The sequence below is a fragment of the Castor canadensis genome, chromosome 12 (genome assembly GCF_047511655.1).
Source record: "Castor canadensis chromosome 12, mCasCan1.hap1v2, whole genome shotgun sequence".
In the NCBI taxonomy this organism is placed as follows: Eukaryota; Metazoa; Chordata; class Mammalia; order Rodentia; family Castoridae; genus Castor; species Castor canadensis.
The window spans coordinates 61,272,041-61,416,219 of NC_133397.1; the positions used below are offsets into that span (position 1 = coordinate 61,272,041).

The 144,179-nt window shown below is 43.5% G+C and overlaps 2 protein-coding genes across 7 annotated transcripts in view; both read right to left on the reverse strand.

The window, feature by feature from the left end:
- Positions 1–12,749: 12,749 nt before the first annotated feature.
- On the reverse strand, positions 12,750–120,130 carry Add2 (adducin 2). Of its 6 annotated transcripts, none has more exons than XM_074049918.1 (16): positions 119,720–120,130; positions 61,272–61,380; positions 54,846–55,062; positions 53,031–53,169; positions 49,300–49,451; positions 48,832–48,912; positions 44,674–44,823; positions 43,165–43,308; positions 40,986–41,084; positions 35,895–36,071; positions 32,105–32,362; positions 31,163–31,282; positions 30,251–30,340; positions 28,014–28,161; positions 26,594–26,719; positions 12,750–19,125 (listed from the first exon to the last, which is right to left on the reverse strand). In XM_074049918.1, exons 3-16 carry the CDS (start codon positions 55,026–55,028, stop codon positions 18,818–18,820), a joined length of 2,175 nt encoding a protein of 724 aa, XP_073906019.1. In that variant the 5' UTR covers positions 55,029–55,062; positions 61,272–61,380; positions 119,720–120,130; the 3' UTR covers positions 12,750–18,817. The 6 variants fall into 6 exon arrangements, with proteins under 6 accessions (XP_073906019.1, XP_073906021.1, XP_073906020.1 ...); XM_074049920.1 differs by lacking the exon at positions 119,720–120,130 and adding an exon at positions 119,490–119,610; XM_074049919.1 differs by lacking the exon at positions 119,720–120,130 and adding an exon at positions 119,138–119,273.
- Positions 120,131–139,155: 19,025 nt separating this feature from the next.
- Figla (folliculogenesis specific bHLH transcription factor) overlaps positions 139,156–144,179 on the reverse strand; it is a 14,838-nt gene continuing 9,814 nt past the window's right edge. Inside the window, exon 4 of the mRNA XM_020180887.1 lies at positions 139,156–139,160. Within this exon, the coding sequence (XP_020036476.1) occupies positions 139,156–139,160 (5 nt within the window). The remainder of the gene's footprint in view (positions 139,161–144,179) is intronic.

Consider the following 144,179-nt stretch of genomic DNA (forward strand, 5'->3'; position numbering starts at 1 on the left):
TGAGGGTATAGTAAAGACATCTTTGAACACACAAGGTTTCAAAAGACCTAGCTCCCTTTGTGTCCTTTCTCAGGAAGCTACTGGAAGCAAATGGATGTAAGACCAAAAAAAAAAAAAAAAAAAAAGAGAGAGAGAGAGAGAAAGACATGGGATAAAATTAATTTCAAGACAGGAAAGAAGTAAAAGGAATCAATAGAAATATGGTGAACAAACATCCTAGAGTGTGACGACGGTTGTACACTAGGTGTACAGAGCAACTGGTCCAGTTTGGAGACGTGTCACTCAATGAGCAGGCACTATGAGGATGGCCATCACTGGGACCTCCATGGTTCAACCATCTTCTGACCTGATGAGAACATGTACTCCATTAAAACAAAGTATTAAACAAAAAAGAAGACATCAAAGAAACAGAGGATCTAACCTAAAAGAGAAAGGTAAAAATCATTCCAAGATGGTAACAAAAAGAGGTCAATTCCACCAAGGCAACTGTGTAGCAGGCCTAAACAGCAAAGAGCCCAGATAGATGAAAGAGAGCTATTTCAGAGAGAGAGGGGTGGAGAGAGGGAGAGGAAGAAGGAGGAGGAGAAAGAGGAGGAGGAAGAGAGGAGAAGAAAGAAGAAGAGAAGAAAGAGAAGGAGGAGGAGGAGGAAAGAAACATTTCTTGATGTTGGCCTCAGAGAAAAATGTTCTGCATGACTTTTGTCTGTGGAATGAATTAGCAGTAAGTACAAAACATTAAGTAAATAAAAAAGGAGGTAATTATTAACTAAGATAAAATAAAAATTAAGGACAGAAACATAATCATAGTGCACTGCAGTGCTCAGCTGTGAATAATATTTGTCTAGGTACAATAATGTAAACAGAGACTATTGATCTGGTCAGGGATGGTAATAACTACGTGGGGCAGAGGGGACAGGAAGCAGAGGAATGGGGAGGGTGCTGGAAGAGAACTTGTTTCCCGTCATGGTAGGACATCTGTGGATTAAGTAGGAGATAGCAGCATACACTTGTTGCTTAGCAACACGGAGGTAAATAGCAGTTGAAAGCATCAGTTTCTGGGGAGGATAGCAGGTGGAATGGAGAGTGGTGGGGCAGGGAACTGTATTTTGTTGTAAGTGTTTTAGTTCAATTTGATGTTTGGAGCTATGTGCATGGCTGAAAGAAAAATTAATCTAAAAGACTGATTAATTTCCCCTGGCAAGAGAAGCCTTGTGGATGCCTCTGTATTCTGTGACAGCTTTTTTGGCTATCCTGGGTCCAACAAGAAAGCTTAGGAAATAATGATAACCTTCCCTCTTCCCCCTCCACAAACACTAACTTCCTACTTTTCTGTAGAGGTACACTTCTTAACATATGCTATTACTTCAAAGAACTGTGTCCTATATTAAATATCTAAGAGAATGAAGAAAGTGATTCTCAGGGAAGAAAATGATGACTAAGCAGAAAACACGTGCAGTTGAATATTTTTCTAAACTTCAGCTGTGTTAGCTTTCCATTACTGTGACAAAATACTTGAGACAAATGACTTAATAATGAAAAAGCTTTATTGTGGCTCACACTTTCAGAGGTTTCAGACCATGGTCTCTTGGCTCTGTTGTTTTGGGCCTGTGGCACATAGCACATCATGGTGGGAGGGTGAGCTGGAGGAGGGCTCTTCACTCATGATGGCCAAGAAGCAAAGTCAGAGAGAGAGAGAGGAAGAGGACAGGCTAGGGTCCCAATATCCCCTTATTACTTAACTTCCTCCAACCAGTCCCTCACCTCTTACAGGTTCCACGGCTGTCCAGTAGCAGTGTGGGCTGGGTTCAAGCCTTTAACACATGGACTTTGGGGGACAGCCCACATCCAAACTATAGTATCAACCATTGTAATTTATCATGTAGCTAGTTTTCTTTTTGACTTCTGGGGAATTTTTTTAGATTTACAAGTTGAGCCCTATCTCAGCCTGTTGATGGCCTCCCAGCTCCTTAGAATCTGCTCAGGAATATGAGGGGGCTTGAGGAATCCAGGCTCCTCCTGGCTTTGACCTGTGACCAGTTCACTCTAGCAGGCTTGTGTTACAAGAACATACGCTCCTGGGAGCAAAGTGCTCCTTGCCACTCAAGCCTGGCACAGAATAGACCCAACTTTTGGGTTATGGACCCAACAGTACCACAGCCTGGGTGGTCTTTAACAATGAAGATGTTGGGGCTGGAGAAGTGCCTCATGCAGTACAGCAAGTGCAAGCTGAGTTCAAAGCCCAGTACTGCTAAAAAAAAAAAAAAAAAGTTGAAACTTTAACAGTTTTGGGCTGGTGGAGTAAAGAAACAGTTCTGGAGGATAGAAATCCAAAACCAAAGTGTGGCAAGTCCCCACAGGTGTTAAGGGAGGCTCCTTCTTCCCTCTTCCAGCTTCTGGAAGCCTCAGGAATTTCTTGGTTTGTGGCTGCCTTGCTCCAATCACTGCCTCTACCTCCACCTGGCTATCCTCTCTGTCTTCCACTGGCGTTTTCTCCTTGTACCGTCACATTTCTGAGGGGTAGGGAGGTTGAGAGTGAGTCTAGCCCAGGCTGGCCTAGAACTCATAATTCTCCTGTCTCACCTTCCCAAGTGATGGGATTACATGCACACCATACCTGGCCACATCTTCTTTTTATAAAACACCAATTGTGCTAGATTAGAGGCCCATCCTTCTCCATCAGGACTTCATCTTAACCAGCTGCAACTGCAATGACCCTTTTTTGCAAAAAAAACGGTTCTACTCTGAGGTAGTGGAGTTAGGACTTGAATATACCAATTCAACCTGTAAGAGTGCGGTAAACAGATTTTCTATTCCTGGACTGGTTTACTATTGGGTGTACAGGATGGCTTACCTAGTTCCATCCAGTCCCCAGCCCCATAGTGATGGATCTTCCAGCTTGCTGACAGGACTACTTCTGTATGAGTGTTTACAACTGTCTGCATGTCAGAAGAGGCTCTTAAAATCAGAGATTCCATTAAGAACTAAGAGAGTGAATGACAGAATTTCAAACTGAGTGAGAAGCTGTGGGGGAGATATTTGAAGAAGGGTCCTTCCTGGAATCTCTGCATCACACTCCTGAGTTCCCTCCCTTCTTTCATAAGCTCAGACACGATGAAGGGCATTGTGGATAGCAATGCTCAGCCCTCCAATGAGAGGACCAAGCTTGGGCAGCTTTTTCTTTCCATGCTCCAACATCCACCATGTCTCAGGGCTCCCAGCCGTGGCTATAATGTTGAACAAAGTAGGTCAATAGAACAAACACTCCATAATTCTTACCTACCTCCTGTAATGTTGGGCCTGTACTTTTCCTGATATTCAATGACCTGCTCCTTTTAAGTTACCACAGTGACCCACCCAGGCCCACAATGACACAGAAATAGGAGCCCAGGGTTATTGGTGTCTTTCTTGCCATGAAGAGCGAGGCTTATGGCCTCGCCCTTTAGGATGACACAATCTTCTGGGCGGGAACATGCTGTCTTCTTTTTTCAGTTGCGACCACAGGCCTCTACGGATAAGAACAGGCTGTCGGGTCACGCTGGCCCTGTGGTGTTTATTTTAAAAGCCAGGAGAATAAATCTGATTCACATCTTTAATGATTCAGCCTTCCCTGTAATTGTGAGGGAGAAATTTGTCCTGAGGCTTGCACTTCCCCCTCCTTGCTACCCTTCTCTCCTCAGTTGTCATGAATTGCCCCAGTCATTCCAAAAACAATAGCCCATGTCTTCATGTTGACTGGTGTTACCCCACCAGGAGTCTTCAGTATTAAAGGAGCAAAGCAATGAGAAATGCACAGGACAGTCTTTGCAAGAGAAGGCATGGAGGATGTCCATTTGGCCAGAATAGATGTGGATGGTGGACATTCTTGCCAGGAGCCTCATCTTCTAGCTGAAGGAGGGTCTTCAAAGCGGGGAGCACAGGGGCTGGCGAGGGCAAAGGCAAGCAGAAGGCCCACCCAAGCCAGACCTAGGGAAACCATCATGTTCATTCACAAAAATAACCTTCAAAGGCTGTGATAAGACAAAAACACTGGGTAATGACAGACTGGGCTTCCTTTCATCTAATCACCTGGAATCTCTTGGAGGCATAAATTACACCTTCATCCCTTGGATGAAGGAAGAACCATGTGGTTGTCACCATGGCAAGACATCTCAGCTTCCTGGGACTGAGTTAGAACTTGAACCAGGAGTTTGATGAGGTACCACCCTCAGCCCTGTCAATGCAGTGGTCCTTAGCCCAAGTCTTCCTTAACCCAAGTCTTGACTTCATTATGTTAAAAATGGGAGAACTAACAATGATAAATATCTTTGGGAAACACTTGTACCAGACACTGTGTCTTATCTGGAGGGCTGCACTCCCATTTTGCAGACCAGAAAACCAAGTCCTTGAGAGAATGCCTGACCTTCCCAGGAAGGAGAGATGCTGGCATATGAATGAAGGGAATTGTCCTGGTCAGGCTGCCATCCTGCTTTCCACAACAGGCCTCAGGCTCTGGGCCCAATTTTCCTGCAGCTGGTGCTTGGGCAAGAATTGGTCAGAATTCCGAGGACCTGATAATGTGGGAGGAACAGCACAGAATGTCCTTGATTTAAATGTTATCTTGTTCCTTTCAAAACCACAACAGCTTCCGAAACCTTCCACCTAGGAAAGCCAACCTGTTCTAGCCTCAATATGTTTTGTGACAACCATGGCCAAAGAGGCCAGATTTTATTCTGCTGTGTGTTGCCCTCTGCCCCTCCCGGGGCTTGGTGGTAGGGGAAAAAGAGGGATGGATGGGAAGTGTCTTTTCTCCCTTCGATATTTGGAAAGATTGATTTTATAATTAATGATGGTACACTTTAAATGAGTGCCTGCAAGACTGCGCAGTACCACAGCCCTGACCTTCCAGGAGTGCCTGTGAATAAGAAGCCAGGAGAGAACTCTGGTGTCAAAGAGGAGACTGTCTCCTCACCAGGGTGAAACCTGGTGACAGGACCTGCCGCAGTTCACTGGGCACAGAGATGCACCTGTTACTTTTAATCTTTTGGTCAGTTTCTACAAAAGAAATTAATTTCTAATGAATATTCTATGTAGCTAGTGAGACTCTAAGACAGAAAGCAAGATTTCCTCAAAAGTAAGTCATTGTTCTGTGATCATGTGCAGGGTCAGGACGCAATCTTGGACCTGTAAAACCAAATACTCAGGGGCTTTTAAAATCCCTCCCTTTTGTAAGTTCCTGCTGCAGTTCTTCATTTAGGGGTTCACTGGTGATAATAACAGAAGCTAGCTCAGAACCCTTATCTTATGCCCTGCTGTGTTCTAGGAGCTCGAAACACAGCAATGTGTTTTGTGGTAACAATAGCCAAATGAGACGGACACCATATTAGATCTACTTTACAGGGAGGACACTGAATAGCAAGGCAGCGAGTAACTGGTGGTACTGGGACTCGAATCCAAGGAGCCTGGCTCCAGAACTCCTTTCAGTCCCTTACCTGCCCCCTCATTGTGTAATAGGTACAGGTCAGGCCAGCAGATAGCAATACTGCTGCCAAAATGCAGGTGGGCTCTTCACCTGGGAGAAGATGTGCTAGGATTTGTGGATGTGTGCATTTTATTGGAGAAGGAGTCTTTAGCTCTTGGTACTTTCTTGATCCCAAAAGGTTAAAAACCAATAGCAGTCAAGAGCTGGGGGCAGGAGGGAAGGGGATTCTAGCCTTGGCTGTATTGCTAAGTAGCAATGTGACCTTGGGTATATGTTTTTATCTCTGTACCTCAGTTTCCTTATCTGCAGATTGGAGGAGGGGCAGTAAACTATGTGATCTCAATGACTTCTAGCTTTAATATTCCACTTCTCTAAGTTAGTTTGGTAAATGTCTGAGTCCCTATCATGTACATTTCAAGGCCCTGGGGCTAAGCTAAGGGAGGAATAAGACTCACCTGTGCCTCAAGAACCTTGAGTTATTTTAAGGGAAAATGGCCTCTAACTCTCATCTTCCTTGAGGACAATTGGGGGCTGGGAAAGCAAATAAGCACAGTGATGTTGGGACAATACCCTGATGGTGACAAAGAAGGCAGAGCCCTTTGAACAATGACAGCCATGGAGTTTGGAAATGGTAGAGAACGCTGACCTGAGCTGACCTGAGCTGCTGTGAACTGGGCATGGTGGAGCCTAAACAACCAATGGAAAGAAACTAGAAGTCATGATCTCAACTGTACTCCAAGATTGTAGGTCATAGGCCATGGGTGATATTTATAGACAAAATAACAAGTCTATAGGCTCAGAGCAAGAAGCCAGGGGAAAAAAACGCCACTGTTTATAGCAGGATTGAAAATATCACATGGAGGCTGGAGTTAGAGACTGGTAGTCTTCTACTAGAAGCAGCTACAGTGTTTGGGAAATGGCTAACAGGACGAAAGTACCTCCCTACCTGTCACCAGGAAGTAGCCACCCAAAAATGCAATCTTTGTAAAATAAGTTATAATTCTGAGCTGGATCACCTCTGGATGATCTGATAAAGTCAGTTTTCCTGCCCAACAACAGGGAGAGCCAAGATGGCAATGACCCAGCCAATAGGCTAGCACTGTTCTGTGCCTATATTTATCATTTGTCAGTAGCCAGGGACAGGAGGGACAGAATTGAAACAGCTTACCATGAAGAATTTGACTCTCTGAGAGGGTTCCAGGTCCCACTACATTTCAGTATCACTGTGAAGAAACTCCTCATGCATTAAGATCAATTTAAGGCAAGGGAGGCTTGGTTTTTTTCAGTCTTTATTCATTTGTCAAATCAACCAGCATCCTAGACCAGACCAGAAAAAGGGTTTGTCTTCTATCCTTTGTTATAGCAAAACATTTCCCACCCAAGCCTGTGGTCAGATTCTGTTTTTAGTGAACGGGAAGGTGCGTCTCACACTGCCTTCTCAGGAATCCTCAGAGAATGACCATTGCTTCTGGGCCACTCCTTAGGACTTTGGACAGCAGAACTGACCTTAGACTCCAGCAAGAGGGGTTCTGCCCTGAGCTCTGTACTTCACAGAGCCTTTCCGACTCTTCTTCTGGCCATCTTTCCATGGGGGTGGTGTCATCAAGGCCAAAGGGCGCTGGCACTATGCTCTGGCTATGTAGGACCCCAAATCCCTGCCCAAATAGTCTCTATCCACTGCCTGTGTCAGGGTCCATATCCCCCCAGGATTCACAGGGTGGCCAGAAGGCAGCTGTCTGCACGGTGGGTGTGGATAGAGCCTAAACATAAGATCTGGTGTCTAGCTGGGGGCACACAAGAGCACTGTGGTACAGTGTAGACCCAGCATTGAGAAGAGAAGGGTAATAGGCCTCAGACCAGGGGCTAGAAACTAGGGATCAACACTCCTGTGCTGCCATCTTTCCTGTGGAACTCTGGGAGTCTAAGAATTCTGAATGAATCAAGTCTTCTCAGATCACTATGAATGTCTATTTTTAAAGGTAGAAGGATAGACTATATCTAACTTTAAATGCTTAACTTAATTGGTGATGTTTCAATGTTTAGCTACATAGTAGGTGAGCCTCCAGTCATATTCTAGCCCTGCACCCCAAATGCTCAGAGCAGTTCGGTTGGCCACAGATGACCTTTGTTGATGCTGAGATGGTACTAGGCAAAGAGCCGCCTCTGGAGATGAGAGACTCCTGAGGCTCACTCTGAAGTTAGGACACTATGAACTGATAAAAGAATATTAGCTGAGGTTGTCAACTTTATTTGGTGTGGTGCCATGGTGTGTGAGTGTAGCTGTGGACATGTATGTGGATATGCATGATTCTGTGTGTGCTTGTGTGTGTGTTGGGGAGAGGGGTCTTATACATGTGCTTATGGATGCATTAGTTTGAAAACTAGTAGAAGCTTCTGGGGGAAAACAAATGATCAAAAGCCAACTTATAGAAAATAAGTTGAAAATTTTATGGTGTCCCCCAAGGAATAATCAAAAGTAAAGCAATTTTCAACAATCAAAACTCAGTCCCCCGAATTCTGATATCACCGGGGTGAACTGGGACCACTGGGAAGGCTGCCAAACAGATGGGCACCCAGGAAGTTGGGCTGAGAGTACTAGATACTAGGTAAGTGTGAAGAGCTGCTCAGACAAGTATATAAGATATTATAAGGTCTTAAGAGCTCATTCCTCATCCTTAATCCCTTTGCTGGTGACAAAAAAAAAAAAAAAAAAAAAGACCAAAGTATATGATAGCACTGCTGGGAGCTAGCTGCTACCTGCCAAAAATTGGAAGGATTTCTACTTGGGACTGTCTGGAAAGTGGAGGCAGAAAAAGGAACTGTTGCCCCCTGGTGGGCATCTTTGGTAGTGGCAGTGGAAGAGGGCCAGTCCTAGGTATGAGTGAGTGGCAGGGCAAGGTGGTTACTTGTGTCCTGGTAGTTGTTTTTTTGGAACTATCCCATGGCCATTAAAAGTAATGTGCATTCTGTTTGTCTATTAAATCAGGTGTTTTTATTGTTACATTCTTTAAATCCTCTATATTCATATATACATATATATATATACATTTTTTTTCTTCTTGTTTACTTAACTGTGAGGAATAAAGGCATGTTAAAATCTCTCACCTATCATTGTGGTTTGTCTATTTCATATCCTCTATTTCACCTTCATTTTGAAAGAGATTTCTCTCGGTATGAATTTCTAAGTTAGCAGGGTTTTTTCTTCAGTTCTTTAAATATGTTCTACCTCTGTTTTCTCACTTACTTTCTTTCAACAAGAAGTTGGCTGTTATCTTCATCTTGGTTCCACTATACATAGTCTTTTTGTCATTTCTTTGAAGATTTTCTCATTACCACTGGTTTTGAGCAGTTTGTTAATTATGCACCTTAATTGTAGTTTTCTTGCATTTGTGGGTCATTGAAATTCTTGGATCTGTGGATTTATCATTTTTTTAAAATCAAATTTGGGGAAATACTGGCCATTATTTCTTTGAATGCCTTTTCTATCTTTCCTTTTTCTACTTCAGCAACTCCAAGCACACATGTATTAGGTTGCTGGAAATTATCTAACAGCTCGCTAACATTCTGTTCATTTAAAAAATCCTTCTGTGTTTCATTTTGGACAGTTTCTATTTCTATGTCTTCAAGTTCACTGTTCTTTTCTTGTTAAATATCTAATCTGTTGCTAATCCTATTCAGTATATTTTCATCTCACACATTGTAGTTTTCATCTTTAGAAGTTTCATGTCTTTGCCGATACGTCCTATATAGTTACTTAACCTTTGAACACATAGAATAGAGCTGGTATAACTTGCCTGATGAATCTAACATCTGAGTGAGTTATAGGTCAGTTTTGATTGAGTTTCTCCTCATTATTAGTTATGTCTTCCTGCCTCTTTGTATATCTGGTAAATTTATTAAGATGTCAGACAGCATGAATTTTCCTTCTTGGGTACTAAACAATACTATATACTTACAGTTGACCTTTATTTTGTCATGCAGTAAAGTTACTTAGAAACAGTTTGATGTTTTGGGATCTTGTGTTTAAGATTTGCCAGACAGGGCCAGAGCAATATTTATTCTAGGCCTAATTATTCCTTACCACTGAGCCAAGATAGAGTAGCCTTCTCTGTACTCTAATCCTGAGCCCCACGAAACATGAGGTTTCCCAGTTTGCCTGGTTGGAACAGGCACTCCTCCCAACCCTGTGCTGGCACTAAACACTGTTAGTCTCAATCCTCTTAGATAGATAGTTATTTGCTTTGTTCACACACATGTGAAGTCTCTCCCTTCCAATATTCCATCCTGCAAACTAAGCTACCTTATGTCTCAGAACTCTCAGCTCCACATCCAACTCAGAGAGGATGCCAAGCTCTGCCTCACCTTCCCTACTTGTGACCTACAAATTCTTTTATGGCCCTTCTTTGGGACAACTGTAGGGTTTGCTTCAAGTATTTCCATTTCCCTGGTACCACTGTCCTTCATTGCTGCATGCAAAGTGTTTGGAAGATCATGGTTTCATATATTTTGTTCATTTGGGGGTTATTTTAGGCAGCATGGTACTGCATCTTAGTTGGATTTCAATCGACTTTTCTTTGTATGTGCATGGCTCTGGGGATTGAGCCCAGGGCCTCTCTCATGTTAAGCAAATGCTCTACCACTGATCTACATCCCTGGCCCCTTATTCATTTTTCATTGCTTTTTCTCTTTAATGATTTGGATGATTTATAATTTTTTAATAAATTTTTAAAAATCATCTCCAAGCTAACAACTGTTATGGACTGTTTGTGCTCCCTCTCCAAATTCACATGTTGAAATGAATTGACACTATTCTAGTAATTCAAAAAATGAAATGATCTATTAAGTTCCTTTTCTCAATAATGTAAAATTCAGTGTGTTTTACCTCCCTGCTGTTCCAAATTATAATTTATAATATATATTCTAATAATTACCTTTAAACACCACGTTAGTTTGTTAAACTAGCAATGAGAAATTGACTTAGCTAGACATCTAGTTTAACTGCTCACTACCTTGTTTTAATTGCGCCCTTCATGTCCTTGAGTTGCTTATGTTAATTTTCCAGTCCAACTGGACACACGATTGGCTAATTCTTTTCAAGTGGTGGATTTGGGATCCTCTCATGTCTAAACTTATGTTTCCCTCATTGATGGTCACCAGGGCTCAACCTGCTACTGATGGCTTATGTCTTGTTTTAAAATACTAATCACTAAAAAATATTTTCTTGATTTTTTTTTTCCTGCAGTACTGGGGTTTGAACACAGGGCCTCATGCTTGTGAGACAGGCACTCTACCACTTGAGCCACTCCACCAGCCCTTTTCTTGATTCAAAGTGCTCCTTTTCTTGACTCTCCAATCTTTCTAATGAATGCAATATTGGATTTGTGTCACTTTTCTCCTGCTTTTTGAGTAACTGAGTTTTCCTGATGTTCTAGTTCCTAGACCTAGATTGGTCTTCTGTTGAATTACAAAATCAGTATCATATTGCTTTTTCATGCTTATCCTTAACAGAATGTGCTCTCTATCCAGATTAGAGTTCCTTCCTGTCATAGAGGTGTGCCCCCCCACCCTGCCATGTGAAGGTTAAAATGAGAAGAAAAAGAAATTTCTAATTTTTATGTTTATACTACTAGATTCAAGATTGAGTTATCTGTGTGGCAGTGGTAGAATCCACAATAACTTAGCTGGAAGTTTCCTTTTTTGTATTCATGTGGGTATCCAGGATTAACAGAGCACCCTTCTGTGATTCTCTCAGTATTCTGGTGCAGAAGGGCCCCTTCCTCCCCCATTCACGTTCTTGTTTCTTAAACCTTGCAACACAGTTTGAGCAGTATGAACCCGGTACCTTACTTACTGTTCCTAGGGTAGGATTGGCCTCACCATAGTTTCCTTGTGTCCCCTGCCTGTCTTAACCTGCCATTTCCCTGCTAGCTCTGAGTGGGAGCTGATTTCCATCATGGTCTCTTCGCCTTCCTCCCCAGGTGGATGCTTCGTTCACATGTAGTGATTGCCAGAGTTGGCTGGCAGTAAATTCCATTTTCCTCCTACACTGAATACATCTTGGAGTGTTTCTTGCAAGCAGGGGACACTTTGCTTCATGTTTTCATCCTTTTAAGTCACCACAGTGGAAACAGGAGGACTGTGACACAATGAATCCACACATGGGTTCATATCATCATGTTAAGGGTACAGCAAGCTTTACATCACATTGACTATCATCCTTGACTTGATCAGTGTACACAGCTGTGGGGACAGATTAGTCCCACCTGTTCTTTACAGGTGATTTTTTTTTTTTTCTGGGTGACCAGCAGAGGGGAAACAGACATTTTGTCTGTTAGGCAGGTAGGTTTGACCAGGTAGGTGAGGGCCTAGATTTCCTGCTGGAACAGGAGCCCATGGGAGCTGTAGGGAGCCTGAATGCAAATGGAGGATGGTGGGATTCTGACCTTGATGTGGGAAACAGACATTTCCAGACATGGCCTGGGAGTAAGGAGAGAGTCTGCTTTTATAGCACGTTACTAAGGGCCTTTGGGCCATGGGAAGTAGTATGAAGAACAAGGATTTGGTTACCAAGAAGACCTCCATTTGAATTTGGACTTCATGATCTATTAACTTGTGGCCCAGGAAAATTCTTCTTATTTCAGTTTTGGAGCTGCGTTCTCATCTGTAAAGTAAGAAGTTTTAACAGAACCACACATAGGGATTATAGGAGTTAAATACTGAAATAGTATCTGACGTGTGTGTGTGTGTGTGTGTGTGTGTGTGTGTGTGTGTGTTTATGCCCAACAAATCCTGGATGTCCTCCATACTTTCGGAGTAAAGAAGAGCTGGGAGGAACTAAAATGGGCTCCTTCCTCTTCTCTTCCATTTTCCTCTCCTAGTAGGCCATTCTGCTTTGCCCATTTGGGGTGACTTACCTCTCCCTAGCCCTCTGATGCTGGCCTGACACCCAACTCCATTCCAGCCCACAGGTATGCCACAGTGGGACTGTTCACACATGTGTTTGCTTCTGCACCCTCATCCCAACCCACCTAAACCCATCTTCCTCCACAGAGATGCTTCAAATCCACTTGACCTTTCTCTTCTCAGAGAACTCTTATATTTTATGACCTCCCTTCCCATGTCAGAATTCAATTATACATGTGTTCAGGGTCAGCTTCCATGCGTGAGAAATCGTCACAAGGGTATAAGCTTCCTGTGTGGTCAATGTTTCCATAAATGGACTCCCTTTCTGACTTCTGCTTCTCTGGAAGCCAAGAGAACTAGGTAGATGACAGAGATGGATCACACACACTGGGAAGCCAAGCACGTAAGATTTACTAGGGTAATATCCTCAGGTGAAATAACAGCACATACATACATAAATCCATGGGCAGAAATACCACCCCAGCAACACGGTCAGACACCAAAGCAGCAGAAGGGCTCAGGAAGTGACTTTGGAAAGTTCTCGTGAAAATCAAAGCACAGCTTTGGTGCTCAGAGATTCAAACAGAAAACTATACAAAAACCAACCCATATATATATATATTATATATGTGTATATATATAAAATTGCAAAATAAAAGCCCAAGAGACTAACCATCCATCTGCATGTCAATGGCTCAAAAAGTGTTAGCATAGAGAAAGGCAAAACCATTTGTGGGAACAATGCACGATCCAGGGGGCCAGCATTTCAGTAGCAGGAAGAATATTTACATGGAACCCCTATTTGAAACCTCACAATACTAGGAAAAGCTAAACACAGACAATGTATGTACAAGGGAAGACAGTAAGTCATACTCTCGGATGACGATTGTCAGACACACACGTTTCACTGAAACCATCCACAGCTCTAGAGAACACTGCACTCCCTGTCTACACTGGGTTCCTGCTACCGTACACCCCAGCAGACCTTCCTAGGCTCTGGACTGCTTGTTCGTTCTCCCCACCTTGACTCTTCCCAGGAGAGGGTGAACGCTGGGACTCAGCACATGTCACAGGATCATAGGAATTTAAAGGTGGGGGCAGTCCTGGGGTATCAAATAATCACCCACAAAGCGGGACCAATACGCATGAGTTGGAGCTGAAATGAAGGAATGGGGTAAATCTTCCCATCGTATAAGGGGTTGTGATGTTTTTCAAGAGTGACTCCTCTGTCCTTGGTCCAACTGTATCTTCCTTCTGATTCACATTAAAAAAGAAGGGCTGGCCTTTGGGCTTTAAAAAGTTACATAAGATGATTTTCTGGAAGGGAGAAGAGTTTAGGGTCTTCCTTTAGGTAGTCTACCACCATCCCCTAAACTCTGGCCTTGTCTACACTAGAGTTAAGGGAAGTGTTCTCTTACAGCACCCTGATGCTGAGTTCCTGATGAAGACTCCTGGTGTTTTCTCATGCTGAGGCTGACCCTAATTGCACCTGAATCTCTCCTGCATCAGCCAGGATCTTCCTCCATCTTTGGGCCTCAATTTCCTGTAGTGATGACCCAACTTTTGAAAAAATCTTGAAGGCAAGTGGCATCAAACATCACCTTGGCAAAGTCTTCTACCACCTAAGTATGCAAGCCATACATCCTTGTTTTTACTAACACCCCCAAGTGGAGGTTCTTCTTAAGTGTTCCCAGAAAGAGAAGCCTAGCTTCCAGGGAACTATCTATCTAAAAATGTGAAAGGTGCTTTCTCCAATAAAGGACACTCTTTGTGGGTGAGTGCACTTCTCCAGAGAGAGGCAAAGGAGGTGGGTGTGCATTGGTGACAGAGTTCTATGTGTGGGCTCTCATCTGTCACAAAAAAAAGTGTGCCACATCCAAATAGATAGGTTGGCTGGCTCAGGCTTTGGAACTAATTACACTGTCATGTATGCTTTCTTACATTATCGTGCAAGTGGAAGTGTGCACAGAGAGCAAGTGCGCATATTTTATGAACTTAAATGTCACCTCAGGCCTCTGCCTTCTTGAATTAATTCACCCTGGGGTTCTCACAGTAGGAACATGTATGGTGTCCTGTTAGGTTTTGAGTTGTGGGGTACAAAGGGCATAAGGTTATCTTCTCCCTCATCTCTTCTCAGACTCTTTGAGTTTTGTGGTCTTGGAGAGTTGAGGTGGGCTGTTTCTCTGTGCTCAGAGTCAGTTGCAACACTGTGCCAACCAACCAAGAGCTTCTGGAGACCCACACATGTAAAACAAGTAGGAGTGTTTTCTCGTCTGTTCAATAGTCAATAACTAATTACTCTCGGCCAAGAACTAGAATATAAAACTCACATGAAAAACCAAAACCAAAACCAAAACATGGCATACTGGTGTATGACGGGCTATCTCTATTCATAACTTTTTAGAAAAGTCCAAACATATTTAACCTTTTAGACTTCCAGAAGTGAATCATGCCTTTGGGTGAAGGGTTCTTTCAACCAAAGAAATGGATTTTCAACATTACTTCTCATGTTGACAAGAGCAGTGGCCCCCTGTTACCACAATGGCAACATCTGAATATTCATCTTGCCATATGGCCATCCCACAACGGACAGGATTTCAAGGCTCAGTCTACATGATTTGGTGACATAGGACAGTACTTTATAATGGGGTTCTTACTGTGAGAACTTAGTGCTCCTCGTTTAAATCCCTCAGGTCCTTTAAATAGGATGTCAGCTGTCCACAGAGGAAGAACCTCATTTTAGTTACAAGAGTGTTGATGGAGAAATTTTTATGCATACAAACTGGCTGAAGTAGGGCAGTAACTTGGGTTACCTGCAGGCCAGGAGGCTCTGATGGAGCCCGACCTGGGTTTAGGCAGAGGGCTGCTCTTGGCGTGCTTTTTGTAGTTTGGGGGAAGTTCACATGGTATGGACGTTCCCTCCACATCACAACTGGCTACCAGCTACCAGTGCATGAAGTCATCAGAGTCAAACTTGTTTCTCTGTAACTTCTCTTCTCCTTCCTCTCTGCCCCTTTTCCTGCCCACTTTCCCATGAAAACAGGTTCAGAAACCTCTCCACTCCCAGGTCAGCCAGACGCCATGTAGCAGACTGGATTAGATTTTTTTTTTAAATCCTTTTCTTTGACATATCCAAGCAACGTGAACATGTTGCTTATATATTCTAAACTCACAAATAACTCATTTGCTCCAGCCTGATAGCAAACTTCAGCTAACTATCATACAGAGCTAAAGAGATTTCATTTTATCCACCCTCATAGCCTGTGGTTTTGTTATTGCTTTTGGGGTTTTTTGGAGGGGCAGGGAGCGACTGCATATCTGTTTTCAACAGCAATCAGAGCACATCCTCTATCCTGGAGTTAAGCCCACCACATCCTCTGTAGACGGGGAAAGAAGAAAAATTGGTAGAATGGCTCCACACCTCTCCCAGCAGTTCTATACCCAAACAAAATCGATCAGAAACTGTATACTAAGCATTAGCTCTTTGACTAGTTCCCTCTCCTGGTTGAACAATCTCTCTTAAGATACTTTATCTAAAGAATTTTATGGAAAGGAATTCTCAGATGGAAACTCACTACTTGGTATAGAAGATAATGGGGTGTGAGACAGGCCATCAAACCTGTTTCAGTATTGATATTTCAGAGAAGCATCCATATTTCTCAGGCTTCCCGCACAATCTCCACTCAGCCACCCAAGGGATTCTTTTCCAAGTAAGTCTATTCATAGCTCTACCTTGATGAAAAAACCCTCACTGGCTCCCAACTCTGTATGATAAAGTCCAGGTCCTCCATAGTTTCCACAAGTTTCCTTTTGCTCCAGCCCTGTCTACCTATGATGCAAACTGCCCCCTGCCTCATACTTTCTACTTGGCAATACTGCATTACTCCATGGAACACACTCCCAGGCCTTGGTGCATTTTCCTCTCTCACCATGGAATACCTTGCTGACTCTTGTTCTCCTGGAAAGCTCCTCTTTGTTTTGCAAACCTAATTCAGCCGTTGTTCCTTTCAGAAGGGTTTCTCTGGCCTCCACGGTAGTCAATCATACCTTTATACCACCTCCATACCCTTTCTCATTTGTAATTTATCTACATGCCTCCCAGACTCATGAAACTCTTGAACTGAAGAACTGAGTCCTGGCCTCATGCCTGTCCGGTGACCGAAACACAACGCACGATTTCTGAATACATGAGGGATGAACACATTGGTAAATATGAGGTGTACTCGTGGCGGAAAGTCCAAGGATGATGCTCCAGCAAAGCCCCAGCATTTCCACCTAAGTGAGGCCTCACTGCCACGAAGGGATAAAGAGAATTTGCTGCATGCAGAATCGATGACACCATCTCTGAGCAACAATACTCACACACAAAAAAGTTGCACTCCTTCCTTCTCTCATTGTTCTTTGTCACTCACCACCCTAGTGACAATGATTGCTTTCTTTTAATGTCAGCATAATGCCTGATGCAAACTGGATGCTTAACAAGTATTATGAAAGGATGAATGAATGAATAAATGTGAAATCTATTTTTTAAGAAGGCGTCAAAGGATTGGCTTTTAAGGGCATTTCCCATATGACAGGTTTTTCTGAGGCATTTTTTTCTGCTGACCATTGGGGAGTCCATAATAAGACTTGACCCAAACAGGAAGCAGAGCAGAGAGAGAGGTCTGGGGCAGCAGTTAGGAATCTGCACTAAGTTTTCAGCATTGGGTTTTCCTTGGTCAAATGTCAGTTTCCTTCTTTCTCAAGACATAGCCAACTATGGATGGCATGTCCTGCCCCAATCAGAAGGCGCTTGCCTCTCCTTTTTCAGCGGTCCAAATGGGTATCACCACAGTCCACATTCACCAGGAACAGCATGTGCATCAATAAAGATGGACACAGGTAGTTTCCTACCTTCATTTCAAGTGAAGTGGAGACCAGTCACAGAAATGGTTCATAGCCTGAAACAATCATCCGTAGGGATTAGCTATCAATAGAGCTATCAAGAGCAAGGGCTCGGGGCTCAAAATGACCTGAGTTCAAATCCAGACTCCAGATCTTTCTAAGCAAGTCAGTTATCCTTTTGGGGGTTCAGTTTCTCATCATAAAATGGGAATAATCTTATCCACCTCACGAGATTATTATGAGGATTAGTTGATAGCACATTTGAGAAGCCTGCACAGTGTCTATAGCTGGTAAGTGCTCAGAAATGGAAAACTATGATTAAGAACATTCAAAAATATTTTTTACAATAATTAGGACAAAAAGAAGAAATATTCTTTGAAGATGCTGTGCTTTAAAGAGGATGGATTGTCTAGGAGTCAACAATGCTTATTAACCAATGCCCCATGGAAGAATATGGGAAAATAGTGTTGGCATTTAAATGATACCTGTGGCTATTACCAGGACCCAGATGGACAGAGAGTGACAGGGTTGGGAACACCCAAACATTTCTCTGAGAACTGTGAAAAACTCATGCCTGATTCTCCTCTGTTAGAACCAGAGTAACTCAGAGTTGGAGCCTCAAAGGATAAAGGTGCCAAGAGTAAGATGATAGTTCTACTCTGTGAGCAAGTGCTCTTGGGTTTGAGAGAAGATCGTGGGACCCCTGACCGCTGGACAGGAGTGTGGCTGGTATAGCCACATCGAGACAGCATCTACCATGCTACTTTGATCCTCCTTGTACCCCTCAAAGCCCACAGAAGATTTAAATATCCCAAAATTTCAGCCCTAAGCATGAGACAACTTCTTCTTATGCTAAATTTGGTTTTAGTTTTGAAGCAGTTTGAGGTGTACAATACAAACAGGTCAAGTTGCTGGCCTCATATTGACTAAATGTCTCCAATCATCAGGCTTACGTGGCGTTCCCTTGTCTGTCAACTCTTACAACACTCCCATCCATTAGTCAAGAGGTTCCATGAAGAAAGCTCAGGGTTAGTGTTTGGGGAAGTACAAGCTAAGCCATCAGCCTTGGGGACACAGGTTAACTTCTTCTATTGTGGGGACAGGTCAATTTGTCTGGTTACTTTGAGCAGCTGGGCAGGGACCAAGGTGGAAAAGAGAAGCTTGTTTCTTAGTGTGGAGACAGCTCCATCAGCACAAGATGGGATTCCTGGGAAGAAACAGGCCTTATTCTGGGGAAGCCTCCACCTGTCTGATTTTTCTGAGCCTATTTCTGGCCTTCCTTCCCTGGGCTCAGATTGGAGGGCAGCACCCTAACAAAGGTGGCCCATGACTAGGCAGTGTAGTTAAGTAGAGAGAACTGGACTGGGGCCAGGAGGCCAGAACTTTAGGGCAGACTTGCCAGGAACGAGCTGTGTGACCTTTGGCAAGTCACCTGATTTCTCTGGAGTAACTGTAAAATGAGATCTCTAAGCCCCCTCTCCGAATATAATCCCGGGTCCCTTCCAGGGACAGAGCTGGGAGTAGGGAAGGGAAGATGGGGAGGGTGCACATGGGAGTCCCTGGTGCCACAAATCAGGACTCCACTTTCTCCTTCTTTTTGCTCTTTTTCAAGAAAGAGGGGGTTCGGAATTTCTTTTTCTTCTTTGAGGGAGACTTGGAAGGTGAGCCCTCTGGAGACATGGGGCCGCTGGTGACAGACTCGGTTTTGTCCTTAGAGGTATCAACATCCGTGTCAGCGTTGGTGGTCATCTGGCTCAAACCTCTGCTGAGGATTTCCTCTGCGGTCTGCTCTTCCTCCCTCCCATTGATCACCACCCCTTCTTGTTGGGTTGTTTCAGGTTCTGTGGTGGCTTTGCTTGTTTCTGTCTTCTTAGTACCTTCTAGAAAAAGATCAAAAGGCATGACTTTAATGATTTAATTCAGGTGAGAGTATCCAGCTGGGGTCAACAGAACCTCTTCTAGGCTATTTTATTTGGTAAGTCTACAGCTATAAGAGGGACATACTGACATGGTGTGGGGAGCAGGAGGGCTCTCAGAAACAAATGAGGGTTCTCATCCAAACCCTGTACCCCTTCCACATGGCCTGCCCTGGGAAGCACACCCTGGGCAGGGCAGTAACACAGTACTCTTGTCTACACATCTACAGATGCTGATGCCTGAGCATGGCAGGGGCCCAGCAGGGGCCCAGCAGGGACTCAGTTCAGAGAATTTCTAGGCATAGAACAAGGAAACACACACGAGAAGAGAAAGTGTTGGAAGGGGGAATGAATATCATATACACCTCAGAGGAAGCATCTAAAAATGTTGTAAGCAGCCCAGTTTTACTAGTAAAACTGGGGCAGAAATGAAACCCATTTCATTCTTATGCCAGTGAGGCACTTAGGAAAATACAGAGCATCATCCCAGGAGGCAGAGATGGGAAGGCAGAGGGAGGATGGAATTGAGTGGCATAGACCCCACGTTTCCATGATATAAGAGTTTTCCAAAAGGGGTCAGCCCATTCAAGTGACCACCTCTTTATTCTGTCTGAGGATTACCAGGTACCATGTTCAAGGACAGAGCTGTTTAGACCCCAGAAACAAACCTCTGTCCACTGTCACCTCACCCTTTCTCCATGAAACCTTTGAAATGCCTGGATAAAGAGGGAGGAGGGAAAGTTGTAAAAACACAGGTTTTGAAAAGTAAAGACCATCTGGTTCCTTCCTCTCCATCTCACAGCTAAAACTGAGCACAGTTGTGCAATGGTGGCAGCCTCTGCTCAGGACTTCCTGCCTAGCATTCTTCTCACCTCAAAGGGCTGAAAGATGTGTCAGTGTGTGATGTGTTAGTGAGAGTGTGTTGTGTGTACTCGGTATATGAGTATGTGTGGTGTGAATGTGTAAGTGAGCTGTGGTGTGTATTGTGTTTGTGTGTATGTGAATGTGTGAGAGTGTATGTGTAAGTAGGTGAGATGTGTGTGTATATGGTATATGTGTGTGTGTGGGGGGGGTGTATACTGTGAGTGTGGTATGTTACTATAGTGACTCCTATTTTTCCCATTGCCTGGCCCATGTCCTGTCATTATCCAGCTACCAAGTTCTCCAGCATCCTGACTTCTACTGCCTTCTATTCCTGTGGCCATCACCTCACTGTGCTCCCAAATGCCACAAATGAGTCTGGACACAACTGTCTCTCTGTCCAACCTCTTCTTCCCACTTCTATTCCTACATCTATTTGGCCTCATTTACTTTCTGGTCCTTGGACCCCTCTCTGTCATCCCAACCTGTTTCCTACTGTCTGGAAGCTCTTTTTCTCTCCTCTCTGTGACCCCAAACTTCCCCTCATGTAATGAATCAGTTCGAATGTTTCAACTTCCTTAAAGACCTTGACTATCTCCATTCATACTTCTAGGTAGAATTTACCCCTCTGCCTTTTCTGCTTCCACTATATGAACTTTTATTGTAGCAACTGTGAAACTATCACAACCTGTTTTTCCATACCTATCTACTCCCCACCCCCCATCTCTAAACTGAAATAAAATAGGGAAAGACTGTGACTAATTATCTATGTAACTGGTTCCTAGAAGGTACTCAGAAAATGTCTGTGGAACTTATGAATGGTTGAATGCATGAGCTAATAAGTGAACATGTAAACAGATTTATTCTAACCAAGCTAATGACATAACCATATCCTCTTTCTTGCCTATCATAGCTTGAGTCTTCCAAGCTGAACTGGATCCACTTATGTAAAGACACCATTCTGAGTGCTGTCCTTTGTCTCCTGTACAGACTCCCCTGGTCCTCACTCTCATTTTCCTGGGGTCTTGAACTACCCATGGTTCTGCAACTTCAATCCAGGCATTCTGCAAATCCCAGGCTCTGGAACTTCAATCCTCATTGCAGTCACCTCTCTTGGAGAACACATTTGGATGCATTTCTAAACTTGATACTTGCTGTTCTCCCTTTAAGATGATTTGGGTACCTTGTCTAGAAGGCACCACAAGATGGGTTCCCACAACTCTGTCATTTGCTACCCTACTGGTGATGAGTGTCCCCATCCAACGGTGCCCTTCCTCCAAGACCTCATTCATATATCATAACCCACACCTGTTCTGCTGCTAACCTCATCCACAGCCCCTGGCATGTATACTAGTTTAGAAAAGCAATGCTCATGTCCTTCTTGCCATGTATAAAATGAGGATCATCCCCAGTGCATCCACTATGAGTTCAAAGAGCTCCCTCATTGTGAATTGTTTGGGGAGTAGTGGCAGCTAGAGGGGCCAGGTTCCCAACTGAGGTCACCACTCCCTCAACTATAGGGATGAAGACCACTGGAGGGTTCTATAGGCTGAGCAAAGGAGCAGTGGGGCAGGACTCCAGAAAGAAATGTATATTGGGCCTCTGGAAAGTCAATGACTGGCTCTGAGAGCCCACACCCTTTCTCTGTTAACAGCCCAGGAAAGTTAAAAAGTATTCTGGGAGGGACTCCAAAAACTAGGTACAGGTGGGAGCTCACACTCCAGCATCCTCTAAAAATCACTGATTTTTCCCTCCTGAGTGGGATGCATGGGGATCTGGGAATAGCGGACCTTTTGGGAGTGAGTGGAATGAGGCAAAGGCTTGGGAAATTGGGGGCTGTTCAAGAATGATGATCAGGAAGCTGTGGAAGAGAGAGAGGAATTGGGAGAGCATGTGTTTTGGGGCAAGATTGAACTCAGTACAGCTGGGTCCACTCCCAGAGCCTGTGAACTGGGGGACAAAGGACCAAAATGCATGTAGAGGCTAGAGGAGAAGAGAGGTTTCTGCAGGGAGACACTGAACTTGCCTGGACACTCTGCCTCTCAGATTTGATTTCTCAGTATCCCACAGCCTCCAGTCACAGATTGTTTCTTGGTCTACCAATATCCCTGTGATGCTTAATTTTATGTGTCAAGGTGATTGAGTTAAAGAATACACAAATGACTGGTAAAACTTTATTTCTGGGTATATCCATAAAGGTGTTTCTGGAAGAAGTTAGTACAGACTCAGTAGATTGAGTGAAGACCTATCCTCATCAATGTGTTTGGGTGTCCTCCAATCTGCTTAGGGCTCAAACAGAACAAGAAGATGGAGGAAGGTGAACTTTCCCTCTCTTCTTGAGTTGGGGCATTCATCTTCTGTCCTCACACATTGGAGCTCCTGGTTCTCAAGCCTTTAGACTAAGGGTGAATTACACCACTGGTTTTCCTGGTTCACCAGGTTGTGGACACTCTATCACGGGACTTCTCAGCCTCTGTAATCATGTGAAGCGATTCCCTCATAAGTCTCCTTTTAGGAATATACATATGCCCTATTTGTTCTGTTTCTCTGGAGAATCCCAATACAGTCCCCTTCCAGGAATGCCCACTGCCCCCACCCCCAGCTTCCTGGCCTTCACCCCTGGATAGCCCACTCCAATCTTACCTGCCAGTCCAAGTACGAATCTCCCCAAAATCTGGCTCAAGCCGCACTGTATCTGTGCATCTCCTCCTGACATCTGGCAATAATATTTTCCTCTCTAAACCTACTGTTTTCTTTAAATAGTGTCTTATCATCCAAACAGACTATTGAGCACAGGAACTCTGTTTCTGACTCCTCCGACACTATTCTTGAGCCTTTTGCCAAGTGAGTTCAGATGCAGTTTCCTCAGGTAAGGTCTTCCTTCTCAGTGGCTAGCACTTCTGTGTCTGTACTTGGGAGTGTGGATGTGGGAAGGAGTATGGACCTGATGGACCTGACTTGCTAACATCTCAGGGTCAAAGACATGACCACTGGCCCAGCCCACAACTCAGTGAGGTCCTCTCTTTGCAGCAGGGCCTCTGCTGGAAGCGTGATTTGCTGACTTCCTTCTGGACTCAAGGTCAACCAGACTGATCATGACTTATATCCCAAATGCATGGAGCATTGATGACTGCCATGAACTGTTTCATTTTCCTTCTGAAAATGATGCTCTTCATCATCAACAGAGAAAACAAATGTTCATTAAGGGACTTGGGACAATGATCTGGGACCTATGGGGACACAGGACTGGGTGATTATGCAGCAAGTCACAAAGGCCCACAGGGTGCTCAAAGAACAGAGGAGGGGAGCAGCTGAGCAAAGAGAACTGCCTCATGGTGATCAATGAACCAGATGCTGGCCATGAAGAGAGGTTGGCGATAGCATTTTTGTCTTGGTTTAAATTCTCAAACATCAGTGTCTGAAAGAATCACCTAGAGAACTTGTGAAAATGTAGCATCCCAGTCTTGTTTCCACAAAAGATTTTTGAAACAAAATCTTTTGAAATTTATGTGTGTGTATATAATTTAACACTGCAAATATATATATGCACACATATGTATATACAATATATAGTACATGTATATATAAAATATAGTATATGTAATATATATGTATATTTGCAATGTATATATATTTGCAATATATATATGCATATATATATGTGTGTGTGTGTGTGTTTAAATTTTTTGCAGTGTTGGGGATCAAACCCAAGGCCTCACAGAATGCTAGACAAGTACTCTATCCTGAGCTATGTACTCTGCCCATGAAATTTATATTTTTAGTAGGTCCTCAATTGGCCACACAATGGGCAATACAGGTTTAGAATGACACTTCTCCTCCCACATTTACCTCCCCAAAGGGAATATAGACGCTCTGTAATTCCCACCCACTCACCATGGTTGGGAAATAAAAGTTCCCTGAGTACCCAAATATACGTTCAGCGTGTGGTATAGCTGGTATGCAAATATGGCCCCTATGAATGATGTCTCAGGGTAGTCACATGCTGTAAAGTCTCTTTCCACACTGATCTAGGCTAGCCAGTGGCTCACCACAATCACTAGAATACAGAAGTGCTGCAGAGCCAGGTTCAGGCCAACAGCTTAGAAATGTCTGCTTTTGCAGTTTTAGAAGATCTAGGCCACTGTGTATACCGTCTGACTACCCTGATGGAGACATGAGGAGAGGCTGCATGCAGAGACCCTGAGATCACATGGAGAGACAAGGAGGGAGGGAAAGAGGAAGGGGAAGGAATGGGAAGGAGGAAGAGGAAGAATCCCAGCTGAGTCCAGCCTTTTGGCTGCCCCTGCCAAGGTGCCAGACATGAGTGTGCCATCTTGGAAGTTCTGGCCTAGTCAAGCTCCCAGCTGACTGCAGCCCCTGATGACATCTCATGAAGCAGAAGAACTATCAAGCTAAGTCCACTCAACTCCAGTCAATCCACAGAACTGATTTCCATAAAACTAGTTCTTCTTGTGTACCATGATTTGATAATTATCTAGCACTGCATAACTAGAGCTTAAAACATCAAGTGATGTATTAGTTCTCACAATTCAAAGATCATAGCGAGAGACAGTTCATGCAAGCACACTGCAGAGCATTTTCATATTCCTTAGCTCACTTTGTCCTGATAACGATGTAGTAAGTTGGGAAATCAAAGATTCAGGTGATTCCCCTATTCTGCAAGTGGTGGGTAAACAGTTATCACATTCATCACACACTCCTGCCCTCTCTCCTTTCTAGGAGCTGATAACAAATTGCCACCCTCTGTCCCACTCCTGCCACAAGCCTCCTCTCCAGCCCTATATTTCCTTTATGGTGTTGGTACAGATGTCCCAGTAGATAGATGCTAAATGCCCTGGACAGGACAGGTACCAGCACAACCCTATGAGGCAGTTGGCCCCCAAGAGCATCTAAGATATGGCTCACAGCCCTAGAAGAGGCCAGGGGCTCCTTATAGATGCCTGTACATTTAGGAGCAGGGAGGGGGGCTGAGCTCTAATGTGAGAGAGCAGCCTGAGCTGTGGAGCTGGTTGCTTCTGGATGTGTGTGGAGGTTGTGTTTGTGTCTCTGTGTGCCCTGTATATCCATGTCTCTTACAGGGAAGCCTAGTCTATGCATAGTGCAGGTGGAATCGGTCATGAATTCAACATCCAGGGAAACTCCTGAAGGCAGGATTGTGAATCGCAGGAGAAAAAATTGGGAGAAATATATTTCTTTAGAAAACTCCTCCCTCCCCCATTGCAAGTGTTGGAGTGAGTTAGTAAACAGCCTCTCTATACTTACTACAGAGACAAGTATTCAGAATCGGAGGAAACTCCTTTGATGAAGGCACAAATGGGAAGAGAAAGGAAGACATTGTGGAGACAGGTTGACAACACAACACCATGATGAGACACAATGCACACAAACAGTTGGGGCATCCACTTGGGATTCTTGCCTCAAGCAGATGGGTTTCCTCTGGTAATGCAGGGCGTGCACTCAAGGCTGTAGTTGGCTTATGGAGGGCACTCAGAGGTCGGGGGGGGGATTCTCTCAGTCACATGTGTGGCCACTCCGCCCAGGAGGGAAAAGGTTTTAGCAAGCCATCGACTTGCTGCTCTCTGGATGGCAGTGCAGCCCTTTCTGGTGGGGTGTCTGGAGGACCCAGGGGAGGAGTATTCATGCCCCGTACTGATTACAGGATCTCATTAAAGACATATTTGTGATTTAGGTGGCTAGGAACTGTAACTACATCATTGTCCACCATATATATGTGTAGCTACATATATATATTCTCAATCATAATGATAATTCTCACATTTAAACCATTCTCTTTCAAAGCATGCATTCATCAACACTTCCTTTACACATATGAGGACTTTATAAAGGGGAAAAATTAATAGCCTCATTTAACAGACGAGGAAACTGAAGTGTGCAGATTATCTGATTTGCTAAAATTAGCAGTTCAGTTGGACCTCAAATTTAGTGACTCTCTAATGAAACTGTTCTCAACCTGGTCTACACTTTAGATCCCTCAGGAGAGATTTTACAACTCCAGGCTACACTTCCTTCCCACACCCCACCCCAGACCACTTAACTCAGAGATGCTGCGGGGGGGGGGGGGGGGGGGGGGGCTCTAGGCAGCAGTAGCTCAAATGCCTCCCCCCCAGGTGATTCCAATGTGCAGTTAAGGTTGAGAATGACATCACCAGTTTCATCCTGGGAAATGCAGACTCTCAGGCCCCATCCCAGGCCTACTGGATCAGGACTTTCCTTTTAAAAGATCCTCAGGTGGCCCCAGGCATGTTAAAGTCTGCGAGCCAGGCTAGCACATCTGAAAAGGCTCACCACCCAGTGTGTCTTAGCTGGAGGTGAGGAGGCTGCAGGTCAATCATTGGTTCACCTCTGCTTGACAGGACGTGAGTTGTAAGTGTATTCTCACAGCTTGTGAGTGGAACAAATTGAAAATTGTTCAGTCTCCCCAGAAATAGCAGAGGGGAATGTTTTTCCAATGGAGGGTGTGGACCTGCCCTGCCTTCCACCCAGGCACTTTTCCCAGCTTCTCCCTCCTGGTGTGCTCAGCTCCACTCACCCTCTGCAGACTTGGAAGGAGAGACTGCAGGGCTCTTTGTCTCTGTCTCTGCTGGGCTTTGTGGTGGCGAAGCAGGTGCAGACTTTACAGGTGAGCCAGGTTCTTCTGTGGCAGCATCCTTCTCTCCTAAAAATATAGAAAACCACCTTAGCACAGAGGTCAAAAAGAGGTGAAATGGGGCAAGTGGCAGGGGAGAAAGAGAGACACAGAGAAAATGTAAAAGAGTGCTTTTTTCTACTTTGTCAGTTCTCCTGGCTGAAGTTGGCCAGTACTCCTAAGCTGCTGTTTTCCTTTCCTTTCTTTCTGCTACTTCCTCAGAGAAGCAATGGCTTCCCTCATCAAAGCACATCAACCAATGAACCATGTTACCCCTGTTGTGGATGGCAAGATAGCAGAACACCCACCCAGGCAGACCAGAGCCTGGCTTTCCTCTGTCCTGTCTCCAAAGAGGGCCAGCCAGACAAGCAAATCAATGGATGAGAGTGGAGCACCAAATAACCCCGACTCTCCTTAAAAACACCATGATTTGTTTGTATGCAGCTCATTTACTAGTTAACGTAGTTAATTTGCACTTTCTGTCCAAACAATAGGGACAAAAAGCACCATGTTTTTCTCTTTTTCCAATTGGTACATTAGAACTCTAAGCAAGCTGGAAGGGTTTTGTGTTGTGCCTAGGAAGATGGCTGGCCCTGGATGGGGAGAGGTGGTAGAGGGAGACCCTGCCCGAGGGAACAACAGCTTACCCTAGTGGATACAACTGAAGTTGAATTGTAAATCTCTGACCCCAGGTGCTCTGAAAGCAAGAAGGGACAGCTCAACTTGGGTGGAGTGGGGAGGGTGATGGGGAGGCCTTCCTGACTGGAAGGGGATTTGAGGTGGAGCCTAAAGTATTGATGACTTTGGATCAGGCTAGCTGAGAAGGGAAACAGTGCCAGGAAGGGTCAAAAGCATGAACCAGGTTGTCAAGGTACCATGGGTATGAACATTTGGAAGTCAACATGGAGAGACCAGATGACTAAACACGCTGAAATAAAGGAGGAGTGAGAACAGACATAAAGGTGTCAGATAGTGGAGAATTCTGACTGCCAGACTGAAAGGTTTACACCAGAACCAGTAGGTCACTAATACTAATTATAACTACTCTGCCTATCTTATTACAGTTGACATTTATCTGGTGTTTACCAACCTAAGCCAAAATTATAGGCACTTTTCTAGCACTTTGCAAATATTAATTCCTTTACACCAAGGTGGGAGAGTCAGATGAGCACAGTGTAACTGTTAGCTACAGAGCAATGAAGGACATTATTGTATTAGTATTCTGCTGATGGGAATCTTATTTGGTGATGGGCAGGAAGGTCCTTGCTGGGTAATCTGAGCCTCCCCTCAGATTCTGAAGTCATGATACCCTAGGGTTCTTTACCGTCCAATTCTAGTTTCTTCCTCTCCACCTCTTTCTTGTACTCCTCAAGTTCCCAGTCGGTGAGTTGGCTGAAGGGGTTTGGCACCGTCTCTTCTGAATCATCTTTGGTATCTGCATCACCCTTGGACATCAGCTGGCTCTCTGTAGACTGAAAGTTAACCACAGAGTATGTGTCGCTCTCTGAATGCCGCGGTGGGGGCCCAGGCCCAAGCTTCCTTTCAGACTCAGGTGGCTGCCAGCAATCTTGTAGGGATAGCGTGGCATGCAGCTCCTTGAAAACAGCTCAGGGCCTTGGGGTAGGGCTTGTTCATTCCTCCCCACTGTTACCTCATTCCCAGACCCAGATTTTGCAACTGCCTGGATGAATGCAGGGAGTCCACCATTTGCCCCCGAAATAAAACTGAAGGATGCGCCCAAGCAGAAGGAAGACACAGCTTTATTGCAAACCCTTCTGTGGACACTTCCAAGCCATTACTATGCAAATACAATTGGTGGCCCAAAGTCAGTCAGCCAAAGCCCAGCAAGCACAGCATTAGCTCGAGCAAGCTTCATGCCAGTTATCCCCACTCCCACTGCCCCAACAGCAGAGCAAACCACAACACCCAGCATAAGTCATATGCAAACAGCAGCTTCAGCGTTCTCAGTCCAAGCCATTAGTCCTGTTTTGCAGTCATAAATGATAAATGGGCAAAGTCCCGAGTCTCAGGTCTTCAACCCTCCTGTTCTACGGGTCCTTGTAGGGATACTGGCAGAATCACTCCAATTCACCACATTTGTGGGCCCCTGGCTCTGGGGAGCTGACCAGCTGCACACTGTTTAAGCTGCAGGAATCCTCTGACACCTCTAGCCTAAGGTAGTAACTAAAGTTCAGACTCTATAGCCCCTTTTCCTAAGTTAGCATCCTCATTTTTTTTTGGTGGTGGTTGTGGGATGTGAACTCAGGGCCTTGTGCTTGCTATGCAAGGCTCTAGCACTTGAGTCATTCTACCAGCCCCTGCATCCCCCTTTTTGACTTTAGTTATTTTTCAGATAGGGTCTTGCACTTTTTGCCCAGGATGGCCTGGAATGGCAATCCTCCTACCTATGCTTCCTGTGTACAAGCATGTGCCACCATGCCCTTCCCAGCACCCTCATCTTGGCATTGGGGAATGCAATGCTTTGAAGCTGAGGGTTAGAAAGGAAAGCGAAACAAGGGGAGATGACCCCGGAGTGGCCAGATCTTCTGACGACAGGCCTGCTGTGTCCTTTCAAAAGGGAGGCAGCAGCAAGCCTATCGCAGGAATCATGGAGTCAAAGGAGGATCCAAAACCAAGATCCTAGGAGAGGGACTCTGAGGACAGCACTTGGCATAAATGACCGAGCTGGTTTTTGACAATTTTGCTCACTGTATTGACCTTTCACCCTCCCTTCCCCCAAATCATGGGCTAATTATATCCTGTGGTGTATTCAGTGTTCCTTGTCTTGGTGAATTGGGATGGTCAGGAGGCAGATGTGAGGGTGTAACGTTTGCACTTCTCTTGACAGGGGGCTCCCACTCTGTGGGCTGCAGCCCCATCTGAAACCATTGCATCATCTCAATTTGCTCCACAGAGTGGAACATTTCCTGTACTCCCGACTTTTTACTGCTAAGGAAGACATCATGCCCGTTCCTACCTTACTGTGAGCAGCAATGACTTCAAACACAGCCCAAATTCTGAACTTCACTCCTGACGTTAAGCAGTAGACAAGACACCTTTCTATCTCAAGCATGAAAACAATAACTTTATGCTTTCTAACACTAAGTGGGCTTGTGTGGGCAGCTAAGTGCCTCCTATAGGAGCATTGGTCCTGTCTGCATGCCCTGTTTGTGTAGAGCTCTGCTCAGACGACACAATATCCACATGCAGAGGTCAGAAACACTCAGGGGCAGGCAGTCCTGGTGCACCTGGGAGAACAGCCCTCGGAAGGGCACTAATACTCCAAGTGGAGTTTCACAGCGGAAGGTATGGAGCACTCCCAGGAGCAGCTGGGTTGCTGCTCCCTGTCCGGTGCCCATGGGAGAGACTACATATTGTCCTCCCCAAACTTTGCAGCCCCCCTGGGAGGCGGACCTCTGTTTTGTAGCAGGAGCCCCATTGCCTAAGATCATAAGGGAGGGTGAGCATGAAGACTCAAGGTTCCTGTTGCCCAGCCCCAGGAATGGGAGACCCAGAAGGCAAAGATGTGTCCCCGCCAGCCAGGGACAGTCTCTGCTGTACCGGGCTTCGGCTCTTCTCAGCAATGACGCTCGCCAGGAGCTGGGATTGAGGACCTGCAGACTTCACATCTTGTCGGTTTTGTTCTCGAATCTGTGTGGAAAAGGGGAGAGGGAGGGTTGAGCATCAGAGGGTGAGGGCACATGCTGGGGTCCAGTGTGGTCTTTGGCTAAGGTCTTGAAAGATCCTCCAGTGCTGGGGCAGACACAATCTGTCTACCCTCAGAGATGGTCTCCATGTTTCTTCCCGAGTGATTCATAGTTCGTGCAAAACACAAGATTTTCTTTAACTCTGAGAAGTGGTTGTAAGAAGGGAAAAGGAGGCACAGCAGATCCTTGAGGGAGGGTCTCAAACTTTAATACTTTTAAGAAGCCCCTGAGATGTAGGCCACATCTACTGAATCTGGGTTTGAGGAGGAGTGTGGGAGCAGTGACCTCAGAATTTGAAACAAGTGTTGGCAGGAGCCTAGGCCATGCACTAAGCACTGTGCTAGGAGCCACTGGCCTATCGGAGGTGGTCTGCTGCAACTTGAGTTCTTACAGTTCCATTAGAAATATAGAGGAGTGAACTGTTGGGCAAAATCCAGAAATAAATACAACGGATCTTGAAATCTCAAAAATAAGCCAAAGAAAAATGAGAAAGAATTCATGGAAGTTCATTTTTGTGGCCAGGTCTTTCAGACATACCTAATGTGTATAGCAAGCACCCCACTGTAAAAAGGGGTGAGCGAGGACTGTGTAAGTCCAGCACTCAGCACAGTGTCTGGCACATGGTTCTCACACAGTGGTTTCTTTCTCCTGGGATGCATTGGGGAGTGTTGGTGAGTCAGGCACCTCCCAGGAACTGGCTTGTTTTTGCCAGGACTTGAGATCCCCTTAGGGAAGAAGAGCGTGAGACAAGCAGCCACCACCTTACCTTGTTCCTCATGTCCAGCACTTCTTGGGGGTCAGTGTAGAGAGGCACAAATTGGTTTGGGTTTTCGATCCGTATTGGCATGCCACTGCTGGATTTCTCTACCTCATCAGCCTTCATCCACTGCACAATGCAAAGCCAGGTGGGTAAAGAAAGGACTAAGGCCTGCGGCCTCTCCAGTGATGCACCCCTTGAGGTCTGGGCCCACAAGCATAGGTAGAAGGTCAGCAAGACTATTCAGAGATGTTCTCTCTTCTTGGGCCCCTTTGATATCTGTCTTCCAGAGTAGAGATGGGTGACAGATGACCCAGCTGCCAAAGAAGGCTCTCAGGTCATCAAGAGCACTGGAGAGCAGCGGGGGGAACTCTGATGACCAGCCACTTGGGCTTCAGTATCAGATAACTTGATTTGAGTTTCAAGGGCTTCATATTGTTTCATAGAGGGCCATTCTGTTTGGCTGCCAGCTACTTGTATGTTAATGAAAAATCAAATTGAGTGTGAGAGAGGAAGAGGAAGGAAGAGCAGGAAGATAACTTAATTATCTTGCCTTCCTTCTGCGAAGGAAGTGCCCATCTTGCCTTCCTTCTGGGTTGGCAACCCAAATGTTGGATGCTCATCCCAGGAATTTCCCAGAAACCCCCTCTGGACGTAGGAGCAAGAAGCAAAAACCAACTTCTCCTGGGTCTTGTGCTTAAGGCAGTGGCACAGTCTGGCTTCCCTCTGGAGAAATCTGCCCCAAAACCTCAGCACAGAGGAGCAAGAAAGAGGTGGTCAGACGCTCAGGGAGGCTGAGCAACTGTTCTCAGGGGCCCAATAGGAAGTAATAGAGGAAACTGCATGACCTCAGGCACAGGGGAGATTTGTCCTGTTCCCCTTGCAAAGCTACTTATCCCCTCAAACACAGCACACCCCTCTCCCCCAGGCCTGTCCTGGCCTCCCCCTTACTGTGGTCTTGGGTCGGGAGCTGCCCATGCTTCTCTGGACCTCATCGGCCACATTGACCCGCAGGTAGGTGTTGGGTGTGTTAAGCCAGCGGGTCTTCTCCTTCTGCTGCTTCTGGGCATGCTGTCGGAGGGTGGGGACAGGGCCACCATCCTCTTCAAACACGAAGGCTGTGACCGTGGCTGGGATTTCCACTTCACTTTTGTGTTTGGTTTTCTCTTGGACAAAGGGGTGGCGGTATGTGTAGCCTGTTCTATAGCCCTAAAAAGGACACAAATAGAACCATTTGTTGTGGAGGAAACACACGTATACATGCATGTGTGCACAGCACTCGCTCTTCGTCCCCTTCCATTTAAAGGACTCGGTCTAAGCCCAAATATCCATCAGACAACACAGCCCTTGCTGCAGGCACTCCCAGTGTGTTTCAGCACTGCTCCCTCCTCCAAGCCCTCTATCAAGACTGAGAGAACCCCTAGAACCTTGTGGTCATACCACAAGAAGAAACTTGGGGTACTTCTTCTCCACACAGAGCTCTGAACCACATCTGTTGGTCCAGTGGGACTTAGCACTGGCAGTATTGGAATCATGAGGGGAGCTTTAAAAAATGCTGACACTTGGACCCCACTTCAGAGTCGTTCACTTAATCAGACAATGATGTGTGGCCAGGGCTTGTTAGAAGTAGCCCAACTGATTTTAACAGTCACTTTCCCTTCCTTGACACGAAGCTTCTTAACTATTTCTGTCCTAGACCCCTGAGATCTGACTCCAGTACAGCATTATCTCCTAAGCAAGACCAGGTCCATAAAGACAGAGCCAACTACAGATCAGTGAGAAGACCTGGGAATTTTGGCACCTGCCAGAGCAATACTCAGTCCTCCGTGTTTTCTTCTTATTTTATTTTTTAAACTAAAACGGCATTAGGTATTTTTCTGATTGTAAAGAAAATGCAGACACATGCAGAAAATTAAGCCATACAGAAAAACATTTTGGAAAAAGCAAATGTGAACAAAATCTCACCTCCAGAGATAACTACCAAAAAATCTTCTTGGTCATCTCTGTGTTGACATATGCGTGTGCATATATGTTTGACTATTAGTAAAAACATAACTGTAGACTTGTGCACACAGTGGCCATCTGACTCGCTGCCTTTGTAAACTGTATTTATCAGCCTGTTTTTCTACTGAGATGTTTTTCTTTTTCACGTTAAGAATATTATTAATCATTGGCTGTCAACTGATGTTGCAAATATTTCTTTTCGCATTGTTTATGATGGGGGAATGGTTTATAGAAATGCAAGTTCTGAATTTTTAATGTAATCATATCCTCAATATTTATCATCCTAATTCATACTTTCTGTTAAACCATGCTTGATAAGGTCTCTTCAACACAGTATCACAAATATAAATCTATATTGTCAATAACTGTGAGTTAACCTTATGTTTAAATTTTTGATAACTCAGGATTTTGTCTTGAAAGGAATAAGGCAGCAGTTTGCCTTAGTTTTCTTTCTCAAGTGTCCAGAAGTCTATCTTTTCCTTGCTGATTTATAAGTGTCTGCTTATTCTGTGTGAATTCTCCTATATTTTGGGTCTATTTCTGGATTCTCTCAGCTGTTTGATGGGTTTGCTTATCCATACTGCTAGTGCCACACTGTTTAATTATGAAAGCTTTATCACTCTTCACCACTAGGTAGAACTTACTTAAATACTTTCTCCTTTTAGCATTTTCCTAGCCATTCCGAATTTCATGTTGTAAGTATATTTTGTTAAGTCTTTGTAGCTTCCCTTGTTTTAGAGAGAATTATGTTAAGTTTAGATTGATTTTAGCGATGTGGCCTCTTTCCCTTATTGAAGCTTTCTAAACAAGAATAAATTATAGCTCCTTACTGATTTCAAGTTTTCTCCGATGTCTATTGGTAAAGTTTTATGGTCTCCTTTAAATGAGGTCTGATTAATGTTTATGATTTTGCTGCACTTACAAATGGGATTATTTTCTCTTACTATTTATTATTATTACTATTGTTATTATTATTCAGTGCTGGGAATCAAACCCAGGGCCTCATGCATCATGCATGTAAGACAAGTGCTCTACTACTAGAAGTCATGCTCCTAGTTCCCGTTACATTTTCAAAGTAGTTAATATTAAGATACAAAACCCACTGGTTTTGTATATATTTTTATAATTGGCTGCCTTAAAATAACTGCATTGCTTCTAATGTTTTTCAGCTGATTTTTTGGACTTTATAGGCATGTTAACCATATTATTTATAAACAGTAGTAACTTTCCTTTACTAAGTTTATACATCTTATTTTTACATCTCTCTGCCTAGGATTGAGTTGCAATATTATTCCAGAACAATATTAAATAACTGTGCTAAGAGCAGGAATCATTGTTTCATTTTAAAGTTTAATGGAAATATTTCTAGTGTTCTGCCATGATACTGGCTCTTGTTTTGAGAAAAATTATTTTAATCGTGTTAAATAAGTCTCTTTCTATTCTAGTTGATAGCTTTGTAAAAATTTTTTATCAACTATCTCTTGATATTTGTTAAAATGATAGAAAAATTTTATCCTTTGACTCTTCATAAATTATGAGATATATCTAAAGATTTAGAATATTAAGTCATACTTGAATTCTAGGAAGAAGCCCTCAGTTAGTTATGGTGTATCATTATACTAATGTTATGTGATACTCTTTGCTAGTTTTTATTTTTCACCAACATTCAAAGTAGATAGGTCTGAATGTACTGTAATTGCTATGGCATAGTATCTTTCATTCTTCTCTGAAACAGTGTAAATAGCATTAGAATTGTCTGTTTCTTAAAAGTTTGAAAGAAGACTTGGTCACTGGTGCTTTATTTAGGCTTGGCTCTCACAGCACACAGATGGGAATGGGAGTTGCATTTTCACTGTGTGTTGCTGCTTTCATTTTTATAAAGTGGCCCTCATGGTTGGTCTGGTAATAAGGTAAATATATCTTGGAAGAACAGAAAGCAGAGAAAAAGTATTAATTATCATGTCAATGACTGTGAGATAATAAAGGGGGGTCCAAGGCAGTAGTAGCAAGGATGGGGAAAATGAGTCAGACAGAAATGTTATGAAGATAGATTTCATCTTTCACTTCTTTAAGCAATCAATCATCTTGCTACAACTAGCTGCTTATTGTATAAGCTTCTATCTTATTCTTGAATCGTCCCCAGTTTATATCCTATGTCATCAACTAAATTATTAGTCCCTGGAAGAAGGAAAAATGTCTAAAAATGTTTTGGTATCCTTTAATAGACCAGCCTACTTTGGACACATACCAGTTTAACTCCTTATATGATTGATAAATTGGTTCATTTGCTCATTACAATAGGATATTATTATAAAGACACTTCCCAGGAATAAGGAAATTAGTGGTATTATGTGCTTTCTGCATTAAATTTATGAGATTAGAAAGAAAGGCAGGACTAAGTACACAAGAAGTATGAACTAAGCCCCAATATAAGAGAGGCTCAGACTATAAGAAGAGGTGTTCTGATTTCTATTGGATTACTACTTCTCATAGACCACCCTACAGAGATGAGGACACCCACAGTACTTAGTAGGGGATGGCAAAGGCCACCATTTAAGAAAACTCAACTACTATTATAATGACTATACATTCTACATCAAATTGCCTATCAATGAGACCTTTAACAACTTAACTGTGACACTGGCAGTTTTTGTGCCCCCCCTAATGCCTTGTATCGCCTGGTTCTGGGGGCCTACCTTCCATATACTAGCTTGGAAGGACAGTGGCAGGGACTTACCAAATTGTCCAGCATCCTCATGAGGGCCTCAAACTCATGCTCCCCTAGTCGGCTCTTCTGCATGGGCCCGAAGGTGCTCCCGGCCCACTGCACAGAACCCACCTCGTGGGGCCGGTGCTTCTCCTGCTCCAGGAGGATGAGGTTCTCCACTCCTCCGGCACTGGACAGGGCTGACACCTGCAGTGAGGAGCAGAGAGCCCTTAGCCCATGTGCATGGGGTCTTGCCTATGCATCTGTGCAAAATAGGACAGTAGGGGACACAAGGGAGAAAGGGTTGGGAAACTAAGAAAAGCCACCAGAAACTTGCGAGGAATGCAGACACTGGCAGGGAATGAGGTATTAGTAATTCCTTTTCTGATCTCAGTTCTTAGAGACCACAAAGAAGAAGAAAGAAATAGTAACTGTTAAACCTTGGGAATAAAACAATACAGAGGACTGAAAACTTCCTGGGATACAGACAAACTTGGAATTGTTACTATTTCTGGGGAGAGAAGTAGGGTGGGAGGATGGGATTGGAAAGGGCTCCAAAGGGACTTCAATTCTTCTCTGTAATGTTTTGTTTCTTCAAGAAGAAAAAATATTTTTTTATTCATTTATTCACATGTGCATACACTGTTTGGGTCATTATTTTCCCCTGCCCCTCCACCCTCACCCTCTCCTCCCCAACCCCCCTCACTTCCAGGCAGAACCTGTTCTGCCCTTATCTCTAATTTTGTTGAAGAGAAGACATAAGCATAATAAAAAAGACAGAGTGTTTTTGCTAGATGAGTTAAGGACAGCTATACAGAGAGATTCCTAGCAATGCTTCCATGTACAAATGTGTTACAACCCAAGTTGATTCATCTCTATCTGATCTTTACACTGGTTCCTGACCCCTTCTCATGTTGACCTCTGTCGCTTTAACGTTTCTGTATTAAATTCCTCTGGAGTGGGGACATCAAACGCTTTCATGTTTTGGGTTTTCTACCTATCCCCATACTCCCATATGTGCTCTCCCCTTGTCATGTGACCCAAGTCCAACCACATTGCTGTGTTTACCCTAGATCTAAAGTCTGCATATGAGGGAGAACATAGGATTTTTGGTCCTCTGACCCTGGCTGGCCTCACTCAGAATGATGTTCTCCAGTTCCATCCATTTACTTGGGAATGATAAGATTTCATTCTTCTTCATGGCTGAGTAAAATTCCATTGTGTATAAATACCACATTTTCTTAACCCATTCGTCAGTAGTGGAGCATCTTGGTTGTTTCCATAACTTGGCTATTGTGAATAGCGCTGCAATAAACATGCAGGCAGGTGTGTAGGTGCCTCTGGAGTAACTTGTGTCGCATTCCTTTGGGTATACCCTCAAGAGTAGGATTGCTGGATCATATGGCAGATTTAGATTTTTAAAAGCCTCCAAATTTTTTTCCAGAGTGGTTGCACTAGCTTGCATTTTCACCAGCAGTGTACGAGGGTTCTTTTTCCCCACATCCTCGCCAACACCTGTTGGTGGTGGTGTTTTTGATAATGGCTATTCTAACAGGGGTGAGGTGGAATCTTAGTGTAGTTTTGATTTGCATTTAAGAGGAAAATATTTGAAGGAAGAAGACTATTAATATTTCTTAAATCTAAGTGGTGGGCACTCAAAGTGCTTATTATGTTATTCTCTGCATTTTTCTCTATGTTTGAACTCTGTGTGTGTGTGTGTGTGTGTGTGTGTGTGTGTGTGTGACTTGAAACAAATAGGCTGGTTTTCCAGTCAATGAAATGCAAATGTGCCCAGATGGAATTATTAACAGATATACGGAAAGAATGCATCTTCCATGACAGGATTAGCCAATCAAAGAGACCCAGAAAAAGGAGGCAGATCAAATGTTGTCAGTGCACAGCCAGGCACTGTGCAAAGTTTAGATAGCTTTCACCTATGAGCCCAGAGTGTTTGTCCCACTGTCAAAACTCCATGGGAAGGGGATCATGCAGGTGGTTTCAGGCAATGGACTTGAGGATTAGGACAATAGGTATGTGTGCACAGCAGGTAATTTTCCAAGAGTCCTAAACATTCACTTATTTAAGTAATCTCATTTTCCAATTCCATGTTCCTACAATGGAACACGTATTGACCCACTCAGATATAATTGGTTAGAATTTGGCCTCCTGGATAACTCCAGGTACAGAGAGAGTGCTTTCAAGCAAACTTGCTAGTGAGCCAGGTGTTTTGCACTGTGCATTAATACACTCACATCCTAAGTAAGACTGAATATCCCTTGTAAGCTTGCTTATTATGGGAAGCTGCTCTGATTACATAAACTTGCAGTGTTTGATGTTTTTAACAGTTACTTTTTACTGAAAATGAAAGAATCCATTTAGCCTACTGACAAATGCAGGCCTAGGAACCCATGAGGATCTGGACAGCCCCTGGAGTGTATCACATTTACCATGTTAACAGACGCCCGATGCTACTTCTTAGAAGTCAGCTTTCCCTGACTTCACCGTCACCCTGGGAAGAGGAGGAAGCAAGAACAATTTCCACACCCTTTTAATCCAACACATGTGTCCACAAGTTCATGTGATTGGTCCCACTGACCCCCTACTGCCTTGAAGAGGCAGTGCAAGGTAGTGTTTAAGAGCATGGACTCAGGTGCCAGGCTGACTGAGTTTGAATCCTGATTCTACCACTTCCTTACTGTGTGACTTTGGCCTGCTATTTACCATCTCTGTGCTGCATCTGTGAAATGAAAATAGCTGTACCCATCTTGTGAGGAGTCTTTAAAGCCCTTAGAACAGCTCTGGTTTCTAATGAGTGCCACATGAATGTTGCTGATCAATGAGTTCCGAGATGCAACCTCCCCTGAGACTGGCCATTAAAGGAGGGGGAGGAGGGAGAGAATAGCATATAACCTTGCATGAGCTGCCTCCTTCTACCTCCCTCTTCCTCCACTGGTTTCCATGGCAATGGGTAGCAGATGGAGAACTGCCTGCGGTTCTTTCCTTCAGCCTGTCAGCAGAGCAGGAGCTGCAGTTCTCAGCTAGGGATGACCCAGTTTCCTGGAACCCCATATTGATGGGGAGCAAAGAGAAAACTGTGCCCAGGAGAGCTGAACAGCCACGTCTGCTTGTTTGCCAAGTTCACTGAGGGAGAAAACTGAGCCCACAGTGGAGACAGAGCTCCAGTGCTGGTCACTCTGTTCAAAAGGACTAACGTGCAATCCCAACAGCACCTGCAGATTGCTGCTACATGTGCTCTTTCATGTCTCCATAGCCCATGGGATGATGTTCCACATCTTCTAGAGCCACTCCTCCCTCTAGAAGCCTCTCTGCCCCACAGCTGACCAAAAGCCATTGAAGCTTTTCTGGGGTTTAGCTGCCCCCACTGCCTAACGTTCTTTAAAAAGTCACATTAGACCAGTCCTGAACAGAAAGTGACAGCAGCCAGAGGGGCTGTCAGGAACAGTGGCTGGCAGCGCTGCCCTTTGACCATAGATGGCTATTCTACCTTTGGTTAAATTGCCCAGTGGTCACTTCTGGGGTCTGGCACCTGGGAGAGGCCGACTTCATTGTAGGGAGGTAAAGTCCATATGGGAAACTCTCTCCATCCCACGTTTAGAGCTGGGATGTCTTTGCAAAGAGATGAGGTTTTCCTATGGGCTATTTTCTCATGGGAGCCTCTTCTCCACAGGAAAGATGGGCAGCCCTTAAGAGTCCAGGTATGAGAAAAGGGAAAGTGGTTTCCCTTTCTAACAGAGGCTCTGCCAAGTTCTGACACCAGTCAGTGGTCAGAGCTCAGGACAGAATCCTTGGTTTGGAAAGAAGGGCACCACATCAGAGAGGTCCTATGCCCATCTTCCCCACGGTCTCTGGTTCTGCCCACTGCTGTTTGGGGGAAGAGGGGAACTCTCTCCACTCCCTATAACACCCTGCGTCCCTGGCTTCACAACTGTGTTTTTTTTTTTTTTCAAAATAGTCCATTAAAAACGATTGCAAGGGTATCCCTGGGCACTTCCATTGGCAACCCTGCTAGGGCCGATCTCATTCATGACATCAAGAGGAAGGCAGGTGGCTCGCCATTGAGTGCTGCTCTGCCAGGCCAGCCAGAAGAGGGCAGATAGGACAGCAAGAGGGTCATGCAATGAGCTGACTCATCCTGAAACAAGCAATCTCCCATTCTGTCAATTGAGTCCTAAAAATATCACTCGCCACACCTCTCCCTGTCTGAAAAGCCCTGTCCTCACAAAGACCCTCTAGGGCTCACATCTACAGTTGGTGAAACAGGCTCATGGAGGGCAGGTTCCCTCCCAAGGACACACAGCCAGGGTTGGGAATATTGGGGGCCCAGTCCACCTGCTAATAAGTCTTCCTGGGGCTACAAACTGATGGTGTGCTCGGTGAACCCACTACTACCTTGTTGTCTACAAAACTACCATTTGTCTTTTTTACCTCTTGCTTCTCAACCAGCTCCCCTAGAAGGTTCGGTGGCCACCACCACTCACCATCCACCCTGTCCCTTACCAGTTAGGGGACTGCATAATGGGCTCCCTGAATATCACCTTGGGGTTGCTCTGGCTATTCAGGTTTCCTTGTCAACAGTCCAATTGGCCTGCTCCCCATGTTTCTCTGTCCAAATTTGACTATGATCCTGGTCTTTGCAAACCCCCATCTTCACTTCATTCTACCTTCTCACAAAATGAATGAATGAATGAATGAATGAATAAATAAATAAATAAATAAACCTATCTTTGTGTGTTCACTGGCACAGCTAGGTGTAGCAGGCACACTGGGTAACCCAGGACACGCGAAGGACTTTTCTCTGCCGTGTGACAGTTTCTCCCTCTCTAGCTGACAAGCCCAAGCAGCAAACTGTCTTGAGCTCTGGTCCCTAAGAGCTGAGTGGTGATTGTTAGCCAATGGTGATAAATTTGCCAAGACACAGAACTGACTCTAAGTGTGATACCGGAAGTGTAAGGAGGTGCCAAAGAAGGGAAATAGGGCAGGAGTTTTAGAAGGACAGGCTCAAAGCCACCCCTGGACTCATAGCCAGCAGGGCCAACACCATCACCTATGGACCCTGTCAAAGCCATCTTCTGGGCCCACTTCTCAAAGGACATCACTCACCTGTATTTCACATGCAGCCTGCAGGTGGAAGACCTTATAAAACGCCTCCTCTACGGTGTCACCTAAAGCAACCACACCGTGGTTTCTTAGCACCAATATCTGTGGAGGAAGAAGTAGCCAGCCTCAAACTTTTGGAACTCTACTCTTAAGAGAAACTTTTCATTTTATTCAGATCAATTTCCATTTTCAATGCCAGAGCACCTCCCAGCAACTCCTTGTTTATTTTTCCTAATCAAATACCCAAATGCTACCCTACATGTGATTTTAATCCAAGGCATCTACCCTAAGAAACTGAAAATGTGTTTTGTTTTTGTGATACTGGGGGTTGAACTCAGGGCCTTGTACATGCTAGGCAAGTGTTATACTACTTGGGCCATACCTCCAGAAATTTTTTGTTTGTGTTTTGTTTTTGAGACAAGGTCTCACTAACTTTAGCAGGGCTGGCCTTTAACTCATGATCCTCCAGCCTCTTCAGTACCTGGGATTATAGGCATGAGCCACTATACCTGGCTAAAAAGGCATTTTTAAACTGAGAAGATATGGCTTGGTTGATTCCTTTGGGCAATGCCTGGGTTTGGGGGCCCTGGAGAACTCAGAAGTCTGAAAAACTGGTGTATGTGTTGAAGTGAAATTATTTGATGTCCAATACAAGGGTCCAACCTAAAAAGCAATCCTTTGCTCTTGTAACTTAGTTGACCTGAGGGTCAAAACCCAAGAGGGCAGTTCTCTGAGAGGTGACTCTGCAGAAAGAAGCAATCACATCACCAAACTGGGCCTCTGGTTTTCACTCCATAAACTCAGCAAGGCCCTCCAAGATCCCACAGTTCTGTGACAGAGGCTACTTGGCCTTCTAACCTAATTGGTTTACAGATAAGGAACTGAAAGTCTCCCAGCTAATTAGAGGCAGACTCTGAACCAGAACCATGAGCTCTCACTATTGGTGCTATGTTTTTGGGTCAGCTGAGAGCAGGCAGATAGAGGGGTGGGAAGACCAGAATTCAGTTTACACCAAGAGCAGGATGACCAAGTGTTATTTTCCTTCCAGAAACTTTCCGTGGTTGGTTTTACCCTCAAGAGCTCTCTGAAACCAGACAATGCCCTTCTGGAAGCTGAGACACAGATCCACATATCGGGTCCGTCCTTGCAGAGCCTGGGCTGGGGCCTTGGGGCTCAAAACATCACATACTCTCTTGCTAAAAAAAGACAGCCAGAGTTTTTCTTCTCAAATACCACAGAAATAGAAAAAGATTGTGACTCTGAGACCACAGAATAATGGCAAACAAGAAGTACCTTCTCTCTCCACTTCATAGATGTGGACACCTCATCCTAGCACTGCTAATGACGCTCTGGAGGATGTCAGGAGGGAGTGGCAGGATTTCTCACCCCAGTTAGAGATGCGGAGACAGCAACTCAGATGGCAAGTGACTCAGGCAGTGAGTGCCTTGCCAGGATAGCAGCAAGTGACCACCAACACAACTTGGTTTTGAAGCTCTTCCATACAGAGCCGAGCACCTCCAATTATGCAGTTATAAGACCATGCTTTAGACTTAAGTCAAGCAATAATGAGGTTCCATTTTTTTCTACAACAAGTTGCCAATGAATGAATGTAATAATACTCAAGTGTAGGGAGACTGCAGGGAAAGAATTCTCCATATTAGACATGGCAGAGAACAATCTTTATGGGGGCAAGATGAAGTTAGAGTTCTAAACCGTTCATTCCCTAGAAATCTGTTCTAAGAAAATCACCCCAAGCACACAAAATTCATCACAGTTTTGTTTCTATCAAGAGAAAATTGGGGGGTGGAGAGAGCAAACAAATCTGATGTCCAACCACAGAGGACTGCTGAGGTGAGTGGCAGCATAGCCATTCACATAATGAATAGTGACAGAAAATATTTAATGATGTGCAAAGGTGTTTAGTATATATTGCTAAGGGAAAAAAGGAGAACTTAATTCGCCATCCCAGTTTTATAAATACATGTGAATACATTGGGTGTGCACCGAAATCTCTGAGCAGTATGATAGACTTTTCTCTCCTTCTCTTTCTTTTCTTTCCCTTTCTACTTAAAAAAAAGTGATCTGCAACAGCTAAGCATTTGTCAATAAATTCATGTCACATTGGGGACCATCAGCTTTGACAATGCACTCCAGAGCATCTTCTCAGAAGAACTGAGCAAACCTTGCAGGTGGGTCCAAGGCACTTCTGCAAGTTGATTCGATCAGCTTCCTGCTCCATTTCTCCATTGAAGTCATAATAGGCCATGTCCCCCACCAGCAGTGCATTGTGGGAGACAGGAAGGAGGCCGCACTTCATGGCTGACACCTGTACGGAAAAAATGAATGCCTAAGCCTGCAGCGCCAGCCCCTGGGGAAGGCACCTTTTCTCTCTTTAGAGCAGCCCAGGCCAGCTCTGCTCTGGGGCTGGTGGGGTGGAGGGAGCAGGCACAGAAGAAAGGCCTCTCAGGCCTCTGCCTCCTCCTCCACTTGCTTGGGTCTGCTTTCACATTGTGAGCTCTAATGGCTTTCCCTCACCATTTTCACATCTATATAACAGCTGTTAGAACTGATGGAGAAAATGCACTCGAGAGAGCTCTTGCTGCCCTGTCCCCAGTCTTGCTTTTATGACTCTGTAAAGAGGCACATGTGGTGTTTTATACCAGACTGGGGTGAAGCAGGATCCAGGTCCCCAGGGATGGGCTGGTGAAGACCTTCAACCTTGGTTTCAGTGCACTAACAGGGAAGACCCCAATCACACTGAGGCAGTGTGAGTGCCAGAGACCAGGGTTAAAATACAGGTTGTAACCTCTATCCTCACCTCTTATTTAGAAAAGCAAGGAGAATGGAGAGATGTAGAAGGGTCCTCACCCTCTTTCTCTTCCTCTGTCAACCTTCAGTTCTACAGAGATGCATGCTAGACATGAATACTTCATAGTCTTGGTCCAAATTCTGGTTGGTCTGAATGCTCATGACAGCTGTGCTTTGTTGAAAAAACAGCAGGCTGGTGACAAGCCTGCTCTTTCCCTGTAGGGGTGCCATCTGGGGTCAGTAGAAGTGGGTGAGAGTTGAGGCAAGGCCCAGAACTAGTTGTCTACTGACTCTCCAAGTGACATTGCAGTGTCTTAGGCACATGAGGAGAAATGGCCAGAGACACCTGGGGGATAACCTCCTCCTTCAGGTTATTCCTTCTCCTCTTCTCCAGTTTTGCTGGCTCCTGTCTTGGCTCTCAGTGACCTCAAGCAGTGGAAAAGTGGGGGAGTCCAGGCTCCCACCAGCTTGCTATCCTCTTTCAAGATATCTCCTTCCAGAGTCTGGGCTGTGTGTGTCAGGGAAGCCTGACAGGACTGAGTTGAATATAAACACAGGAGGCACTGTCGCCTGCATGAGTGGTCCCAGCTTGTGTGTGTAGCACAATCGGGATGCAGTGGAATGGACATTCCACACTTTAGCTTACACCAAGACTTTGGTAGGTAAAAAGAGGGACCAGATAAGGAGTCCTACATTGAGAATTCTCTCTCTTCTCCTTAGCCTCAGTTCCAGATCTTTCTGGAATGATGAGATTGCTACAATCTAGATGGCCATGTCTTCCCTTGGGGAGAATGTCAGAGAAATGGGTATCCTGGATCTGGCTGCCATATAGGGAGAGTGATGCTGGATGGAGGGGCCACAGGGCTGGGAGGGCCCCACTCACCGCTGCCGTGGCTGGTGTGTGCAGATGGATGACACACCGCACATCAGGTCTGGCTGCATAGATGGCTGAGTGTAGACAGAAGCCCGTGGTATCCACTGGGAAGCAGCTGCTGCCCTTCTCTACCACCTCTCCCAGGATGTTCACCTTGATCTGGGCCAGGACAGAAGAGAGACTTAGAGCCGTGGGGCGAGCGAAGGCCCTCACTCCCATCCCAGCACATGGGCCCAGCACTTGCCCCAACCTGTGTTCACTCACTCCAGACCTCAGGCCTTGGTGTTGGGGGGACAATGACCTGGTTATGCCCCAGTGAGTGTACAGTCTTTAGGGGTCATAGATGGTCATAAGTCAGCAGAGAAAATTGCTATAGCAGTCTCTCTCAGACTTAACTGTGCACACGGATCACCTGGAGAGGCTGTCAAAACAGATTCTGGCTCCTAGGAGTCTGCATTTCTAGCCACTTCCAAGTGATACCCATGCCGTGGTCTATAGAGTACCACAGAACTAGAAGAGAGTTATTCTCAGAATTCTTTGAAGGTGCTATGAGGAGCACGGTTTTGTTGTTATTTGTTTTGTTTCATTTGGGGGTGTTTTATTTTGTTTTGTTTTTATGAGATAGTGTCTCCCTATGTAGCCAAGGCTGGCCTTGAACTCAAGATCCTCCTGCTACTGCCTCCCAGATGCTGGGATTAAAAGTGTGTGCCACTGTGCCTGGCTATGAGGAATCTTCAATCCCAGCAGAATAGAAGGATCAAAAGCCTTCCTAGAGGAAGTCAGGTCGAAGCCAAGCCCTTTCATTTTGGGAGAAATTTTAAAATCACACACAAAGGTAAAGAGGACAGTACACTGAACACCCATTTACCAACCATCCAGACAAGGAGTGAAAAGATACTGGTTTTATCATTTGCTTTGACTCCAAGGAGCCAAGGAGTTGCTTAAAAACAAGCAAACAATAACAACAAACCCAAAAAACACATGCTCATGTGTGAGTGTGTAAGAGGGAACAAGAGAGGTGGGATGAGAGAGCAAACTGGTGACTGGCCGTAGCACTCTCTACTTAACATAGACAAGTTCACAGAACAAAGAGAAGGTTACTTCATGACTGCAAAACAAGACAAATGACCACTCCTTAATCATGTTTAAGTTCATACAAAAACAACACTGCACGAGTGCAAAAATGACCAACACTCCCCTCTCCTGGCTAAAAAGAGGAATTGTTGCTACTTTACTAACGACAGCCTGGGGCCTCCTGGGTAGAAATTGGTAAAATATCTAATCTTAGAATTGTGCTCCTACCCTCACAGCACACACTCCAAGGCTGTGCCCCCTTGGAGACCCAAATCTCCTAACACAGACCCAAAAGTCCTCCCACCTAACGTTCTTACCAAACACATACCCCGGGTTCCCTGAGCCTCATTTCCCTACAGCTGGTGGTCACCTAACTTATTGCCTACAATTGTCTCTACACGTTAACAAGCTTCTAAAATTTCTAAAAACCATCACAACTTTGGCACATAAAACTAAAGCACCCATGGCATCCTGAATCTAGCATTCGGGCTATTTCACAAGTTATCACTAATCCCCGTTCCAAAAAGCCTCACAGACAAGATAGGGACCAAAGGAAGGAGACAGACCCTGGGGAGAAAGGGAAGACATGCCACTAGCATCGTCTGCTTAAGCAGAAGCAGAAGTAAGATGTCTGGGAAATCTTATCTTAAAAAATTCTATTTTGAGTGAATTTTACAAAATGAACAGGTTTTCAAAGTGACCTGGCCCCTGGCAGAGGCAGCATCTCTGCCACCTCAAGTGCTTTGAATCTGACTGTCCAGTGATGGCCTCTGATTTCCCTTCAGCTCAACTCCCCACTTCCTCACATGTGTGGCCTATTCAGATGCACTCTCTGGGGTGGTTCTCTCTGATCTCAGATATTCCTATCTCGTTCTTGGATGTATAACCTATTGTCACTCAAGAATCTTCACAGCCTAATAGGATAGGCACCAGCCACACAGTGTCTTTATATAAATTAGAAAATAAGTACTTTCTATGAGGATAGGGGGCCCAGGGTTTGGTGTGTGGGTGTTGCCTCTGCAAATTCAAAAAAAAGCCAAGTGCCAGGAAATACTTAGTGAATGGAGCACAGGCTAGTTTCACTCTTTCATCCTTTCTTTATAAGCTAAGCTCCCTGGTGCATTACACAAGCTGTATAACACATACAGTGGCCTTAAGTCTAGGTACACTCTCTGAGCATCTCATTTCCATGACTACCAAACCTGTATATTGAGGCTAGATCTCTTCCAAACCTAGGATAACCAAAGGCCAACTGACTTTTCCTCCTGAATGTCCCACCAGCTTCTCAATCTTAGTTCCAATTCCCATCCCCATTGGTCAACAGGCCTAGTAAGCCCACAGAATCAGAATTTTCTTCCCAGCTCATGGTAATAGCACGAGCCAGTTGTCCTGATGCCAGTTGGACTTCATTCCACTTGTAATGGTTTGGATCAGGAATGTCCTCCACAGGTCATGTGCTAAAGTTTTGGTTGCCACTGATGGTATTATTGGGAGGTAGGTGGTGGAACCTTGGAAAGTTGGCCTGATTGGAGGAAGTAGGTCACTTGGGGTCATGGCTTTCCCCTCTCTCTCACTTGCTGTCTCATTCTCTGCTTCCTGGGCATCATTAGGAGAGCAGCTCTTCTGTACCACGCATTCCTGCTGCCATGATGTTCTGCCTCACCACAAGCTCCCAAACAACAGAGTCAAGTGATGATGGAGTAAGACCCCTGAAACATAAGCTAAAATAAGTGTTTCCTCCCTTATGTTGATTTTCCTCCAGCATTTCCTCACAGCAACAGAAAGCTGACAAACACACTACTGTCAGAGTGATCTTCATACAATGGAAACCTGATCATATCACTCACCTGCTAATAATACTTCAATGGCTCTGCATGTCCAGAAGAATGAATCGAAAATGCTGACCATAGGCCTTCCATGCCACTTGTCATCTGGTCCTTACCCTGTTACCAGACTCAACTCTAGATACTGAGAACTTGAACCAGAGTCATCACTTGCCTGTCCTTCCAGAGCACTGGGATCCCACATCTATTGGGCTTGGTGCATACTGCACTCTCACCAAGGACATGACACCTCTGCTAGACCTCTCTGTGCCAGCTGACCTAAGTCTGCTTATCCTGCTATCCCATGAGGACTCTAATTCTATGCCATTGTTTCAATTAGAAGCCTCTTCCCTTACCCCTTTCACCTCCTACAGCTCCTGAAGGGGTGGGGTGTACTTTCCCTGGGCTCTCCAAACTTCCTTCAGCTCTACCAGAATACTCTTCACTAAGTTTGAATTTCTACCTTGCCTGTCTCCTCCACCAAACCATGAAGGCTTTAAAGACAGAGCCTGTATTGTCCTTGTCTCTGTGGTCCCAGTTCTCACTTGGCCGTCATCTCCTTGGCTCGTTCTCCCTCTCTGGGAACAGTGTCCACTCCTGCCCATACTTGAGCTCATGACGTAGTCTGTGGCTTTGTCAGATAGGACTTGTGATTAAATATCTGGACTCCAAACCTGACCATGTTTTGAGCCTGGAAGAGGTCCCTGAGGTGGTGTCCTTCTCTCCCAGGGACATGGCATAGCAGCCATAGCCCACACAGCTGAGGAGGACTGAACCTTTCTGCTTCAAGATAGTCCTTTTACTGCATTCCTCCTCCCTATCTGAAATCTTTCCCTATCTGCACCTCTTTCTTGAAGTCTCTTCCCATCCAACTTAAAAGAAGCAGGCTGAAGAGGATCCAAAAACAATCTCTGGCCCTGAACCAGACAACTTTTACACTGCTTTGCTTCTTGTTCCAATGTGCCCCCCATCCAGGAAGGCCCCCTACACCAATCCTCTGTGGTCCAATTGCAGGCTTAGTCATTCTGTAAGTCTGCTCCAGGCCAATCTCCTCCCTGTGCCCCAGTGCTATGCTTGTTGCCTGCACCTTGCATTTATTCTGTCTCTTGATGCATCACGCTCTGGGTACTCAGCTCTTGCCATGTGTCTTTCCTGTCCCACTAGGGACAGAACAACAGTGGCTAATTTGAAGGTCACTTGCCACTGTAGGAGCAAAGGGGTGGTATCAGCTCAATAAGGAGTAGGCAGTAAGACACTGGACTGTACTCACCAGGCTGGATGCAGTGACTTCACTGCAGGAGACCCCCTTAGGGCTGATCAGAAAGTGGTCCTGCTCCTTGCTGACTCTTAACTGGAAGAAAGACACACATTCTGAAGGACAAATAGGGAAATGGGATATTTCCAAGAATACTATGTTTAAATCCTTTCTTCTTTCACCTGAATTGACTCTGCCATCTTCCCCCAGTAAACTCTGTCCCAGGGCAGAGGAAATGGAGCTACAAAAGGAATCTCACAATGTTCAAAAACTACCCTAGATACAGGATCTGGGAGTTCCTGGTCCCCATCCAAGGAAGTTCCACTAGGTAGGTTGTCTATTTTGATGACCACAATGGTTCTATATATTTTGATCAAAGGCCATTAATAATACCCTGGTCACATCAAAGATTAGGAGTTCTCCCTTTGAATTTTGTGGGGGCCACACATAGTGCCCCACCCCACTCCAACGTGTTCTCCTCACCGTGACGTAGGTGTCACTCAGCTGGGCCCAGCCGTAGAGGTCCAGGAGTCGGTAGACACTGCTGATCTTGCACCGCATGAGTCGCTCCCCCTTGGCCAAGTTCAAGGAGTCAGCAGTGTGGAGGTCATTGATCGGTGTCATCATGGAGAAGTCTGAGGGACAATGGTGGGGACAATGCAACTCTGTTAGAGTCAGGAGCTCCCATTGGTCCGCCCACTCCTTGCTGCAGGCTTCTCCCAAGCTCACTGGTACTACAGCTGAACAAGAAACATCTCTAGGTGGGGACTGAGCATTCTTTTACCCTTACCCAGTTGGAGAAAGTCCAAAGAATGGATATTCGTGTCTAATAAAGTCCTCTGCTATTTGAGTGAACAGGTGGCAGAGCTCAGTGGCAGAGTATCTGCTTAGTATGTGTGTGGCCCTGGGTTTGATCCCAGCACCATATAAAAATAAAGTCAAGGCCTAGTGGAGTAGCTCAAATGGTAAAGCACCTAACTTGTAAGCATGAAGTGCTGAGTTCAAACACCAGTTTTGCCAAGAACAAAAAACAAACAAAATAAAAATAAAGTCAAAATAGGAACTGCAAACTATCTAGAAATTAATAACCGAAGGAAATACTATGTATCAAAATTCATAGGATAAGGCCAAATCTATACTTAGAAAAAAATGCATAGCCTTAAACAGCTTTATCATTGAATTAAATAAGAAAATAATCAAATGCATTTTATTTTATTCTAGAACAAAATACAAATAACAAATCAAAGTAATAGAAAAGAATAATAACTGTAGCTAGGCACGGTGGTGCGTGTCTATAATCCCAGCATTTGGGAGGCTGAGAGTACAAGGTTTGAGGGCAGGCTGGGCTATTTAGTTAGACCCTGGCTCAAAACAAGCAAAAAATTAATAAACATAAAAATCAAAACTATAACTAGAAATCAGAAAAAGTGATAAGAACCAATAAATCCAAGAGAATTAGCATATATGAAATCTGTGAATAAACAAACATCTGAACTGGTCAATGAAAAGAAATGTACTGCAGCAGGAAAGAGAACAGGACATCACTGCACTCACAGCACTTTTAAATAATGAAAATAATATTCTAAATCACTTTCGTAATTTTGAAAAGATCCATGAGGTGGACTATTTAATATAAAATATATGATCAATATTTACTAAAGAAGCAGCAAAGTCAGCTTTTAAAACTCAAGGTGAAACTGAGGGGAAAAATGTCAAAAATCTCTAAAAATGTTCCAGATCTGAGTGTTTTTTGCAAGTGAGTAATATATCAAGGAGGGGACTTCCTATCTTATTTAAACTCCATCAGGGCAAGAAGAAAGGTGGGACCCTGGTTTCTGTTGAAATTATAGCCTTAACGCCAAGACTTCTTAAAGACTATCCAAGACATGAATGCCGAGTAATCTCCTGTGTGAACATGGATGTGAAAATCCTTAATAAAATCCTAGCAAATCAAATCCAGAAGAGTATTTTTAAAAGAATGCATCAAGACCAAGAATTATTTATTTCAGAAATTTAAAAAAGAGTTCAATATTTAGCCATCTATTACTATAGCTCATCACAATAATTGTTCAAGGAAAGAAAGATCAGTAAGTGCCCAAAATGCACTTTATAAAACTCAACATCCATTTCTGAGAAGGACCCATTAATGAACTAGAATGAAAAGACATTTCCTTAACATGATAAAGAATAATCATCTCAAATTCTGTGGTAAAAGAGTTTCCCTTAAAGTCAGAAACAAGACACAAATGATTATTCTCTAATCTATTATTAAACATTGTTCTGAAAGTTCTAGCAGATGAAATAGGAAAACTGGAAAAATAAATCAAAGGGCAAGTGTTGGAATGATGAAGACATAGTGACAATTATTGACAGATTATATGATTTTCTATATCCAAAAACCCAAGAAAATTAATGTATATTAATCTCCAAAAGAAAACTGAATAGAGGATTCATTTAAAATAAAAAGGTTACATAGTTTCTGGATAAACTTAAGAATTAGGGACCATTACTAAGCTTCTCTGGTGGATAATAAAGAAGATTTAAGTCTAAAAAAATCCCACATTTCTGAAAAGATTTAAAATCCATTTATGTAAATATTTTTAAAGTACCTCCCATGTGCTAGTTGCTATTCTCAGATATAGTGCTCTAGAACCAAACATACAAATTTCACCATGGAACTTATATTCTAGTATAAAATTATAAATTTATAAATTTTCCACCAAGCCAACCTATTCATTTAATGCAATCCCAATCAAAATTCTAAAGCAAAATTTTGAAGGTAGATGGGTGATGGAGCTTAACAAAAGTGATTCTAAAGTTATTTTAAAGAATAAATTTGTAAAAACAGGAAAAATTATCCCTTTGGATGAGAAGACATGGGGGAGGTGCTTCTAGGCAGGCAACCAAAAGCAGAACACACAAAGGAAAACAACAAAGGAATTTGATGACATTAAATTAAAGAATTCTGCAAGACAGAAAACACCATGAGAAAAATTAAAAGGCAAAACTGGAAAAATGATTGCAATATATTTGACATATAATAATAGTGTAATTTATAAAGATTTGAAAATCTATAGGAAAAAATGCACCATAGGAAAACTGGCAAAGGATGTGAATAGGTAAGTTATTGTAAAAAGAAAATCATGTCCAATATGTACATAAAATGTGTAACAAATCTGACTTCAATAGTAAGAAGATAAATGCACATTAAAACACCAAGTACAGGCTATTGTTTGTCAAGTCAGGAGGATAAAAGCAAATGGTAATAGATAGCAGGGTGTGGCAGAGGAAGGGCATACTTCTATTCTCCTCTAGGATGGAGAAAAGATATAATTTTCCATTATGCATAAAAGTCTTTAAACATGCACATACTCTGATCCTCCAATTCTACTTCTTGTAATTTATCTGAACAGAATAGTTTGGGATATCAGCTCAGATTTATTTTCGAGGATGCTTACTGTATTGTTCATAAGAGCAAAAAGCTAAACACAACTTGAAAGTCCAATAACGGAAAATTGGCTAAACAGCATGCTTCCACCAAAAATTATATGGCAGAACTATATTTTATTATGTGGAAATTAATGGGCCTGCTATTAAAATTAGATGTATTGTGATTATATTTTTGTTTGCATAATCTATATATGTTAAAGGAAAATGTGTGAAATATACACCAAAATACTGATAATAGTGATTTCTGAGTTTTAAGTACACACCAGTGATTTTTGCTGCCCTTACTTGAATATTTCCACAGTCATCCCATATAACCATGTGGAGGTAGAGAATTTTTTGATATTTGTTTTTAAAGGCTGTGGGCAGAGCTTCAGAGACCAGGAGGGTGTGTGTGTATGGGGGAGGTCATGCACAGACTTGGTTGTTCTGTGCACCTATCTATGGTGACAGTTTGGCATGTGTAGTGGGGCATGGAGACACTGGCTTCCATGGCCTCCGGTGATCCCTTGAAGTCATCTCCACCCTCCCATTCCTGGCATCAGGAATAATTCTCCTATGACTCTTTAATCCACAGCAACATCAGAAGCAGAGCCAGGCACCTCCCTGGCTTCTGCTCAACTCCCCCAGGCCTGCTAATGCAACTGCAAGCTTGCACTGTTGCCTGGCAACCAAGCTGCTTCTTGCTGCTGCTTCTTCCTCTGGTCCCCACCCCTCTCCTCCTCCTCTGCTCCTGGCAGCACTCATGGAAGATGTCACCCACATACTCATGGAAGATGTTGGGAAGACTGCATGGGAGGTACTGGCCATAAAGTCCGCGATCTGCCGCAGGGCCCAGATGTTGGAGGAGTTGTTGCCTTTCTTCATCTGCTCCTGGATGAGGCCTTCCAGCTCCTCCCTGAAAGACTGAAGCAGACCCCGAGGTGCTGCTCATCTCAGAGCCTCTCACATGGGTGTCTGAGGGCTCCTCAACCCCAGCTGCTGGACGATGAGCTCCTCCCAGTGCCCACGCCCACCCTTGGGTCAGCTAGGCCAGAGCCATGCTTGGGACTCCTGGGCCCCAGGGGTAAGTCCATCAGACCTCAGGGACCTCCCCAACTTGCTGCATAAGGTGCATCAGACATGTGAATGATCTGTGCTCCCTTTGCCCGGTGCAAGCACCAGATTCCAGGTCCTTTCTGCATCTGTATGATGGCCAAGACCCACCTCCCTCGTCCCACATGGCAGGACTCTACTTTAGAAATTAAGGACACTTTGAAAAGCAGAATTAAACAAGAAAGCATGCCACCTTCCCTCTTCATTAGCCACACCTATGGCTCTTCTGGGCCTGTTTCCTCATGCTTAATTAAAGGCTAAGAGAAAGAGCAGAAGGATTTGATGACCTATGAGGTCACTTCCCCTTTTGATGTCTGTCTCTAACTTTTCAGACCACCAGACCATAAACTTGGGATCCTGGCCACCAGGTGGCAATAGGAAACACTTGAAGGGAATGGGGAGCTGTTAGATGTTAGGGATCCTATAACAGGACAGAAAGAAGCATGACTTCTCCAGTCCCCACCTCCTGCCTGAGGCCGGGAAATCTGGCTGGGCTGTCTAATTCTGCCACCCCTCCTCATCACACTCTGGGGGACTTCCCAGAGACTCTTCACCCCAAAGCCTTTAGCACCTGCCGTTTTCCTCCAGGATCCCACACAATGCCACCTGTTCCCTCCCACTTCTCTCTTGGGGCCTGAGCATTCGCTGTGTGCACTTAGCCAGGATTGCACACAGCCCACATAGGTGGCCTGCTCCCTGAAACCCAGTGGGGCTGAAGCAGAGCTAGACCCACCCTCCTAAGCACATCCTGCCAAGTACCTGGAGATGCCATCTTCCTCCCTGGGCTTCCCAAACCCTTAGGATCATGCACTGTTTCCTACAGGGCCCAAGCCCTACACCTGCACTCCTCCCTTGTCTCCCTGTATACTGCTTTTCTTCCCACCCAAGGGCTGGCAACACCCTCCTGCTTCTGCACTGGTCCATCAGACCACCCTGTCCTTTCCCATGCCTCTAGGATGAACTCTATCCATGCCAGGCAGACACCACCCAACCTCAAGTCTGGGGAGACCTAGGTTGATCCCAAGCTGGCCTCCCTCAGCCCCTATCCCAGAGCCCCTGTGCCTTGCCCCCCTCACCCCTGCCCCTTGCATTGGAGCTTTATTTGCCCTAAGTGGGTTCTCACTTCGTGATGTTCTGTAAAGGGAGCTCCAAGACTTCGTGATGTTCTGTAAAGGGAGCTCCAAGACCGCGGGAGCGCCCCCGACTGACCTCCAGTTCACATGGCTTTGTTCATCGTTCATGGAAAGTGAGGCTCAGAAAAACTCAGGAAACTGGCAGGAAGGGGGAAAACTGACTCCCATCTCTCTTCCACTTCTTAGCCAAACTGCCTGCACACACCCAGATTTGGCCATCACCGGGGACTAGGGAAGGAATCAAACACCTAAACGGCTACCAGCTCTGAGCAGGGACAGGAGCTACTGGTCTTTCAGGTCCCGTGGAGAATCAGCCCACGCACCCGCCCATCAGCTGGGTTGGACTCCACTCACAGGACTCTGCAGGATCATGGTGACGCGCTTCTTCTGCTCCATCAGGTTGAAGTCCTGCCGCAGGTCTGCTGCACGGTTGCGAAGGCGCAGGTACTCGGGGTCATCCTCAGAGAAGCGGTCAAAGTAGTGCTGCCCCTGCGGGGGCGGCGGGGAGGCAGCCTCAGGGGCAGTCTCTTCACTCATTTTCCTGCTGGGGGTGCAAACCTTTCCCGGTACCCTGTGGAGAAGGGGCAGGGTGAGCTGAGTGCAGAGGGCTAAGAAAGAAAGCTAAGGCAGAGGTGTGGGTACAGTTGAGTTCATAGTGGGCTGTGGCCATTCCCAGGAAGGTGTAAGTGAACTGTGGTTAGAGGGCAGAACGCCTGCAGCCACCGGGTAGGCTGATGGACAGAGGGCAATAATGCATCATCAGGCCCAGTGAAAACCAGGGCCTGGCTTAACTGGTCACACTGGGGCTGAAGTTTCCCAGTGGAAATGTAACTTGATCACCGTTTTGAGCTTTCCTGTGGTGCATACCTACAAAGTGGAAGCTATTTACCGGGAATCAATACTTCATCTAAAATGTAAACCTGCTATAGAACTGGGGTGTGATTGAGTATTTGCCTAGCATGCAGAAGGCCCTGGGTTCAATCCCTAGCACCAATAAATAAGCAAACACCCTGTTGTAAGCCTCCTTAAAAAAATCATGGTGGAGAAGTTCACAAAAGAAAACTACTACTAAAATGTGGGAAATACTTTTCTTTAGAATTTGGACTTTGCTCTGGACCCCAGAAAGGAATTACTGGTGAATCTGCTTCTGTAAAATGTATCATAATGCAGAATCAGATTCTTATTCTAGGTTTAAAAAGAGGTATTCCATTTTATTAAAGGAAATTTTATTCTCTTTTAGATCTCACTAAATATATATTGAGAAACAAAGGATAAACACTGTTTGGAGGGGCCATGTTGTCAGGCGTCCAGAGTCCCACACATTAAAGCTGTGAGGACAAGGGCAGTCTTGGGAGAGTCAAACTGGAGGAAAGCCACGTGTTTTTTTTTGTTTGTTTGTTTTGTTTTTTTTACCTATGGAAGCTTGCTTTTTAAAAATGCACAAATGAGGAATGTCTTGTGTTGTTATAGTGCTACAGTGGGTTATAGTGGAGTCCTTCTGAGGGATGAGGCTGCAGTTCTGGCCCTCACTTCCCGGCCATGGGACTTGGGCTGAGACCAGTCTCCTGTTGAGTGCCAGCTCTGCTAGTCCTTAGTCTAGGCAATGCCTCTTTGACACCCAGTTCTTTAGTCTGACTCAGGACAAAGAGCAAAGGAAGGCACATACTTTGACACTGATAATGAGCTTTTGAATGTAGCTATGAAGATATAAAAAGGATTAAGAGGAACTTGTATACTGGAGCTCATTTATAACCTGCCACACCCTTGCTTTGCCTCTACAAGCCACTTCTGGGAGAATACCCCTGCTCTCCTGGCCCTGATCTGCATATGACCATCAGCTGACTAGTCCTACTGTTGGGGTACTTTAACTTGCAGCCCACCTAGCCTAGAAATCAGCTATAACCGGCATGACCCTTGGGTAACCTTGTGAAGAGGAAGATAGCCTTGAAACAGGGTGGTAAAACATGGTAAACTGTCAATTAAAAGCTGTAATCTCGGACAGAGCTGTGAGGAATTGCTCATTAGAGCCATGCAAAAGTTCGGGACCCAGATGAAAGGCACCATGCAGAGATAAGCACCCATTCCTGCCTTTCTTTGTCTCCACTTGTAAATAAACTTTCCAAAGCAGGACTCCCCTGCTGTTCTTATCTAAACCTTAGGTTTCTATTCCACTACTAGCCCCTAATTTATGGGAAAACGCATTCCTTGTAACCTGATAAGTAAGCCTCTGGTGTTTCCCCAGTTCCCAATAAATAATATCACCCCACCACCAGGATGTGGGCAAGATCAGGAAAATGTGACCCCAGGGGCATGAGGAATTCCTATGTGACAATGATTGATGCTTTAAAGAGTATAAGAGCTGCTTAAACTTTTCTCTCAGGGTCCTTGTTGAAACCTGCTGCGTCAGGCGGATGCTTGGACCCTAGCTAGCTAGAAATAAACCTCGCCTTGTGACTTCCTTTGTCTCGAGTGTCCTTTGTCCTCTCAGGAGGTGGCCGGCCTGTCCCCTAACACTACCTCCCTCCAGCCTTGTTCCTGCAGCCCTGTATGCCCAAGCCTTAACCTTCTGAGCTCACCAGCGGCTCAGACAGAGGAGGCCTTGCTAAGGGCCAGTAGCCCATATTCTTGTTGTCTCTGAACTTCCTGTGACCTCTTCGTCCAATTCTGTCAGGACTCTACCCTGTACCCTTACAATCTCTTTCAGTGGGGTGACGCTATGGAAAAGACCAGAAAGGACAAGTAGGAATCCATCCCACTGAAAAATACTCACAGGGCTTATTGTTGTGGTTGTTGTTTGCATGGTTCCTTTTAGGGAAAGATGCATAGCAAGTTCAAGGGAAGGCACATGGTCAGAGTCCTTCAAGGGTTGGATCATGGCCTAAGCGCTTGCCCAGAGCAGTGGCTCTCAACCTTTATTGTCCACAGGAATCATCTGGGGAACTTTTTAAAACTCCAGATGCCAGAGATTCTAATATAAGTCGTCTGGAGTGTGTTTAGATATGAGGAATTGAAAAAGCTCCCTGGGTAGTTCTAAGGAGCAGCCAGTATTGAAATATTATGGGCTATATGTTAATGGTGGTGACATGTAATATAACGTAGCATCTCCTCCACGTGCTGGCCATTTCTAGCAATCATGGCAAAGATGGCACAAAGCCTCAGGTTTCTAAACTTGTACCAGGTGCCATTTGTCTCAAACCTGTCTGGACCCATTCAAGCCACTACCTACCCCAGTATCCTACCTGGGATAGCAGGAGTGCTCCATATGCCACCCTGGTCTGTTTTTGCTAGGCTGCTACACTGTGACCTCTGGTCTTAATTCTTTCACTATTAGTCATCTTATGAAAACCATTACCAATGTCCACAAAGCAGCACCATCCTTTGTCATGTTAATGAGATATCTGGAAACAAAAGATGGGGATGAGGAACTGGGTGGGGGGACTGTGCTGGGAATAGCAGGTCCCCACCCAATGCTCTAAAGAAAGCTTTTGAAACAGATTTTCAGGTTGCTAGAACAATTGCAGGTTGCACTTAGTAACATTTACATCCAGTAACATTTACACTTAGTAACATTTACATCATCTATATGGAAAAAGGGTGATTGGGCTGTCAGGCGTATTTCTGGTAGAATTAGCTCTGGACCAGAAACCAGATGCCTTCAGACTTTCCCCAGTTATGTCACTTGACAGCTGCATGGGCTTGGCAAGTCTTTTCCCCTCACTAGGTTGCACCTTATCCATCTCCAAATGAGGGAGTGAACAGAATGACCTCTTAGGCTCCCTTCAAGATCTGACACTATATGGTTTATCCTAGTTGGAGACAGATCCATGAAAAAAAGGCAGAAGGATGGAGGAGCTGGTTTTCCTGGAACAAGGCACCTCCCTACTTCCCCCAGAGCCTGTCCCTCAAGCCAGAAGCCAAAAGTGAAACACGTGCAAAGAACACACATGAGCAACTGACAGTGGTTTTATGGGCTCAAGTCAACCCCACAATGCACATAACAACACTCCATCTCCATCAGCCTCATCACTGGACCTTGAGGTAAGAAGGGACTGCAAGGTCAAACACGAGAGGGGCACACGTGTGATCACCACCAAATTCTTCTTGTCAGGCAACATGGCAGACCAAAATTCTTCCCTGGACATTGCCCCACTCAAACCCACCACTGCTCTGCTTAGTGACTCATCCTGGCAAATGATTTTCTTTGATACTTTCAAAGCCCTGAACCTTGCATGTTGTTTTAAAATAGCAAGAAGCATCCCCCCCAGTAAGTACCTTGGCTAGAGCATGAGATGTGAGCTCCCATGTTCCCTAGGACTCCAGGCCACCAGGTTCAGAACCACCGGAACTCTTAGCTTCTCCAGGACTGGGTTTGTGTGGGCCAGCACAGCCTGCCCTGGCCTCAATCCTTTTGATCCTGGCAGGAAAAGGAAGATTCTCTCCCTTTCCCATGGAGGGCTGCACTGCCCAAGAACAGGTCTATGAACAGGGGTGTCAGCACACCCCTTCCTGAAGCACGAGGAATAAAGACTTTCTGAGCTTGAAGGAGAGGAGTCCACACCACCATGGCCTTTCCTTCTTAGAGGCCATCTTTCCTTATGACAGTCTAGTCTGAAGGGCTGTTCCAGAGGTGTCCCCATGGGAGTGGTATGGCATGTGGATGCCTTGACTCTGTCACCATAACAAGAGCCTTGGCAGGTCCTTTGGCTTAGTGAACCAAGGCATCTTTTTGTGCTCCTTCTTTCCCTTCCCACAGTGCTGTGTAGGTGATCAAAATTATGTGCAGATGGCTTAGTGGTTACAAGCACAAACTCTGGAACAAGAACTGCCTGGGTTCAAATCTTAGCTATGTGATGTTGGGCCAATTAACCTAACTACTCTGTGCTTCAGTTTCCCCATATTGTAAATGGGGGTCATACTCATTTAACTATCTCAAAAGCCATTATAAGAATTAGAACTTATGACTGGGAAGTAGTTAAGGCTAAGGCAGGGCCTGGCATATAGCAAGTGCTATTATCTTTGCTCTTATTAGGTATCATTTAGGGACTAGATCATTCTAGCATTTAGAACTTGAGTAATGAGAGTTTACAGTTGTGATTCAACTGTAAACAGGTGCACACTAAATAACTGTAATTACATGTTTTAGTCAACAAACCTAATTCAGTCTTGAGCTATATTAGCAAAAAGAACATCCGGAAAAAGACTGATGAGAATGCCTAGTTTTCTGACCAGATAATGGGAACTTGTCAGCCTGGAGATCACAAGAAAGAGGCTAGGCAGGATGCTGAAGGCCAGAGGAGACCTGCATTTGTGATGGAAGAAAAGAAATTTCTGGTCTTTGACCCCAGTTCCTGGTACAGAGCTTCAAAAACCCTTGGAGGTTTTTTTTTTTTTTTAATGTCCAAAAGATAACAGGAATGTCTTTTGTTATTCATAACAAGCCCCTTTCAAGAAAACTTAGGTTTGTGCTAATAAAGTGATTGCTGAGGGACCTTAGATAGTTTTCAGGGAGACTTGGGCCACCCCAGAAAGACCAAGCACATGGTTGAAGGAGGGAAATTCAGTCCCCCCCACCCCAACACACACACACATTCCAAGGAGGGGAAAGAGCTAGAGATTGAGATGAATCAAAGGGCAAATGATTTAATCAACTATGCCTCTGTATTAAAACCCCATGATTTAAAACAAACAAACAAAAAAACTGCACACTGAGCTCAGGGGAACTCCTGGTTGGTGAATGCATCGGTATTTTGGGAGAGGGATGTTCCCAGACTGCAAAACTCTACATGTCCTCACTCCAGACCCTACCCTATGTGTCTTCCATTTGGCTGTCTCTGACTTGGATCTTTCATAATAAAACTATGATTACAAGTACAGCAGTTTTGGTGAGTTCTGGAGTCATTCTAATGAATGAATTACTGAACCTGAAGAGGGGCTGAGGGAATGTCCCAAACTTATAGCCAAGTCAGACAGAAGTGTAGGTGACCTGAGACTCCTACCAGCTGTGGCTGGTATCTGAAGTTGGAGCAGTCTTGTTGGTTAGCTTGTCCTTTAATTTATGGTCGTTACTTAGTCCACATGAAAACTTGGACGTACAATTCTTCAATTTAATCAAATTCTTGGACAGTCAGTTGGTGACAGAGAATTGGTGACGTACAACATCATGGAACTTCTATTCATGACTTATTTTCATACCCAGCACCACTCTATGAGGAAGATATTATTGTTCCAGTTTCAAGTAAAGTAACTGAATCACAGAGAGATTAACTAACTTGTCCGAGGTCACACAGACAACATGGATTCACCCAGGACGGTGTCTGGCCCCAGAACTCCAATTCTCTGCTCCATCATACTATCCCCAAACACCTGCTGGCCACCTTGTGGGAGAGGGATTAGGCTAATACCCTAGAGCGGGGAAGGTAGGGCAGAATGAGGAAGCCAGGTGGTCACTGCAGACAGGAAGAATCTACTGAGGGCATGAGTGAGCACTTCCTACTACAGGAGCAGCTCAGGAATGGGAAGATGGGACAGCTTGCCTTGTCAGGCAATGAGCTCTCTCCTGGAGTCAGTTCCTACTGGATGCTTGCTGGGGATGGGACGAGGGCAGGGAAGGTGGGAACTAGCAACCCCTAAGGTCCTTCAGATTCTATGGTGGCTCTTGAGTTAGCAGGATGGAGCCTGTTCGGAGCAATGACCTCAGAATCCAGAAGTTCACCATCACTAGACCCAAGTACAAAGTGTGCATCATTACCCCATCACCTTCAAAAGCCACTGGCTACTTACCAGGAAACTGGCCCAGGCCTGTCCAAGTCTCCCTCCTCTCAGTGCTGGGTCTGCTCCGCTCTCAGGAGTGCTGGCCACATCGACACGGCCTCACACGTCCAGGTGGAAACTGGAAAACAAACATGGACACGTGAACAACATCAGGACCTTGGCTGCACCACTGTGACACCACCCGATTTAGTTTACGGATTGCTGGGAAACACTTGAAAATGAACTGCAAGGGATTTTTTTTTTAATTTTAAGCAGATTATGTCTATAAAAAGGTAAAGAAGGGCTAGGGGTGGGGCTCAAGCGGTACAGCGCCTGCCTGGCAAGTGTGAGTGAGGTCTGAGTTTAACTACCAGTAACGCCAAATAAATGAATAAATAAATAAAGGTAAAGAACTTTTTGTTACTTTTACAATTGGGATCAAAATTTCTTTTAAATCCCTGTGCTGACTGCTAGCTGAGGAGACCTTGGAAGAAGGAGGCTGCTCTGTGAGGTGGGAGGGAGCAGAATGTGGAACTCCTGAGCGTCCTGGGTGGTGGGAGAGGTAATTGGCAAGTTGCTGGGCTGGAAGGACTAAGACCTCTTCCTGAGACCACTCCCAAACACTTCACTAACAGCTACTAAACTCACAGATGCTAGTGTGCACTCACACAAGCAGCCTAAGAGCCTAAAGAATACCACACCCAGGAAAATGGGTGAGATTTGCACAGGCTGTGAATTGGTGAATTAAAAACAAATTTACTTACAATTTCAGGGGAAAAAAGATCCCCCCACTAATACCCAGGTTGTAGGTTATAAAGTGCTCCCAAAGGAGAAATGGCAAGTCAACATTTCATATACATGGGAAAGTTACCAATGTCTTCAAAAGATTAATCATCAAAATATTTTTTAAGTGATAGCTTTCATATTCACTTGCGCATCCTGCTGTTCAGCCCCACAGGGGCTGGGATGTCTCACCCTGGTCTGGCAGCATCACTAACTCCAGCCCCCATGTGCTCCTGCCCATAGTTCTGACTCAGCTCAGCTCCATCCGTTACCTTATGCTATCCCAAGTAGAACCATTCACGTTCAGGCTTGTACCACCAATGAGGGGAAAGGAGAATGGTGCTGGTGAGTACAAGGTGTCTGTGAGCATCAGAATGGCTGTGTGCTCACTAAGGTAAGCCTCCTCATGAGCCCAGATAGGAGGCCCACAGCTCAGTATTTCACTGCCTGAAGGTCCCCGAGGCCAGTCCTGATGTTTACTCTTGCAGTTAGGGCACTTGGCATGTTCAGCACCCATTGGTACCTTTCCTCAGTAGTTTTATTTTTAACTAGAATAGAGTCACAGCCACCACTTAATGCTATGTGTCTGTCCACCACCCACCTGCATGGGAGCATTCCAGGGAAGACCCCAAGGTGGGGTTGCTGACACCCCCACTGACCTCACTAAGGATCAGTCTTGCAACAAGGCGAGTTGTCTTAGTTCAAGCACAGCTTTCTCCTTTACCCAGCAGCCTCTGCCAGGAGGATCTGAGGCTGTCTGTGGTCATAACCAGGTAAGATTTGAATTGCTAGAACCTGAGCTATTTCTTGTGTACTATTTCTTTGTCCCCGAAAGTGACATGCACCATTCATGTAAGAAGGCGGATGAACAAAATAATTCACTGAACAAAAGAATTCCAGTCACAATCTCTATCAGTGTTGAAATTCCACTATGAGACCTCCATTCCTTGGGTTACTGTGTTATCCCTTCATTACAGTGAAAATGGCCTGAGAGGTATTGGAGTCAAATGCCTTAACTATAACTATAATCTGTGCAACTGTCAAACTGTCAGAATGAGGTAGGCCAGAAGAGGCATCAGATCAGCAACTTTTAATGAGGAAAGATGCCTGATGCCCCTGGGTGGGTCTAATCTTGGATGACCTTGCCTGGGAGAACCCTCTGAGCCTGCAGTGGTATCAAGTCCACTGATGTACCCATGGCTGGGTACATCAGCCTGTGGCTTCCTAGCATGTGCCTTGATAGCTGACTCATCCAGCTTCCAGCCACCCACAGCCCTCAGCAGAGCTAAGGAGCAAAAGGCAGTGTGAGCCACTGTGCCCAAATAAGGAACCTGCACCTGACACCTCCTGGGTGGTTCAGAAAGCACCCAGGCCTCTCGTCTTCAGTGTGCTCTCAAGCACACTGGCTCTCAAGCCAGACTGTGGGTGAGAAGAGTGGGACAGAGGATTTTAGCCCTGGCTGTTCCCTAGACTGTCAACATGGACATAGAATGCTCCAGGACCTTTGCCCACCTGCAGCATCCTGAGAGGCCACCTGGACTCTTCCTTCTCTTGCCCTGCACATCTAAGCTGTGGAGGTTTCTGGTTTTATGTTCTAGATATTCTTTCACCCAGCACCATGCCCTGAATCAGCCTTCATCATCTCTCCTGCCTTCCAACACTCTCTGGCCTATGGTTCTTCTTCTCTTCTGCCCACCATCTAGTCAGTTGTCAAAGTCACTGTTCTAAAACAGCAAATGTGGCCCATGCCTGCCACTGCCCTGCTGAAATCCTGTTCCCTTCACCAAGTACAGGGTTCCCGAATCATTTCTTTTTTTTTTATTCCTGCGCCTCCAGCCAAGACTTACTCAAAGTCAGATTCTATTACAAAAATGGAAGGTATTCTTACCACCTTTTCCATATACAACATTTTAATTCTGAATTTGCCTTTTCAAACCAATTCAAACTCATCAACCTGCCCGAAGGGGAGGTTGACACTGAAGCATGCTACATGAATTTAAACAAATGCAACTAAGGGTGCATTGGAAAGATGGGCCAGCTTAACAAAACAGTCCTGGGGTCTTCCTGGGCCTTGAGGAGACAGAACCCCCAGCAGCCTATTTCAGGGCAAGCTACCAGGTGTTCATGGAAGCATTTGTGCAGGTGTCCCAGTCATGTCCTCCTAAACATAGCCCAATGTCTAGGCCCCACCAGCCACTCTTCTATTCTGAGAAGAAGAATCTGATTGTACTTGCCTAACAAGCTCAGTTCCACAATGCAACACCGATCATAGGGAGACAGAGGAGAACACCCCATCATACATACACACAGCAGACACCACAACCCTCTTGGCTCTCCAAAGTTCCACCTTTTTGTCTCTTCCACCTCTTCCCTCTCCACCTAGAACCTTCCCCTCTGCTTAGGGGGCCCTCCCAGTGTTGCCAGTTCACATCCTTATACCTCTACCCCTCTTCAGCCAAACTCTGCTTCGCAATCCTCTGGTAGGAGGGCATCAGAGTTGCAAGTTGTGAAACACACTCCCTTTCTCAATAAGACAAAGTACATTTGCCCACTGGAGTATGAAATTATTACATTTCTATGGATCGCTCCTTGTGGCAGTAAAAAGAACAGGTCTACCAGGGGAGTAACAGATGCCCAAATTGCTTGGGTTTTTGGCTAAAATCTGATTAAGCTTCGTGTACCTTGAGGACAGGTGAGTGACCATCTCCTGCTGCTTCAGTAGGGGGATCTCCAGACCAGGACAGATACCCTCATATATGGCTTGGTACCCACAGCCCAAAGAGGAAAGATGCAGCTGCCCACCACTGCCACAGACACAGTCATCTCTCAGCACTGCCAGTCTCTGAAAACTCAGCCCAGCCCCCCTCCTAGGTCAGCTCTGGGAGAGGACAGCACAGCATTGCCACAAGCAGAGGACTTGGAGTCAGAACCCAAACTCACCGATCCTTCAATGAGACTCCCACAACCGGGAGAGGAGCCAGTCATGGCTGTGCTGCTGCTGTTTTGCAGAGTAAATAGAGGTAGCGGAGTAAGGGACCTGACCACACCCTGCCTGGTGCGTTCAGATAAAGAGAGAACTTGTGTCTCTGCACAGCAGGATCATGGAGGTTGCTTATCTTCATCTCTTCACACACTCTGAACTCTCCAAAGTTCCACATCAGGTATCAGCTGCTATGATCATTTAGGACAAAAGTAGTTTAAAAAAAGAAAAGGAGGAAGGAGAGATGTGATGAAGTCTCTCTATGCCCAATTCAGGAACCCCACTGTCTGGAAGAATCTTTATCTGTCCCCTGCTACAAGCCCATGGAGTGCTGATTTCTTGGTATTCCTGATGCATACTCTCCTAGTAAAGTCCTGGAAATTTTAAAAGCCCTTCCAGCAGAGGGCCTCACTCCTAGGAGCTGGGAGTTTTCCCCAGAAATTGCCCAGTTGGGGAAGGATTGGACTCAGCACTCCTTCATCATTACGGAGTTGAAATCAGTTCCATTCCCTCTCATTGGACAGTGCAGACATTTGTCCAGTATCCACTGGTCCTCAAGAGTGAGCAAGAACTGGAATTAGACATGAGAGGGAAGAAATCTGGGGAAAATGTGATGTGATCCCTGCCTGCTAGAGACCTACAGTCACATTTGAATTTGTGAAAAACATGAATGTAAATAAAACTCACACAGATACATAATACATAGATCCAGATATGAAGTCAACTGTTCAGCCCAACACAACACAGGGCACTGAAAAAGGAGGCTGGGAATGATCTGAAACTCTGCTCAATGCTTGTAAGAACAGGATACTGCAAACTGGGTCCACATTTAGGAGAACCAAGGTCTTAAATCAGATCCTGAAGAAAGGCATTATCCAATCAGCAGTAGCTGTGAACCCCTAGAGGTGTTGGCTAAGCTGGACCTTCTCCCAAACCATGTAGTGAAAACCAGCATCCTGGTTTTTCAGCAGAGAAACTGAAGCTTGGGGAAACTGAATGGCTGGATATGAGCCACAGAGCTGGTAATGGGCAGAGCCTGGGTTTGAAGCCATCTGGTTCCAGAGCCTGTTCTCATTTCTCTTCACTACACTTTCCTCCCCTTCTTCAAGTGAAGGTGAGAGCAGCCTGGCAGAAAAGTGGGCAATGGGCACTACCCAAAGCCTGGGCTTCATATTCCTGCCAGAAACCCCAAGGATTTAGTCAGTACCACAAAAGATGATTCTGCTTCTTGTTCCTGGTACGTGGGCTCAGAGTGGGGCTTGTCCCCAACTCAAAAAGAAATAAGGGTTAGGAGGCAAGGGCAGGAGTGGCACTTCAGGTGCTCATTCTGACAAGATGGGCCATGCTTTTAAGGTAATGAGGATACTCTGGCCTCCTGTAGGAGGATAGGTGGACTGCAGTGGTGACAGGTGGCCAGGAATCACCTACATACACTATCATGGCTGCCAAGTCACTGTGCAAGGTAGGTAGAGCCCTGAATGATCTGGAATCAAAGATAGTTCTTTTACTGAACACCTAAGCACCTGGCTGTCTGCTAGGAGGTAAGGAGTATAACTCCCAAAGGCCCATGGAGGGGGTGGAGAGTAACGGGGAGACCATTATACTTGGTGGGGGGTGCCCAGTGAACTGAAGGCTCAGGAAGGCAGTGAGGTGATTCCCACCTTGAGGCTCCAGCACGGGACTTTAACCCACTCAGCAGGTGCTTCTGCCATTGACCACAAAACCACAGGGCCCTCATGCCTTCAGGAAGGGAAAGGAAGGGGCATTCCAGAAGCTCCGGGGATGCAGAGGCATGGCTAAACCTGCTGGTTCAGCCATCAAATACTCAGTATGGACTCAGTCTTCAACTGCCCAGTCCCTCCAGTGAAAAGGTCAGCGACCTTGGAGACTATGCAGATAAAAGCTCATCAAAAGGCTGTCTAATTGAGCTGAGTGTCCTCTGATTCACTGTTTCACACCTCTAGCTGTCTGGGAATCCAGTCCTACATCCTTTTAAGCAGCTGCTGTCTACCTTTTGCCTTCAGGCAAGATTCTTATCTAAAGCCAATGAAGCCACCTTTTGAAAAGTTTCAACTCAATCAAGTACAAACACAAAATCGTGATTCTTCTATTTGGCCTGATCCGAGAGCATTTGTTCTTCAGTAAGAAAGTGAAGAACAACCCACAGAATCATGTGCCCATCCCCACACCCAGCCAAAAGATCGGGAAGTAACTATTGGACGATGTGTCCTCTGCATCTGATAGGAAATATCCTAGATCTGATAGACCATTTCCTAGGTCACCAAAAGTGGACAAAAAGGCTCTTTTGGCATGTTAAAGTCAAAGTTGTTTTGTTGGCTTCATTTTATAAGAGTTTGGGAGTAATTTTGTTCACTAACAAGAGAAAATTGTTAAAAAACAAAACCCAAAACACCTGGCATCTAGGATCGGGGAAGGGGTGGATCCGACGTCATCCCTCCCTTCTCCAGACTGGAGATGCCTGAAAATTCAGAGCTTCAGTGAGGTTTGGGACATGCCGATTTGGGAGAGAAAGAGAGTTAGCAGAAGACAGTGGGAAGTAGGGGGAATAACCATGGGCGGAAGGGTCTAACGGCTCACATGGAAACCTGCTGGCCTCTAGACGCCCATGTTGAGACATCCTAAAAGTCTGAGCAAGTGAGCTTTAGGCCATCACAGGTTATTAGGAATGAGATGGAGAAAATTTTCACTCCTCTCCCTGATGACTATAGGGTTTGCCTATACTATTTTTATCGTGAAGATACTAAAGAAAGAGTTTTCTAACTTCTTTCTATTTGAGTGTATATTTGCATATCCATGTGTCAAAGACAATGCTGAGCGGTCCACAAACCCACTTCCTCTTCTACCTAGGCACCCACATTTCCTAGCCCTTGTTCTCTCCGGATAGGACCAGATGGAATGTAAATCCCTGAATGTAGGCAGCAGTGATGGGCATCACCTGTGGCCTAGGCCATTGCTATAGTCTGGATCCAGAATGTCTCCCCAAAACCTATGTTTTAAAGGGCTGGTTCTCAGCATGGCACTATTGGAAGGTTGTAGAACCTTTAAGAGGTGGGAGGGTAGTAGGAGGTTTTAGGACATTGAGGGCTGTGCTCATGAAGGGGATTATAGGACACCTACAATTTCTTCCTCTCTTTTGTACCCAGCCATGAGCTGAATAGGCCTCCTCTGCCAGGCATCCCTGCTATGATATACTGCACTGCCACAGGCCCAAAGCAAGGCAGATGATTGATCATGGACTAAAAACTCCATAACTGGGCCAGAATAAACCTTTCTTCTTTTTAAGTCTATTTGTATCAGGTAGTTGTTACAGTAACAGAAAGCTGACTAAGGTAGCAATTAAGAGCAAAGGTGCCTTCTCCAGTCCTTTCTCAGTCCTTGCCTCCCTGTTTCATGGAAAGGCCAGAGGGATGATGCAGCCACCAAATGGAAGGTAGCCCACTGAGCATCTGATCGGAGCTTCTGAGGTTGTTGTTACAGCAGGTAGCCTACCCTGAAAAACACACTCACTTTTTCTTTAGCTCGAGATAGTTTTCTGCTAACTCTGTGGCCATTGCTCCTATTCTTCTTTGTATCTCCATCAGGGTCACCAGTTATCCGTGTTCAATCTCTGTCCTCTAAATTTATCATTTTTCCTCTCACTAGTTGTTTTTTTCAGTACTGGTGTTTGAACTCAGGGCCTTACCACTTGAGCCCTTTTTGCTTTTTAAAATAGGGTCTCCAGTTTTTGCCCTGACCAGCCTGTACTTTGATCTTTCTATGTATGCCTCCCACATAGCTGAGATGATAGGCACAGGCCACCACACCCAGCTTTATTGGTTGAGATGGGGGTCTTACTAACTTTTTGGTCTCAAACACTGACCATCTCGATCTCCATTTCCTGAGTAGCTGGGATTACAAACATGAGCCACCATGCTTGGCTGTCCTCTCACTAGTTTTATTGTTGACATTTTCCTTGCATTCTGGCAGTTTGACATTATTATATACCACCTCAATGATCTGGTTTTTGAGACAGAGCCTTGCTGTGTAGCCCAGGTTGGCTTTGGATTCACTCTCCTCCTGCCTCAGCCTTTCAAGTGGTGGGATTCAATGATTTTAATTCAGCAAAATTCATGTAAATTTTAATTCTAATATGTAACAAACATTTAATCTTTTGGGCTATTTTCCTTGCTCTAGCTCTTGTTTTGCCCTAGATATTTTCATTTTGGTTTATTTTCCCTATTGCCTCTGATTTCTTAGAAGCTATTTCTTTTCAAATGATAATAATGTTACCAAGTAGTTTGCTGACATTTTTCTTTTGGTTGCTTTGGCAGTTTATCATCAGAGGTAAGTGATTCTTTTGTCTTCCATCTTATTTATTATCCTCTGAGGTGTCTTTTCTCAAGACACTTCTGTTTTTTCTTTTACTTTATTCTCAGATAAGTTGAAATCAAGTCCCCTAAGATATGACCTCAAGGGACAGTAGGTTCTAGCCAAAGGTACTCAGGGAGCCATGTGTTTTCTGGAAATCAAGTGTGGTACACACATAATTAATGGCAACTTTTTTTGTCTCCAGGCAATTTCTGCACTAACATGGCCACAGCAATTATTCAAATGATGAGTCCACTTTACATTGGAGACACAAAAGGACAACTGTCAAGGAAGCCAACCCAATTCCAAATTCAGGTTACAAAATGGGTACTCTTTTTATAGAAAACTTAATAAAGTCCAACCAAACTCATTTTTAGGTGGTGGAGTGATTGGGCTATTAACATTAGACTTAAGGAAATAATTAAGTGAGCTCACAAACCTCAAACTATGACCTACCATTTCATAGCTTCCTGAGGTGCTATAAAACCATTGATAGGGGGAGAATGAAAGATCAACATCATGATAATAATTTGGGGTCTATTAGATACTGGTGACTCAACCCAGCCTCACTTCCAGGACATCTGCTTGAAATAATGACATGGAGGTGAGTCACACAAGTGAGCACAAGGAAGGCCTTTGATGCTGGTCTCCGAAGTGAAAGAAAAGGGTAAGTGAGGGCTAAGAATAAACATTGGCACCATGATGTTTCTTCAAATCTAAGACATTACTGATGGCACAAGAGAAATAGATGTTGATGGCTTTAGGAGCACTCTACAACACTCTTGTCAGCAGACAAGATTTGCTGGCCATCCCTCTCTTCTGCCCAGTACTGTGTCCTAAGGTCTAGGGTAACAGGCAGACTTATGCATACAGCTCCCCAAACAGTTTTTTTGTTCAATATACATCCGCGTTCTGATGAGGAGGTTTCTTCTTCATCTGTGAAACAGGAATGTAATGTCACAAAGGAAGACTAGTCCAGCATGAGAATGCCAAAGTTGACAAGACGAGATGCAATGGAAGTGAGGTTGGATCCACCACCTAGATTTCTGATTCACTGAGCTAATAAAAATCACAATGGTAGAAGCGTTCACCACAGGAACTAGAACATCATTGATGCCCAACCAATGGTAGTTCCATCCATATATCGTATTTCCAAACGCCCTCACAAATCTGCCATTCAATTCTGTTCTGTATTTTCCCAATGTTAGGAAAATTAAGAACTATGGAGGATAATAAATAACTCAGTCAGAATCCCAAACTATTTTTCTACACTAAGGACTCAGGGAATTGGCTTTACCATGAAGCACCATAGCTAAAAACTCAAGCATTACCGGTCCAGGGTTGGATCCAAGTTCTGTATAGTTCTAGTTGTGAGTTAATCTTTCTAAACTTGTTTCTTCATTTGTACAATGTGAAAAGGACATCCTTCCTCAGAGGACTGCTTGAGATAATATGAAAAAGCACAGGCTCTCCGCTGGGCCTGACAAATAGTAAGGACTCAATAGCTGTTAGGTGCTACCATTAAATCATTCCTAGCTTAGTTTATTGACATTGTAACAATTTAATTTTGCAAAAAATCACTGGCTAGATTCCATCTTGCCAGCAAGCATCTAGGCTGGCTGCCCCACAGATGTTCTCATGGGAAAGTCAATGAATCTGTGAGACAGGGTTTAATGAAATTAGGCAGGTTATGTCTGCAGCTGAATTTTGGTACTAAACACACATATTTTTGGCTGATATGCATTTAAAATGGTTTGCTCCACTTTTCTTTCAGAGCACTTGCTATTCTTTGAATGTCCTCTCCTCATGTTGAAATTTAATTGCCATTGTAACATTATTAAGAGATGGGACATTTAAGATTTGATTAGGCCTCATGAATGGATTATAGTCATTATCTTCAGAGTGGACTCTGGATAAAAGGATGAGTTTATCTGATTTTTTTCTATCTTGCATGTGGTCCCTCCACACATGATACCCTCCAATATACCATGGTGCAGCAAGAAGGCCCTTAGCAGGTGCTGGCACTGTGGTCTTGGACTTCCCAGCCTCCAGAACTGTAAACTAAATAAACCTCTATTCTTCATAAATTACTCAGTCTCTGGTATTGTTTGTAACAGCAGAAAATGGACAATGGCAACAGTGATCTGGAGTCTCCAATGCTGGTAATGATGCCGTATGCATCCCTGGGGAGAATGCCTGGGCTCAGCTGCAGGGATTTCCAGCTAATTCCCTGATCCCCTTGGCCTGGCATTTATTATGAGCAAGAGGGGCTATGGCCAGCCATCTCCTAACATACTCGTTCCTTGGGAGGGGCTCCTGGCTCTTCTTAGAAGTCAAGCATGGAACACAAGAGTAAAGGGTGAGATTTTTCAATCTGGGAAAAATAAAAGTAGCCAAGACTGAAAATCATGAAGAATATAAATCAGATAAATGCAAGGGAGACCCCACCTTTCACCACTCAAAAAAAAAAATGGCAGGATGGACATTTGAAGCAAATTCAAAGAGGCTTCCCATACTGATTAGGAAACAAATGAAATGTGTTAGCCCAAGGCATAGTACAGACCAAAAGTGCCAAGTGATAGGGACTCATTAAGTACCCATCTGACAGCCTTCTTTGATGAAGATCATTTACATGGCATGAGGCCCTTAAATGAGAGGGAAATGTGTACCTACATTATGAAAACTGAAAAAGCTATCAGGATAGAATAAATGTATTTAATTGTAAGTGTTGCTATATCCAGGCTCCATGCCAGGCTCTGTCCTGCATGAGCTCCCATTCCAGAGCCCACTCTGTGCTGTGGGGTGAGTGACTTTGCTGCTGTGTGTCCTTGGGCAAATCTCCTCCACCACCATGTGCCTCATTTCTATACAGCAGCCATAAAGCAGAAGCTGTGTCATGAGAAATGTCCCACCTGCGTTTTGGGGTGGCCTCTTCACAACAGATTCAAACTTGACTCAGCTACCAGCTTCTCAACGAAGCCATGGACCTGTATGAGGCATGTATGTCTCTATCCTCACCCCACTCTGATACCTACATAATGTGTATATGAACCTTCCAGCATGTATGTAAGTTACCTCTTATGGCAGACTCAATGCAGGTATGATTAAATTAAGGATCTTGAGATGAGGTTACCCAAGGTTACTTAGGTGAACCCCAGATGCCATCACAAGAGTCCTTATAAGACACAGGCAGAAAGATATTTGACACAGACAAAGGAAAACACCATAGGAACATGGAAGCAGTGACTGGGATGATGCCACCACTAGCCAAGAACACCAGGAACCACCAGGAGCTGGAAAAAGCAAGGAAGGATTACCCCCTAGAGCCTTTGGAGAGAGAATAACCCTGCTGATATCTTCATTTTGGACTTCAGGCCTCCAGAATTGTCCTGGCACTTCACCAACCTGAATATACACACAGATCCCCTGAGGATCTTGCTAGTTGTGCAGACTGATTCCGCAGGTCTGGGGTGGGGCCTGAGATCCTGCATTATTCAAAGGTCCCCAGTGATGCTGCTACTGCTGGTCAGTGCCACACTTAGAGTAACAAGGGTATAAAAGCATCCTGTAATCAGCAGCACCACGATGACAAAGGGAACCACTAAATAAAGAAGGTAGTAAGTTGTAATGCTAGGCAACTGTGACAGTGTGCAGAAACTCTGCTTTTAGCTGTGGAATTAAGAGTAGATGCAAGTCATTGACCTTTGGTGGCACTTGTCCCTGGGCTCAATCAATGCTTCTGAATTGAACAGCAGCTCACCCAGGCAATGCTAATGGGTTCGGACTGCTCTGGTTCATCACTCTCTAACAGGGTCAATCAAGAACAGTCTTATCCTTTTTTCCTGGGGAAAAAAAAAAAAAGCAAATCTTCTCATTTCTGGCCCAGAACAATTGCTGGGAGAATGAAAACTTCATCAATAGAACTCTACTTTCCTAATTTCAATGAACTTGATAGAAATTATAAGTCATTATCTTTGTCTTAATGTTCTTATAGGGTAAAAATATTTGATCCAAAAAGGAGAGGAGAATTTGCCTCTAATCTAACATAAGCTTTTACATGACTGAGTACTAAGAAGCTTGGTTTGGTAGACAGGGGAGGAGAAGTCACTGGCATAGATACCCCAGAACAAGGGTAGCAGGGAGTAACTCCACTAACACAGCCAATGCTAAAACAAACAAAAAAGCTGGTCAACATGTGATTTGAAGGTAAATGGATGCAATTGGAGGACATTGTGTTAAGTGAAGTAAGTCAGGCTCAGAAAGATAAAGGCTGAATGTTTTCTCTCATATGTGGAAGATAGATCCAAAGATAAACACATATACAAAAACAAGTATGATTATATACAAACTCAGATGTAGAACATGTTTGTAACAGTGGAAATACTCTGGAACTCGGGAAAAGAGAAAGAGTGTCAACAATATTGTAAAACACAATGTCTGCGAAGGCAGAGAATATAAACGATATATACTGAAAGCTGTTGAAAAAGGGAGTTGGGAGGGAAGGGGTAAGGGAGAGCAATAGAAGCGGTTGAACTGACCAAAGTAAAGTATAATCACAGCGGGGATACATCAAGAAACCCCTTTAAACATTGACTTAGAAATTAATAATGAAAGACAGGACTGTAAATGGCGGGGGAGGGGGAGGATGAACGAAGGAGATTAAAGTGAAGGAACATGGTTGATACACTTCATATACTTATAAGAAATAAAACAATGAAACCTCTTCCAATTGCTTGAAGTGGGGCCGGAAGAGGGTCAAGTGGGAGAGATGGTGGGGACAATCTAACCAGTGTATAATATAAGCATATTTGGAATTGTCCCTATGAATCCCCCTCATACAATGAATGCATCCTAATTAAATTTTTTTTTTAAAGTTGGTCAACCAAAGTTGGTACAGGAATGGGCACAGACGTTCCTTAGTCTGAATTCTCATTGCATTTCCTCCCGATCGATTTCTCCAGTCCCCCCATCTCCATTCCACACACATGGTTATATTTCTGATACGCTTCACAAAAATCATCTCATTATCTATAGCCAAGACAGTCCCAAGGCTTTATATCAGGTACTGACTCCAGTTGATCAGTACTGGCTACCCTAAAGAAGTTGAAGCCTTCTTTGCCTTCATTAGGAAGGCCACTGGGACTGATTTCCAGTGCTTGCCATGGGCTGAGGGTAGGTGGTAGCACTGTGTCTTTTCTTTCCGAACAACAGCTAGTCATCTTGTCTTTCAAGCTCTCATGCTCCCTTATGGTGTCATCTCCTATTCCTCCTCCACATGAAACACTCCCTTCAGACAAGGGGACCACCTCCTCCAACCCATACCAGCCTGGTACACTCCAACAATACAGTCTCTCTGGCTTGACTCAGGCCCCACCTTTACCCTTCCCCTTGTCAAGGTCTTTTCAATCTCCAATGCCTAACTTATCTCTCCCTGGCTCTGGGACCTCTCTTTTATCAACAAACTGACTTCTTTTCCTGCTGTTACTCATCTCTGCATATGAGTCAGAACAAGGATGATTTATGTATGAGTATCCCAGCTTCTCCATTCTCCTTGGACCCTTCTCTGTCACAGTTTGTCCCCTCCAAGACTCATGTGGAAATAGAATTGCCATTTGGGGCTGAAGGCACAACTCAAGAGGCAGAGCATGTACGAGGCCCTAAGTTCAATCCCCAGTACCACAAAAAAAAAAAAAAAGAAGAAGAAAAATAAATTTAATTGCCATTGTAATGTAATTAAGAGATGACACTTTTAAGAAGTAATTAGAGTATGAGGATTCTGCACAAGTGGGTTAGTTGTCCAGGGTCTTAATTCCCTGATAGAAAGAATGAGTTCAGTAGGGCATGGTGGTATGTAACCCATGGTCCCAGGTACTCAGGGGGCTGAGTTTGGGGTGAGCCTAACCAACACAGTGAGCTCTCTGTCCCTTAAGAAAAAAAGGAGGAGCAGGAGAAGGAAAGAATGAAAAGACAGAAAGAATGAGTTCTACTCAATTTTTAATATTTCAATATTAAGGATCAAACCTGGGCCTTTTGTATACTAAGTACACTGTCAGCCACTGAGCTATATCCTCAACCCACCCGACTTGTCTCTGTTTATTGTGTTCTCTTGTCTGGGATGCCTTCTACCACATTATGATGCAGCAAGAAGGCTGTGACAGCCCCACCTTCTTGGACTTCCCAGCTTCCAGAACTGTTAGCCAAATAAACTCCTTTTGTTTATTATTTACCCAGTCTGTAGAATTCTGTTATGGCAGCAAGAACAGGACTAAGAGGGGCTTCCTAAAGTCCAAGCAGAGTCTGATTTGCCTCACTGGTTCTTTTGGTCTTTCTAATGCTGAATCTAGAGGGAAAGGAGAGAGACGAGACTTTCAAGGAAATATGTGGGGGGTACGGGTCCTTGTGTTGACAGAGAAGCAGCTTTGTGAGGTTTGAGGATAGCAGTGGCAAAGAATAATGGATTTCTAATGACTATTGGGTGGTCTATATACTCCCTATCTCACCTTGAGGAAAAGCAAGCAAAAGCCTCAAGTTATTACAAATAGTTTCTGTTGGTCACTTAAGTCCATCTTTGAGGCCACAGCATTGCTCTCCGTCTGAACCTCATTAGGATGTGGCCTTCCATATAAGCATCACATTAACCCTTCATGCACTTGCTTCATGATGTTAGCCCTTCATGTGCTTTCTTCCTGGCATGGCTTTAAGTGTCATTTGCAATACTTGTCTACAGGATCTGAGGAAGATTCCAGAGTGACCCAGCTGGGAAGACCCTTAAAGTGTATCCAATCACAAAGCCCAGAGAAGAGGAGTCAGTTAGCACCTCAAATCTCCTGGGGCTGAAATACTTGCCCAAGGCGTTGGTCCTGAGAAGACATCAGAGTGACTGCTCATCCCACTTGATCTCCTTTGGGTACATTTGGTGGGCAGATATCAAATCCAGTTTGACAGGTGTTGACTGAAGATACTATGAAAAAGTGCTTTGTGTGAAAATGTGTTAAATATTCTACAAAAAAACCCTGCTATGGCCATTGTCCTAGTATGCATTATCTTATGATGGGAAATACTCTTTTGCACAGTCAGTAACCACCCCCCAGTCATAGGGAAGGCCCTTTGACCTCTGGCTTATGGGGACCTCATCTGTCCCTTTCCACTTACAGGTATAATCCCTCTCTTGTTTCCTCTTTCACATCTTCTCCTTGTCTTGTACCTTCACCTCTGTGCTCTCATGCATGAACATTTTCCCTGAAGGCTTGCCCTGTCCTCCCTCCAAGTAGTCAAGTCCAGTGCTGAAAATGGCAGGTGCAACTTGGGAATGTTTATTCCTGAGTGGGAATAGAGCAGTCTTATTAGAGACCAGTGGGGCCTGTTGACATGATTTTCCCATTAGCACACCCGCAAGGATATGGTGAACATCAGCTCTCATTGAATATGAATGATAGGACTTCAAAGGCAACCTCGCCTGGGTCCATGCCAGCATGGCTACCCCTCAGCCTTCCTGGATGCCCCGTGCAGACTCCCATGTTAGCTGGCTTGCTGCTGGGTTGGGAATAGTATGATACTGACCTCAGAATGGGAGAGATGTCAGGACATTTCTTCTTTCACTCAAGTTCAAACGGCATCTGCTCTCTGGCCCTAGCTCCCACCAGAGAGATCTACCATATGCGAGCTTCCACAGAGCAACCTTGGCCCTGGGCTGGGATGATACCACTTCCTTCCTCTCTCCCACCAGCCTATTGGGGCAAATCTCTGAGCCACCTTACCATGTCTTGTTTGTTGGTTTGTTTGTTTTTCGCTTCTCCATTACCTGTGTAAATTGCTTGCATCAAATTCCCTGAGTTGAGATACTTAGAGATGTTTTTATTTCCCTTGTTGAATCCTGACTGATACATGGCCCAACCCTCCCTTGCCACTTCATTAAACTTATGAAAAAAAACCCAAGGCCAAAAGAGATGTGATTTGTGGGGGGAAAAGAAAAAAAGATACACTGATACTTACTGCCAGTGGCTAAACTTGGTTTCTTGGTATCTATCCTCTATACCTTTGCAAAATATGGCAGAAAATATTTCCTTTTTACCTTTAATTCAAAATGGTCAAGAGTCATTGGAACCAACAATTTTGAAATATATCACTTCTAAGGAATAGCCAATGCTGTAGTTCTCGTCCTTTTAGTCTCTAAACAGGCCCTCAGGATATTAGGGGCAATTGGAGGGTCCCAAGCTAAGACCATAACTAGTTCATGCCTCTTCTAGGCCTCAGTTTCCATATTTGAGGAAACAAAAATAGTATGAAATAAGCATTGCCAGAAGCACTTAAAGATGTCTCTTAATATATGCTGCAGATTTCTGGACCAGATGGTTTTGCAACTTTGCAAAGTAGGCTTAATTTCATAGTTATTTAAGTATGCCATATATTTTAAATACACAGTGCTTCTGCTAATTAACACTTCATAATGTCTCAAGAGTCCCACAGGCGATTGTTACCACTTGGAACTGGTGAAAGATTGTGTCAAGAAAATGAATCTTATTTCTTTCCTAAATAGCAGCTCTGAGATGGTTCGTGTGAAGTATCTCGTCTCTCCCTCCCTGTGTGAATGGAGTGATGCAAGAAGTCAAGTGTGGCTCCCTGACATCAGAGGGGAGGCATGCGAGCACCACATCACATTGGGCCCTCAGACACTGATGCTCTGCAAGATGCCTCCATGGGTCTACAGCCAAGATTAGTTACAAAGATGCATGTAAGTTAAACTGTCACTAACAAGAAGACATGGACACACACCTAAGTACATACATACATGTACACATACTCACACACACTGCATGCAGGAGGCAAAGTGGCAGTCTGTGAAAAGACTGATGGGCCATGCAAGCTGACCACAAATGGGGTCTAGGTTGCTCTACCCCAAATTTTACCAAGCCACCTAAACATCCTCCCCCACTCCTCTTTGCCTGAAGTTTGATCATTTGGAGATTTATTTGGCTTCAGGGAGAGTCAATCAGATATTTATTCATCCTTCCGTTAGGGAGACACACCGAGATGATGCAGATTGTCTTATGTTAATATAATAGCAGGACCTGGACCTCTGGATGGCTGGAGAATGGGGGTCCTTAGATATTGATGGGCACCAAAGAGGAAGGATCTGCCTGGGACTGCCTGCCTAAAAAGGCTGCCACCATCCACACCTACTCCTCTCTTGGGGCTGCTTCCTCTTTGTTGGGGAAGGAGATGTAAACAGAAGTCTGACACTGAGCCTGGGGACAAAAGTAACTATATAATCAGGGCTAATCTCCCTGTGCAGAATCTTTATTGAAATTCTAAAAATAACAAAGAACTAGAATAGGCTCTTACCATCTCTAGACTAGATGTTTCAGATGCAGAGCTTTGTCTGACGTTACTCATCACCGTGTCCCCACACCTAGAGTAGTCCTCACTAAGAGATACTCAGTAGGAACTGACTCAGTGAAGGGGACAGTTCAGACTATGAGAGGACACCTCAAGACCCTTCTAATCCCAGGTCATTCCCCAGGGCCCACCAAACATGCATGATTGCACGATCTCTTGCTGGAGTTGTGGACTGGCCTCTGGAGAAAAAACTGGTCCCTCAGCAGACCCCCACAGAGAGGTACTACCGGGCTGTTCCCCAGAGTTGCCCTCTTCTCTAGGCAGCATCTGCTCCATGGCCAGCCCACACATGTCATGTCAGTCAGTGTAGGCTGTCTTTCCTGTGCCCCACCAACCTTAAGTTGCCCTTAACCAAATTTCTACAGGCAGTAGGTTTTACATTGGAAGACACAACAGGGAAATTCTTTGGGGGATTCTCCACCCTTCATTTCTGAGTTACCACAGGCAAAACGAAACTGCAGATATTCTGTTGGACCCAGTTCTCAAGGTGATATGGTCATATTTCCAATCTTCCCCTTCCCTCCCATGGGGCTCAGGGCATGACGTGGCATAGGCAGCAGTGAGAACCAGCCCTAAGTTTGAAGGAAGGGAGAATAAAGTCAGAGGCTTGTAACCAAGCCATGAAGTAGTACAAAAGCATATAACATGAGTCTTTTTCAGGAAACCATTTTGCCAACCAACCAGAAACAGTTCTGGAATTAACCAGTGGCACTCCTTCCTAAAGTGCATCCAGACCCACACACCTGCCCAATGCTAGGCTTACAGCGAGTCAGCTGCTAATTTCTGTCTAAGAGGAATCATTTGCATACAATGAGTACCTGGGTCAGTGAAGTCACACACCTATGAAACAGAAAGCTTCCCCAATCCCTGGGGTACACACACCATACAGAGAAGCCAAGGACCTTCGCTGGCTTTGTCATGGCGAAAAAGTGCTGGACAGATTCAAGAGACCAGACGATGGGTCATGGATCTCTCCGAGCCATCCTGAGATGGCTCTCAGAGTGTGAAAGGTGGAACAGGAAGAAGGATCCTATCTGTGTAGAGTTAGAGCAGCAAAGTCCCCAGGGGCAGGGAGGTCTCCTCCAGACAAAGGGCTCCGCAGACTGAAGCTGCCTCTAGGCTGAGCCCACTGTTTGCCTGGGGAAGTCAGTGGCTTTCCTTTGGAGACATGAAGAAAACAAAGGATCTGTGTAGAAAGCCATAGAATGCCCAGCTCAGGTCCCAGTTATTGGGAAGAGGGGGAGGTCCAGGAGAAAACTTGAGCCCCAGTGCTGTGACTGTCACAAGAAGAAAGAATTGCCAAAATGCCTGATGAGAAAGTTACCAAGTTCTGGCCTCCATCTGTCTATCCTTACATCTGTCAGAATCCACTTTCCCTGCCAATTATTTCCCAACTCATCACAGTCACTCCTGCTCACAGTCAAGAACTCAGTGCACTGACATAGATACAAAAAAAGTAAGACACCCTTGAACAAATTGGCTACTTTTATAAGCCAATGCTCCAAGGGCCATCTCCATTTGATTTGCCATAGGCTACAATTTTGCAGAACCTTTTCCCTGAGTTTTTCTGGCAGCAACTGTTGCTTCTTGAAGGGAGACGTGAAATCACTGCTGGCTCATCTTCTCCCTAATGATCCCTGGCTGCTTTTTAAGGAGACTTTAATAATGCATAGGAAGGGAACACCAAGCCATGACCAAGATGTGCTGTCTTGAGATCAAGCCTGGTGGTTAAATCAAGACAGTCTTCCTGTTTGCATCAAGGATGAAGGTTTGGATTCCAGAGCCTTTTCTGAGGATGCCATCTGATAAGTGCAGGTTTGAGCCAACATCAGCTTGTCAAGTGCTGATTTTAATTTCCTCACAGAAATCATTTGTCACTGATGAAGGAAGAAATGCTTTTGATTTAGCCTTTGAGAGCAGTTAAGGGTGCTACATATTTGACTGTCATCTTAAAACGTGTTATCAAAAAGGTATTGTGGGTGTGGTAAAATACATCACCGATCAGAGGCAATGCAGTGAAAAGGAATGGAAGATTCTCTGTCTGGACTCCCAATGTGCAGATTACATAACTGATGCTACTGTGCCACCTGGGAAGGTTTTAATATTGTTAATACTACAGTAAGGGCTGGCTCATTTTCAGAAATGGCTTGCTGCACTGATAAAGAAAGGATTGTCTTTCTTGTCCCCAAGTCTCAGAGCTTTCCACAGACACACAGAAGCCCACCCCAAGCAGCAGATGAGCAGACTTCATCGCTGTTGTCAAGGAAACCAGTCTGTTCTTAGCTCTAGAATTAGAAAGCCAGGGCCTGGCCTCCGCAGTGCCTTCCACCCACTCCTCCTGATGGAGCCTGCCATCTCTTCCCCTGACACACCCTAGCACATTGAAAACCCTTTCTTTAGCACAATCCCTTGCACATAGCTAGAGTGGGGGCTCCATTGACATCACAGACCAACAAGCAGACAGGTACACGATCCACACAAATAAACTAATGGGAAAAATGAATTCATCTACACAGAAAGGCAACTAGCAAAGGCCCAGGACAAGTGTCAAATGATTGACCCATGTTATCAGGAATGGCTTAGAGAAGCAAGACTGACCACCCAGTACTGACCCAGCACTTTTTCTCTCCAAAACAACTGCTGCCACTTTTCTTCAAATGGGAGCTTTAGCCCACTGCATTCACCAATGTGCTGAACCTGGTACTCAGATCTCAGACAAGGAATGCATCCCAGAAAGGCCTTTGGGACTTAAGGCACCCAGGTAAGGGAAGTTCAGAGAGTCAGGAGTAGTACAAAGATCTGGGAGGAGGGGGGAGAGGACCCAATGTCACTACCACCAAGGAAGGGAGAGTTGGGATAGAAAGGAAACAGGGCAAGACAGAGAAGTGAGGCAGTTGCTCGCATGAGGGGAGAGAGGACGATCAGTATCCTTGGGATATGCTTGTGAAATCTGTGGGCAGAACAAATCAAGGGAGCCTGTGAGAAGACACCGATTAAGGACAGACTTGCTCAAAAGGTAACCTATGGGCTTGATCTGCTAACTCCCAGACCATGTATGGTCATGCACCAAATAATGACATATTTAGGAAGATAGTCCCATAAGATTATAATAGAGCTGAAAAAATCCCATTGCTTTATATTTTACTCTACCTTTTCTATGTTCAGATACACAAATAGCACTGTGTAGAAATTGCCTAAAGTATTTGCTACAGTAACATGTTGTACAAGTTTGTAGCCTGGGAGCAATCAGCTACACCATGTAACCTTACTGTGTATCAGGCTATGGCATCCAGTTTTGTGTTAGGATGCTCTATGATGTTTGCACAATGATGCAATCATTTAACAACACATTTCTTACAATATTTCCCATTATTAAGAAATACACTATGTACTTGATCCTATGAACTCTGAGCCAGCCTGTGTCTGTACCCCTCTCAGACACCTCCACCTTGCATTATACTTATATGGATATACTTTCCATCTTAAACCAAGAGCCCTGAAGGATCACATGCTGACCCCTTTTTGTATCCCCCATGCCCCTGGAAGAAAAGCTTGTACAGACATTGTAGGGGCTGATGAAAGTGTGTAAATTTTCATGAATACATGAATTCTTATTCTAGAGATATGCAGAAAGTATTTATAATTTTGAGGCCCAGGCCCAGTGGGTCACACTTGTAATCCCAGCTACTTGGGAGGCAGAGATCAGGAGGATACTGATTCAAGACTAGCCTGGGCAAACAGTGAGACCCTGTGTTAATCAGCAAGCCAAGTGTGGTGATGCACACCTGTAATCGAAACTATACAGGAGGCAGAGGTCTGAGGCTGGTCCCAGGCTTTTTCATGTCTTTCACCCTGTACAAATATCAACTCAAAGTGGATTAAGGACCTTAATATAAAACCTGAAACTAGTGAAGCTAGCGCAGGAAAGAGCAGGTAATACACTGGAACTTACAGGCATAGGCAATGACTTCCTAAATAGAACTCCAATGGCTCAGCAGCTAAGAGAAAGGGTTGACAAATGGGACTACATGAAACTGAAAAGCCTCTGCACAGCAAAGGAAATGGTCACCAGATTGAAGAGGCAGCCCACAGAATGGGAGAAAATCTTTGCCAGCTATATATCTGACAAGGGATTTATAATCAGTGTATATTGGGAGCTCAAAACACTAAACTCAAAAATCAATGACCCAATGAAGAAATGAGCAAATGAACTAAGAGTTTTTTCAAGGGAAGAAGACCAAATGGCCAAAAACACATGAAGAAATACTCACCATCCCTGGACATAAAGGAAATGCAAATCAAAACTATGTTAAGATTCCACCTCACTCTTGTCAGAATGGACAAGAACATAAACAAGAACATAAACACCAACAAATGTTGGCAAGGATTTTACTGCTGCTGGGCGATTAGCACTCTAGACACCTGCTGAGCTGGGCCCCCCTTTAATCCAGCTCCCATCCAACATTTATCCCTCTGACTCTCTCACTTATGCCTCCATGCCTGTTGAGTCCTTCTTCCTCCGCCATAATCTTTCTTTATGTGATAGGACAGATGTCATTATTATCTGTCTGATTGTTCTCTGCCTCTCAGTGGCAGTCACACTCACTTGGCTTTGTGTCTTGTGGCTTCTTTCCTTGTCTGTTCAATCCTCCTGAAGGGAGAGAGGAATGCCAGCCTTGTATGACATTGAATGCAGGAATAGAGAGTGGACTTCCCAGAGGTGGGTGGGGTGGGTCTAGGAGGCATTGACTGAGCATTGACACTGAGTAATGTTGAGGTTGTCAGGAAAGAGAGAGGGAGGGAGGGAGGGAGGACAGAGAGCAATAGGAACAAGGCAGTGCAGGCGGCAGCCCAGGGACTTGGAGGGAGGGTTGGTCGAGGTTGGGGGAAAGGCCTGTGGGTAGCTGTGTTTGGAGCGTAGTGAACAAGGGAGAAAAAGGGAGACTTTAAAAAGCACTGCTGAGACGCTATTCTTAGTGGCATTTAAGAAATTGTAGCAAAGAATTCAAGATATTTTAAATGTGGGGTTTCATGAACTATGTCCCCATGACTACAACATCGCTCCAGGACTGATCTAGGTGTGTGTCTGTCTAATTAAAGTCTAGTCCTACTGGCCAAAGTCATTTCCTCTTCAGTTAATTATTATGCAAATCTCTGCCCCAAAGCATTGTGGGCTGTGGGTTTCATTCAGAGACCACTCTTAGATCCCCCATTTCCCCGTGCAGCTGTCCCACCGGACTTCTCTGTGCTGACAAAAACGATCACCGTCGTCATTGCTACTTATAATACAGCAATTGCAATGGCTGGGATGCAACAATAGCAATGAGATGCCAGCTAATACTGCTTGAAATTCTAGATACGAAACTCTTAAAATTCTTTTTCATGACTGCTTCAAAATTCTAAGCACTTTTCTTTTTCCCCCTCATGGTACTGGAGGTTTTAAGTATCTTTGCAAAATATCCCTCCAGGTTCATGGTATAGGCATGACAGTCCCCTGAAGTCTGCCACCACCTTCAGTTGACATTTCTAAACCAAATAAGATGACACAGGTCAATGTAAAAAGATGAGCTATTTAGCCTGTTATATAACTTCTAGAACTTTCCATATGCCTTTCAAGATGCTACCCAATTCAGAAAATCTTATTAATGCTTTTCTTATTTTAGATATAAAGAAAATCTGTCTTTCTTTTTTTTAAGAAGTTAAGTGAATATTTAAATAATATCAACTTGAAAATAGACAGAATCACTGGTCCACCAGGATACTCATAAAGGCCCAGCTCGGGAGAGAAGGAAATCACTCTATGAAAATAGACTCGGTACTGTTTTGAAATGTTCGTTCATCCAGGTTCCCTAAGAATTCCTGATTGTGATCAGCTTCTCACATCTTGAGGCCAAAAATAAGCAAGTCCTGGCTAACACACCCCAGATCGCCTTTGTTCCTCATTACCATTCTTGCTTGTTTGTTTGTGGCACTGGGGCTTGAACCCAGGGCCTCGCCCACGTCAGGCACGCACAACACCACTGAGCTATATTCTCTCCCTTCACTAACTTCTTTAGAGTGGGAATTATTATCCTTATCTTATAGAAAAGGAAACAGGCCACCCACAGTTTCAACAAAGTGTTAGGAACACACAGCTAATGAACGGTAGAGCTGAGCACTGGACCCGATGCACCTGATTCCAAAATTCAGTACTTGATGAGGCCTCCATTGCTTTTATAGCTTAATTTTTAAAAAGAAGTTAGACACTACTCAGGAGACCTACCCATAAACAAAGCACACATCTACTAAGGAAAGACCAGAGTCTTTAAAACGTTACAAAGAAATTCCTGTTTAGGATAGTGTCTAGACAGCAATTCATTCTCACCCTCCCACGACATTTCACTAAAAACCAATGTCAACTCACATACAAAATCAGTATAACTCATAAGAACTCCAAGAATGATTGTTGGGAATTATTATAGCCCAGGTGATGGATGAACAATGACTTATCACAAGACCCATGAGACTGACAGGAGCAGTGTGAACAAGGCAGAAGCAGGCATTCTCCCCACATGGAGCAGAGACAGCTCACAGGCCAGATGGTGAAGTTTTTACTGCCTCTTGGCACAGGGTCTGCAATCTCCAGAAAGCTTAGCCACCTTCCTACTGTAATGCAAAAACTGACTCTCAAAAGGCCAGACCATTTTACACCATATCACCCCTGTGCACACCTCTCAGGCTTCATCCATATCAGGATGGCAGAGTCAGTCAGGTGACGGCCAGGGTCTCATGTGGACTCCAATGCTGTGTTGCAGTCAGAGATTTAAAGACATAAATAAGAACTGACTGGAATGGGATGGGTGTGAGAGTCAGACAAAATCCATCTGTAGCTACTGATAAAAATTTATCTATAATGAAGTCATACAATATGATTACAAATAATCTGGATAAGTACACATCTACAATATTTATATCAGAGTTAATAAAATTCATGGTGAAAGGTCTAGTTCCTTCAAAGACATTTTATACTTGAAAAAATATATAAATCATATTGCAAAAATATAAATCATATTGATTTATGCACCAAATAACATAGTATGGGATTATACATATAATCCCAGAGAATCGGTGAAAAATAATCACAAAATCACAATGACAGTGGATAATGTTCATATGTTTCTCAGTCCTTGACAAATTAAAAAGGCTTCAGGGGAGGGAATGAGGGAGCTGTGCAGAATCTGAATAGCTTGATGGACTAGACCTAAAAGTTCCTCATTATCCACGTTCTCACAATACAAAGTCAGGAACCTAACGGTCAAGTAGCAAGGCTACATTGGACATTACAGTAAGCAGTTCCATCACAAGCATGAAGAGCTGAGCGAAATGCCAGTTAACACAAACACTTAGGCAAAACGTGTCTTCATCCTAGAAAAAGCATCATTTGTCTAGAGGGAGGTGGAGCAAAGGAACTGTTCTGGTTTTTTGGCCTAAGATTCTTTTTGGCCAGCCCTTAAAATGTGAACAGTGAGTTCTTGTTTTCCTTGCCAGTCCTCAGAGCCTTGATGTGGAGAGGATGAGGAAACAAAAGGGATAAACTGCCCTTCAGAGAAAGTAACAAGAAAAAAAAAGCAAGTGGTGAACAAACAGCAAGTAGGAAAGTAATGGAAGGCGTAAGGACAGTCAGGGTCACCAAGAAAATAACATGACAAAACCCAGACACCTGTAGGAAGGAAGCCAGCCAGCTTTGACATTGAGTTTAAGTGTTTATGGCCTATGACAATTACCTTCTGAAATGCCCAGGGCTTTGATTAAAAGTCTGACATGCACAAGAGCCTTGCTTTGGGAGGAGAAAGGAGAAGGCACAGTGTTTAGTGAGGGCAAATGCATTAACAGAGGGCAGCCCCTCGGGGAGGCACACTCCAAAGCGTGATGGACACTCTTGTGCACCAGTACCTGTTTCCTCTCTACTTCCTCCCGGAGGACAGGATGGTATTTCCCTGTCCTCTTCAAGTTTGGCTTCACTATGTGTCTTTCTGTGATCAATGAAACATGAGCACACGTTCTGGGAAGGAACATCAGAGTGCTTCCTCCGACTGTAGCCACTGGCAACTTCCAGATGGCAACAAGTCCACCAGCTAAGAGTCAGCAAGGAAAGCCTGGGACAGGACCCCTCACCAAAACTCCACATCCATGCAGCAAGAACAAGAGATAAATCTCTGTTGGGTTCAGCCATGGAGATCACGGATGGTGTGATCCTACAGTGTAACCTGTTCTGTGGTAACAATGGCCTGAGTAACGCCATGGATAGTAGCATTAATAATGTAGAGTAAGAGGTAAAGCCAGGCATGATGGCACACCTGTGATCCCAGCTACTCAACTACTTGGGAGGCTGAGGTAGGAAAGGGTCACTGGAGCCCGGGAGTTCAAAGCCAGGCTGGGAAACGCCATGAAACCCTGTCTCAAAAAATAAAATAAAAATAAAAAGAGGTAGACTGAGAAGTGAAAGTCCTCTACCCTATAAGTCTTGGGGAATCTGTGGAGGGCACTGACCTTCCCACAGTCTCTAGAAGAGGTGCTTGAGCCATTTTAACTGTGTATTAAGACAAAGGGCGAAATTTGCATCTTAAAAACAGGCTGGGGGCTGAGTATGGTGGTGCATGCCTGTCATCTCCACAATGATAAAATAGGAGGATCAGGCTCCAAGCAAGCCTGGTCAAAAAGCAAGACCCCATCTCAAAAATAACCAGAGCAAAAAGGGCTCAAGTGGTAGAGCCCCTGCCTGGTAATCATGAAGCCCTGAGTTCAAACCCTAGCACTTTAAAAAAATGGAGCATTTGTAAAGATTTATACTGGGTGTAGTACCACACACCTATAATCCCAGCTACTCAGGAGCCTGAGGCAGGAGGATCAAGAATTTGAGACATGCCTGAGCAACACCTCAAAAAAAAAAAAAAAAAAAAAAGATTACAAGTTAGGCCACAAAGAAATCTCCAATAAACCATAAAAATTAAGAAAGACATATTCTCTGACCACAACATATGGATATTAATTAATAAGTTTTAACAAGAACAAAACCCCTGCTACCTAGAAATTGTAAAAGTCTCCTTTAAGTAATGTTTATTCACAAAGAAATCTAAACTACAAGAGCATGTTATTTAGAAAAACAGCAAAAAAGACACTATACATGTAACCAATGAGGGCTACAGTCAGGGTCATATTTAGAACCACTCTGGAACCTGTCATACTTTTACTAACAAGTGTAAAAATAAAATATCTAGGCAGCTTTAGAAGTTAAATTATAAAAGCAGAGCAAAACTCAGGAAAGATAATTAATAAAGATAATATAAATTAATAAGAATCCAAAAGAGGAAATTGTTTAAGAAATCTAAGAGTGGGTTATAAATAAAGACACATTCTTAGCAACTCAATAAAGAAGTAGCAAATATATAAAAAGGTAATGTGAGAATATATCAGTACATACACAGAAAATAAAATTCTATGAAGACTGAAGGAGGTGAGAAAAGGGGGCAGGAGTAGACAAAGCCAGCCCAGCCAATGAGGATGAAGTCAGAGTGGAACAGAGGACCAGGAGACAGAACTAGGCAATGCCTGACTTCAGAAACATGTACTAGTTTTGTTAGCATTTAATCTGGCAATTTCTAGGGAGGGTCAGATAGTCTCTAAATATCTGACATAAAGAGCCAACAAGGAACACAATTCTAAGCCTAGGAATCAATCCAGTTCTGACTTTGCAGTTGTTGACAGGAAGGAAAGAAATATTTTGGTGACTGGAGTCGTCATGCCTCACACTGCCGTAGGTCAGGATGTTCTCCTCATGCTAGAACTGGTTTACAAAATACCACTCATTAGTGGAGACGTGAGAGGGAACCACAGTCCACCTGTGGAGCACCTGCCTCAAGACATGGTGCAACGGGGATGTGCTAACCTTCTACCAGGATCTAGACCCTAATTCTCCATGTAGGGCCAAGTCAAGCCCTTCATCAACTTGAACCCTTATTTAAAATCTAGCTAGTAAATATCATTTGCACTCAAAATAAGAAATTACAGGTTATTGCCTTCCCTCGGCACCTACTTCAACCCTCCCCTTTCCTCCCTGCCTCCCTTTATCCCTTTAGCTGGTCCCTTCTCTCTTCATTTTTCTCTCTCCCCTTCTTCTCTCACTTCCCTTGTCCCTCAGACCCATCCCAACCATTTTGGATTTTAGAGGCCAGCATCATAATCACAGGTCCATTCACACACATCCCATCCAGCCACGGGCTCCCAGGCAAATCCATTAATGAATTTTGATATATCTCTCATCGGTGATAAAATGAGGACATCGGGCTGCATTAGAAGTTTGCAAGCTGTGTTCCAAGAACCCTGACAGTTTAAACGGAGTATATCTAGGCGTCTACAAGCATTTGGTTCAATCTGTTTTAACTACTAGAAAGACCATGATAAAGCCATATCCTTAATACTCCAAATTCAAAGACATCTGACATTACCAACCCCTTGCTCTAATTCTTCTTTTCCCTGGCTTCCCTGCCTCCCTGCATATTTCAGAGTATTGTTTAGGAAAGTTCTATCTCTGAGCTGGTTTTTTCATGGGAAAAAAAGTCTGTTCCTATCTATTCACATAAAAATATATGATGAAATACATTATCCAAGAATACATGCACTGAGCCCAGTGAAACCATGAACAACTCAGCTACATCTGCTTGGAATTAGCTCCTGACATGGCAGAAGTTTTGGGTGTTATCTGACTTTTTTTTTGTCAGTGCTGGGATTTGAACTTAGGGCCTCACTCTACCACTTGATCCACACCCCTAGTCCTTTTGCTTTTAGTTTATTTTTCAGATATGGTCTCATGCTTTTGCCTGGGCTGGTCTCAAACCATGATCCTCCTACCTGCACCTCTTGAGTAGCTGGGATTATAGATGTGAATCACTACCCTCGGTTAGATGCTATCTAACTTTTAATATCTGTAACTTTTAATATCACCTTTCAGGTGAAGTAATCACACTTAAAAAGAGAAATGGACTGCTAATTGAAGAGGGAATTGCAAAAGAAAATATGATGATGCCTGTGATCACAATTATGAAATTCAAGGTGAAACATCAAGTCAGACCTAATTGGTTCCTACTGATTGTTAACTCTTGTTGGTGGGAGGACAGCAGTGAATGAGAGAAGAGGAATGCCATAAAACCTCAAAGACAAGGAAATACAGTAGCATTATGTGACTTTCCTTTTGGGGCAATAAAATCCACTCAAGTCCTTGATGTGCTCTGTATAAGGCAATATGGCAAAATAGCTCTATATCCCCACCATCAGACACCATTTGAACAGCCCTAACAATGAGATCCTTGGCTACGGCTAGAATAAAACAAATATTTAATGTTATTTTTTAAAGTTATGTAATATTCTCTAAGTTTGTCAATGTGTGTTTAGCTTTGTCCATGAGGAGAAACACATGCTCTCTTTGAAAAGCTTATTAAATTATATCCCATGGATTTTGTTATACATGTGTTAAGTGAGAAACCTACTTCAAAAACACTAGTACCATGACTGGATAGCACAGTATAACTGAGAGCCAAGACTGTATCTATTGAGTCAGTTAATTAGGTCAAAATTATCACAGTGAAGTCATCTATGATGAGGTGAAGTCCAAAGTCCATCAGCCAGGTAGAAATTGGCTACAGTCAGAATTATCATTGCCATTTTCTCAATGGCCACAAAGAATGGAGTATGGTTTTGCATGTATCACCCCCCCACACACACAAAAAGGTGCATGCGTGACAATTTAACATATATTTGAATGTCTGGCACATAAAAAGACATGTGCAAAATGGAATTGGAGGAGTTGGGGGTATAACTCAGTGATAAGAGTGCTTGCCTAGAAAGCATAAGGACTTAAGTTCCATCCCTATTACAAAACACACACACACAAACACACACATGCACGCACACACACAACTTGCTCGTACTTTTACTCATTTTCTCTGAGAGCTGGATAAGTGTGAGATGAATGTGAGCAGATGGTACCAGAGCTGTGAGGAAATGCTCAGCATTTCACTGAAGAAACACTGGTATCTTGTGAAGATACCAGCATAAGACATAGCATCTTGTGGTTCTCTCCAAGCTACTTCTGTGTACATTATGCTCTACCATTTATAAGGAAGAATACTTGCTTCAAAATACTTAAGACTGATCCAAGGAGAGTCAGGCATGGTGGTACATGCCTGTAATCCTAGCTACTTGGAGAAGGAGGTAGGAAAACACAATCTGAGGCTGCCTGGGCAAAAGCATGAGACCCTATCTCAAAAACCAAACTAAAACCAAAGGGACTGGAGTGTGGCTCAAATGGTAGAGCACTTGCTTAGCAAGCGTGAGGCCCTGAGTTCAATCCCCAGTACTGCCAAAAAAAAGATTTTTCATAAGAAGGAAAATGTTTTTCTTTCTAAGTATGTAACACTTCACATAAGCTTGTACAATTCTGAAAGATTTGCTGGGTATATTTTTCAAGAAATGTAGGCATAGCGGCTTCCTAGAAGCTGTGCTGTATTGTATTTAAAGACACGCACAGCCTCTTAAGGAAGGTGACAGTATCTCTTAAAGCAGGTTTTAATTTGTCTTTCAATGACTTGCTTCTCAGATTTCTCCCACTACTTTGAGCAGTGAATTTTAGAGTGTTTCATCACAAAGTTTATTGACTATTCCAAGACAAGGTGTTGGTATAATTGCTTCAAATGAGACAAGAAATTACTGTCTTATTTTCCTGATATGAAACTTTTAGCTAAATACCTCTAGTACATAACAAGGGCACCTTGTAGTATCTTGTAATATCCTGCTGGTATTTTGAATAACTCAGATGAACTTAATTTGGCAATTTAGGATCATGCTATTACTACCATTTCTAAAGTCGGTTAGCACCGACAATGAAAACATTCAGACTTAACACTCCAAACAAAACACATTTGGTTATTCTGAGTGAATCTGCGATGGAAGGAAAGGCGGAGGACAATTTTAATAGCATTGTTGAACATTACATGGCATTAAAAGCACATTGAGAATTTTCTACCAAACACTGATGATTTAATTGGCTAAAAAGCTCGTTCAATCAGCTCTGTCTAAACAGAACACTTACATAAAAGAAATGAACACTGTTATCAACTATTGCCGGTGATTTAGCTGAGGGGGAAAAAAAGCCATTCAGCAATGTTGCACCATGTGAAAGTATAAGGGTGAACGAAACCACGCAACATCCCAGCAAGCACAGGACTTAGCTTGGTTTGGGCAACAGTGCCCAGAATACCTGTACAGAATGCCTTAGCAACAGGAATATGCCCTGTTTTGTTTCTTTGCTTTTGTTTTTGAGATAGTCTTGTTGCGTAGCCCAGGCTGACTGCAAACTTACAATCCTCTTGCCACCACCTCCTGAATGCTAGGATAATGGGTATGCCCTACCACACCTGGCTCCTGCAATAGGAATATGTCCTGAGAAATGTGTCATTAGGCAAGTTCCTCCTTCTGGGACCATCATAGATAGGATACCCCAGGATGCACTTGGTGTGACGCACCATTATACATGGGACCCATCTGTGGACCGAAGTGTCATTATGCTGTGGTTGAAAAATTTGGCCTCCTAGTTGAGGAGGTCAGAGACAGCTTCCTTGAGGAACTGACATTTGAACTTTTGTTGTAGGGAAGAACAAAAGTCAGCAATGAAACAGGAAGGAAAAGGCATTCCAGGCCAAAGCACTAGCTTGTACAAAGGCCCTGTGGTGGATCAGAGCACAGTGAGCATGAGGAACTAAAGGAAGGCTAGTCAAGGCCACAGCTGAGCTGCGGAGCCTCGAGAGGCTGGGGGTGGGGGAGAGGGAGGAGGGGAGACACAGGAAGCCAAACTGTGCTGGAGCACATTCAGTCATTAATCAAATATTTACTGACAACATTCTATGGATCAGACAAGTACTAGAGAAGACACTGCAGTAGACATTTTCCTAGAGTTCATACCATAGATGGATAATAAATACCATACTTTTATTATGATCTATGAAGAGAATTAAAAGCCGATGACACATTCACCATTTGGTAAGCACCATGGTAGTAATTGTTTTAAGCAAGGAACATCATTGGATGAAAACCTAGCAGGCAAAACTAAGATGATTATTCAGTAGCAAAGAATATTCCCCCAAGATACTTAGAAATTTCAAGAGCTAACCAGCAACTTCTCAGGACGGAAGTCTGGCAGACACCACCCTAACCAAGTCAAGTCAAGGTAGGCCTCCTGGTAGAATGCACACAGAAGAAGCCAGCACCTCCTCTCTGGTTTTCCTCCCCAAACAATAATAGGTGAATGGTTAAAGTATTCCTACCTCCTCCCTGTTGTAGGGTTCTTGTTGGTTTTCTTATTCCTACATCCCTTTCTGGGCAGTGACAAAGACAGAAGAGGAAATGGTGTCCCTATACAGTGGAGGGTCCTTGAGAGTGTGGAACTGGTCCTTAGATGTAAAGGGCTCATCCTCTTATTAAGCCCAGACACAGCATTTCTGACATCCCAGCACAAAGCAGGAAAATGCCATGTGTTGGGAGCAGGTGAGGGGGAGGATCCTCATCCAGAACCAGACGACTCCAGCCTCCCTGCAGATGATCCCAGGAGAGCAGCTGTCGGTGCTAACTGGTAGATTGCCTGGCTCTGTCTTGAGAAAGCACAGCAGATGCTTTTTATATAATGTCCAATTACCCCAAGGAATGTCGCCATTTTTATGATTAATCAGTGACACACACTCAAGGACATATGTGAGGTGAGTATCCAAGGACAATAAAAGACCCTGCAGAGAGGAGATAAATTAAATCCAACCCCTGTTGCCAATAGCATGTATTACATAAGGCTCTCTCATTATAGATTATTGGCAAGATAAGTACTATTTTAATCTAAATTCATTGTGAAACAAATCTGCAGGTTATGTAAAGGATGGGGGAAAGCTGTAAATAATAGATATTCCTTTTCCAGAGCTCAAATGCTAATAAGCTACTGAGCCTGCAGTTGTGATTTTCACTTGTAAAATCTCACCAATAAATGGAATGGCTTTTGTACTTAAAGGGATTCTTCCAAGAAACAGAACCAAGCAGGAATATTCCATCTTGCTTTGTAAGGCCCAGCTCAGCTTGTCACCCCTTTTGTGCTACTTCCTCTGATCTTTGGAGCAGAATTAATAGGCCTCTCCTCTGAGCCTTCAGAACTCTCATCAGCAGGAATTATTTATATGGTAAATCTGGGATGGTTGTCTTTGATTACAGTACCTGGCATGCTACTCAGCTTCCTTTTCATTCTGGAGCTTTAAAGAAGATGCAAATAGGAAAAGCATTGGTGGCAGAGGAGCTGGCAGCTGCTGTCTCTTATGGACCTATAGTTAATGGAACCAGGCATGCACTCTGTTCATTAGCACTGTTAGTCCTCACAATCACCTTAAAGAAGTAGGGCCTACCAGGATGAGGGAAGGGAGCAAGTGAGGTTAGGAGACATGTCCACAGTCACACTGCTAGTAACTGGGGACAACCAGAATTCTAACTCAGGCAGCCTGACTCTACACCTCCCAGATGAGGAGGGTAGAAATGGATTGGCCTATGTGAAGTACCTGGACTCTTGGTGCTGGGGATCAAAGCTGGGGCCTTGTGCATGCTAGGCAAGTGCTCTACCAAGAGCTACATCTCCAGCCCTGAAGTCAAGTCTTTATTTAGTAGTTTATTAGCTGTGTAGCTCTGGGCCCCCTCTGGCATCTGGCATTTCCCTGCCTCATCAGAGTTCTAGTTTTCATCCATCTAAGTTCACTGGCAAGACAGCAATAGCTCCTACCTGGGCTTTCTACCACTGACCCATAGCCTGGGGCTGCCAGATTAGCATCTGAGCCAAATGTTTTGAGTGAGATAAATGAATTTAGATGGATTAACTTGGATATTGCTCCTCTCCTAGTGCCTTTATATCACCTCACAGTTTTTGAAGATGGAAAGAGGCTTTGGGCTAAGAGCTGGGAGACCACAAAGATTTAGCAAATGGCCCCTCTAAGGATCTTAGAGACCAATGGTTATTCAAACAGGAAGCCAATGCTCAAGATTAAAATGCAGAGCAGTATGAAGAATGCTCTCCCATCATGCCATGCACCTGTCATCATGACACAGCAGTCACTCAGGCAAGAGAAAATTATCTTGTCTTTTGCTGCATTACCTTATGCCTTCTTTTACATCTTCTACAACATTTTATGTCCCAGAGAAGTAAGTCTTTATGGATCACTGGTTGGGAACCATTCACATTTCAGCTGAAATTTCAGACTGACCTTCCTGAAACCTTACTGAGTGATAAACAAATTGTTTCTTTTGTTCTCAGTGGGATTACCACTTGAAGTTCAATTTTTGTTTTGTATAGTAAGTCAACTATCAAAATGACAAAAGAGCCCTTTGGGTACTGCCCGTGGATGTGAGACCTGTGTGACCTGTGTTTTCTTGGAAATTTATAATGACATAAAATTTTAATGGTTTTTTAAAACTCTTAACATGGTATTGCTAATGGGAGAAGCAGTTGTTGTGTCATCCCTCATTGATTCCCCCTACCCAGGATCTAGGAAAGAACTCAGGCTGGTTCACAGCAGGGTATGGCACAGTCTCCATGATGCTTTCCCACGGGATACTGTGCTCTCACTTGTGAAGAATGTTCCTGTTCTCAAGTTTGATGACAGCATTGTCTGTTCATGTGAGTCCTGCTCTCCTCCTTACCCCATGTCTCCAGAGGTAAGATTAGAAACATTACCTATTCAGATGTGGACTAAAAGAAAACCTTTTTTGGAATCTGTGCTGCTGTGTCTCTCTCTATTGTTGACATTATTATTTGTCAGGGTAAGGTGAATTCTGCTGCAGGAACTAGCCTCCTTCCTCCTGGTGTCGTGTGGCTTCCCTGAGCACAAGGGAGAACAAAAAGGAAAGGAAGGGAAGCTTCATGGCTCCTTCTGAAGGTCCATTTGGGATCCAAGACAGAGCACTTCCTGTCTGGGAGCAGAGGCTCGCACTTTGGCTCCTCTGGTGATCGCTGAATGTAACAGAGGTTTAAAAGCTGCTTTTGCTGAGGAGCACTGACTCCTTACTTCGGCCCGTGAATTAACCAAAGGCAGGAAAGATGATTGTGATGCCTCTTTCCCACAGCAATGGAAGGAACAAATTGACAGTGGGAAAAATGTAACTGGGACTACAAAAGGGAAAATTTTTTGGTATAGCCAACTTGCATGCTGGCCACTTTACTCTGCTTGTTACTCAAACCGACATTTTTTCCCACTTTGTTTTCATGCTGGAGAGCCCAAGGTTAATATACTTCACTCTTCTGTTAAACTACAGTCTTCTCCCCCTTATCTTTCTCTGACCACCAAAGAAGTAAACCTGTCAGCCAAGACATACAGCTTAGGAGATGTGGCACCAAGGCACCTGGAGAACCAAGGCTGACACCTATTGTGGGAATTTTGTGGCATTTTTGTCACACATGTGAACTAAGCCCCTGAGCTTAAAGATGTCTTAAAAGTGGACATTTCTCAGAGTGGGGCAACAGAGCTGTGAGAGGTTGACTCTCCCTGTGTTCTTTGTCTGAAGAATAATAAACCTTATTTTCTTTTCCTCAAAACCCTGCTCTCATTATTTGTGAATTGTCATGGAGGCTAGGGGACCTGCTTTCCAGTAACATAAAGACCCCTCCCTGACAGTGGCAAGGTCTCCTGAGCCACTCTGCAGCATCCATTGTCTGAGCAGGTAGAAGCCTCTGTCCTTTTGCTGCTTAAAATGCTGGCCAGAAGACACAGGCTTGCTCCTATAATGCATTCTGAGTGTATTGCATTCACCATGGCAGCAATATGGTAAAGAGATTTGGGAGTTTGGAGAGGTAAGTTCCAAATTCCATTAGAGCACATTAAAGAAAATGAAATTAGCTTAGGAGTGCAACATACATCAAGCCATTAAATAATTTAAAGATCTCTCAGTGTAGGATGGAGCCCTGTAAATGTGGGCACTGAAACTACTTGAGTAGTACTGAGCTAAAATGTTTGGCAAATTAACCTGGAGGCCAGTGCTAGAAACCTATAATTCGATAGGAAATGCTCTCATGTGCTCAGCTAGGCAACCTCCTGGTCACCTCTGCTGACCAGGGAAAGAGTGTGTGTGTGTGTGTGTGTGTGTGTGTGTGTGTGTGTGTATGCATACGTGTGTATGCACTCTAGCTGCCCAAGTAGTAGTCACCTCTCCTTCTCCCTGGCAGAACCTCGATTTCCTTGATTTTGTCTGGGCAACAGTATGCCCATTTGCACGTATAAGCAAATATCTGCTGGGAATTTCTCAGAAAGACTAATTTCCTGGTGGAAATACTTTAACTTTACCTTCACCATGTCTTCCTAATTCTTTCTGTCTGAAAGGCAGACAGAAGGCTGGACATGGAGTAGCTGGTTTGCAAACTTTTAAGGGGAAGAACACTACCTGCATGGCAGAGCAGAGACACAACAGCCTGGCATGCTAGAGTCATCCTGAGCTTCTATTCCAGCCCCCAATTGTTAAGCGAAGGAAAGAAACTACTATTTAGCTAACCTGCTGTGGCTGAGTTTCTGCTTCACACCGCTGGAGGTGATCCCTAACCAATATAGACTTTTATGCTGGTAAAAAATTTCCCTGACCAGGATGTTTTGAACCAGTGGGGTAAATACACGTCCTTGTGGTGAGACTCTTCCATGCTGTTTCTAGCCTAGCTGCCTGATGCTGCTCGGAGAGAACGGGAGAATGTAGTGTCTCTCATACTGGGACCGCCAAGGAGCCTTGCATTTCATTTTTTGTCTCCTAGGGACAGTGTTCCACCAAATATTTTTCAGGGAGCCGGATTCCAAATGTACTCACTCTTTCTCTTTCTCTCTATCTCCTGGACCAAGGAAATGCATGTTCTTCCAGGACATACAAACACACAATCTCAGCAAAAATTAAACATAAAACCATTGTAATTTTGCATAGTGGGCTGTAAGTGTCTACCAAAAATTCATATCCACCTGAATCTGTGAATGTGTCCTTCTTTAGAAATTCCTCTCATATGTGGAATCTAGACATTTTTTTTTTTTTTAAAAAGACATGAATCCATGAGGGGGACTATTAGAGGGGGGACTAACAGGAAGGGGGACAAGAGAAAGAGGGGTGAATATGATAGAAGTATGCATAGCATGCCAGTATGAAATGTCATAATGAAACACATTATTTTGAGCAATTAACTTTTTGATGGTATGGGAGATTGAACTCAGGGCTTCATGCCTGCAAGGTAAATGCTCTACCATTTCAGTCTTGCCCCAAGTACTTCTGCTTTTTTTAGTTTGTTTTTCAGATAGGATCTTGTGCTTTTCCCCAGGCCAGCCTCAGACTGGGGTCCTCCTACCTCTGCCTCCTGAGTAGCTGAAATTATAGGCATATACCACCATTAAATGTCTGTGCATTTAATTTCCAAAAAAGAAAGAAATAGGACCTGTGCAGACATAATCAAGTTAAGATGTGCTCATGATGGGTAAGGATGAGTCCCAAATTGAAGAGTCAACATCCGTATAAGGAAAGAGAGATTTGGACACCCAAAGTCACAGAAGAGACATACACACAGAGAAGACCATGTGATGGTGGAGACGGAGATTGGAGTGATGCAAGGGCAAGGCAGGAAGGCCAAGGATTTCTGGCTCCTACCTGAAGGTAAGCAGAGACAGGGAGGATCCTCTCCTCCAGCCCTGCCAGCACTTGATTTCAGAACTGTGAGAGAACAGATTTCTGTTGTCTACACCATCTAGTTTGTGGTACTTCCGTAAGGCAGCTCTAAGAAACTAATGTATTTTGCAACATTGTTACAAAAGCTAAATTATGATAATTTTTCCTATGACTAGGGAGGAAAATTAGGGGTCAACATTGAGACCTGGCCACCTAGAGAGTCCACTTCCCCCCACTCAGCTCCTCTATCATATTTTAGATTCTTATAAGGAATGCATATTCTTCCTGTCACTTTTCCTTGAGATCAAATAGCATCTTGAAAACTCTGACATTAAAAGAGGGAAAATTGGTGTTTAAGTAGAAACGCATGAAGAACTGTTTCTTGGAAACCCTGGATTTGCCATTAAGTATCTGCCTTAAGGGTCATGACTTCTCTGTTCTCTGCTTCATGTGTCTCATTTCTAAAACTAAGAGGTTGCACAGGTACATCTCTATGGTCCCCTCTACTCTGACATTCCGAAACTCCAGTGGGAATGTTTTATGAAAGACACCTGACACATGTTACTAAGAAACATAAAGATAGGCAGGTCTGGTTGGGATGAAGTCAGAGCAGTGGCCCTGGCTAATGCTCAGGGCTTCTTTTGAGGTTTTCTGAGTTCACTGATCCAGAGGTCCTTCTACTGATGGTGGGGGTATGTCCCGAGAGACCTATCATAAGTTGAAAAAGCATTTAATATATCTAACCTACCAAGCATCACAAATTAGTCTACCTACCTTAAATGTGCTCACTTATGCAAAATCATCTACACAAAGCGTACTTCATAAGAAAGTGCTGGATAGCTCATGTACTTGATTGAATACAGCTGTTAACTGCTGTGACCACATGCAACTCTGCTGCTCTCAGCCCAGGAACCCTCAGCCCAGGAAAAGATCAAATGCCAATGCAGTTTCTATGGAATATATATGACTCTCACACCATAAAGTTAAAAAAAAAATTCATAGGTCAAACCATCATAAGTCAGGGACACCTGTATATAAGAATCTTACTTCCAAACAAAAGGATCCTGAGGGGTGGAGGGGATCAAAATATGTTACACACACACAAACACAAGACAGCATATGAAATCCACCAAACACTGTTTGAAAAAGGGGAGAGAACAGAGGGCAGTGAGGGAGGGGGTGAACTTTGATTCAAAGTACACTGTACTATGGAATTATCATAATGCAACCCTTTGTACTATCAATGTATGCTAATTAAAAAGAAAAATTAAGGGCTGGGGGTGTGGCTCAAGTGGTAGAGCACCTGCTTTGCAAATACAAAGCCCTGAGTTCAAACCCATCAAAAAATAAATAAATAAATTTAGAAAGTAAAGTTAAATTAAAAAAAAAATCTTACTTCCCAAGATATCTCTTAGACTGAACTAGAAGAAGGAATGCAGAGTTATGTTTGCCTTGGTATTTGGAAGTCTGAAGAGAGAGGACTGATTCTTTAGAGAGGGCTATGATAGACACAGTAAGGCAAAAATGAATGTGTCTCCCTTTGCTACTCTTGGGAGACATTTACACTAAAAAAAAAAAGCCAGGTGACCTAGTCACACTACAAAGGAGGTCTTTATTTTATCAACAAGTTTACTAATGGTTACCTTTACAATAAATTCACCAACCTAAATAACCCAAGTTCCTTTAGATTTGTTTTTATGTGCATTGGTTTCCACCCACATGGCCATGTAAATCACTTTTTCCTGAACACTACCTACCATTTCTCATCACGCTTTGTAAGTGTGCTGACCACAACACAATACTTCAGAACTGATCAACACAATGAAAACTTAGAAAGGGAACATATCTTGGAGCTTGACGGTCATTTTCTCACTATGGAATATCCATGGGTTACAGGAAATGCAGTGGATAATAAGAAGTAGAAGAATCCCTGATTTTTGCAAGGACACATGAAACACAATGTCTTAGTACAGTGCGTCACGATACTGTAATTACCAGACAGAAATAGTTTTAGTGCCTTAAATGCATTGCAACCCTTATCAAAAAATGTTTGGTGAAGCCAAAGAGACTATAAATTCTATAACACTCAAACCCTTTGGACATTTGCCTCTGGACATTCGCAATGTAATTTGTGCCTAGCAAGGACATAGGAACCTTAAAGTAAGATACTGTCTCTCTAATACTATAAGTATATCAATAGCATTATTGACTAGTATATTTATAATAAAAGAAAAAAAATCAAAAATCAAACTGGGTTTTTTAAAGTCATAAACTGCAGGTCTATGAAGAATTGCCTAGTTATAAGTTGTAAAGTTTACTCATTTACTCAGTCCATAAAGATTAATTGCCTAGATGGCAATTAATACCATCTCCCCCATACAGTGGTTGTGATGACTAGACTTTTCAAAGAATCTAGATGTAAGTGTTTATCACTAACATAGCTGACATGCAAAAATACTGAATAAAGAACAAGTACTACTACTGTTATGGATCCAAGTGGAAAGGTTCGGGATATGTCTTAGAGGATTTGGCCAACAGAATTTGTTGATGGATTGGAGGAAAAAGTAAAGGAAAGAGAGAAATTGAGGACAACGCCAACATTTTTGGCTTAAGCAACTGGGAGGATGATGTAAGGAAAATTGCAGAGAGAAGCGGATTTGAGGGAGAAGTCAAGAGATGCGCTAGGACCATGTTAGGTTTGGTCTGAGATGGCTATGAGACATCTCTTTAGAAATGCCAAGGATGCAGTCAGTACACAATTCTGCAGTCTCACTACCTAGAGCTACCCAAAGGAAGATCCAAAGACCCGTGCTGCAGCAGCAACCCCTGGGAGGTTGGTGGACATGGAGAGGCTCAGGCCACACCCCAGACCTATGGAATTGGAATCTGCATTTTTAGCAGGTTCCCCAGAGACCAGTGCAGCACCTTAAAATTTGAGAAGCTCTGAGCTAGAGTTCTGGAGAGATGGAGACTTTGGAATCATTGCTGAATGATTTATTCCTTGACTAAAGCCAAGGTCTGGACAAGCTCCCTGGGCAGCATGTGTAGGGAAGACGGAGGAGCCCAGGTAGCTCACTGGAGCTCTCTCATACTTAGAGGTCTGGCGGAGGGAGAGGGACCTGCATAAGGGAAAAGGAAGGACAATTAAGGAGGCAAAGAGGAAGACAGGAAGATGAGGCATTCCAGATGGCCAGACAATAGAATGTTCTAGGAAGTGGTCCTCTGTGTTGAATGATGCTGATAGGTGAAGATAAGAACAGAGAGTACTCATTAGATTTGCCGTTCTGGACATTGTAATCATCAAAGCTCTTGATAAGAGCAGTCTTAGTGGAAAAGAAAATAGACAGTAGGGGGCAGGACATAAGGCAGGGAGCAAAAGCAGCTCCTTTGAGGAGTTTCACCCAGAATGCAGAAAGAGATAGGGTAATAGCTGGAGATGCTGAGGTGGGATATACTAGAGTGTGCTGACTGTTAAAACTGAGACAGACAGACAGACAGAAGAAAGGGAGTATGAGGGAACAAGCAGTAGGGGGAATAAATGGCAGAAATGGCTCTGGGAATATAAAGGAAACAAATGGCAGAAGTAACTTTGTCTTAGTTAAAGAAGCCAAGGAGGCATTCTTAAAGACTAACATCTAAAGAGATAAAATATAAACCCTTAAGGAAGATGGCAGTAGTCATAAAATGTATATGACAGGTTTTAAGGACAGGACGTACTAACAAGGCCTTCCTGGAGTGCCCAGTTCGAATGGCAAGACCCTCCTGGAACGTCCAGCCCAGTTAAATACAGGGTCAACAAAAAGTTAACTAGACAGCCAATTATAGATCCAGCTCCAAAGTAAAGTAGAGGGTGCCAAAGTCAAGCCCTATATTATCTCTTGGACTTTAGTTATTCTACACCTTAGCTCTTTCACTAAGTCCCACCACCAGGGTGCTTCAATTGTCAACTATGCAAGGCCACAAACTTGGGAACAACACTCCAGTATCAGGAGCAGGGAGGGGAGAACTGCTGGAAGAAAAGACAAAAGCCAGTTGCTGGCTGGAGTGGTGCTTTTGCTAAAGTAAGAGGGAAAGGAATCTACAGCTGGGAAGAAAGGACAGCCCCTGATAGAAGTAGGGCCACTTTCCCTAAGCAGCAGGTCCAGTGTAGGTTGTGTGGTGAGAAGATGGCAGAGCTCCCAGCTTGTTGTTTCTGTTTCTCAGTGAAATCAGAGGCACTCAGGTGGGGGGTGGAGGGGTGAGAGGTGCGTATGGAAGGATGTTTAGAGGAGTCATTTTGGAAAGCAGGAATGCAAATGCCTCAGAATTTCTAGGTAGCAAGCACATGGTGCTTTTTGAGATTTTTGGCCATGCATTTTTTTTAAAAAAAACCATGCCCTCCCAAAGTATGCTGCATTCCTCTAAATGTCTCCTGTGCTGATGCACAGAGGCATGAATCATAGAAAGTGCATCTTTCCCATCAATTCTCATTATTCCTGTAAGCATTTTATTACGTTAAAGGTCACCAACAGCAGAACAAGGCTAGCAAGATGGAGATAGAAAGGGACAGGAGCCTCCAGCTCTGACATGAGAAAGATGTCTGAGGGGTGATGCAGGAATTAAAGACAGGAAGAACACGTGATGCCGCCTCAACAGAGGGAGTCTTTCCTCCCATTCTTACAGTTCTGGGTGATCTCTCATGAGAAAAGTACTTTAGTAAACAACCCCAGATACTGTTAATTGCCTTTAATTGAGTTTTGAACATGCCCAAAGTCAGTAATGCCTCCTTGGTTACTTTGCTTCCTGCTTGGAAACCAATCAAATTGAAATCACACAATTCTTGGCGGCACTCCCTAATCCAGCTACATAAAGCCCATTTCTGTGCTGCACAAATCAAGACGCTAAAGCTTGCTCTCCCCAGAGCACACCACTCTTTCCTCAGCCTACATCCTCAGGGCCTGCTTGGTGCAGTGTATAGGCCCTGCTCAAAGTCCACAGCCACCTCCATCTATTTCCACACCTTCAGAAACCCCATCACTTTGGAAGTGCACATCTTCCAATTGACATCCTGTCCTCCCCCCCTTGGTTTTAGTTTCCATTTATACAGCACTGAATCCAAAGTCTCCGTCTCCCCTCTAACAATTATCCAACATCTCTGAGACCTACTCATTTTTTCACTTTTCCCATACCTCTCTACACAGCTTGGATAGTCAGGTGTAATCTCTGCCTTGTACGGCACCTCTAACTGCTCTGCCACTTCTCCCTCCACAGTTCTCACTTCCCAGAGCCCACCCTTGGTTAAACCTCATGAGACCTTGCTCCTGATCTGCACCTGAGCAGCTGACCCTCACAAGCAACCACACAGGGTAGACTCACTTCAGAATACCCTCCATCAGTTTCAAATGACCTCTTACCATTGCCAGGCAACCCATCCTTCCCATTCCCATCTGCTCATCTCCTCAAATCCCCGCACCTTCTCACACCTGAGTCAGCTCAATGCCACCTCCCATGGGGTCTTCCCTGGCCTCCTCGTGTCGTTCTACCTGTGCTGCCTGAATTCTCTGTTGCATTACAGGTATCAGAGATTGGTACCGTTCATTTGTTTGCTTACATTTTAGCTCTGTCTCTCTTGACTGGAGTGTAACTCTGGTCCTGCATGGCACCCCCACACCTGGGACAGTAGCTGCACATCAAGGAATCCAGTAAACACTTGTGGACTGACTGGCTGATATGCTCCATCACGCCATACAAACTTACCTACTCATAATAAATCACTTACTGTTGTTAGTACACCTCAAGCAAACTTTAAATATGCATTTTCTTGAACATCTTTCACTTATCCCTCCCTGCAAAAATGAACAGTGAGGCTGCTATCTAAGACAAACTTACCTATGTCAAAAAAATACTTACTGAGCCAAAACTTGGAGTAAACAAATCAAAGTATTCCTCTCTCCATTCTTCAGGGAGCAGTCAGCCCCTCACAATACAAACTTCAAATTCCTCCTAGGAAGAATTCTGGAAGCAGCCTATGCAAGAAGGAAAGGGTTGCTCTTAGGCAACTCCCCACATCTTCCCATATGGCCCCTTTCTATATTTCTGCTCCCTGCCTTATGACTAACAAAACACCAGCCCATTTGCCTGAGAATAGTACAGCCTTGTTGACATCTACAACACAAGCAAAGAAACAAACAAGAAATACTATAGCATTTAAGCACATGAAAAGAAATGCAAAGTGACACCATGCTGAGATACTTGTACTATGATGGCCAGCTTTCTGTGTGTGTGGCACTAGTGTTGAACTCAGGGCTTCTCCCAGGAGAGGCAGGTGTTATACCACTTGAGCCACACTTCCAGCCTTTTTTGCTCTAGTTATTTTGGAAATATGGTCTCACTTTTTGCCCAGGCTAGCCTGGACCACAATGGTGGACTGTTTCACCACGCCCAGCTATTGGTTGAGATGGGGTCTTGTGAACTTTTTGCTGACTTTGAACCACAATCCTCCAGACCTCTCAAGTAGCTAGGATTACAGACATGAGCCCCCAGTGCCAAGCTTATAAATCTAATAATATTTCAATTTAATAATATTAAGTATTTTTTTTTTGGTGTTACTGAGGTTTGATCTCAGCACCTGTGCTTGCTAGGCAGGTGTCTATGCTTAAGCCACATCCTCAGTCCTCCAAAATTAATGACTGACAACATCAAGCGTAGAATAATTAGAACTTTCTTTCATACACTGCTGGTAGCAATGCAAAATGGCACAGCCATTTTGGGACCAGTTTGGCAGTTGTGGAGGAACGTAAGCATAAACCACACTACACTGTGTTTACCCAAGAGAACCGAAACAGTCGCACAAAAACCTGTTTGCCAATGGATGCAGAGACTTTCTTCACAACTACCCCATACTGCAAAGAACCCAAATCTCCTTTAATGGGCAAAGAGCAAAACAAATTGTGGTATATCCTCTAACGGCATTTCACTCAACAATCAAAAGGAACTATTAGTAGTAGTAACAACATGGATGAATCTCAACAACTTAACACAACATTGTTATGGTCTGGGAAATGGGGGGGTTTGGTTGCCAGCTGATGGGCTTTGGGGAAGTGATTGGATCCTGATGGCTCTGACCTAACCAATGGATTGATCCCTTGCTGGAGTCACAACAGGATGGCATTAGTGGGAGATGGTGAAAAGTAAGAGGTGGGGGCTACTTAGAGGAGGTCACTGAGGGGCATGCCCTCAGACATGATGAGTCTTGTCTCCAGCCCCTTCCTCTCTTCGTTTCCTGGCTGCCATGAGGTAAGCAGCTCTACCCCGCCGCACCCTTCCACTGTGATGTTCTGCTTCACCTCAGGCCCACAAGCTCCGAGCTGGTGACCATGAACTGAAATCCCTGAAACTGTGGGGCAAAATAAATCCTTCCTTCCTTAAACTGTTCCTTTCAAGTGTTTGTCACAGCGATGGAATGTCTGGCTAACACAAATGTGAAAGAAGACTACTGCTAGGTAATATTCTATAATCCCATGTATCTGACATGCTGAGAAAGACAAAAACAAAATCAGATGTGTTGCCACGGCCTGAGAGTTGGAGTTACTAAAGGGCATGAGGAAGCTTGTTATCTTTTGTTTGTTTTCCGAAACAGGGTCTCACTATGTAGCCCAGGCTGGCCTCCAACTCATGATCCTTCTGCCTCAGCCTCCCAGGTGCTTAGATTACAGGTGTGCACCACCATGTCTGACCCAGAGGAAACTTTTTTTTTTTGGTAGTACTAGGGTTTGAATTCAGAGCCTACACATTAAGCCATTCCACCAGCCCTTTTTTGGGGATGGGTTTTTTCAAGATTAGGGTCTTGCGAGTTATTTCCCCAGGCTGGCTTCAAATTGTGACCCTCCTGATCTCTGCCTCCTGAGTAGCTAGGATTATAGGCATGAGCCACCGGTGCCTGACTTTTTTTTCCTATTTTGATTGTAGTCATGATTATGTGACTATATATTTGTAAATCCATAGAACTACATATCTAATAAAGATAAATTTTACTGTATGTATATTTTATATGAACAAGTTTAACTGTTAAAAAAAAGATAGGTAAATAAATTGGAAAGCAACCTTCTGTATAATAATGCTGGAAACATGGTAATTAATAATACTAGCAATGCAACATCAGAACTAACCACCTTTAAAGAACTGGTGTTGGATTCTACAATGGCTTCATTCCAGCCTTGGAAGAACCCCAGAATGATGGGTACCTAGCCTGGCAGCCCAGCTTCACTTCAAGGTACCATCTTGCTGCCTGCTATCTGGGAGCTGGGCAGTCATCCATTGCAGCTCCACCTTGAATAGGACACAAAGGACCTCACTCCAAATACACCTCTACCTGGGCCCTCTGATTAGCAGAATCAAAATGATTGACATCCTGAAAGGCAAACACCACCCTTGCAGCCTTGTTCACAAGCTTCCCATCACCACCTTACAGGTCCAGCCAGGAAAACATCATAAAACTCTACAAATACGGGAATTGCAAAGAAGGACTGGGAACTTTTCTCAAAATCAGACTCGCTTTAAAAGAAGACTTTAGCAGGTGAAAGGTCATCGAGGACTTCAACTAGGTAACAGATAGTGACACTCCAGATAGACATGGGACTTGCTCTGCAAACCAACCCTGCGGTCTTGGTCCTGCTGGTCATTTCCCAGCACACTTGCTCTTTCTGGAGATGCTTCCACAAAGCCATAACAATCCTAGGATTCCAATTCACAATGGAAACCAGGCTCCTTTACGTAACCTGAAGCTATAGGGTCACCTTATTACAATGTTCACTTAATTAAGTATTGCTTGCTAGGTGCCCACAATCTGTGGATTTTTTTGACTCATTATAAATCAACTTAATAGGTCCATCCTTTGAAACATCCTCCAGTTGTTCTCATTTTGTGTTTTAAGTAGACTAGTAATATTGAACATCTTGGTTCAACTTGAAAAGCTCCAATTTTAATAAAACAGCAAACAGTACAAAACAGTAGACATTTTTAAATTCTGGAAACATATGAAATTTTAAAATGCTATAATGAAACCCCAAGGCCCATTACCCGGTATGTTTGGAGTAGACTGTAGTTTTCCCAGGAGGTCCAGGCATGCCTCCTGCCCCCCTGTAATTGTAATGACAATCAGCACAATTGCCCACCCATGGTCTATCTTAATTTACTTCAAACCCCACTCATTCTCCCATATAAAAAGATTATTTTGAGACAAATCCTAGACATTATACTATTTGCCCATAAATATAATAGACATTTTTAGAGAAGATTTAAATTCTTCGATATCTTTAATCTTGACCTATCTTCAGTTTGGAACTAAATATAACAAATATAGTCTTCAGAACTAACAACAGTTTGACAACCTATAACATGAACAGAGTTAAACTACATAATAGGATTCTAAAAACTGTTTTCAGTCTTAATGATCATTGCTAAAGCTGAAAATGAGGCAATAATCTCCAAGGAGACAGAAATATGGAGACAGCTGGATTTTTTTGTGTCCTGTAACTCCAGATTTCCTGAACAGAGTCTTTGGCCCCCACAAATCTTTCTCTCTCAATCATATGAAAAGGCCAGCAGCCCCTCTCTTGTGAAGATCTGCTCTGGTGGCTCACTCATTGTTAATTTACTTTCTGGATCTAAATCAAGTATTGGCAGCCAGGACAAAGGAGCTTCCATAGCACCTGGGCAATAATTATCCACCTCCGCGCAGCACTCCTACTGCCCCCACCATCCCCTAACTATCCCCCGCGCCCCTGCCCATTGCTAAGGCAGGTGTTCAATTACTCTTAATCCTCATTCTTATCCTAATCCCTTTTAGACTACTAGCCAAATTCTTCTAATTTGTCACTTGTATTTTTCTGAAGTCTCTGATGGGAAATAACTGTGCTGGTTAGAATTGTGTGTAAACTAAAAGTCACTAGTCCTGAGTAGGGTAGAATGTTTCAAAGTTTCTGGGTTGCTCTAAATGGGAGAATTAATAAGTACTAGAGATATTTGAAGACATTTTTATAACAAAGAAAAACGAACTTCATCAGTCTTTGAATTTAAATTGTGGCCATGACAATAGTTCATTACTACTTTGTATGGCTTGATCACAGACTAATGTTCTTGGCTTTTAATTCAAAATGGTAGGCCTATCTCCATATCCCTAAGTTTCTGTCTCTCCTTGCCCTCCATTACATTGATCAGAAGAGGATAAAAACAGAATTCCAAAATGACACAATAAAGCAGGTCATGACCAGAAGAGAGACTTCAGCAACTTCCTGAAGGACAAAAAGCAGAAGGGGGACTGGTGACTAATGTCTGAGAGAGAAAGAAGATTCAGCCTAGATTTCGGGCAGAGGAGGACAAAGCCAAGGAAGCAGCCAATCTGTGTGGCTTAACCCTGAAGACATCCGGAACTCAGATGGCAGGTACTACAGGGAGTAGGAAGAAAACACAGATGCTCAACATGGGCATGGACTGCAGGCCTCCATACAAAGCAGCACACCCTGCCCACGACCTCTCCCATGCCCACATATGGTGATCCAGGGCAGGCCCTTAGCAGGGGTTTACCTTCTCTCAAAATAGCATGCCTGTGCTGCTATTTCTGCAGTTTCCAAATTGATCAGCTTCAATCACAGGTGAATCTTCTTAGAGAAAACACACATTGCAAGAGAGAACTATGATGGTGTTAGTGACCCCAACGGAAAGTCCCTCTCAGAGGTTGCCTACAGAGCCCCAGATAACAGAATCTATTTGAAGGATTCCTGGCAAAGTTGTCTACGTTAGTGGCTCAAGGGTTGAAATACTGGAGTGCCTGAGAAGGACATGAAATCCTAACAAGTTACTTACTGTGCTGTGAATATCAACCCAATTAGATACTGGACACTTCAGGAGTTTCCAAATACCTTGTGGAAAAACCATAGAAACCAACTGTGGCTGTGGAACTCAGTGAATATTTAACCACTTTGAGAATGCAAACGTAAATGAAGAACTAGAGCGAAGGAGGACGAAGGCAAGGGAGGTGGTGGAGAGGCCTTATCACGTAGAATGTTGAGTGTTGAGTGACTGTCAACAGTTGAAGGAGAAATCTCCTTGTAATACATACACCGCCTGGTGCTTCGCAGAAGACCAGGAGAAAGGCAGTGAGGAGATGGAGGCAGGGTGCAAATCAGCTTCGTCCTTGACTTTCGTGGCAGATAGTCACAAATTGATGATTGAAGTTGATAAATTCAGATGAAGGATTTGGGTGGGGAAGGGATTATTGTTTTATATTAGAACCGCTTCAGTCCTATTCGACTTATGAACTATGTACCTGTGTTTATCTTAAAAACTAAAAATTTACCCAGGTCTGGTGGCACATAACTAATTCCAGCAGGAGGACCACAAGTTCTAGGCCAGCCTGGGTTATAGGGTGAGACCCTGTCTCAAAAGAAAAAAGAAAAAAAAGCTAAAAAACTGGGTGCCAGTGGTTCACACAAATAATCCTAGCTATTTAGGAGGCGGAGACTGGAAGGATCACAGTTCAAGGCCAGCCCTGGCAAATAGTTCATGAGACCCCCATCTCCAAAATAATCAGAGCAAATAGACTGGAGGTATGACTCAAGAGGCAGTCCCCCAAAATGCGAACAGAAGAATAAGAAAGAAAACTAATGGTCTATTTTATGAAATAAGAGGAAGTCTCCCACAGTACGGTAGAAGCAAGCTGGAACGGTTAGACTGGCTATTGAATAACTATGGTAACAGATGTAACTAATTTAGGACACAAATGAGGGTGTTGGAGCAAGCTAAGACACACGTTGTGTTAAGAGGGATGAGAATAAATTCTAAATAAAGGGATGCTGAGATAATCAGTATGGATGTTCTGCCATCTGACACAGTAAAGAGGAAAGAAGCGGACCCGCCCTCGCTTGTCCTATGTCTTTTCACTGTAAATTTAAAAAGTAAAAGGCAAATCCTAAGGGGGCCCCATGTGGAGTAAAGAAAGTGAACATGATGAAATTCATACTCAATAAAATAACACAGATGGAAAATCATGTCCATTGTTAAATGAAATGTTGTCTTCATTAAGCCCCCAAGCATTTTGAAGTTTGATGAGTTCACTTGTTCTTCCTTCAGAAAAAAACAAAACAAAACAATTTATCGGTGACATTCAAATGCACTTGAATGGATTTTTCCTTCAACAAAATGATTCACAACTACCCTTTCAACATTTCACAGAAAATTACCAAAGGAATGTAAAATTAGGAACAAATCCACTTCGCTTGGGTTACCAGGAAGCTGCCATCCACGCACAGGAACTGTGGGGGACCAGCATCTTCACATGGTTCCTCCCATCCAAAACACGATGTTCTATCTCTTGGGTAAATGTTGGGGTACATATTTCCTGTGAAAATGTCCATTTTATCAAGAGCTTCACACATGGTAGGTTCGATAATGCATGTTCTTAGGATTCTAATTCTTTCTCACCTTTGTTCCATATGTTTCCCGCATTGTAAATTTTATTTCACTTTTTATCTTAGACTTGCTGGAAATTTGTCTCTTTTACTGACTGTCTAAAAGACAAAAGGTGTGGGAGGGCACATAGGAGGAAAAAGCTCCATGAAAAGTGCAGAAACTGAGGGGGGCTTTCAGAAGGATGAAATAGTTTGGCTTACCTTGGAGTGCAATGTGGAGGAGGAAGAGGGAAGACAGTAGAGGTAAGAAAGGAGTTTGGGCTTCATCCTGAGGGGAGAAGAATGTAAGATTCGATTTCTGTTCCAGAAAGATCAACTATGGATGAAGGGAAGCTGGGCTAAAAGCAGGGAAGAGGAGGGCATTCTGAACACTCCCGCCAGGAGCAGTGTGACCAAATGCAACAGAGACCCATGCAAACAAGCCCTGGAGGGATCACCTCATCAACATGGGAGCCAACATCTAGCTGGTTCCATGCAAGCTACTAGAATCAGAGAGCCATGAGCCTCCCTTTCTAGATCAGTCTTCAAGCAGAGTGGGAGGAAGACCCATGAATTCTCTCATGTCTGCTTTGGACGGACTTTCTGTCTTCTTATTTCATCTCTCTCCTCTTTGCACGTGGCCTAATCTGGCCACCAGCCCTGACTGGTCTGTGTCAGGTCCAATCAACTGTCTGTGTGCATAAGGAAATAAGGTGAAGGTATTCTTTGGACTGACACTGACAGAAGCCAGAGGGATTTGCTTTGAGGCTGGGCACAGGGAAGACCATTCCAGATATCGAATGGAACACTGAAATTTGCTTTTGGGAGCTCACGTCCTGAGAGCCCCAGCCTCCAGGTCCTGCACTGAGAGCTTGTGGGATGAGGCTCTATGTCAGATCAAATACAGGAGGCCAAGAAACATTTATTTCTATACTTAAGTATCTTTATTTTTAGCAACATCTGTTGAAGTAACCACAACCAACCATGTCTAAAGTTGAATATGTTACAGCCCTGCATTTGTGTAATCTCCCTCAGCTCATCAAGATTGGGGGCCTACCACTCAACTTGGGAATGCTGGTAGAGTTCCTGGAGCCCTTCAACTTCCATTCCCACCCCCACCCCACTGATCATGCCATAGCCCATCTAGCCCTGAGGCATTTGAGACTGAGGATTACTATAGCACTCAACTGGAAGGGCATCCCACTTCTTCCCTGGAGGGCCACGGGTTGAAGCATAGGCTGGCAGATGTTGGCTGGCACTATCTGTACCATGTCTTCTATAGGATCCTAAAAGAATACAGGTCGACTCTTCTCTCTCTGCTATCTAAAACTAAAAGATCTGTTTTTCTTGTTGTATTTGTCTTTGGTCATTTTGAAGAGATGAAAGGTAAATACTTAGTCCCCTGGTGCCACCTTGTAGCTATCTTCATTCATGTGCATATGACCCTGAACTTTCAGCCCAGGTTTCTCTTTCAGGGCTTTGTCCAAACCCAGACATCTGCCTCTCTACTGGCCATCTTCACTTCAAATTCATCTTGTCTAAAACTGACCACTGTCATCCACAAATTGCTTCCTCCTTGGCTGTGCTAGTTACCCAATAAATGGACAAAGAGAGTTTAAAGCACCAACAGAGCAGGGGCTCCAAACACTGGTAGGATGAACTTGGTTATAATGAACTTGATATATATTTTGAATCATCACAATAGTCATTATGGGGCTGAAGCTATAGTTCAAGGGGCTGGGCTTGATCCTCAGCACTGTGCAAAACAAAAGTCATCAACATGGAGATATTATAGTCATAAAATTGAGCAAGACACAAATGGTACAACTGCAATTTTATTAAGTTAAGAGAAACAAATCTGATCTATTTTGTTTGGGGATGCAAATTTAGGATATAAAATTATAAAAGAAAGCAAGTAAATGGCTACCATAAAGAAAAGTGAATGATGACCTCCAGGAAGAAGGAGGGAAATGTGGTCAGAAGAAGCAGAAGACTCGGCAAGCTGGCAAGGTCCTGCTCTTTAATTGCATGCTAGTCAGCCGGGCACTGGCTCTATAGAGATTTGTTAAGCTGTATATTTGTTTTATGCAATTTTCTATATGTGTGTTGTGGGTTTCTAAAAAAAAATTTAATGAAGTAGGGGGTGTATTTAATGAGGGATGGGGGTGTAAATCAGTGGTAGAGCATCTCACCTAACATGTGCAAACCCCTGTCCTCAGCACCATACTCAATAAGTAAGTAAATAAATAAGTCATTGCAAGGGAAAAACAATCTAAAACTTTCCTGGACTTTCTTACATTTTTTTTATGTTGGCAATAAACTTGTCCTCCATAATACAGAACACTGAAAGACAAGAACAAAATACACTCTTTAGGTGAAAGGATTTTGATGAAGAATGATATACTCCAAAAGTATGTCTGTATAAGGGCACCAAAAAGGAGTTCTTAGACAGGTGAGAGCAAACACAAGATATTACATTTTCTGAAAAAGAAGTAGGTACAAATAAAGACTGAGTATAAGAAAAAGTTTGACCCTATACAATACAGAATCTAGATAACAGCTGTTAAGGTGGTTATGAAACATAACATAAATGCCAAAAATAATTCTGGAAAGCAAAAGAATGCATCATTTTTCCTTCAAAAGAAAAGATAACCTGGATCTGAAAACCAATACATTTTTAAGAAATTAACTGGGATATGGGAAAGAAATTAAAGTTTTAAATCATTATTTGGGGGGAGAATAGATACAACTAATTTTTTAACATCAGTGAAAAAAAATACCAAAAAAAAAATAGCTAGTTAACTTTCCTTTTATTTCAAGAACGAGGAAACCTTAGACCACACATAAGGAGTGAGAAACTAGTCTGGAAGTCTTTTTAAAATGTAAAATAAGACTTTAGAAGATCAAATATGTCATTTATATTAAATGTGAACTTGGTCAGAAAAATCCAATTATGATGCTTAAAAACAGACATTGGATGGAAGTATAGCTCAGTGGTACAGCACGTGCTCAAAGGCTCTGAGTTCCATCCACAAGACCAAAAAAAAAAAAAAAAAGAAACAAAGACAAAATTCAAAATAACATAGAACAAGAAAAGTTTAAAATATTTAAATGAACATGATACTAGGGAAATAATTTTTTTTAAAGACAGGATCTCATTTTTATTATCATACAATAAAATTTAAGATAAAACAAAACATACAATGTGATAAAGAGCTGTGGAAATAAAGATTTATTCCATAATGGCAAGTCAGAAGTCACAGGTGTTTATGTCAATTAGGATGATCAAGCACCACAGCTTGCTGGCACTGTCCTGGTTTTAGCACTGAAAGTCCCCTTCTAGGAAGCCCACAAGGCTTCCTAATTCCTGTGCAATTAGGGCCCCAAGTAACGCATTATCAAATATACCTCTGTGACTCTGTGTGTGTGTGTGTGTGTGTGTGTGTGTGTGTGTGTGTGTAATATCAAAGATTGTCCAGTCACCCAGTGTCTGTGGGTTCTGCATGGAGATTCAATCAACCTTAGATTGAAGATACTCAGTTAAAAACTTGTGTCTCTACCATGAGCCAGCTGACCCAGCTGTCTCACTTTTAGGTAATATATTCCAAGGAAATGATACCAGCGTGTGGTGCCTGTGTTTGTTGTGTACTATTCACAATAGCTAAGGTATGGAATCAACCTAGATGCCCATCAATGGATGAATGAACAAAGAAAATGTGGCATGTATACACAATAGATTACTATTCAGCCACAAAAAATAATGATATTCTAACATTTTCAGCAAAGTGGATAGAACTGGAGTATATGCTAAATGAAATAAGTCAGACTCAGACAAGTTCTGCATGTTCTCTCGCATATGTGCATGTCTTTTTTAATGTCATTTGGAATGTGTATTAGTGATTTCTAGAGGCTGGAAAGGGTCGGAAGGAAGGAAAGAGAGAGAGGCTACTTAACAGATACCCAAACACAGTTAGATAAAAGGAGTAAGTTTTAGTGTTCCACAACAGTGAGCAGACTATAATTCACAATAACTTATTATACATTTTATGAATAACTAGAAGAGAGAGGCTCACGGCTCAAAATACCAAGCAATAACAAGGAGGTGGAAGCATTAATTATCTTGATTTGATCAGTACAAGGCATATACATGTATTGAAATACTACACTGGATCCTATAAATAAGAGTAATTATTTTGTGTTAAAAATGTTAATGTTTAAGGAGATGGAAATGTTAACTACCCTGGCTTAATCATTGCACACTGTATACACATACTGAATTATTACACTGTACCCCATAAATTTATATAATTAAAATAAAATAAATCAATAAATTTATTTCAGTTGACACAATTTAACTTTATACCCTACAGAGAATAGACTTTCTTTTCACTTCATACAAAAGCCTTGGCAAACCATCCATACATCATTTATCTTAGAAAAAAGGCAGGGATGACTCTTTGCTAGAAGCTTGCTATTCCATGGGTACTTTTGAGTTTGGGAGATTTAAAGGTGGTGGTTGAAGACAAAAGTAGTTTTTGGTAGAACAACCTTAAAACCTTTCAAGCTAACCCTGGTAGAAAAAGGTACATAGAGTCAAAAACACTGAAGCAGCAATCTCTTTGTAGAGATTCAAAATTCTACTCCAGAAATCCTGGGTGTGCCCTTGTTCATAGTTCAAAGTGCTTAAATTACATCAAAATCTCTTTTGAAGGAAAAAAAATTTCTCATGGGCCTGAGGATTGACTTCAGCCACTTTTAATAAAAGGTAACTTAAATATGAATATTGAAAAAAACCTGTGCCTTAGCCAGGTGCCAGTGGCTCATACCTGTTATCCTAGCTACTTGGAAGGCTGAGATTGGAAGGATCACAGTTCCAGGTCAGCCGTGGGAAATAGTTTGTGAGACCCCCATCTCCAAAATAACCAGAGCAAAATGTAGTGAAGGTGTGGCTCAAGTGGTAGACACCTGCTTTGCAAGTGCAAAGCCCTGAGTTCATGACCCAGTCTCACCCAAATAAAACAGCAACAACAAAAAAACCTATATTTTATAATTTTTATACTACTAAAATGCCAAAATAAATATATATTTAAATACAACTATCAAATTGTCAAAAAGAAAGCTGATTTTATTGCAGTGGGTAATACTATCTTGCTGAAACTAAAACATGATTCCAAGTTGATGCAAAAACATAGCTTCAGGCCTAGTTTCCACATAGTATCATTTTCTAAATTTTAATTGCAACAGAACTAATGCAGACAATGCACACAGCACACTGTGAAAAGCAATACCCCAAAGATGTGTTTACTACTTGAAGAAAATCAGGTATCATAAGTTGAAATTCTGCCATCAAGCTATCCTGGGAGTGCCTACACAATTGAGCCTTCATTTCATGCTATAAAAAATAGTCATTGCTAACATTTATGGAACTTTACCACATGCTCCATATCTTTCAATGTTCATAAAATCACTATGAAATCCCCATATTATAAAATCAATACTGCATCCCCATATTGTCACAAAAGGAAGGAAACTGAAGAACACAGAGCTAGAGAGACTTGCCCAAACTCTCAGAGCTGGTATGTTGGAAAACAGGATTTAAAGTCAGGTAATCCGGCTGTGTTTAAGCACACACTAACTGCCTCATTACCTCTGATGTTAAGGTATTTTTACTGGGACTTACTTGATCTGCATTGAATGAAGATCTAAGTCCAATTACTGCTAACACCAGCAGCAGTGACTTTTCATTACATTTTTACTGCAACACCTTCTGCTAATAAATTACTGCAATTTGGTCCATAGGAAAGTGGAAATGGTATGAGATCCTCATTCCTTGCCAATATAGCAGTGGTCACCAGAAGCCAATTCTTTTAAGTTTGGCAGGCCTGTGCCCTGTGCAGACCAACCTCTCTGTCCCCTCCCTCCGTCTGTGCTGTGACTGACCCACCAGGCCTGCCCCTGGCTCAAACCAGAAGACACAGTGGCAAACTCAGGTCCCAGCACTGGTGTGGCACTTGCCATCAAATGATCCAGAACATATTTTTAATTATTTAAGATTATCACCAGAATAAAGCTATTCATTGTAGCAAATACAAGATCCCTCAAAATACACGTATCCTTAGAACATCAGGACTGTAAGAGACCTGTGGTGTAGCAACATGGCTGACACCAAGGAGACACTAAAAACAAGTATGTAAAACTCATCCTGTGCCTGTCAAGATGATGATTGAAGACATTGTTCCAAACACTATTTGGAAAAAATTAAAATCAAGAACTGTTGTTTCGCTAAAGAAGTTTGTGTGTGTGTGTGTGTGTGTGTGTGTGTGTGTGTGTGTGTGTGTGTGTGTGTGTTTACATTATTCTGGACATTTGACATTTCATGTTTTGGGTTTTGCACAACTCTTACCATGATTTATAATTACATATTCATTTGAGAGACTTCTTGGTGAGGGTCCATTTCTTGCATTTAAGTGTCATTAGAAGAGAGACCCTGTCTATCTGAGTAACCTCTTTGTTTCCAGAACTTCTCACAGAACCTGGTATTTGTTCAGTGGGCAAGTGTGTGAATGAGTAAAAGAATGAATCAAACATAGGAGCCATGGGCTGCTCTGTTGCCTTTTTGTGTTAGAGCTAGATTCGTCTCCTGCTGCAGTGTCTCTACCCTGAATATTCTTTTTTTCTTTTCCTTCTACTTCTAAGTTAGGCTACCTTGTTATATTTTATGAATTCCTATAAACTGTCTTAAATCCCTTATGAAACAAGGTATGACATAAATACATTTTCCAAAATCTTTTTTATATATGTTTAAAATCTTAACACTAAACCTTCTGTCAACAAGCATATTTGATCATCTGTAAACCTTAAGAATAGCTGAAGTTTGCTAACTCCAGCACTGTACTAATATTTAAAGCAAATTCCAAGCAAGTCCAGAAACCACAGGTGGGGTAGCATTTCAGGTGACACCACTGTGTACTGTGTATGGGACAAGCCCATTTCTAATAGGGCTCAGCAATCTGATGGACAAGAGTGAACATAGGGCTTGCTATAAAACTGCTATGGATTTTGGATTAAAAATGATTAGTCTGTCGGGTTTTCAAAATATATTGGCATCATGCTCATAATGCAGTTTGCTTTCCTTTATGCTCTACATGAGGGAGGGGGAGGGGAGTGAGGGTGCTTGGCAGGACCCTGGCTCATAGCACTGAGAAAAGTCTGTTCAGTTCTCAGAACAAAGATAGAATGTTGTAACAAAAGCAAAAATATTTGGCTGGGGATGTAGCTCAGTGGTGGAATACTTGCCTAGGGTGAGGGAAGCTCTGGGCTCAAACCCTAGCACGGTGAAACAATAAATAAATAGCTAAATAAACAAACAGCTAAATAACTGGTGTTTCAAAAACGAAAGCGAAAATACTGAGTGCCTTGACTTCCCTTTAAAAATCTCCAATAGACTTGCAGGTTTGAAAGGTCACAGGGATCTTCTCTGGTCCCATTCATTTAAAGCACCTTGCTTCAAATGTTGACCACCTATTTTTTGTTCCCCCTTAAACCATAACTTTCAAAAGCCATTATTGCAAACATCCCTAACTGCACATCTCACAAATTCTAAGTAGCCCAGAAACTCGATGGGAAAGAAGAAGGGCACGACTGCACTGCCTGCGCTCCCACCAGGACGCCAGAGCAACCCCTCCTTCAGGGTTAGTCAGAAATATCCACACAGAAACTGAGATTTGATTTCTATTATTTCACAAGGCTCACTTGAGTCCACTGAATCTTGGATGACAAACTGCCAGAGGAGGGAGCAGTGGGTGTAAAGAAACAGATGGGTAATAATCGTTTGTCATTGATAAGTGACATTTTTTAGACAATTTGATAGGGTGTGGGCTGGAGCTGGCTTTTTTTAATTTTTTAATTTTTTTGGTAATTTTTATTTATTTATGGCAAGGGATGGAGATCAGGGGGGAGAAAAGAAGAAAAAGCAAGACAATAGGCCAGACTGAGTGTCTGACCAGCATCCTAAAGCAGTCTGCCCTCCCCCCCTTCCCCCCAACACCAGGTAGGCTGTGGCGATTTCAAAACAAACAGACTTCAAGACATGCAGACGCAGTCTCCCGCCTCTTGGACCGAAGGGTGGCCTTCTCCCGCGTAGCAGGAGGGGAGGGGAACGCAGAAGAGAGGAGGGGGGACATGGAAGCTAAACACGAACAGACCAGTAACACCTCTTCAAGTCCAGTGGCCTTTTTCCCTCCAAAGTGGTGGAGTCGCATAAAAATCCACACCCTCGGGCCGCTCACGTGCCAGGCCAGTCGCCCTGATCCGCATGCGGGTGGCTGCAGGCGCCGCTCCTGCTCCGCGCGCCCGGCCCCTGCGGTGGAGCCCCAGGCCTGGGGGACTGCGCCCAGCCAGGCTGGCGGAGCGCACAGCCGGGCTCACCAGGAGGGCGGAGGCCCGCCCAGCAGCAAGGGAAGGGAGGGGCGACGCTGCCAGGCAAGGTTGATGAGACCAAGAAAAAAGCTACACCAGTCAGGCGCTATGCTCCACGAGAGGGTCCCACCGTCCCCATGTGGGTACCTGCGCTTGCAGCCCCGATTTCCAAAGACAGCTCCATGTTACATCCTCATCAGAAACCTTTAGGTGTAAGCCACACAGCCAAGACCAGGGCTGCGTCGCAGAAGCGCATGCAAACAGCCTTCCACCCTGCTGGACTAGCCGGCTCCCGCACGCACGTAGGCAGGATGCTTACCGGTCTTAAGAGCTATTGAACCACCACCACTGTGGCGAGCCCACCAGCACGGCCTTACCTCCTGCGCGACATCGGATCCATCGCTGGTCTGCCACTGCGGGTCGGTATGTGTTTTTCTGTAGCTTTTTGGATGCGCTTCATAAATCCACCCGGCTACTCTGCACCCATCCTGCAGCCCGCACTTGTCAGAGCTGCGGGGAATCCCAGCAGCGGTTCAGCTTCTCTGCGTCGGTGGTAATTACAGGGCGCAGAGGCTGCCACTCCTTGACAAAAGGCTCTGGTTCCCGCGCGTCCGTCCCTTACGGCCCTCCGATCAGAATTAAATCCATTTCCCGCAGGAGGCTGGGAGGAAATGCGAGCTCTCGGCCGTGCGCGCTGACAAAAGGCGGCCTCCTCGCGGTGTCCACAGCGCCCCCTCTAGCGGGCCGCTTGGGCCGGAGGGCGGAGGTGCTGCAGTGTCCCCGCCCGCCCGCGCCCGCAGTGCCGCTGCCCGCTGCCAGCTGCAGCAAACCCGCACGGCCCTCTGCCACGTCCACCGCGCTCCGCACCGCTCACTGCCCGGGACAGCCCAGGGCTAAAGCGAGGACCCTGTTAGTAGGAAGGAAACAGAAGCATACGCTCTGTTAGGGGATGAACCTTCCTGGGTTTTGAAAAAAACAAACCTCTTACACTTGGAGGTTTTTTTGGCGGGGGAGGGAGCGGGGGAGAGAGATCTTGCCTTGGAAGGTAACTCTGTAAGCGATGTAGTGATGTTAAGGCAATTGTTATGACTGAATTCCAAACCCAAATGATCTCTATCTGAATTCTGACTCCATTTTCAACTAGGACCAGATTTTTGTTAGTGTCCTGGCTCCCAGGCTCTGAGCTCGGTTCCCTCCAACTTGCAGGCATCCTCCTCTCACCCCTCCCCCTCCCCATCTCCCACCTTGCCCCACTCCCACCTCACAGGGAACAGATGTGTAGGGAATGGGAAACTGGATGGGGAACCAGGCCCTTGGTCACAGTCACAAACCTGCCATTTGCCAGTTGTGTGACCTGGATGAAGCCACCTGACTCTCTGGGTCTCACTGTCTTCCCCTGGAAAACCACATTGTTCCTAGGGCTAGGAACCACAAAGTTCCTAGGCATTTGTGATGTTTTCTGACAGTGTTTCTCCAGGCCTGGCCCTCAGAGAGTGGGGATGTCTAGGGGCCATTTAGGATTTTGTACCCCATAATCTGCACCTTCAGTCTAAATGCTTTATTTTATTTTTGTTTTGTTTTGTTTTAGATATAGGGTCTTGCTATGCAGCCTAGGCTGCCCCCAAACTCACAAATCTTCTGTTTCATCCTCCCAAGTACTGGGATTACAGGCAGGCATTACCATACCAGGCACTTGAAATGCTTTTTTAAAAAGGTAATTGTAACAATGCCCAGAAACGCCTCCCAAATCAGACTGCAGCTCCTCTGCTCCCTCTGAGTTCTTGAGCACCATGACTCTGAGACACAAAACTCGCTGGAGCCCACACAGTGCTGCTGGGCAACCAGAATCTCTGGGAGGTGGGCCCACGAATGGAAATGTTTTAAACCCCTAGTGATTCCTTTGCATTCAAGAATGCAAAGCTACTACTGATTTAGAACACAGAAAATGCCTATCACAACACCCTAGAACACCCAGCAGGCGTTCTGATTCAGATGCCAGGGTAGCTTTTGTCTTTTTGTCTTAGTGCCCCTTCACTGCCACGCCCACTCATAGTTCCCACCCCTTCCTTCCCCATTCAACAAATCTTACTCATTCTCATGCCTGCTTCAGGATCATGAGCTCTTCCTTGTTCTCCAGTGGAGACCTGCTAGAAGAATGACAACTAGCTCAGCCACACAAGACAAATCCCCTTCCTTCTTCCATCCCCAGGAGACCCAAGATCTGTGGGCCAAGGAATTCTGGAAGTTGTGTGTCTATTGAGACTCTCTTGGGGGCTGTGACACTGTTGGTGCCAGTGTGTTGGCACCAATGGTAAAGCCAGGAGTCAGGCATGGTGGTGCATGCCTGTAATCTCAGCTACTTGGAGACAGGAGGATCATGATTTGAAGCCAGCTTGAGCAAAGTTAGCCAAGACCCTATATGAAAAACAAGCTAAAAGCAAAAGGACTAGGGGCGTGGCTCAAGTGGCAGGCACTTACCTAGCGTGCCCAAGACCCTGGGTTCAAACTCCAGTAAAAAAGATCTGGGGAGCCCAGAACCTCTGCTCCAGAGTGTGGAAGTCACAAGTAAGGTGAGCTCTGTGTCAAAATACAACTCTAAAAGGGAATGGAGAATTCTTGTTTAGTTCAAAAATAGCAGGTTTTATAAATTCCCCTAGTCATTGCTATCACTCAAAATTTCTCTTCCTAGTGTGTTAGTTTTCTCCAACTAATAATAACAAACTCTTGTTGGCTCCTAGCACTGTTCTGAAGGTTTCACCTCCATTCTTTTCCAATCCTCACAAGAACTCTATGAGGGTAATTATTATTTTTATCCCCATTTGTCAACAAAGAAACAAAGACACAGAGAGGTTAAATAATGTGCTCAAGGATACACAGATAGAAGGCTGAGCCAGGATTCAAATTCAAGCACTGTCTCTCCAGAGCTTGGGAGCCCTGACCTGTCTGGCCCCTCAGAATGGACACGAAATAGACCTTCAAAAGCAAAACTGGGGCAAGACACTGGAAAGCAGGTACATTTTCCTTTTCCCCAAAAAGTGATTCTGCCGCTCTAGCCATCAAAGGATTTTCAAAAAGCAAATGCGTTCTGCTTCTCCCAGACTCCATCTGAACAGAAGAGTGCTGAGAACAGTGTGGCGACCCTATGGCTTTAGGAATTGTTCAAATGTCAGGCAGCAAGAGAGACTTCCTTACATTCCACATTAGATTCCTATATGAAATTTTCATTGGGATCACAGAAATTTGACACACTCAATTCCAAATTCTCTTTGGAATCCAAAGTAGGTATAAAGAGTGTGGGTTCTAGTTGTCATCAAAAGACCATGAGATGTCAGAAAGCTCACTACAGCAAACCCAAATGCCTGGCCCTTAACCAGGGACAGAAAAGCCCACTAGCTCCCTGATCAGACCTGGACACCACCCCCAGTGACCACATAGTTTTTGGTTTGGTTTGGTTTTTATTGGTGGGACTGGGATTTGAACTCAGGGCTTCATACTTGCAAAGCAGGCACTCTACCACTTGAGCCATACCTCCAGTCTATTTTGCTCTGTTTATTTTGGAGATGGGGAGGGGTCTCACAAACTGTTTACTTGGGCTGGCCTCGAACTGCAATCCTCCTGATCTCAGCCTCCCAAGGAGCTAGGATTATAGGCATGAGCCACTGGTACCTGGCCCACATAGAATTTAAAGTTAGATTCTTCTAACTCATTTGCAATTAAATTGGTTTTAAGTGTTTGGACAAAAAAATGTGTCTGGCCGACAATAACGAGAGAGATGTCCATGCAGTAGACACACAATGCCTTGCTATGAGCTTTAAATGGCCCCAAGGACCCCCACCTCCTGGGGTTCATGCCTGAGGAACTCCCTCCTCTTAGGTGCTGGCAGAACTGTGATATGCCTCTAACCAGTAGGATACAGCCATAGTGATAGGATATCACTTTTGTGCTTATGTAAGGTTCTTCTCCTGCTAGCAGATTCTCCTGGTTGCCTGCCTGACTTAACATGTTTTTACCTAATAAGTACCCAGATTGAGAAGACCTTAATGGCAGGGGACTGAGGAGGTGACATCAGTCAATAACCAGCTAGAAATGAAAGCCCTAACCCAAAAAGTCCTAGAGGAAATGAGTTCTGCCAATAACCATATGAGCTTAAAGACAGATACTTCCCTTCAGCTGAGACCCCATCCCTGATAAACACCTCAAGAAACCTTAAAGCAGAGGATGCACCTAAGTCATGCCCAGACTCTACAGACCCATAGGAACTGAGATAACGCCTTGCTCAATTTATGGTATTTTGTTACACAGCAAAAGATATTAATGCAGAACTTAGCATCGTCCAGGCCCAGGCATACTTATCACTGGCCTTCCCCGGGACATGCTGGAATTGCTGGCAGACTTAGCGCCCTGAGATTAGCCCTCAATCTGAGTGTTAGGAGTCAGAGGATGAACAGCCTGGCTTGCTCACACCTGAGCATTGGGAAGGCATCTCTGAGGCATGTTCTTTCTACGTTGTCTCCCAGAGTGCCTCAGCAGGACTGAGGCCACCTGCCCATAGCGATAAACTGCCCAGACATGCATCCTTTATCTTTTATAGTATTGCTTTTTCCCCCCCCTATATCACTTTCCTACTCTGCTGCAGGAACATTCTGGGCTTGCCTCCCAACATACACTCAGATAACAGTGTACTTTTAGAGGAATGCAAAACAGGAGATGCAGAGAAAAAAATGCTTCCAATGCAAGACTAATGAAAAAAACTGAATGTCCTAAAGACACCATGCTCCCAATAAATGACAGTTCAGCCATCTTGGGCTAAAGTCTGTCCTGGAAAGAGAACTGAATTGGGAGTTAAGGCAGGGGCCTCCAGTCTCAGACCCAAAGACTATGTGTCCTCACTAGAGCCCTGACTCCTGGTTCTCACTTCCCAGCTGTAAAGGGAGGGTAGCAGCCCTGTCTTCTTTAGAGGCCGAAATATATCCACCCTCAATATTCATATGTTGAAGTCCTAATACTCAGCACCTCAGAAGTGACTGTTTGGAACTAGGTCCTCTTAAAGAGGCACTCATGACAAAATGAGCTCATATGTATGGGCCTTAATCCAATATGATTGGCATACTGATAAGAGGATATTTGGACACAGACACAGCAAGATGGCAGCCATCTACAAGCCAAGGAGCAAGGCCTTGGAAAAAAGCTATCTGCAGCCACACTGATCTCATACATCAGCCTCTCAGACTGAAAGCACATTCAGCTGTTCAACACTGCCACCAATGGCAGCCCCAGAAGACTAACATACACACAGGACTGTCCTGCAAACAAAATGGAACACCACATGAAAGTACTTACGGTCTTGTTATTACTGATTAAAAAGAGACAACCAATCATAGAAGGGAATAAACCCTCAGGGCAGAGCACCCCCTTCCCACCTTCATATTAGGTCCACAACCCATGTGGATAGCACTGTGGTGACCCCTGGTGATGTGCAAGACTTAAAGAAGAGCCCCACGTGGAGGTAAAGTACATTAGTTCCTCCTCCAGCTCTTTGGAATGAACAAGATTCCAGATGGGAACTTTTTTCCCCCATTAGCATCACTTGCCCAGCAGTGTTATTCTGGAGTTGTTATTCCTAGAAGGTGTTAACATTTTCAAAGTCTGTCTTCAAACAAGGGGCTGATGCCTCAAACAAACCGAGGGCTTTTGTTCTTGGGACCATGACTCTCACTACCCAGTGCCCCTCAGCAGCTAGAACCAGCAGATGGCGCTCTCACTCTGATACCCTTAGAGAGATTCCACATGTGTATGCAACTCATGTCAGCAAGGGCTTTCTTGCACTGTGCCCTGAGACCCAGTTCCATACAATGCCACATTCAAAAGAACCAAACCTGCTAATGTCTTGAAAGGTCCTCAAGTCATTGAAGAAATGGAAAAGGGAGGAGAAGGGGCAACTCTCTCTCTTCCTCTTTGTTTGACTTAGACCTACACTAATGTCCCTGCCCTGGAAATTCCTAACCCTTGCCCTCCCTTCCAGAGCTTTGCTTCTGTGGGTACCTCCATTTCTCTCTAATAAAAAGAGTTGGCCTCCTCCCAATCTTCCTTTCATTCATTTATGTTCCCACCTATTGCTCCTGATAAAGTCAACAAAATGTCCAAAACCCAGTAGAAAAGCAAACAGAAATTCTCCTAAGAGAAAGGAAAAGGTGATCAAATATCTGGATGTGGTTGTGAGAATGTATTTGGATGAGATAAACGTCTGATTCAATAAACCAAGTAGAGCAGATAAAACAAAAATGCTTGACCCTCCCTCCTTCTACGTGATTGCTTGACCTGGAACATCAATCTTCTGTCTTCAATATCAAACTGAAACATCAGTTCTCTTCGGTCTCAGGTCTACCAGCCATTGGCTCTCCTAGTTTTTAGGCCTTCTGAGTTGGACTGCACTCATACCATTGGCTCTCCTGGATTTCCAGCTTGCCAACAATAGATCTTGTGATTGTTCAGCCTCCATAATGGAATAAGTCAATTTCTTATAATAAGCATCTGTACATTCTCCTATTGGTTCTGTTTCTCTGAAGAACCCTGAATTATACAGATTTTGGTACAGATAATGGGAGCTTCTGTAAGAAATACCTAACAATGTGCAAGTGACTTTGGAACTAGATAATGGGTAGGGTCTGGAGAGTTCTGAGGCACATAATGGAAAAAAGCCTAGATTTCCAGGAACAAACTATTAGTAGAAATATGGGCATTGAAGATGATTGTGGAGAGCATTCAGAAAGAGACGACCTGCAGAGAAAGATTATATCTTCTTAGAAAGAAGATTGCTAGAAATGGACATTAAAGATTATTTTGGACAGGAGGACAAGACAATTGAATAGAGATGTCCAGCCCTCACCTCTTCCACAAAGGAGAACCAAAGTAACAGACACATTGCTGCATTCTGAGGTGAGTGACTCTGGAAGGACACTGGAAATCAGTAAGAGACAAACTGGAACTTTTTGTAAAGATTCAGAGACCAGGGGCAACAGCATAATAGAGACACAAAACACCCCAGCAACTACCACCCTGGCTCCACAGCTGAGGGCAGGGAGCTCTTCACTCTACAGGGATAAGGAGTGAAAGACAAAATCCCAGAAAAGTCTCCAGTGCAAATGCTGGCAATCCTGGCTACAGGAGAGTTTTACAATCCTCACAGTCTTACAGCCCACTTAGATAAGTAACCTGAAGTCTACACAGTAGCCTTGCTTTGGAAAAGGAGCTCACATCATTTTCCAGTGAACCACCAGGGTGCTGTAGCCATAGCCATCTTGAGAATGGAAACACTGTCTGAATTTGGAGTGCTCTAGGGGTCAGAAACCCTTGCTCATTCCCATCTCTGGGACCCCACAAATATTCCAGTGCACTAGCTTGAGATATACCTACCTCATGAACCCAGCTTGTTCTAGCAGTGTTTCTGACCCAAGCTTACTATGTGTTCTGCACTGAAGAGAGAAGATGTTGTAACATAGAGAGAATGGAGGACATGGTCCTAAAGAACCAGGGGATCAGAGCATTTGCCCTTGGAGCCAAATGTGGGACTTCTGCCAGTGCCAGGACTGAAGGCAGTTACCCACATGGTTCTTGCCATCCCTCCCCCTGCCCTATGCTCACGTACCTGTTACTAACAGGCTGTAAAGGCAACATCACAGTTCCTGCCACTGCCCTGCCCACAGGGACTTGCTGAGGAGTCCTTTAGCAACTCCATAAATCCAGCTGTCACCCTAACCTTGGCATATATGTCTGGGATGCTAAGTAAAACTTAATCCAACTCCAACTAAGGTTCCATTCCCAGATGGGAACTACCACTGAAGCAGCAGAGAGAAACACAACAGTTTCTATCACCAAATAACCCCACATCTTATCTGATGACCCACTACTGTCAAGACTGAGTGTGAGCACCACAAAAGGACTAATGAATCTCCTGCCACCATCTCTCCCCAGGCAGTATCTGGGCCCACAACACTGACTAGTCAGAAGACAGCTGCTCCACCCTTACCCTCTCTGGGCCACCAGTGCCAGAGACTCTTGGTAGTAGCAGAGCCAGCATCAACAGTGCTTAAGGACCACCCCCAATCCCCTGATAGGGGTCACCACTCTCATTGAAAGAACAGCTACACAGTGAGTATCCATATCCACTGCTGTCTACACTGCATATACCTGAACTTCTAGAGTGACTCTGACATGCTGAAAACTTCACTGAAAATTTACTAATCACAGCCAAAGAAGCTCCAAGGAGCTAGAATCAAAGACAACATCACATAACAAAATGACATCCTAAGGCACTTCTTCAGGACAAAGTCACTTACAAAGAAGGCAACCCCATAAAAGTATCAGAGATAGCTGATCCACTAGACATCCAAATCTCAATGTAGGGACACAATAAATGTGAAAAAAACAAGGTAATGTTACACCTCAAAAGAACCTAACTCATAAGCAACAGATTCCAAAATCATTCAAGTGGATGAAATGTCTGATAGAGAATTTAAAGAATGGTTGGGCAACAGAGGCTCACGCCTGTATTCTTAGCTACTCAGGAGGCAGAAATGAGGAGGGTCACAGTTTGGAGTCAGCCCCAGGCAAATAATTCATGAGATCCTATCTCTAAAAAAAAAAAAAAAAAAAAAATCACAGAAAAAGGGCTGGCAGAGTGGCTCAAGCAGTAAGAGTGCTTTCCTAACAAGCACAAGGCCCTGAGTTCAAACTCACTTTAAAGAATGATTGTTTTAAAAGCTCATGGAAATCAGAGAACACAAATTAGGAAATATGATGTAGAATAATGAAAAATTCAGCAAAGAGATAGATTTTTAAAAAGAACCAAATAGATATCTTGGAAATGAAGGGTTCAGTAAGTCAAATGAAAAAAAATGCAGCTCAAACTAGACTAGATCAAGTGAAAGAAAGCATATCTACACTTAAAGACAGGGCTTTTGAAATTCAGATGAAGGCAGGGAGGGAAAGAGGGAAAGGATATTCAAGATCTGTGGGACACCATTAAATGAACAAGTATCTTCATTTTTTAAATACGTGAAGGCATGGACAAAAAGTTAATGGCATAGAAAATCTACTCAGTTAAATAACAGAAAAATTCCTTAACCTTAAGAAAAATGTGAACGTCCATGTATAGGAGGCTTATAGAATCCCAAATAGACACGACCAGAAAAGGTCTTCACTATGACAGTCAAAAGTGCAGGATAAGGAACTTTTTTAAAAGTGCCAAGTCACATTTAAAGGTATTCCTACTAGACTATCAGATTTTTCAGCAGAAACCCTACAGCCCTGGAGGTAATGGAACGAAGTAGTCCAAGTCCTGAAAGAAAATAACTGCTGCCAAGCAAGATTACTATTTCCAGTAAGGCTTCAGAAGTGAAGGAGAAATTAAATACCTTCCAAGACAAACAAAAACTGAGGGAATTCATGATGACCAAACCAGTCTTACAAAAAATGCTTAAGGGAGTCCTCCACTCAAACATAAAAGGAATATAACTACCAGCAGGAAAGTATTCAAAAATATAAATCCCATTAGAAGTGTAGATATGTACCTGTAATCCCAACTACTCAGGAGGTGAAGATTGAAGGATCATGGTTTGAGGTCAGACCAGGGAAAGTTAGTGAGTTCCTATCTCAAAAAATAACTTGGGCATGGTGACACACAGCTGCAATCCCAGCTACTTGGGACACAGAAGTGGGAGGATCATGGTCTGAGGCCAGCCTGGGCAAAAAGCACAAGACCCTTTCAAAAACAAACTAAAGCAAAAAGGGCTGGGGGCATGGTTCAAGTGGTAGAGAGCTTGCCTAGCAATCACAAGACCCTCAGTTTAATTTCCCAGTACTGTCAAAAAATGGGTAGGTGCATAAAAGAATCAAATATTAATACTGTAAAACATCAAAGACTAATAAGAGAAGAAAAGAACAAAGGATATTCAAAACAAGAATAAAACCAGCAAAAGGATGGGAATAAGTCTTTGTCTATCAATATCAATTCAGTGTCTATCTTGAATGTAAAGGGGCTAACTCTTCAATTAAAAGATACAAACTAGCTGAATGGATTTAAAAATGGCTCATGCCTGTGATCCTAGCTACTCAGGAGGCAGAGATCAGGAGAATCCCAGTTTGAAGTCAGCCCAGACAAATAGTCCATGAAACCCTATCTTGAAAAAACCCATCACAAAATAGGGCTGGTGGAGTGGTTCAAGATGTAGACCCTGAGTTCAAGCCCCAGCCCACAAAAATAAACCTACCAGGAGACCAAACAATATGCTACCTATAAGAAACTCAGTTGTCCAGTAAAGACAGAATGAAAGTGAAAGGATGAAAAAAATGATATTCCAGGAAAAAGCAAGGGTAACTATATTTACATATGAAAAAAATAGACTTTAAGAAAAAAACTAAGAGACAAGCATCACTATATAATGATCAAAGGATGGGTTCAATGAGATGTAACTATTGTAAAATATGTGTGTACCTAATATCAGAGCTCTCAGTTTTACAAAACAAACACTATTAGACCTAAAGGGGAAGATAGGTTCCAGTACAATAATAACGGGAGATTTTAAACACTCAACTTTTATCAATGGACAGATCATCCAAAAAGATGGCAAAGAAACATCAGAGTGAAAGTATAGTGTAGATCAAATACACTTAACATTTACAGAACATTCAAGAATACTTCATCAGGGCATCAAACTTTGTCTAGAATAAAATAGAAAATATAGGGGAAAACAGTAAGTCTTAACACATTAAAAATTGGAATAATTTCCTGTATCTTTTCTGATCACAACTGAAGTCAACAATGAAAGAAATTTTAGAAATTATACAAAGCCAGGGAGACTGAACAACACACTTTTGAATGACCAGTGGGTCACCAAAAAAGGAAATTTAGATTTTTCTTAAAACAGGAGCAGTGAACATCTGCAATCCCAGCACTTAGGAAGTTGGAGGATCATGCATTCCAGGCTATCCTGAGCTACAGGGGAGGAAGGAGGAAAGGGAAATAGGGCTGACCCCTCCTGTTTCAGAGGGCAGGGCCACCATGCCAAGCCACGAAGATGACAGTGCCACTCCAGTGGGCCTGGAAGGCAGGACATCAAGCCAAAGATGAATATTCTGGAGCCTTAAGGCATAATGAAATTTGCCTTGCTAGGGTTTGGATTCGCTGGGTACCCCATTAACTTTCTTCTTTCCTGTTTTTTTTTTTCCATTATATTTTGGGAACACATCATTTGCCTGGTTTCACAGGTTCACAGCTGGAGAATTTTGCCATGAAGTAGAAACAAAAACTTAAGTCTCACACATACCTGATTTAGATGAGGCTTTGGACTTACAACTTTGTAGCTGTACTGGAATAACAGAAGGCTTTGAGGGCTGTTGGGATGCAATGTACTTTATAGTTGATAAGGTCATGAATTTGGGGGAAGAGCAAGTGGTAGAATACTCCAGACAGAACTATATTTCTCCAGAGTTCAAATTGAGACTGTAATTTCCAATGTGATTGCAGTTAGAGAAAAAGTCTTGAGGAAATTAAGGTTACATGAGGTTATAATCCTACAGAAGTAGTATCCTTATAAGGAGGAGACACTAGAGCTAAGTCCTTGCTCTATGATGACACAAAGAAGGCGCTGTCTTCAATCTAGAAGACAGACTTCATCAGAAACAAAAGTGTTTGATCTTGATCTTGAATTTCCAAGTTTCTAAAACTGTAGGAAATTTCTGTTGTTAAGGTACCTGGTCTATGATATTTGCTATGGCAGACTAGGCCTCACTCTTCCCATCTATAAAAGAGAGATAATCACTTTTATCTCTTAGGATTGTTGTAAAAACAAGATGCACAAAATGTAGAGAGCAGATCCAGCATATATGAAGCACCAAGTATTTGTGAGTAATTGACAATAAAATGAAGACTATCTTGGTATTCAAGGTACTTGGGATCCATTTTTTTTTCTTAGCTGGACATTTGGAAAGCCTTGAAAGCTCTATTCCCTTAGGCAAACACCTCCAACTCCAACTCTTCTATTGTAAACTTGCATTCCAATTAAAGTTTACTTTCCCTGGGAAAGTTAACAGTCACTTATTCCTCAAAGTGATGAAAAACAGATAAAAGATATTAGGTGCAGCTTCTATGAGTTTCAAAATGGAAATCTCCTGGAGGGTTGGGAACAAATATTGAAGGTCCTAGAACCTATTTCTTCAAAGCATCAAATAGAAAGTAGAGTTGAGTAAAGTTGTGACAGGCAGGGCTCTTTAAAGTATAACCATCAGGCAGAAGGGTCAGTCAAGGCTGCTGAGGGGAGATTCCAAGATGGCGGCTAGAGGTAGGAAGCAGAAAGGGACCCTCCTATAGTGAAATCTTGGAGAGACGCTGGAGACACACTTTGCAGGCATAATCACCGAGAAAAGGCATAACTTTGACTCCTCCACATCTCCAGCCGGCGCAGAGAATCTCCACTTCACGTTAAACGGAGAACCGAGGAGGCCCCCGGGGCCGCCAGTGGCCGGCGCCCATACGGCTTGGGAAGACGCGGACCAGGTGAGCTTCGCGGTACCGCGGTTCCCCCACAGACAAGCCTGGGCCAGAGCAGCATAGCCCCCTGGACAGACTGACCTCCACCCGGGAAAAAAAGAGAAACTGAGTACTAAGCAGTAAGAACAGTTAAGACACGCTGGAAAGAGGGTGGGGCGCCCTGAGCGCTGAAGATTGGGGGAAGGGAATCCTTCCCGGGACTGTAAAGAAACGAGCCGGGCGGGCCGGAGAGGCTCTGGCGGGAGCGGGGCGCGCCAGCAACCAGGAGCGGGGACGCTTGTGAGAGGAGGGAAGACCCACTTCCCACGTGAACTGTAAATAAACACGCAGGCCTGACAACGCGGGGCAGTGTCCCTTTCCCAGTGCTTGGAAAGGGAAAAGCCTGTAGCAGAGGCCCCCCTCCCCCGCACAGGAGAACTCTGAGCAAACAAAGCCTGTGGGACCAGGTGAGTGCTAAGCTCACCCCAGAGATCTGCATAAGTAATGCCGCCAGCTACAGGCTGAGAGCAGCAGGCAGGCAAGCCACAGTTGCAGATACCACTCTCAGAACTGCCTCCAGACGCTTTTTTTTTCTTTTTCTCCCTACCTTTGATGAGAGAACAACCGAATTACACCTGCAAGCCGAAAAACTTACTGAAACTGTATTGCATTTGAACTGGGGACACTTGGTGGGGCTTTTTTTTTTTTTTTTTCTTCTGTGTGTGTGTGAGTGTAGTTTTGTTCTACTTTATGCATCCCCTTTGATGAGACAACTACAGAACAACATCTGAGGCACCAACTCCAGGACTGGAGATTGAGACGGACATCCAAATTATTAAGACTGAAATTGCATTGCATATAAACTTGGAAGTTTTTTGGTTTTTTGGTTTTTTTTGTTTTTTAATTTTCTATTTTCCATTTTATTTTAATTCATTTTTATAAATAGATATTACTTTCATATACTTATTTTTTATTTTTATCTTTGATTTTCAATCCTCTCTCTGTCACTCTATTGTCTGTTCAGCTTACTGTTGATTAGTACACTAACACTCCCTGTTTATACCTTTGAAACTCTCGTCTGATACCTTGTTCTGCTTTCTCCCTCTTGTCTGTATATTTGTTTTCCCCTTTTCTTTAACTTCTTGCTTTCCATCTCAGCTCACTCTTCCATTCTCAATATTACCATTGTTATCATTACAAGCTAGAAAAAACTTAATTACACACAGTACAGGGACAGTAACAACACCAAGGACAATGACAGGAAGACAGAAAAAACAAGGAAACCAGTTTCCCCACAGCAAAAAATTAGTACAGGAACCAGAGGGGAATGAAGAGAACAGAAACTCAGAGCCAGACTCCAACAAAATGAAGATAAAACTATGCCAAAGGACCCAATGAAGCCTACAAGAATAATTTAAAAGAAGACATACTACAAGTACTCAATGAGAATTTTATAGAGATGATACTGGATAGGGTCAACCAAAATGTACAGGAGACACTCAAGAAATTCCAAGACAATAAAAATAGAGAATTTGAAAAAGCAAAAGAAGAAATAAAGGAAACCATAGAAGCACTGTATAAACACCAAAGTGAAAGAGAGAACACAATGAATAAATGGATAAATGAACTCAGGACAAAAATAGACAACAATAAAGAAGAAAACAGCCAGGATATGGAAAACCTCAGAAAAAAGAACGAAACAGAACTGCAAAACAAAACGGAAGGCCAATCCAGCAGAATAGAACAAACAGAAGACAGAATCTCAGAACTTGAAGATGAAATGGTAATTAAAGGAAAAACTGAAGAACTATTAATTAAACAACTCAAGACCTGTGAAAAGAAAATGCAAGAACTCACTGACTCCATCAAAAGACCAAACTTGAGAATCATGGGCATCGAAGAAGGAGAAGAGGTGCAAGCGAAGGGAATGCGTAATATATTCAACAAAATAATAACGGAAAATTTCCCAAATCTAGAGAAAGATATTCCCATACAAATGCAAGAGGCCTCCAGGACACCAAACAGACCAGATCAAAATAGAACTACTCCACGACATATCATCATTAAAACAACAAGTTCAGAAACTAAGGAAAGAATATTGAGGGCTGCAAGAGAGAAAAAACAAGTAACATACAAAGGTAAACCCATCAAAATCACAGCAGACTTCTCAACAGAAACATTAAAAGCAAGAAGAGCGTGGGGTGAGATCTTCCGGGCACTGAATGAAAATAACTTCAACCCCAGGATACTCTACCCAGCAAAGCTATCATTCAAAATAGATGGAGCAATAAAAGTCTTCCATGATAAGCAGAAACTAAAACAATATGTGACCACAAAGCCACCATTACAAAAGATTCTGCAAGGGATCCTGCACACAGAAAGTGACACCCAACTTAACCATGAAAAGGCAGGCAGCACCAAACCACAGGATAAGAAAAAGCAAGACAGTAGAGAGTAACATCAAGTTAGGTACACACAATCAAACCTTCAAACAACTAAGATAACTAAATGGCAGGAATCACCACATACCTATCAGTACTAACGCTTAATGTTAATGGACTTAATTCACCCATCAAAAGACACCGTTTGACAAAATGGATTAAAAAAGAAGATCCAACAATTTGTTGCTTACAGGAGACTCATCTCACCGACAGAAATAAGCATAGGCTTAGGATGAAAGGCTGGAAGAAGATTTACCAAGCCAATGGCCCCCGAAAACAAGCAGGAGTAGCAATACTTATCTCTGACAAAGTAGACTTCAAACCTACATTGATCAAACGAGATAAAGAAGGACATTCCATACTAATAAAAGGGGAAATAGACCAAAAGGAAATAATAATCATCAATCTGTACGCACCCAATGTCAACGCACCCAATTTCATCAAACATACCCTGAAAGACCTAAAAGCATATATAAACGCCAACACAGTGGTTGTGGGAGACTTTAACACTCCATTATCATCAATAGATAGGTCATCCAAACAAAAACTCAATAAAGAAATCCAAGATCTAAAATATGCAATAGATCAAGTGGACCTAGTAGATGTCTACAGAACATTTCATCCAACCTCTACACAATATACATTCTTCTCAGCAGCCCATGGAACCTTCTCCAAAATAGATCATATCCTAGGGCACAAAGCAAGCCTCAGCAAATATAAGAAAATAGAAATAATACCATGCATACTATCTGACCACAATGCAGTAAAAGTAGAACTCAACAACAAAAGTAAAGACAAAAAACATGCAAACAGCTGGAAACTAAATAACTCATTACTTAATGAAGAATGGATCATCGATGCAATAAAAGAGGAAATTAAAAAGTTCCTAGAAGTCAATGAAAATGAAAACACAACCTACCGGAACCTATGGGACACAGCTAAGGCAGTCTTGAGAGGAAAGTTTATAGCCATGAGTGCATATATTAAAAAGATTGAAAGATCCCAAATCAATGACCTAATGATACATCTCAAACTCCTAGAAAAACAAGAACAAACAAATCCCAAAACAAATAGAAGGAGAGAAATAATAAAAATAAGAGCTGAAATCAACGAAATAGAAACCAAAAAAACCATACAAAGAATTAATGAAACAAAAAGTTGGTTCTTTGAAAAAATAAACAAGATCGATAGACCCCTGGCAAACCTGACTAAAATGAGGAGAGAAAAAACCCAAATTAGTAGAATCAGGAATGCAAAAGGGGAGATAACAACAAACACCATGGAAGTCCAGGAAATCATCAGAGACTACTTTGAGAACCTATATTCAAATAAATTTGAAAATCTAAAAGAAATGGACAGATTTCTAGATACATATGATCATCCAAAACTGAACCAAGAGGAAATTAATCACCTGAATAGACCTATAACACAAAATGAAATTGAAGCAGCAATCAAGAGTCTCCCCAAAAAGAAAAGTCCAGGACCTGATGGATTCTCTGCTGAATTCTATCAGACCTTTAAAGAAGAACTGATACCAACCCTCCTTAAACTGTTCCATGAAATAGAAAGGGAAGGAAAACTGCCAAACACATTTTATGAAGCCACTATTACACTTATCCCAAAACCAGGCAAAGACACCTCCAAAAAGGAGAACTATAGGCCAATCTCCTTAATGAACATTGATGCAAAAATCCTCAACAAAATAATGGCAAATCGAATTCAGCAACACATCAAAAAGATTATTCACCACGACCAGGTAGGCTTCATCCCAGGGATGCAGGGGTGGTTCAACATACGAAAATCAATAAACGTAATAAACCACATTAACAGAAGTAAAGACAAAAACCACTTGATCATCTCAATAGATGCAGAAAAAGCCTTTGATAAGATCCAACATCATTTCATGATAAAAGCTCTAAGAAAACTAGGAATAGAAGGAAAGTTCCTCAACATTATAAAAGCTATATATGACAAACCTACAGCCAGCATTATACTTAACGGAGAAAAATTAAAACCATTCCCTCTAAAATCAGGAACCAGACAAGGATGCCCACTATCTCCACTCCTATTCAACATAGTACTGGAATTCCTAGCCAGAGCAATTAGGCAAGAAGAAGGAATAAAAGGAATACAAATAGGTAAAGAAACTGTCAAAATATCCCTATTTGCAGACGACATGATCCTATACCTTAAAGACCCAAAAAACTCTACTCAGAAGCTTCTAGACATCATCAATAGCTATAGCAAGGTAGCAGGATATAAAATCAACATAGAAAAATCATTAGCATTTCTATACACTAACAATGAGCAAACGGAAAAAGAATGTATGAAAACAATTCCATTTACAATAGCCTCAAAAAAATCAAATACCTAGGTGTAAACCTAACAAAAGATGTGAAAGACCTCTACAAGGAAAACTATACACTTCTGAAGAAAGAGATTGAGGAAGACTATAGAAAGTGGAGAGATCTCCCATGCTCATGGATTGGTAGAATCAACATAGTAAAAATGTCTATACTCCCAAAAGTAATCTACATGTTTAATGCAATTCCCATCAAAATTCCAATGACATTCATCAAAGAGATTGAAAAATCTACTGTTAAATTTATATGGAAACACAAGAGGCCACGAATAGCCAAGGCAATACTCAGTCAAAAGAACAATGCAGGAGGTATCACAATACCTGACTTCAAACTATATTACAAAGCAATAATAATAAAAACAGCATGGTACTGGCACAAAAACAGACATGAAGACCAGTGGAACAGAATAGAGGATCTAGATATGAAGCCACACAACTATAAGCAACTTATCTTTGACAAAGGAGCTAAAAATATACGATGGAGAAATAGCAGCCTCTTCAACAAAAACTGCTGGGAAAACTGGTTAGCAGTCTGCAAAAAACTGAAACTAGATCCATGTATATCACCCTATACCAAGATTAACTCAAAATGGATCAAGGATCTTAATATCAGACCCCAAACTCTTGAGTTGATACAAGAAAGAGTAGGAAATACTCTGGAGTTAGTAGGTATAGGTAAGAACTTTCTCAATGAAACCCCAGCAGCACAGCAACTAAGAGATAGCATAGATAAATGGGACCTCATAAAACTAAAAAGCTTCTGTTCATCAAAAGAAATGGTCTCTAAACTGAAGAGAACACCCACAGAGTGGGAGAAAATATTTGCCAACTATACATCAGACAAAGGACTGATAACCAGAATATACAGGGAACTTAAAAAACTAAATTCTCCCAAAACTAATGAACCAATAAAGAAATGGGCAGGTGAACTAAACAGAACTTTCTCAAAAGAAGAAATTCAAATGGCCAGAAAACACATGAAAAAATGCTCACCATCTCTAGCAATAAAGGAAATGCAAATTAAAACCACACTAAGATTCCACCTCACCCCTGTTAGAATAGCCATCATCAGCAACACCACCAACAACAGGTGTTGGCGAGGATGCGGGGAAAAAGGAACCCTCTTACACTGTTGGTGGGAATGTAGACTAGTACAACCACTCTGGAAAAAAATTTGGAGGCTACTTAAAAAGCTGGACATCGATCTACCATTTGATCCAGCAATACCACTCTTGGGGATATACCCAAAAGACTGTTACTCCAGAGGCACCTGCACATCCATGTTTATTGCGGCACTATTCACAATAGCCAAGTTATGGAAACAGCCAAGATGCCCCACCACCTACGAATGGATTAAGAAAATGTGGTATCTATACACAATGGAATTTTATGCAGCCATGAAGAAGAACGAAATGTTATCATTCGCTGGTAAATGGATGGAATTGGAGAACATCATTCTGAGTGAGGTTAGCCTGGCTCAAAAGACCAAAAATCGTATGTTCTCCCTCATATGTGGACATTAGATCAAGGGCAAACACAACAAGGGGATTGGACTATGAGCACATGATAAAAGCGAGAGCACACAAGGGAGGGGTGAGGATAGGTAAGACACCTAAAAAACTAGCTAGCATTTGTTGCCCTTAATGCAGAGAAACTAAAGCAGATACCTTAAAGCAACTGAGGCCAATAGGAAAAGGGGACCAGGTACTAGAGAAAAGGTTAGATTAAAAAGAATTAACCTAGAAGGTAACACCCACGCACAGGAAATCAATGTGAGTCAATGCCCTGTATAGCTATCCTTATCTCAACCAGCAAAACCCCTTGTTCCTTCCTATTATTGCTTATACTCTCTCTACAACAAAATTAGAGATAAGGGCAAAATAGTTTCTGCTGGGTATTGAGGGGGGGAGCGGGAGGGGGTGGAGTGGGTGGTAAGGGAGGGGGTGGGGGCAGGGGGGAGAAATAAACCAAGCCTTGTATGCACATATGAATAATAAAAGAAAAAAAAAGTATAACCATCAAACTGAACTATCAAAATCTTTTATTAAAAAAAAAAAAAGACTTTGAAACTTTCAGGACTACATTTATTTGTCTCTAGAAGAGAATCTTGGGCCTCTTCACTTTCATACTTGTGGGAGTCTGAAATAGAGAAAAAAAGTCCATTATAAACCTCTAGATGATGAGAACACATAATTCATGAAAGAACTACAACTAATAAAGAAATATGGGGACTGACAGTGTAAGTCAGTGGTAGAGCACATGTCTAGCATGCATGAGGCCTGGTTTTGATCCCCAGTACCCCCCAAAAAAGTAAAATCAAAGATGTTTAAAGATACCGTTTTTACCAATTTTAATACCTATTATTTTGGGCAAGAATTCCATGAACTCAGCACATGTTTGTTGCTGGTGGCATTATAAGTTGGTACCATGCATCAAGTCATGGAAGGTACCTACCTGTGACTCAATTGCTTCACTTCTGAGAACCTATCCTGGAAAAAAAAATGCAAAATACAGAAAAGTCTAAACACGTCAGGTTATTTGCAATATTTATAAGATCAAAAAGATGAAGACAAGTGTTCAACAATTAGAAAACTGTACATCTGAGCACAGTGGTGCACACTTATAGCCCAGCTTCTTGAGGGGGCTGAGGCAGGGGGATCACTTGAGCTCAGGAATTTGAGATCAGCTTTGGTAACATAGGGAGACTATCTTTTTAAGAAAAAAAAAAACTGTCCCAATTAATGGGTCATCTAAACATTTAATTTTTCCTAGAAAAATTAAAAACAGGACACACAGTGGTATATATCCTATAGTAGTTTCTAAATTTAGTTACATAGGAAAAACATGAAGCATTTTATTAGATTTCCAGTAGAGGTTTTACTAGAGTAGTTAGGATTTTCTGAAATCTCAACTGGAATAAAAACCAAACCCAATACAGAATAATAAAGGCTCAAACAATAGTTGGGTGACTCAGATATTGGAACCTACTAATATATGGCTGTGGATGATAAAACACTGTTGCTAAATGCTTTAATTTTACATTTAAATTTTTATCTATTTTCTGGCCCACTCTCACATTTCAAGGTTGAGTTCTATTAGAACAAACCTGGTTGCAAAGGATTTAACACTACTTACCCATCTCAACTACAACACTTCATTGACATGCTGGATATGGGACAAGTTATTTCTGTTCTTTTAGTTTTCTCATGTGTAAAATGGACATGACTGATTGTATATCACAAAGTGGTTATAAGAATTAAATATTCCTACATATAAAGTGCCAGGAGCAGTGTCTGGCATTGGAATAGGAAGACTCGAAGTTTATCAATGTTGTCTTCAATGTCTCCATTCACTAAAAAAATGACTATTGGCCTCATCTAAGACAAAAAGTTTAAGGTTCAAGAAGGGGGAATTCTGAGGAATAAAAATCCAACTTGCTGCCTAATTTCCTTAATAATGGGGTACACTCCATTGTTGGTTGTAGAGCTGGACAATTTGACATATCCAATGTACTTTTTGTTCATCCACTGAACCAAGACTTGGTAAGGGATATGGAAGTAGATAGAAGTCTTTGTTCACTCAGCTTTAGAGTTCAGTCCCCAGCATCACAATAGTCTGAAAAGCAAGGCTTTATTTGAAAGAATAATGAAGGTATATGCCTTATGTGGGGGATAAGATTTGATGTCAGGAAGTCGTCCAACAACCAAACATGCAGGCAAATTTGAAACAGCAGGACATATTTATCTACAGGGGTTGTAACTAATGTGTAGAAGCTCCTGATCCCTGAGAAGGGCTCTGATCTATGTCCTCACAGACACACACATAGGTATAGCTTTACTAATCTCCTAGTAAATTTACTAATCTCAATCCAATCAAATTGACAATCAAGATTCAGCATCACAACCACCAAGCTCAATGTAGTCCCATTCTCTTCCCTTGGGGTTCTAGTCCTGATCACATGATGCATGGGGACTCTGTTCCTTGGTTCCTCACCCCAGATCACCCCAGTGAGGCAGGTATCTTGAGCCTGTATTCTACACCAGAGTAGCTAGAATGATACATTTGAGGAAAGAAAAGTTTTCCAAAAAGAAAGAGTGATTTAAGGAGGACCAAAAGAGTCCCTAAAATAATGGAGTTGAATTTACAATCCCTTTGCTCTCCCACTAGGAGTTCTACCATTAAGAAGTGTTCTTGAAGTCTACTTTATCCCTTATCTGTTTTGGATCACCCAGGAGTTAGAATAAGGGAAGAACATTGAAGGTGGCAAGACACACTGATCTTCCTCTGGGGTTAGGGCTAGCTCATGCTATCCTAGTATTTGGTGGTTTCCTACTAACCCAAAGAGTCATCCATCTCAAGGAAAGAGAGAAGAACATCAGAAAAGTCCCTGACTCTGAAGAGACCTTCTATCCATCTATCCAATTTTCTTTTTTCCTCTGTATATACTTGGAGCCAATGAGATAGGCTATTTTTTGGTGGTGGTGGCTGCTCCTGGGGTTTGAACTCAGGTCCTCACACTTGCTAGGGAGGTACTGATCCATTTGAGCCACTCCACCAGAAGATAGGCCTTTTAAAGGTCCTTTAATGATCTCATATAAAGGTTCCTTCTAGAAGTTCAATAAAACAGACAAGGACTTACTGCAATTAATTTTGCCGTAAGGACTATTATATGTAGAGAAGGGGAAAAAAAGAAGAAATTATTGGCTTTTTCAAATAATGTTCTGCTTACTGACAAACTCAGGCCACATAAAAGGTAAGACTTCTTGTCATAAAAACACTAAACTTCATACATGTGTGAATGTATACACAGAGAAAACACATGAACCTACATTCATGATGAACTCAATCTTCTCTACCCATAGAAAAACTTAAATTCTAACAAAAGGAATCCCCCTTTCTTATTTTCACAAAGAAATAGAAATTTGTCTTCCTTCTAACATTTTCTTCTTAACTTGAGCAGACTCAGCCTTAAGAATATCCCTTGGCTATCTGAGTTTTGTCTTCAGTAGCTGCAACCTGGGAATCCTCTTCTAGGTGGCATCATTCCAGAGTGATATATCCTGTCCTGCATGCCCAGGATGGCTCACCTTTCCCAAGTCCAGTGAACCACAAGCAGAGAGCAGTACCATCTCTAAAACCCCAAAGCTTAAAAAAACATAAAATCCTAGAGCTAAATGTAGTGACTGGACAAGTCTTCTCTGAGCCCCAACACCCTTAGTCTAGACCTACACAGTCAGTTTCCTAACAGGGAGATGTGCTAGTGCCACGCAATGAGGACTGGGGAGGACTCCAGCAAACCAGAGAGCACCAGTCCCATCCAAAGGGAAATTCAGTTTTCTAAAACTCTCTGCTGACTAAACTCCATCAGATCATACCCCCTCAGTCACCAGTGAGTCCTAAGGCAAATAAATGCACTTCCCTTGAAAAAACCTAAATGTAACTCACTGCTATAGCAGAACCTTTACTATCACACAAAGTCACCTGGGCAGGTGTGAGCTGGAAGATGGAAGAGGCTCCAGGGCTTACCCAGAGTACATTCCTCCCAACTAGTCAGGCCACCTCATTTCAGAACTATTAGATGAAATGTTCCCAAAGATTAATTTCACAGATTATAACAACTTGTATAGAGAGTAGTAGGAATCCACCATCCATGTAAGCTTCCTTCTCTTAGAAATTCTTTCAAGGAACAGTCCTATGACACACAAAATTTAGAAGCATATATTGGCAACATACCCAGGCTCCTGTACCAGACAATTATGTTCATTCACACATCCTTTTCCAAAGCCCCTCAAACCCAACTCTCTTGGTATCCCACCCCAAAACTGAAGGTGATCTTTGTCAAGGACATAATTCCTACAGTATCACAGGCAACTCTGAACAAAGTTCAAAGCTGTGCATAATGTGAGATGCCTAAGCCACGGTCACAAGTGACAAACAGAATGAATAAACAATAGCAGGACAGCCAACACCTATACCTTGAAATTCCAATCTCTCCTAGACCTTGAAGTGAATTCTTACCCTACTAAGACTAGATGGGGTTTTTGTGTGGCTCACAGCCCTCTCTGCACACTTGCTGCTCTGGCCCCAGAAGCTGATCTCCATCCCTGCCATCAGCAGATTCTTGTGTACATCACTCAGCATTCTGCCTCCCAGGAATGTTGTTGACCTTGCACAGACTGTTCTGACCCCATCTCCAAATGCCCCAAAATGCCCATCCCTGCCAGCACCAAGAATTCTACTTCCCAGTCCCTCTGTAAAGGCAGGAAGAAGGGTGCCACTCCTCAAACTGAAGCTGGGGAGGGCCTGCCTCCTAAATCCTAAGCCCATCTACAGGTGATCATGTCAATCCAGTGAGCTACACCGACTCTCACTGGGTCTCCAGGCAGGGGAGCTGGCCAGAATTCTGAAACTCTATATAGTCACCCTTTGTGTAAGCTGAGCTAAACACTTGTGAGAATCCTTTTGTCAAGTATAGGTTAACCTGAACATTACTCCCTTGGTCCCTTTGTCTTGTACCTACCCTGGTTCCTGTTTGTAAGATATAAACCTTTATTAAAACCAATAAAAGTGATGCTGAATGATTGCTCAACTCACAAGCAAATAAGGATCAGAGTTAAATGTGTTAACAGAGAAAACTAGCCAGAAAGATGGCTGCACAGCAGGTGTTTAAAGAAAACATGATTTCCCTTCTCCTTCCCCTTTCTCAACAATCTAGTCCTAATGCCAGTAGTTGGGTCACAGTTCAGTAGGGGGAGCCATGGTACCCCAAAGTGAGATCTCCATGCCAAGCAGGTGAGTCAGCACCCATCCTTAAGGAAGCATGCATACCTGGGTGGAACATTAGAGCCAAGGTAAGGGTTCTTGTGAAATATAGAGTTGATAAAGCCCACAAGGTGAGAACAACCCCATAGCGAAGAGATGGCTGCAGAGATGGGAGATGAATTACTCACAGGCATGTCCTTAGACGAATGAACAATTCCAGGGCTAGGGGTGGGAAAGTTTAAGAATTGGAACTTCCTATGCAAGAAAGGAAGTGATCAAACAATGGTGATGACAGGCCAAACAGAAAGGTAATGTGTTAGACTTTCGTTGCTATGACAAATACCTAAAAAGAAACAATTTAAAGGAGAAATGATTTGTTTTGGCTCACAGTTTTAGGCCAGGGCAAGGAAGAAACATTATAGGGAAAGTTAGTCACCTCATGGCAGCCAGGAAGCAAAGAGACGGACAGGAAGGGTCCAGAAACAAAATATCCTCCAAACACATTTCCTCCAACCAGGCCCCACCTCCTGCTAGACCATTCATCAATGGAATTAATTCACTGATGAGGTTAACTCCTCTTGATCCAATCACCTCTCAATAGTGCCACCAGCTGAGGACCAAACTTTCAATACATGAACCTCTGGGACCATTTTATATCCAAGCCATAATGGTAAGCATTGGGGGTAACTGGGTTAAAGGTACACCATACTTTTCTTTACTACCTTTGCAACTTCCCATTGAACCTA

Excerpts from the sequence above, each read along its gene's own strand:
- Add2 (XM_074049918.1), bottom strand. The coding sequence starts at position 55,028 with ATGAGTGAAGAGACTGCCCCTGAGGCTGCCTCCCCGCCGCCCCCGCAG. Across the intron at positions 49,452-53,030 it reads CTTCCCAACATCTTCCATGA|ACTTCTCCATGATGACACCG; the intron begins GTATGTGGGTGA and ends ATTGTCCCTCAG. Across the intron at positions 43,309-44,673 it reads ACACACCAGCCACGGCAGCG|GTGTCAGCCATGAAGTGCGG; the intron begins GTGAGTGGGGCC and ends TTTTCCGTACAG.